The sequence below is a fragment of the Taudactylus pleione genome, unplaced genomic scaffold, assembly GCF_031769625.1.
Source record: "Taudactylus pleione unplaced genomic scaffold, aTauple2 ptg000225l, whole genome shotgun sequence".
Classification (NCBI taxonomy): Eukaryota; Metazoa; Chordata; class Amphibia; order Anura; family Myobatrachidae; genus Taudactylus; species Taudactylus pleione.
Genome location: NW_028284627.1, coordinates 8,903,905 through 9,048,083, shown reverse-complemented (window position 1 = coordinate 9,048,083; position 144,179 = coordinate 8,903,905). Strand labels below are relative to the sequence as shown.

Genomic DNA, 144,179 nt, shown 5'->3' with positions numbered 1-144,179 from the left:
GGGACGGGCATCGTGATCGTGAGCGGGGACTCGTGATTTGGGCATTTTTTACCCGATCTGTCGTTCCGATCTGTCGGAATTGGCCAGAACGGGGAAAAAATCACTGTGTGTGTGTGTGGGCATCTTAAGTGTAAAAGTTGATGGTGATGCCTGCAGAGCTGCTAATGATGACTGCGACATATTGGTGGCATGTGTGAAAAACAAAACAATTTTTTATTCAATTCAGTAAAAGCTGGCCACACATGCTTTGCTGCTGGTGTTAATCTCAGACAGTATCACAGTCTAATCTAACTGTGACACAACCATTATATGCTCTGTAATGATCATATTAAAATTGATAGTATCATTAATAAAATTGGTCCTAAAAAGGCCAATATCGGTCCGCATGTGCGCCTAACTTCCGGATAGAGTAACAGGTTTTGGAGAAGCTGAAAGTGAACTGGGTACTTGATCTAGACACTGTTGCTCAAATCAGACATGAGGTTTAGGCCCCCATTTATTAATGTTTGCACTTGCAATGCGATCTGGGCATGTCAGGGCTGCCCATGATCGCATCGCATTGGAATAGGAGCCCGTCCCTGCGATGTGCTTGGAGAGCTGCCGGCAGTGCCGACGCCGCCGCGCATATACAGTCCCACTGACTGCGCATGTGTGGCGGCTATAGCCGGGGATGGTTCCGGACGGGCTAATTTTGCGCTGTGTAGCCCATACCCATTCCCAGCTACTGGCAAACTCTCATTACAAGGATCCGTTTTTGTCTGCGTTGGAGTAGCAGCTCAGTGTGGGACCATCGCTAATTAAGGACAATCTTGAGACTTCTTATCAGCCGGTCTTTCTACCATATTCTCCTGGCGAGACATTTACCATTCTAAGGGCCGTATTCATTTTGAGACGAAAAGCCGTTTTCGCGTGTTTTTGGAGGAAACTTTTCACCGATGTCATTTTTGCCTGTTTTGACTTTCCTCCGTATTCAATTTGGAAGAATTTCCACCTAGGCGGAAAGTCCATGCAATGTGAGAGGCGGAAAAGTTTTGCCTATGAATAGGAGGCGGAAAAAAGTGCAGGATTGGGGTGCAACGTTGCAGGAAACCCCTTGCAGCCTTCAGACAGTCCCCCAAATGTAAACTGTGTCAAAAAAATAAAAAAAAACACTTAAGAACACCCCAAAAAATTACTTTGAATTTGGGGGCGTAAAAAAAAAATGTTGGGGGGCAAAGTTAAAAACTAGCGAACTTGACTCTGGGGGTCCCCAGTATGCCCCAAGTGTTTTGTTTTTTTTATTATTATTGCAGGTGCTTGCGACAGGTGGATTTTTCATGATTTTTTTTAACTTTAGCAACTTTTAAATATGCTGGACCCCATTTTCAAGTACCCCAAATTTGCTGGGATAGGTTATTTTCTGCAAAAAACCTCCTAAATACTATTCTGCACCACTTATTCAAAAACGCTATTGAGCCCGTTTAAAAACACCAAATACCTTCAGCAAGCCAAATCGGGGGGTACCATAGCTAACCCCCATGTCAGAGGTTTTTTTTGGGGGGTGTCAGGCTGATTTCCCCAAATCTGACAGTACTTTCCGCCTGTTCAAGATTCGCCGTGTCCCGTTTTCGCGTACTTTCAAATTGAATACGGGGTAAAGCGGGCATGCGCGCGATACTTTTCTGCCTACAAAACACGTGATGGAGGCGGAAAAGTATCGCGGGTCCGCTCAGATTGAATAAGACTTGGATTTAATTCATACTATATATGGTGCCTCAGGGCTTAATTACATGTATGCCTTTTCAGGATTCATCCATTGTTTGAATATTTGACTATTTGTCTATACTCATTTATTTTAATTGTTGCATTTTAATATTTTATGCAATTTTTTTTTTTTTTTTTTTTTTTTTTTAAATGTCTACACACTTTTCTCAAGTGCAGCTTTTACCTTTTGTTCTACATTTCTAGGAGATTAACTACCTCTGTTTTCCAGCTGCTTGTGGTAGTAACTTGTTACAGCGCCCTTTACTATATTTAGTTATAGTCCTTTTGCCAATATGCACCAGGAAACTGCACTGGTTCATTTGTATATCATTGTTCGACAGAGTCTGAATCTTATAGGAAATGCTGCAATGTAGCGGCCGCAGATTTATTCCACGCCAAGTTCCGTTGTGCTCCATTTACAGACTCAGACACAAATATAGTGGTGCATATCAAATGGATCAGTGCAGTCTCCTGGTCACATTGCGACTAAAGGTGTATACACATTTTTTTTTTTTTAATCTCTTTATTTATTAAAAGGTAGGTAACAGGTAAATACGAAAAGAAAAAAAAAATAATTAATATACAGCCATAAAAGAAACAAGGTAATTATAAATTCAAATTACCTTATTTTCTTGGTTTTAGTATTGAAAAAATGTAACATATATAAAAAAAAAAAACAATAACATCTAGAAAATACAATTAAGAATATAAACACATTAGGCAATTTTTTGAACGCTATGCCCGATTTCGACGCATCAAAACAACATATTGTTTAAAATAGTCTAGTGTGTACGCACTGTACTTTCCGGTGAGCTTCCCGTGGGGTCGTCGGGTTGGCCCTACATGCAGGCCAATCTGAGGATGCGGCTGACTACCCCATGCAGCGCAATGTGACAGGAGCCAACATATTGGGCGGTTTGGCACCAGATCGTCTAGTGTCTATCGGCCGCCCAATATGTCGGCGGGTGGGGGGGGATCGCATCGCTGGGCACCCACATCGTTAAATGTCTCCCCAGCATTAGAGGCATTTTTGGGGCGATAAAGATGCACAGTTCCTGGCGACTAACTCGCTCCAGGCATCTCGCGCCATACAGTAAATTGAGGCCAAGCGTATGATGGCTCATCTGTACTTTGATTTATAGTCCCACAATAGTTAGTAAACCACATGTTGCTTAATCCAGAATTATAGGCAACAAAAATGAAGTATAAATAGCATGTGCTGTCTATTTGTAGTGGTCTCCTACAGTACTTACAGATTAGGAGACTGCTCAGAGTGAGTACTGAGGTTGTTCTGTAATTGTCCATCACACGTACAGCTTAACATACTGTGACTGTATTGTATCCCTGAGATGCTGATGCACTTCTTTCCATGGGAGCTGTATATTTCAGTAATTAAAACCGCTATGACAGATGTGTTTTCACGGTGGAGTTGATGAAGCTGACATCTGCTCTCACACCTCCCCTGTATCACCGCTCTGTGAAGTACGCAGCCCAGTATTTGTATTATTGATGTGACAGATGCAGTCCTTCTTTAAGAGAAGGTGCTCTTTGGCCACGAATGCAAAGCAAGGCAGGTTTTGAAATGCGGAGAGGTGATGATTGAAAAGAGGATGAAAGCTTGTCGGATGAGCTCGGGGCGAGCGATGAGCTGGAGAAGGCTGTCGGAGTAAAAGGAACAGCCGCTGCACTCCGTCAAAACAAATGGCTTTGATCCTTCCAGGAGCTTAATTTCCACTTCTAATATGAAGTGTTTATAAACCTGCAACATTCTGATATTGTGACAGCGGGTACAAGCTAGAGAAGCCGAGCACATCTGATGTTCAGTATATTTCTTTATCATCCCACTTGACATTTAGAACTATACTGTAGTTTTTTCTTTCTATGATCTTTTTTTGTTTCCCTTAAAGGAATATTAAGCACTGATTGTGTGTGTGTGTGTGTGTGTGTGTGTGTGTGTGTGTGGTGGGGGGTATTTTATTTCAGTATTATAATATTGAAGCCGGAATACTACTTTGACAATTTAAGAGGTCATTAATAACAACTCATTATAGTACCCATACACACAATAGCATTATAACGCAGGGAGAATGTGCTTGAAACATGTGTTGTGGTTTAAAGGCAAACTGTTTCCTTAAGTACAGTTCTGTTTGACTCACAAGTACAATGATGTCAGTTACCACACAAACCCATTCATTGTCCCAATAACCACACGTTCCTGATTCATGTCTCTTACATCCATCTTGGCCTAATACTGTACAATCCTTGGTCAGGAAGTGGACAGTGTGTTTTAGTCCAGTGTTGTGCTATTGGTCAGTATCAGTCCAGTGTTGTGCTATTGGTCAGTATCAGTCCAGCGTTGTGCTATTGGTCAGTATCAGTCCAGCGTTGTGCTATTGGTCAGTATCAGTCCAGTGTTGTGCTATTGGTCAGTATCAGTACAATTCCAATAGAAGGGCTAGTTTGCATTTTAACTAAGCAAACTGGATCTAAATCTCAACTCCTTCTGTGTATGGGGTTCAAGGATTTAGCCTTCTTGCAAATGTACCTATTTGATATCATAAGAAAATGGTGAATCCTGTAACAGCTATGTACTCGCATACTTTCCTAGCTTGTAACCCGAAACTGCATTCACTGGAAAGCAGACACTGCACCAAAGGACCTTAAAAACGACTACTTATTATATGGACTTCTAACATGGGGCCCCTGAATACTGCATACAGAAACGTGGTTCTTAATCCATCCAGAATCTGTAGTCCATAAGTACTGATAATGCAGTATTCACCGTGAGCTGTCCGTATTTTGAGATACACAGCAGAGTCCAAAGGTACCTACACACTAGACAATATTTTACACGGTTCTCCCGATTTTGACACATTGGAACAGCAAATTGTGTAAAATATGTCCAAATCGTGATAACGATACCGATTCGCGTACCTGCTGGTTGTACATCGCATCTTCAGATCTTGCCTTCTGCAGGCAAGATTCGCCAGCTCATGCATGATTTTGTGCGATAGAATTTGTGCACGATGGATCTTAAGTCAGATTGGATACTTTTTAGCACCATATTGTGTCCTAGAGAGCCGGAGAGCTGCCGGGGAGAGTTCAAGGGAAATGGCTCACGATATCGCATTGTGAGCACATCGCCTAGTGTATACGCACCTTAACATTTTTCAATTCGCTTTTACGACTGCCCATGTTTAAGTATTGATACGTTATTACGAGAGAGCCTGTTGTAATCCCGTTTTCATTTTCGAATGTCCATCTGTAATTAAGCCTGGAAAAAAAACTGCAAAGTGAAGGGATGCCAGGATTTGTGAGGAAATATTTTCTCCCATGCATTAGCTATCCGTGTTATAAACAAGTGTTTGGGGGGAGGGGATTTGCTGCTACCGCAAACGTTGGTTTCAATAAAATGTTTACGTACACGGTGCTCTATAAATGTGAAATTCAATTTTGCAATAATTAAACTGTAAATGTCAACACAGTGTACCTTGCCGGATGATTATCAATGGTACAAAATGTTTGCTTTATTAATCTAAATAACAAACTTTATTTACATTTACCAGGGTTATGCATTGAAATTACCTGACAAATATGAAGTTCATTGGTTTGAATGGACATTATGCAGTCATCGCTGTATTTTATAAAATGCATTGGTCAGTGTTAGGAAATATTTCAACCTACCTAATTGTACTATATTATAGCTTACTAGGGCTGTAGTAGAGGGTCATGTGAGTATTGCGTCCATCAGAATGCTGTGAAATTTCCCTCCTCTGCAATTTGCTTTATATTTATGACAACACGGTAGCGTGGTAGTTCTCATTACTGTCTCACAGCAAGTTCAATCCTTAACCAAGGGCCTATACATGCGGAGTTTGTTTGTTCTTACTCTGTAGGCTTCCAATGGGAGAACCAGTTTCCTCCACCACTCTAAAAACATACTGGTAGGTGAATTTGCTTCTGCCAAAAAAAAACAAAAAAACACGTGTTTATATGTGATGGTGAATATAGATTGAAATATACTGATGTAAATGACTGAAATATTCTCTGTAAATCGACGCGTAATATATTTGCTATATAAATAACAGTTTATAAATAAATAGATATCTTGGTCTTAAAATAGTATTGCCTTAATTATAACTTTGTCCACTTAAAACTTTTACTTTGGGAAAATTAGGCAGATTTACTACTGCTGTTTTTCCTAATCACAAGATTATTTAACGTTTTAATCCGGAAAATCCATAAAATATATTTAACTAATGGTTTCTTTTGTATCCCTTCTAGCTACCGTCAAAGACCACCCTCAACCACAGTCTGGCATGTTCTCACGTGTAACGGGGGGCATATTCAGCATGACTAAAGGTGCTGTTGGTGCCACCATAGGAGGAGTTGCCTGGATCGGAGGCAAAAGTTTTGAAGTGACCAAAACTGCAGTCACATCGGTGCCAAGTATAGGCGTCGGCATCGTGAAAGGTGGAGTGTCGGCGGTCACTGGGAGCGTTGCAGCCGTGGGGTCTGTGGTTTCCAGTAAAGTTTCTGGCAAAAAGAAAGACAAATCTGACTGAGACTATAACTTTTTCTTTTTAAAAGGACTGACCCAGACGTGATTTGGTGGCTACAGAAGAGTCGAGCAAACACCACACCACCTAAGACCCTTGCTTCTGTATGGTGTGGTTAATTGAGCAAACAGAAGGATTCGCAGCAGTTGTGCAGTGAACAGACTATGAAGGAGTCCTTTAAACTGCTATTCAAATGTTACATTTTTGTTATTACACCAAATCATGTGTTTACCATTCAAAAATGTCAGTTGCTGGAAACCCAAGTTCAAACCCTCAAAGCCATTTGTTAATGAACTTTATTTTTTGTGTATGTATTATTATTTTTTTTTGCTTTTTCATAATCTGTTCTAGAGAAGTCACAGCACATAGATGTGTGGTTTTGGTGCGTGTGGATTATATATTGTACATGGTTTTTTTTGTCTTGCTATGCCAGTGTAGGTTCAGAGTCGATAATTTCTATTGAAACTCCATACACCGATTACTATACCAGTCCAGGCTGATGGTGGCATAGAATGTTTAAAATAATCCGAATTACGTTTATGTCCAGAAATTTCAAACCTTAATGTTTTCCACCTTCTTGAGTGTATTTTTTACAGGGAATTTTGGGATATTACTATTTTCTGCATAGTTATATATTCAACAGTGTTCTATGTTTCTCCCCATGATTAACTTGTTGGGTCTTTTGAACATCTGGGTTTAATTTATTCTGTGACATGAAAAACTGTTAAACTATATACAGTACGTCCCAGTTCTCCTCCCTACACACACATTTTAGTGCCTTAAAGAAGACCCTCAGGTACACGTCATAAATGATATTTACACTTCCATATATGTTGCTTCATTAAGCGTGTTACTTATAGGTAAAGTTTTTTAAGCTCACGGTTGCGTTTGTATTTGCACACATTTATTACTTCCACCATCGCTGCAAATTAAAGGTGTAGTTACCAGATTTTTCCCCTCTCGGCTTTGCAAATATTTTTTCTTTTTAAAGGATTCCAAAAGTGGTAGTTTACATATTTTTATACATTGCAAGATGCTTATTTTCTATATAAATAGAGTATAATTATTTGCCGTGTCTTTGGAACTTAAACATAGGATTTACTAGGGAATGCTAAGCAAAACCTAAATGTAAAATTACTGTCCATATGCAACCGGCAGCTACGGTTGTGTATTTTTTTATTTGTTCCCCACACACTTTTTTTTTGTACTTTAAATATACCTGTTTCAGATATTTACTGAATTACTTGCCCACTTGAACTGTGAATTGTGACGAGAGAAAAAAAATAAATAAATTTTGTGCCTGACTTTGTCAAGTAAATATTAATTTTCCCACAGAATATATATTTTTTACATATATATTTTTTACATTTCTACAGTGTTATAGTGGGCACTGATTCTCTATAAAGTTATAGGCTGTGTTGTAATAAATGTTGCTTTTAGCACACAATATGGCTTCCTTCACTATGTGCTGCCATATTGGAAACCTACCTAACTGTGGGCCTGCCAATTTAAATTAAATATTTAAAATAGAGATGTTCATAGAAATGATAGATACATACAGTCAGGTGCATAAATATTGGGACATTGACAGAATTTCATATTTTGGCCTCTATTCACCACCACAATGGCTTCGAAATGAAACAAACAAGATGCTCTTTAACTGTAGACTTTCAGATTTAATTTGAGGGTAATTACATCCAAATCAGGTGAACGGTGTAGGAATTACAACGGTTTCTATATGTGCCTCCCACTTTTTAAGGGGCCAAAAGTAATGGGACTATCAACTCAAATGCTATTTCATGGACAGGTGTGGGCTATTCCCTCGTTATTTCATTATCAATTAAGCAGGTAAAAGGTCTGGAGTTGATTCTAGGTGTGACATTTGCATTTGGAAACAGTTGCTGTCGACTCTCAATATGAGATCCAAAGAGCTGTCACTATCAGTGAAGCAAGCCATCATTAGGCTGAAAAATCAAAACAAACCCATCAGAGAGATAGCAAAAACATTAGGTGTGGCCAAATCAACTGTTTGGAACATTCTTAAAAAGAAACACCAAAAGACCTGGAAGACCACGGAAAACAACTGTGGTGGATGACAGAAGAATTATTTCCCTGGTGACGAAAAACCCCTTCACAACAGTTGGCCAAATCAAGAACACTCTCCAGGAGGTAGGTGTATATGTGTCAAAGTCAACAATCAAGAGAAGACTTCACAAGAGTGAATATAGAGGGTTCACCACAAGATGTAAACCATTGGTGAGCCACAAAAACAGGAAGACCAGATTAGAGTTTGCCAAACAACATCTAAAAAAGCTATTACAGTTCTGGAACAACATCCTATGGACAGATGAGACAAAGATCAACTTGTACCAGAGTAATGGGAAGAGAAGGAAAGGAACTGCTCATGATCCAAAACATACCACCTCATCAGTGAAGCATGGTGGTAGTTTCATGGTGTGGGCATGTATGGCTGCCAATGGAACTGGTTCCCTTGTATTTATTGATGACGTGACTGCTGACAAAAGCAGCAGAATGAATTCTGAAGTGTTTCGGGCAATATTATATGCTCATATTCAGTCAAATGCTACAGAACTCATTGGACGGCGCTTCACAGTGCAGATGGACAATGACCCGAAGCATACTGCAAAAGCAACCAAAGAGCTTTTTAAGGCTAAAAAGTGGAATGTTATGCAATGGCCAAGTCAATCCCCTGACCTGAATCCGATTGAGCATGCATTTCACTTGATGAAGACAAAATTGAAGGGAAAATGCCCCAAGAACAAGCAGAAACTGAAGACATTTGCAGTAGAGACCTGGCAGAGCATCACCAGGGATGAAACCCAGCGTCTGGTGATGTCTATGCGTTCCAGACTTCAGGCTGTAATTGCCTGCAAAGGATTTGCAACAAAGTATTAAAAAGTGAAAGTTAGATTTAGGATTTACTTTTGTCCCATTACTTTTGGCCCCTTAAAAAGTGTGAGGCACATACAGAAACCATTGTAATTCCTACACCGTTCACCTGATTTGGATGTAATTACCCTCAAATTAAATCTGAAAGTCTGCAGTTAAAGCACATCTTGTTTGTTTCATTTCAAAGCCATTGAGGTGGTGAATAGAGGCCAAAATATGAAAATTCTGTCAATGTCCCAATATTTATGCACCTGACTGTACATTGGAACATTTCAAATCAGGATACAACTAAATGGGGGGGTGTTCTCAGGGTATTGCCTAGCACTCAAAGTACGTGTCGCTACTGTGGGTTACCAATCCACGAAAAAGCAAGATGGTGAGCACAAGCGGCGTGAAGCAGCGCTAATCATTAAAAATAAAATAAAGTTGCCCAAAGCACCCAATCGGCTTTTGTCATGTATCTATCAGTCTTTGAAATGATAGAATCTGGTTGCTATGGGCAATTATTCCATTCGATCTCTCTCCATGGCTTGATGTCTCTTCCCCTTTGTACATTCTTCTCCCGACCCCATAGGAGGTCATAATGCCTCCCTGATAATTTACAATGGATCGTTTTCAAAGCTCATTTAATCTGTTACAGTTCCTTCCACAAGCATGTACATGATCATTTCTACAGACATTCGAGCCGTCACTTCTATCTGTGGTAGGTTAGGACTCTATTTGTTTACACTTGAGGGAGAAAACTAGATATAAGGAGGTGGAGATTTTCACATGGCTACAAGGAAACTTTGGCTAGTTCCAGGGCATCCTAATCGGCCAGTATTTGTATTTGTCGGAGCGCAGTCTGGTTATTCCAGCTTCCGCATTACCATTTTATATATATGTGTGTGTGTGTGTGTATATATATATATATATATATATATATATATATATATATGTATATATGTATATATATATATATATATAAATTCATTGGTCTGTTTGTCTGTCCACTTAAGCAGTCAGACACCCCTGCACAGATTGGGATGAAACCAATGCGAGGTGGTCCAGTTGGATCCTGGCCAGATTTTAGAGGGGTTAGGGTGCCGGTCAGGGACTCTGGGCAGAACTTTGACTGGAAGCCTATTCTGAGCCTTCTACTGGATGGATTTGGACAAAAACATCAGAGTTGGTAACATTGGATCCCATTAGACCAGGGGTGGGGAACCTTTTTTTCTGCAGGGGGCCATTTTGAAATATAACATTATTCGTGGGCTCTGTGCAGGCCACGCCCCCTCCATGTGATGCCACATGGGGCGGGGCCTCAATCGCTGGTGATTACAGCAATGCCCAGAGCATCCTGAGGATGCTCCGGGGAGCTGTAAGGGCAGCAGTGTGACCGGCTGAAGCATCCTAAAGACACTGCTGCATAGATTCTGGCTGCAAGGTGCCATTCTTTGCACTCTGCTATTCAGATGAGGCTAGCAGAAAAAAAGCTCTGAGGGCCAGACAAATGATTCCGGGGGCCTTATACGGCCCCCGGGCCTGAGGTTCCCCATCCCTGCATTAGACATACTAGGGGGTTGAGGTCCTAGTCCAGTGTTGGCTAACCTTGACACTCCAACTGTTATGGAACTACATAACCCAGCATGCACTGCTACAGTTTTGCTATTAGGGCATGCTAAAACTGTGGCAGGGCATGCTGGGATATATAGTTCCACAACAGCTGGAGTGTCAAGGTTAGCCAACACTGTCCTAGTCGTACCTCCCGTTAGTTTTTGCTGGGCAGAACTTTGACCCAGGGAGCCTGTTCTGGGCCTCCACTGGATGGATTTGGATGATTCACAGAGGAGTGGCAAGTGGTCTGGGATGCCTAATGGAGTGGTTGGGGTCCTGGGTGGACTCACGGCAGAGTGCGCCGGGCAGAACTTTTACCCAGGGAGCCTGTTCTGAGCCTTCCATTGCATGGATTTGGACGACATTACATAATAAAACTTGATAACTTAAAGATTTAAACCCAGGCAACGCCGGGTACTTCAACTAGTTTTATATACATGTTTCAACCTTTTATTACTAAAGTTCCATCACAATCCAGTTACAGCTGTGTAGTTAGCACTTACGTAACCCTTTTTAAAGGGCATTCTTTGTGAATTGCAGCCTTTCTATTTATAGAGGAAACCAGGTAGATTTTTTTTTTTTTGTTGTACAGTTTCTGATTTATGCGTACCTATTTTTATTTTTCCCATGAAAATTTTACACCTGGCCTTTTAAGGATTACCCATCAGCTGTTTGTCACTCTCCCCCAAGCTTTTATTATTTGGCAGGACTCTAAACTGACATTTGCAGTCATCTGACTTGCAAACTTCATTTGTTTTAAGTGATAGGAATGGCAACTAGCAGCAGTGTACTTCCTTCCTCCCTGTATTCTGTGATCCTCGAGTTAATCATCGATATACACATTTCTATAAATCTTTCTTTACCATAAAATATTGTGGGCCAAATGTAATAGCCCGTGATTTGCTGGCACGATTCCAGCGAGATAGTCGCCATATTTAAAGCTGCAATTAGTTTAAAGGTAAAACTGAGTTGGTTTTGTCTTTAAACTAATTGCAGATTCAAATCGAGTAACAATTTCCCTGGAATCTGTCTGGCTCCCGCAAATCACGGGCCATTACATTTGGCCCCTAGTGCTGACTTAAACTCCATTAGTGTTTCACCTTTAGGCTTTATTCCCACTGGTGTTTTAGTTGCATTTAAAAATGTAAGATCAAGCACTAGCTTGTAAACTTGTGTATTGCTCTCTTGCAGGTGGTATTCTTAAAGCGGCAATAATTTTTTCCTTTAAAATAATTGGCGCTTTAAGAATACGGGAAGACTCGCAGAAGTTCACGCAGTGGCTGCAGCTTGCAACCCATTACATAAGCCCCTATAGCTGGAAATGCCTGGGAATTATCCTGCTGGTTGCCCTTGCTCGTCTAACTGGTGAAGGAGGGACTCTTGTCATTCTGCATCTATCATCCAATGTGTGTGCATGGGTCATTAGGATTACAACCCCCCCCCCCCTCCTCTTAGGGACCCCAGCCTGTTGTTCTGTGACCACAACCTTAATTATCCCAGCTGCCTCTGCTCTTTTTAGTGTGGTTTTGAACCCTATGGGGCTCCTGTCTTTTTTGTGTCCTGAAGAGCCACCTGCCCTGTGCTAATCCGTATTGCGGTCTTCTGGTCATAGTCTAAAGGGGTCCAGTCAATATGGTGACATTCAAAATGGTCTGAATGTCGACAACCACAAAGTTGACATTATGTGACTAAATAAGCATAAGTGGGCAGCATTTGGTGTACACACATAGGCTAGGTTGAGTCGGGAAATGTAGATATAATTGTGGTGTATGCATATACAAAGATCAGTGTTTGAAATCAATTCGGGTGGATCTATTGCACCAGGTATAGTGTTGGTGCAAGTGCAGACTGATAACACTTGAATTTTTTTTTTTTATTCTCCCCTCAAGCAGATGGGTAGTGCAGGGCTTGACAAATTGCAGGGGCCAGGTCGCCATGGCTACCAGATTTTGCAGTGATTGTCCTGGTTGATAATCTAGTAGCGCACCTGTGAAATTTATAGCTGCTTCTGTTGTTACTACTCAAAATAGTGTAAAAAGTGGTTAATGCAAGAAGCGCTTTTTTTTTTTTTTTGGATTCGTATGTACTAATTACTATTGATACCTGCTGGTCCACAGAAAGATGAATAAATAAATAATCAAACTGCAAACCAAATGAACAAATAAAAAGGAGGTATGTAAATACTTAAATAAAATTAAAAAGAAGAAAAGAGGATGAGTTACTTTGAATAGAAATGAAGATAAAATAAAAATAAAATCAAACAACAAAAACAAAATGTGGCTAGTGCAAAATTAAATGAAATTGATAAAGTACCAGTGATATTTAAGCATAAATGTTTACACTCCTTTTGTGGGAATGATAGGTGCCCGCTGCTTTGGTGCAGTGCAAACGGGTAACTGTCCCTATATTACCCTAAAAGCGGCGTTTGTCCTTTGTTGCTGGTGAACATGTGCTGCTTGATGCTGTACTCGCTCCCACTCTGCTGTCAGCGGCCTGTACCCAGTCGGTTAGCGGGGGTTGCAGCTCAGCATGCAGCGATCTCCGCTGTGCCTCCAGCAATCTTTCTGGCCTCTGGCTCTATTGATGAAAGGTGGCTGGTGGCTTGTGTAGTGGTCTGGGCTCCAACATGTTTCGTCCACAATGGACTTTTTCAAGGAAGATTTTGCAGTGAGGGAGGAAGCAGATCCTCATCAGCTCCTGCGGAGATTCGTGCCTATAGTATTGCGGCGTTCATTTCATGAACAGGAGTGCGTGTGCCGAGTGTCGTCTGCAGTTACTGCTGTGCCTCTGTCCGTCCCGCCCTGCACTGACGACTCCTCTCCATCCTGGACTGCTGTGATCCCTGCTGCCTGTCCCAGTCTACACTGATCCTCCTGTACGTCCCGGCTGTCTACTGTCTCCAATCTCTGGCTGCATAGAGCTCTCCGGTAGTAGGGTCTATGCGTGGCCAGGGATTGGGAACAGCTTCAGAGGGATAGTGGTGTGACCAAGAGGAGAGGGGGGTTTTGTTGTACTTTCTGGCATTATTATTTTATGTGAAATGTGGTCCATTATTACTGGAGGGTGGAGCAGAGGAGCTGTGCAGAGCAGTGAGGGGGCCTCCATGTTACCATATCCATTCAACTGTGACCATTTTGTGGACTAGTATAGTGTGTATAACACACAGAGCTGTGCTCCTCAATCACTCCCGTAATTTTTATGGGGGGACAGTGATCTGGCTCCTACACTTTCATCCTGGCTCCTAGATTTTAGAAAAATGTGTCAAGCCCTGGGATAGTGGCATAGTCAGATGTGTACAAATCTGCATATGGGCTTATATTTTGCATCTCACTCTGAATCAACCTTGTAGAGTGCAGGCCCTTGGTGCTTTGGGTAGCTTCTCTGTGCAAATAGGGTGGTGGGGGCAGGCAGGTAATACACCCGGGGATCTGTCCTTACCTGTTGTTTTTGTTGGATTATTAGGTGTCAAGTAATTGGGAAAACACAATAATCCTCCTCATAAGTGAATTGCAGAAGCACGGTGGTCAGCCAATTTTGTAAGCCTAATAGAGGAGGCTACAGTATGTTTACCATGTAACTTACATAGTGAAGTAACCTTGTAGCTGCAGGTATGAGAAGCCTGACTGACATCTCCCGTCCACCCTGGCATACAAATATTGTTCATTAAAAAAAAGGCAATACTGTTAATTTGGACTATATGTATAAAAGCCAGTCCATAAACCTTGGTACAGTGCATTTGAATCAATCTTTCAAAAAGAAAAACCCAGATACCCTCAACACACTCCATAACCTACATGTTCATTCCCTATACTTCCACCGGAATTTGCTTGACCCTCTCTGAGCACTGCTATAATGTCCAAATAAGAAACTCACTGGCAGGTCACCAATTCACGTGCAACTGCCTCTCTCACTTCTTGAAAGAGCCACCATTTGGAGCCATAGAAAAGGCTGCACTGTGGCAGAATGTGTACCGGATATGGCAAAATAGGAGTAGAAAAGGAACGGGGATATAAGCGAATACAGACATGACCTGGAAGGGTAAATTTACTAAACCTAAAAGCCGGAGGTATTCCCCGTAGTAACCCAACCAGATTCTAGCTATCATTTCTCTAGCATATATAGTATATAGAAAATGATAGGTAGAATTTGGTTGCTATGGGCAACACCTGGGCTTTTCCTTTTTGAAGAGAGAGGAGACCACACGTAAGATACAGTGAAAGTAGTGGTTTGTGATCAGGGCACAGAGGAAAATGAAATAATTTCCACCTGGCTTTGTTCATAAGTAACAAAAAAGACCACAAAACCGGTACATATATAACTTTTTTTATAAGTGCTTTCTAATGTGCTCATCATCTTTTATTATCTTGCCACCTACTGGCATAGGCAGGTAATACACCACAGAGGGGCAGATAGAGGAACAAGGAATAAAAGCATCACAGGCAGAAGAAATGGAGGGGAAAACAGGCTACAGGCAACACACAGGGAGACAGAAGGGGCTAAAGAGGACAGGTGGAGAAATTAATAATAGTAACCATTCAGCTTCTACCTATAATTGTGTGGACTGTGCTAGATAAATGATAGCTAGAAGCTGATTGGCTGCTATGGGGCAACTTCTCCACTTTTCTTCTTTAGTAGTTCTGAGACATCTCCAAAGAGAGAAAACCACAGGCGGGGTTGGGGACCTGAGCCACACAGCTAAGATGGTCACCATCAAGGGGAAATGTCATTGCTATGTGACTAATGTACAAAGTACATAGAAAGGATGCTTAAATCCGTACGTCTTTAATAACATGTTATAGATAATTGCAGGCTCTGCGCTGGAGTGAGGGATTTAGTCCCAGAGCTGTACGCAGTTGTAGTGTTTATGAACTTTATTTTTAAATGTATTGAACATGAACTTTTAAAGAATGGCATTCTTTTTTAAAGAGTCTGTGTACTGAGTGGCAAAGTATCCTGGTAAGGGAAGCCTACTGTACAGTATATTGCCACACAGACACCCCCAATAACATGTTACTGAAGCCTTTGATTAACTATTTGCTCTGGGGGTCAGTGGTGCCTTTGTGCTTTGGAGTTTTCTAGAGATATCTTCTATAAGAAAGCAGTAAGTTATGTGTTAAATCTAATTATTTTTAAATCCAAATACAGAATTTAGTTTCTTTCCTGACGGGCGGTTTAAGAGAGGAAGGGGCCTGTGTGCAGGATCCTGTGGACCCCCTCCTCTCCGCGGCACAGTAGACTCTGGTAATGTTCCAAAGTCTACTGCACATGCGCAGGTATTTCGGAACATGGCGCCCGCGCCATGTTCCCATTGACTTCTCTACTGTGTACGTACAAATCTCCAGGAAAATGGGCGCAGCGCCATATTCCCTGTGATTTCTTCTGCTGCACCAACACAGGACTCTGGAGACATAAGTATTAAACATAAGTGTAGGGTGTGCAATGTGGCTCCCCTCCTCCAGTGCACCACACACCCTGTTCCAATTATAGATATGCCAATGCTTAAGGATGACTAAATATCCTGTGCGGCTATTCTTTGCAACTGTGGGAGAGATATACTAAGACGTGGAGAGAGATAAATTACCAATTACTCAGATCCTAACTCATTTTTCAAGCATAGCCTGTAAGATGACCGTTAGTAGCTGATTGGTTGGTACTTTATCATAGGCACATTGAGCAGTGAAAGAGAAGATGGCTTCTGAGAGAGGAGCACAGATAAGATGCAGGAGAGTAGATGTATTAACTGCCGAAGCGGCATCAGCACAGATAAGATGCAGGGAGAGGTGAGAGAGGAGCACAGATAAGATGCAGGGAGAGGTGAGAGAGGAGCACAGATAAGATGCAAGGGGAGGTGAGAGAGGAGCACAGATAAGATGCAGGGAGAGGTGAGAGAAGAGCACAGATAAGATGCAGGGAGAGGTGAGAGGAGCACATATAATACACAGGGAGAGGTGAGAGAGGAGCACAGATAAGATGCAGGGAGAGGTGAGAGAGGAGCACAGATAAGATGCAGGGAGAGGTGAGAGGAGCACAGATAAGATGCAAGGAGAGGTGAGAGAGGAGCACAGATAAGATGCAAGGAGAGGTGAGAGAGGAGCACAGATAAGATGCAGGGAGAGGTGAGAGAGGAGCACAGATAAGATGCAGGGAGAGGTGAGAGAGGAGCACAAATAAGAAGCAGGAAGAGCTGAGAGAGGAGCACAGATAAGACGCAGTGAGAGGTGAGAGAGGAGCACAGATAAGATGCAGGAAGAGGTGAGAGAGGAGCACAGATAAGACGCAGGGAGAGGTGAGAGAGGAGCACAGATAAGACACAGGGAGTGGTGAGAGGAGCACAGATAAGATGCAGGGAGAGGTGAGAGAGGAGCACAGATAAGATGCAGTGAGAGGAGCACAGATAAGATGCAGTGAGTGGTGAGAGAGGAGCACAGATAAGATGCAGTGAGAGGTGAGAGAGGAGCACAGATAAGATGCAGAGAGAGGTGAGAGAGGAGCACAAATAAGAAGCAGGAAGAGCTGAGAGAGGAGCACAGATAAGATGCAGGGAGAGGTGAGAGGAGCACAGATAAGACGCAGTGAGAGGTGAGAGAGGAGCACAGATAAGATGCAGGGAGAGGTGAGAGAGGAGCAAAGATAAGATGCAGGGAGAGGTGAGAGGAGCACATATAATACACAGGGAGAGGTGAGAGGAGCACAGATAAGATGCAGGGAGAGGTGAGAGAGGAGCACAGATAAGATGCAGGGAGAGGTGAGAGAGGAGCACAGATAAGACTCAGGGAGACGTGAGAGAGGAGCACAGATAAGATGCAGGGAGAGGTGAGAGAGGAACACAGATAAGATGCAGGGAGACGTGAGAGAGGAGCACAGATAAGATGCAGGGAGAGGTGAGAGAGGAACACAGATAAGATGCAGTGAGAGGTGAGAGAGGAGCACAGATAAGACGCAGGGAGAGGTGAGAGAGGAGCACAAATAAGAAGCAGGAAGAGCTGAGAGAAGAGCACAGATAAGATGCAGGGAGAGGTGAGAGAGGAACACAGATAAGATGCAGCGAGAGGTGAGAGAGGAGCACAGATAAGATGCAGAGAGAGGTGAGAGAGGAGCACAAATAAGAAGCAGGAAGAGCTGAGAGAGGAGCACAGATAAGGCGCAGGGAGAGGTGAGAGAGGAACACAGATAAGACGCAGTGAGAGGTGAGAGGAGCACAGATAAGATGCAGTGAGTAGTGAGAGAGGAGCACAGATAAGATGCAGTGAGAGGTGAGAGAGGAGCACAGATAAGATGCAGATAGAGGTGAGAGAGGAGCACAAATAAGAAGCATGAAGAGCTGAGAGAGGAGCACAGATAAGACGCAGTGAGAGGTGAGAGAGGAGCACATATAGGAAGCAGGGAGAGGTGAGATAGGAGCACAGATAAGATGCAGGGAGAGGTGAGAGAGGAGCACAGATAAGACGCAGTGAGTGGTGAGAGAGGAGCACAGATAAGACGCAGGGAGACGCGAGAGTGGAGCACAGATAAGATGCAGGGAGAGCTGAGAGAGGAGCACAGATAAGATGCAGTGAGAGGTGAGAGAGGAGCACATATAGGAAGCAGGGAGAGGTGAGATAGGAGCACAGATAAGATGCAGGGAGAGGTGAGAGAGGAGCACAGATAAGACGCAGTGAGTGGTGAGAGAGGAGCACAGATAAGACGCAGGGAGACGTGAGAGTGGAGCACAGATAAGATGCAGGGAGAGGTGAGAGAGGAGCACAGATAAGACACAGGGAGAGGTGAGAGAGGAGCACAGATAAGATGCAGGGAGAGGTGAGAGAGGAGCACCGATAAGATGCAGGGAGAGGTGAGAGGAGCACATATAATACACAGGGAGAGGTGAGAGGAGCACAGATAAGATGCAGGGAGAGGTGAGAGAGGAGCACAGATAAGATGCAGGAAGAGGTGAGAGAGGAGCACAGATAAGACACAGGAAGAGGTGAGAGGAGCACATATAATACACAGGGAGAGGTGAGAGGAGCACAGATAAGATGCAGGGAGAGGTGAGAGAGGAGCACAGATAAGATGCAGGGAGAGGTGAGAGAGGAGCACAGATAAGACTCAGGGAGACGTGAGAGAGGAGCACAGATAAGATGCAGGGAGAGGTGAGAGAGGAACACAGATAAGATGCAGGGAGACGTGAGAGAGGAGCACAGATAAGATGCAGGGAGAGGTGAGAGAGGAACACAGATAAGATGCAGTGAGAGGTGAGAGAGGAGCACAGATAAGACGCAGGGAGAGGTGAGAGAGGAGCACAAATAAGAAGCAGGAAGAGCTGAGAGAGGAGCACAGATAAGATGCAGGGAGAGGTGAGAGAGGAGCACAGATAAGATGCAGGGAGAGGTGAGAGAGGAGCACAGATAAGATGCAGGGAGAGGTGAGAGAGGAACACAGATAAGATGCAGTGAGAGGTGAGAGAGGAGCACAGATAAGATGCAGAGAGAGGTGAGAGAGGAGCACAAATAAGAAGCAGGAAGAGCTGAGAGAGGAGCACAGATAAGGCGCAGGGAGAGGTGAGAGAGGAACACAGATAAGACGCAGTGAGAGGTGAGAGGAGCACAGATAAGATGCAGTGAGTGGTGAGAGAGGAGCACAGATAAGATGCAGTGAGAGGTGAGAGAGGAGCACAGATAAGATGCAGGGAGAGGTGAGAGAGGAGCACAGATAAGACGCAGTGAGAGGTGAGAGGAGCACAGATAAGATGCAGTGAGAGGTGAGAGGAGCACAGATAAGATGCAGTGAGTAGTGAGAGAGGAGCACAGATAAGATGCAGTGAGAGGTGAGAGAGGAGCACAGATAAGATGCAGATAGAGGTGAGAGAGGAGCACAAATAAGAAGCATGAAGAGCTGAGAGAGGAGCACAGATAAGACGCAGTGAGAGGTGAGAGAGGAGCACATATAGGAAGCAGGGAGAGGTGAGATAGGAGCACAGATAAGATGCAGGGAGAGGTGAGAGAGGAGCACAGATAAGACGCAGTGAGTGGTGAGAGAGGAGCACAGATAAGACGCAGGGAGACGTGAGAGTGGAGCACAGATAAGATGCAGGGAGAGCTGAGAGAGGAGCACAGATAAGACGCAGTGAGAGGTGAGAGAGGAGCACATATAGGAAGCAGGGAGAGGTGAGAGAGGAGCACAGATAAGATGCAGGGAGAGGTGAGAGAGGAACACAGATAAGATGCAGTGAGAGGTGAGAGAGGAGCACAGATAAGATGCAGTGAGAGGTGAGAGAGGAGCACAGATAAGATGCAGAGAGAGGTGAGAGAGGAGCACAAATAAGAAGCAGGAAGAGCTGAGAGAGGAGCACAGATAAGGCGCAGGGAGAGGTGAGAGAGGAGCACAGATAAGACGCAGTGAGAGGTGAGAGGAGCACAGATAAGATGCAGTGAGTGGTGAGAGAGGAGCACAGATAAGATGCAGTGAGAGGTGAGAGAGGAGCACAGATAAGATGCAGGGAGAGGTGAGAGAGGAGCACAGATAAGACGCAGTGAGAGGTGAGAGGAGCACAGATAAGATGCAGTGAGAGGTGAGAGGAGCACAGATAAGATGCAGTGAGTAGTGAGAGAGGAGCACAGATAAGATGCAGTGAGTGGTGAGAGAGGAGCACAGATAAGATGCAGATAGAGGTGAGAGAGGAGCACAAATAAGAAGCATGAAGAGCTGAGAGAGGAGCACAGATAAGACGCAGTGAGAGGTGAGAGAGGAGCACATATAGGAAGCAGGGAGAGGTGAGATAGGAGCACAGATAAGATGCAGGGAGAGGTGAGAGAGGAGCACAGATAAGACGCAGTGAGTGGTGAGAGAGGAGCACAGATAAGACGCAGGGAGACGTGAGAGTGGAGCACAGATAAGATGCAGGGAGAGCTGAGAGAGGAGCACAGATAAGACGCAGTGAGAGGTGAGAGAGGAGCACATATAGGAAGCAGGGAGAGGTGAGATAGGAGCACAGATAAGATGCAGGGAGAGGTGAGAGAGGAGCACAGATAAGACGCAGTGAGTGGTGAGAGAGGAGCACAGATAAGACGCAGGGAGACGTGAGAGTGGAGCACAGATAAGATGCAGGGAGAGGTGAGAGAGGAGCACAGATAAGACACAGGGAGAGGTGAGAGAGGAGCACAGATAAGACGCAGGGAGAGGTGAGAGAGGAGCACAGATAAGACGCAGGGAGAGCTGAGAGGAGCACAGATAAGACGCAGGGAGAGGAGAGAGGAGCACAGATAAGACGCAGGGAGAGGTGAAAGTGGAGCACAGATAAGATGCAGGGTGTATTGAGAGAGCAGCACAGATAAGATGCAGGGAGAGAGAGAAAAGGAACCACACACAGGATACTGGAAGAGAATGAGAGGGAAAAACAGTCTAGACATAGAGGCCTGTTCATTCTGACTTGGCGCGGATTCCGGAGTAATGCAAAATCAGTTGTCCTCGCTAGTGGCTTCACTGCTCCTTTTCGGTGCAGTGAATCTCTTCACTGCTCCTTTCGGAGAAGTGACGGTAGTGTGCATGCGTGACCTACAGGTCACACATGCGCACAAGAGTCCCGACGTTTGTTGGAAGGAGTCGGACAGGGGTGGAGGGAACCTAAAGGATCTTTCTTCGCAACCCGGACTTCCTTCCCATAGGGAAGGAGCAGGTTGCGATCCACAAGCGGGAGATGGCGAATGCTCCCTCAGTCAATCTCCGAAAATATTGTATTTTTGGAGCTTTATGAATTCTGTCCCCATTCTAGTGTATGGGGACAGCAGGCCATCCGCAAAAGGAAGGTAAGTAGGAGATATCTGTGATATCTCCTGCTTTACCTTATCGTTGAATGGCCCGAATACTTAATTTTAACAATTGCAGGTGAAAATTATCATTTTCACCTGCTTTTGTAAAAATGAAGTGATGATGAACAGGCCCCTTAGTGTAATAGGTGATAGACATATGCAATTGTGTAATATGTAATTGGTTCTCATTTGCTGAGAGTGGTGTGATTTTATTGAAGATGAATGAATTTAAAGCAGCAATTTGTTTTAAAGCAAATCCATCCTGGTTTTGCCTTAAAATAAATTGCCACTTTAAGTTTAGTGACTACATTGCTGAAATCACTCTAGTTTCAGCACATCGAAAGCTGTCATATATTCCATATAGAGGTGCAAGGACAGGACCCAGTAGGATAAAATAATTATACAATATAATGAGTAGGAGAAGCGAAAATATAAAACACATGGAGCACAGTGGAGAGAGTGTAGTTAAGAGGGGGTGTAGTCAGCATCCCAGCGTGTGGGATGCTCTGTCTAAATACCGGTGCCGGAATCCCGACAGCGTCTGGATCCTGGCTCCAGTATGCCAGCGTCTGGATCCCGTCTCCCGACATTCTGTAGGTAAGTATCTGAGGATAGGAGGGGTAAGGTTTAGGGTTAGGCACTAAGGGGGAGGGGGGTTAGATTTATGCACCGGGGAAGGAGGGTTAGGGTTAGTAGTACTATACTTACCTACGGGCGTCGGTATTCTGACCGGCGGCATCCCCACAGCCGGGAACCCATACCCAACCCGTCAAGACATAGGGAGGAGAAGGGAAATACAAGAATATGTTCTATCTTGTTGTAGCCTCTGGAACACCTAAAGACACTCCTGGAAAGATAAAATAAGAACTGCCCTACTAAGCGCTAAATGTAATAGCCTGTGACCTGCAGGCATCGTCGAGTTCCCAGCGAGTCTATCCGATATTTTAAATACGGTGGCAATCATTTGAAAGACATCACCTGGCTGACTGTACCTTTTAAATGATTGGGCAGACTAACAAATACAGTATTGCTCCGGCATTTATTTATCCACCGCTGCAACTTGTGGCAAGTTTGATATAATCATCAAGGGCCGTACAGCCCCCTTTGATTAATAGACCCTATATTCTCTTTTATTTTAGTACAATGCGTGAGGAACATTGATATTTCATTTGCATGCAAATTACTTACTATGAAAATATTTTTTTCAGTCGGTGAAGTTTGTCCTTTGAATTCTGGGATGGAACCCCAGAAGAAAACACGTAACTCTTAGCTAGCATGTACAGTATTTCAACTTTACTAGACCTAGTGCAGTTATCATTGAGTTTTAGACACTAGCTGGTCAGTACCGGGGTACCCTATCAGATTTACTTTGCATTAATGTGATATATATAGACAGGATCACCATCATTTGCTTAATTGTTATACATTTGTTACATTATATTGTATTGCAGTCCATTCCTGTTATCAATCTGGTGCATTATCATGCATGTTCTATCAGTATTTACTATATATTTATAAAGGCCTCTGCAGATTGGCCGCAATCCCCCTCTGTTACCTTCAACCCATGGGCCCTTCATGCCCCCGTTTAACACTGCTCTACATTTAGACATCTTTGCCACTCAGATTACTGATTGTTATGGAGAAGAAGAGGGACGTCTATCGCACTAGAAAATTTTTTGTTATTTATTTATTTTAATTATCTTTACACTTTATTGTTGACCCCTGTATATCACAATGTATGTTAATTCAAAATATCCTTTTAGAGTAGGGGGTGCTATCACAGATTACTGGACCTCACTCCATGCAATTTTGTTTGTAGGGTTTTTTAAAGAGGCAAGCAAAAAGAAAGATATCCAAGCGCTTAAAAAAGACACTGTTACTAAATATATATGCAGCGGTAAATAAGAAAAAGGGGAAAATTGCAACCCCACAAAAACCACGACACAGGAAAAACCGCGCTAATATATAAAGATGGAAATCATTTAATATAAATAATCAATGGAGTCATAAATATAATAAAGTAAATGACACAATATATAAAATGACAATTAAATGCAATAAAGAGACAATAGTAAAAATGAGAAAAATAATAAATGAATGGTTGGAATATAGCAATGAAAAAGAAACACTGAGCATTAAATATGTTTCCAATAGAATGATTTTCACTGTCAATAAGAGCAGGTAATGTCCCGAATCTTAAGTAGGTGTATAGTGTAATACACTATATAGTAGCAATGGACAATTAGAACCAGCCTTCTGTAGAAATACGATGTTAAAATGTCACAATTGTAATGGGAATGTTCATTAATAACAGTGATACCTATATTTAGTAATTTGTATCCGTTTAACTTCTGAAAGTGACGTGGCATAGGACTCAGGGCCTGATTCAGAGCCGGACGCAATTAGCGCTCGCTCGTCCAGAATATAGGGGTGGCTATTCAAATGAACCATTCGCTCTTTGCGGTCTGTTCACGCCTCTAGGTCTGAACGAGCAAACAAAACTTGCGGTCGTTTTTTGGATAAATACGCCCCCTGGCCGCTCGCATCCTATGTCATGTCCGCTATTTATTAGATTAATCGAGTACATCGACCAGCGTATGAACTGCTCGCTATTCTTGTGGTTGGTTTTTGCTACCACAATCTTGCGAGCAGTTCTGGCTATAAAATAACCCAGTGACGTGGTCAATGACGCTGCTGTTTTAATTATGCACACCCATAAAACGCCCGTTTTGACCTTTAAGCACGCCTGCGTTCGGATCTCCACTCCCCGTTTTCAAGCACCTTCCCCTGTTACCACCCACATACGCCTCCTCCTGTCACTCAAATTATCAGGCATTCGCTATTTTGCGAGCACATGAATTTCGACCGCACTGACTGGTTCGCGCATGCGTATAACGATCCGTACGCATGCGCAGTTGGGCAAACATCGCTCAGAGCGAACGTTTACGAGCGGCTCTGAATCAGGCCCTCTGTCCGTTATAGATGAAGCCGCTATAGCTGCCTGACACCAGGACACTCCGTTTGTTACCTGAATCCCCAGTCAGTAGTGGATACAGTCATAAGTCGACGTGTAATAACAGGCCCGCATAAATCTGGTGACCGGCTCAATAGCTCTAATATACTCACGGGTATGTGAGAGAGCCTTCTGTGATGGGACGCCTGGAGGAACACTGCAGATGGAATCCAAAGTGTACAAGGCGCGGCCGCGACTTGTAGGTGCTCCACCAGGTACATGTGGAGGAAGGCAGCAAGTACACAAAGGTAGCGGAGGTAACTGGCAGCAGCGGCAACGATGGCCGGACAGGTACACAAGAATGGCGGAGGTTGCTGGTAGTAGCGGCGGCAATAGCCGGACAGGACAGTAGGGAACAAAGACGCGTTTCGTCCCGATCTCGGGACTTTTTCCATCTTTATATATTAGCACGGTTTTTCCTGTTTTGGGGTTTTTTAAAGAACCAAGTTTATTAAGAAGGACGTCATGCCCTGTCACATCTAAAAGACAGCATTAGGTGTCATGTGCTAGCTGTTCCACCTGCCATGTTACATTATGCTTTAGATAATGCTGCTCTTCAAATGGAAACTGTTGATGACCACTATGGAATACGCACTGAACAATTGTTGCACTGTTCAAGTGACTGTTATTACCACATCGCCACCTGATGACAACATTTATAACTAATGTTTTCTTTCAGTAAATGGTTAAGGCATCCTCTAAAATCCCTGTTGTCAACATTTTACATCATTTCGAGCCTTAGTACTTGCTCCAGAGTGCTCTAAGTAGGGATACTTTAATTTTATCAATCCTGCACATACATTGCAACATTAAACTAGGTACACACACCTCAGTTGGCCCAATATCACATTGTGTGTTGCCCCAGAGTGAGCCTAATGTCCAGTAATAATATGTTAGATAAGTAAGTAAACTGTCACTGTTGGCCTGTGTGATACTCTAACAGTGCTAACAGGTACCAGTGATTCTATCAAAGATCCAACCATTTAGCCAGATCTTGACCTACGTACATGTGTGGCCAATTTGGACACTGATTGTGTCTGGCGAGTATGAGGTAGTGTATTGAAATATCACAAATCTTTATGAGCATTTGTACTTACACAGAACAGCCACGCCCCATCCGGAAAATAGAATAAAATACTGCAGTATTTTCCATTCCACTCCTATTGCTCCTTCCTCCCAATTTTCCTCTATTCTCTTCATTGATGGCAGTGGTTGTGCCAGCCATGCCTAGGGTTAAGCTCTCCATTGCTGCCACACTCCATCCCTGCCCATTCTGGGGACGTTGGTGGTTTAACTGAGGAGTGGATGGCAGCGCCCGCTGCCTGCCCTGCTCCTTCCTTGATACCCGGTTTGCGGTGGGACTGGAGCTGTGCTTGTGTGTGACTGCTTACACAAGCCTGGGGATGCGTCATACTCCTGGATCTTGAAGTCTTGCGAGACCACCGGCTTGGGGTTGTTGCCGCAGCCTGGGGGCATGGCTTCCTGGCACTGAGTGTACAGCAAATCGGTATCACTGCAAAAGGGAGACATTTATCCCCCTCAGCAGCTGACCCTGCCCCTCCAACAAGCCTGGGCCCAGGTAATCAGTACCCTCTCTCCATTCTTGGCTCCCCGGAATCTGGGCCTGTTTCATTCAACTGCGAATGCAATAGCTATTGTGCATGCAGTTCAACTGCGATAGTATGCTAATCCATTGCGATTGCTATGCTGTCGCAGCACTACACAGGGACGCCCACCTTACCTTACACACATCCATAATGTTTAGCAAGACTGCGAAACCATAGGTGCAATCGAGTACCATCGCAACCTCATACACACTTGCACAAGGTCTGACCTTACTCAGAAATTGCTAACTTCCTCGCACGCTATGAGACCTCAGGCTGTGTAGGGCATAGCAGTGGCTAATTTATGCATGCCCCTGCAACGGTGTTGAAACGCCTACATTTCGCCGACCACCCACCCCGTCACCACCCACAAACGGCACCTCCTGTCAATCACTCTGCGATGGGTCTGCAAGGTCCCAATCGCAGTGTTGCCGGTTCGCAACAATCAGCTGATTGATTCACTACCGCTGATTGAGCGGTAGTGAATCAGGCTCTCTATTCACTATTTTTATTTAGAAATCATTAATTGAAATGTACAAAAAAAATTGTGTATTCGGAGTTTGCTAATACATATCAGTATCACATATGTTATTGTAACAAAAAAAAGGTTAGAAGAAAAACTAAAATGTAGTTTGATTGTCATTTTCCTAAGTGATTTATGTATTCACTTTTCTCTAATTGCCAGGTCATTGAAAATCTAAACCTGATTTCCCCCACCCTGCAGCCTTGATTCATTGACTCTATAAACATTTTTTATCAGGAAACACATTTACACAGGAATGAGAAACGGAATTTAATAAAAGGAAAAGAAATCATTCATTATTTATACTGCAATGATTGAAACTTTTTGACTTGAAAAGGAGTAGAACATCATTTGAGAATTAATTTTTTTAAGACGCATTGGCAGTTTCATTTTACATCTTGTCACTTGCTGTTACAAACCTGTTCAAACTTGCACTGTGATATAGCATTAATCTCTCTTGGTTTCAAATTGTAGCTGACACAAGGATTTTATTTTCTTAAGTAAATGGCAAAAATATCCTTGGCTCAACAAGGCTCTGAGAGAGATTTCTCAGTTGCTGAATGGAGTCTACCACGTGATATCCAAGTTGAGATAAGGTTATATTGCATATTTCTTGAACCACTTGGACAATATTGAAATGTAAATGCAATCTCCAAATTTCGGCAGTCTCAGACGAGTTCCTATTTGTTGTATATTTGTTGAAGTTAGTAGAAGCCGCTGCTAATTTTGTATTTTCTTCGATCCACCTGGAGACTCTTTCTTTCCATTCTAGACCAAGAAAATTGTATATTTCATTGGCCTTCTTGAATGGATCCATGGCAATGTCTTCATATCGTGCAAGCATATATTTACCTTTCAACCAAGTTGGTCTACTAAAGCCAATCTCCACCGATTTCCTGTAATTACTACATGTGTTTCTGATCAACCCCAGGTCGATGTCATGTGGCTTTTTGCCTAAAGAGTTCCAAACTTTAAAAGACTTATACTCGTCCACAAACGTGTTTATCCATGATGATATCACTGCTCTGGGGTCCCTCACTAGGTGAATTATCTTAAGGTTTAGTCGAGGATCCTCCACAAGAGTCCTCAAATGGTTGATCTCAGAAATTCGGACAATTTTTATGGCCATATGTTTGTAGCGACAGGCTGTGGAGGCTAAAGTTAAGTTTAACTGTTTACACTTCTTTAAACACTGCCTTTCTTCCATTCTCTCTGTTTGGTTACATAGTGGTGGAGAGCATAAAGTGTTACTTGCACCACTTCGGAAAAATGAAGACGTAAGATGATCTTTAGGTACCGGTTTGATATAATTTTCCAGGGAATAAAAATTACAGTCATACAGATTATGGAGCAGGTCTCTGTAGGCCCCAAGAAGAGATCTCCTGTCTATTGTGAGCTGATTACTTGAAGCTGTAAACATGTCCTGCACGTGGTAAAGAGGCTCGAATAGGTAGAAGATGTCTGTGTTTTGGTTAAATAATTGGCCGAGGAATGAAGACCCACTTCTGGCTGTGGCAAATATTAGTATGTGCTTTCTGGTCTGTTGGCTGTTGACATCTTCACACAGAGCTCTCATAACCTTATCTACAAGAGAAAATAAAATATTGGAAAATACAAAATTAGAACTGTGGAACATGTTAAAATGTTTTTGTATAATGATTATTAATATGTGAAAGTACAAATACAAGTTTTGAGGCTTTACAAAACTTAATTTAAGTGTGAACAAATTATACTGTAAGGGTAGGTATGACTTGCACAATTGTATTATTGGGGGAGGGACAAAGGCTTCTATACTATGGAGGGCACACAGACTATTTAATATACTATAAGGGGGAATGGCACCGGCTGCTATACCTTAAAGGTCGGCAACACTGACAGCTGCACTGTCAAAAGGGGGAGAGGTGCTGGCTGCCATACTTTGAAGGTGGGGGACACTGGGTGCTATACTGTTAGGGGGAGACAATGGGTATTATATAGTCAAAACTGCTATACTGTTTAGCAAGGGAGCACTGTTTGCTATACTGTGGGGATAGTAGTGCTATTTTACTTAGAGCTAGTAGTTGGGCATACCAGTAATTTTGGCCATATACACTTTTGCATTATACCTCTGCTCAGTCATTGATATACAGTATTTGCATGCAACACATTTTTTTCACATACTATAGATTTCTGACCAGGCCTGCAGTATGTTTCCATGACAATTAGTTACCTATTGATTTTGGTAATGCCACAGTCTACATTTATGCTCCCAATTAAGATCAGGGCTTATCTATTGGAGTAGGGGCAGAACTCTGTCAAGTTTCACTCATGCTGCCAAAAGAAACTACTCCATTGGCGACAAAGAATTGCTGGCAATGAAGTTAGCTTTAGACGAATGGAGACATCTCTTGGAAGGAGCACTCTTCCTAGTAACCATTTAAATCGTTTAGAAAAATTTCCTCTACCTTAATCAGATGGTGTATAGGTTAGCATTACTGCCTCACAGCACTGAGATTGTGAGTTCAATTCCCTCTATGGTATATTCTCCCTGTGCTTGCGTGGGTATCCTCTGGGTGCTCTGGTTTCCTCCCACACTAGAGAAATATACTGGTATGTTAGTTGGCTCCCAACAAAAATTAACCCTAGTGTGTGCGTGTACATGTGGGAGGGAATATAGATTGTAAGCATCACCGGGGCAGGGACTAAAGTAAAGTAAATGCCCAATAAATGTTCTCTGTAAAGTGCTGCGGAATATGTGTCCGCTATATAAATAACTGGTAATAATAAAAACTTGATGGTCCCTATTTTTCTCACATTTTCATCTACAGATATCCTTCAACTGGGACACTAAAACTGCAAATCAGAAGCGCTCTCTCAGACTAGGATAGAGAAAGAGGATCCCTCAGCCTTTAAAAAATTTCCTATTTGAGATTCCCAGTGTGTGAAAGCTACTACCCAGGTCTTCACACGCAAATGAAATTCCAGAAACCTCACACTGTTCCTGATTCGTAGGTCATGCTGGAGTCTGTAAAACTCAGGAGCTCATCCTTCGGGACTATCAGTGGCTCACACTCCAGCAAGGTGTAAAGCAATTTGTGGCAACCTGTTCCAAATGTGCACAACACAAGACTCCTGTACAGTCTCCAGCAGGACTAATCCCATTGTCCATTCCAAGTGTTCCCTGGACCCACATATCCACGGTCTTCCTTATCGATCTACCGCCCTCTGGGTAGTGGTAGATTGGTTTTCCAAAATGGACCATTTCGTACCACTCCGAGGAATTCCTTCCCCTCCAGTTCTGGCACAACTATTTATATGGAAAAGCCCCCCCCTCCATGGTTGTCGTGTCGAAATAGTCTCTGACCACGGAGTGCAGGTTGTGGATACATTTTGGTTGTTTATGTGCAAAGTATTGCAGGTGAAATTAATCTTCTTTTCTGTGTACCATCCACAATTGAATGGTCAGACTGAGTGGGTCAATCAAGATTAGGAGGTTTATATCTCATCATCTCAAAATGACTGGTCCGGTCTTCTGCCATCTGCAGAATTCACCCACAACAACCATGCCATCCGCTTCTGTTCTGGCAACTTTGGGCATGATTCAGAGCCGGACGCTATTTGCGGCCGCTCGTGCAGAAAAAGGGGCTGGCTATTTAAATTAAGCGCTCGCTCTTTGCGGTCTGTTGACGCCTCTATGTCTGAACGAGCGAACATAACATGCGCTCACTATTTTGGAAAAAACGCCCCTTGGCCGCTCGCATCATACGTCATCGCCGCTATTTATTTGATTAATCGAGTACATCGAAAGGCGTATGAACTGCTCGCAGTGCTTGTGGTTGGATTTTCCTACCGCAATCATGCGAGCAGTTCAGGCTAAAAACAACCAAGTGACGTGGTCAATGACGCTGCTTTGTTAATTATGCACACCCTTAAAACGCCCGTTTTGACCGTTTGGCACGCCTGCGTTCGGAGCTCCACTCCCCGTTTTCAAGCACCTTCCCCTGTTACCACCCACAAACGCCTCATCCTGTCACTCAAAATAGCAGGCATTCGCAATTTTGCGAGCACGCGATTTTCAACTGCAATGACTGATTCGCGCATGCGTACTAAAACCCATACGCATGCGCAGATGTGCGAACATCGCTCGGAGCGAACGAGCGGCCGCTTACGAGCAGCTCTTAATCAGGCCCAAGAGTCTCTTCTCCAAGCCTTCTCCAAAAACTGGCAGCGGGTGAAAGCCTCTCTCCTTAAAGCTTCTCAATGCTACAAGTTTTACGCAGACAAGAATTATTCCAAGTTTGCAGCTTGAGGATAAAGGCCCTCATTCAGAGTCGTACGCTCTGAGCAGAGCGCACGCTCTGAATGAGGGCCGCCCTCCATGAAAATGGAGCGTCCTCCTGGACGCTCGTATAGCTGTGGGTCACCACCCACAGGCTATACGAGCGTGCATTTTGATGGCCGCGATGGTCGTGACCATCGCGACCATCGAATCTGCGTGCCGGAACCTGCGGTTGAGGTTTTCAACCGCAAGCTCCGGAGTGATTTTGGCTCTATCAGAGCCAAAATCACTCCCACTGACATCACTAGTGATGTCAGTGGGCCGGCTTCTGATGGGAGGCGTTCCCGTGGGAACGCCCCCGTCAGGGAGGCACGCCCCCGGCACGCCTACCAAAGGGGGCGTGCTGTCAATCAACATCGACAGCACGCCCCCTTTGATCAGACACAACGAGCGAAGGACTTTCCTTCGCTCGTCGCGTCTGGCGCATGCGCACGACGGAGCTCCCTCCGTCGTGCGCATGCTCAGTCCAGAACATCGACCCACTTGCGAGCGGACAGCCGCTCGCGAGTGGGTCTGAATCAGGCCCAAAGTCTTGTTGCCCACACACAAACTTCACCTCTGGGTACCATCAATGTAGTTTGCCCCGTCGTACATTGGGCCTTTCAGTATTTCTCAGGTTATTAACTGCATCTCTTACAAACTTGAGGAGAAAGCCTAGGTCAATGCATCCAATGTACATGGACTAGGATTGGTCAGATAATTCCACCTTAAGTTCCCTTCGTAACTGCAAACTAAGGGCCTGATTCAGAGCCGGATGCAATTAGCGCTCGCTCGTCCAGAAAATAGGGGTGGCTATTCAAATCAACCGTTCGCTCTTTGCGGTCTGTTCACGCCTCTAGATCTGAACAAGCGAACAAAACTTGTGGTCGTTTTTTGAAAAAATACGCCCCCCTGGCTGCTCGCATCATACGTCATGTCCGCTATTTATTAGATTAATCGAGTACATCTACCAGGGTATGAACTGCTAGCTATTCTTGGGGTTGGTTTTTGCTACCACAATTTTGCGAGCAGTTCTGGCTAAAAAATAACCCAGTGACATGGTCAATGACGCTGCTGTTTTAATTATGCACACCCATAAAACGCCCGTTTTGACCTTTAAGCACGCATGCGTTCGGATCTCCACTCCCCGTTTTCAAGCACCTTCTCCCGTTACCACCCACATACGCCTACTCCTGTCACTCAAATTATCAGACATTCGCTATTTTGCGAGCATATGAATTTCGACCGCACTGACTGGTTCGCGCATGCGTATAATGATCCGTACGCATGCGCAGTTGGGCAAACATCGCTCGGAACGAACGAGCGGCCGCTTACGAGCGGCTCTGAATCAGGCCCTAAGTGTCCGGTGGACACTCTTAAGGTGTGTGGGGGTACTGTTACATGCTGGAGTCTGGAGCCCCATTACCAGGTCCGGTGGTGTCCATTCATGTCCCTGCTTGCTGCCTGGAATATCCCCAAAGTGTTTAGGCACTTATCTGGAAATGTGACTGGCATTCTAAACCATGGGTGCCACCATCTTGGACTATGTCACATGACCCATGCTGCCAACCAGTCACATGCTCCATCCAGCCTATCAGCGCCCAGGGAGCAATATTTCAACCAGGAAGCGCTGGTAGTACATTGCCTTTACAACTTCTCTCTCAGAGGATCAGTACCCTGAATCCTAGTTCTGTTTTGCATTACTACATTCTGTTCCAGCTACCTGCTCCAGTCTATTCCAGTTACCTAATCCAGTATTGCTTCACAGCATTCTGCTCCAGTCTGTTCCAGTTACCTGCTCCAGTATTGTTTCATAGCCTTATGCTCCAGTCTGTTCCAATCACCTGCTCCAGTATTGCTTCACAGCATTCACTCCTGGTATATTCCTGCAGTCTGATTCAGTAGTGCTTCCGGCACCCAGTTACAGTGTTTCCTGCAGCCTGCTTCAGTATTGCTTCTGGCACCCAGGTCCAGTGTTTCCTGCAACCTGCTTTAGTAGTGCTTCTGTCACTCAGCTTACAGGGTTTCCTGCAGCCTGCTTCAGTTGTGGTTGTGCTCCAGCACCCAGTTCCAGTGTTTCCTGCAGCCTGCTTCAGTAGTGCTTCCGGCATCTAAGTCGAGTTTTTCCTGCAACCTGCTTCAGTAGTGCTTCCGTCTCCCAGTTACAAAGTTTCCTGCAGCCTGCTTCAATAGTGCTTCCGGGAAAGCCAGGTCCAGTGTTTCCTGCAGCCTACTTCAGTAATGCTTCCGGTACCCACTTACAGGGTTTCCTACAGACCTACCCTAAAAGGTTACCTGGACGCGGTGGGTAGGCCCATAACCTTGGCCAGGATTATGCTAAAACCTCTATTTATTTATTGCAAACTTGTTTTGCAAAATCTATTATATATAATTAGTAATGTTGGAGTTGTGCATCTGTAACTTTTCTTTTTGTATCTGCAACAATAGTCTCCAGAGGTAGCACCTCCCATTATATATATTAAGGGTTTGCAGTCTAGCGCCCTTTTCCACATACTGTACACCAGACCAATATTCCTCCAACCATCCAACTGACCAACCGTTCAACTAAAACGCTTCCCATCACACCTAACCAACGTTTTCATCAGACCATCCAACCAGCCAACTTTTTCATCACACAAGCCAACTTCTCTCCAAGTTGTGATGTCATAGCAGTAGACAGACAGTGTTTGCCTGCTTCTGCATGTTTTGAATAAATATCTCTAGGAAAACCTTAGAACATACATAGGGCCTGACTCAGCTGCGATCTCAACTGCGATTACGTATGCAAACGGCCGATTGTTGCGTTCTGAGCATGCGTAATGCATCGCAGTGTGTGAAGGCTGCACTGCTATCGGGATTGCGATCGTAGTAACTACGCAGACCCATCGCAGAGTGATTAACAGGTACCGTTTGGGGGTGATGATGGGGGGTGGTCGGCGAAACGCAGGAGTGTCAGTGTGTTTGAACGCCATTAAAGGGGCGTGCATAAATTATCCACTGTGATGCCATGTGCAGCTTGGGCTTTCACTGCGTGCGATGAGGTTAGCAATTCCTGAGTAAGATTAGACCTTGTGCAAGTGTACGTGAGTCTGCGATTGTACTCGATGTTACCGATGGTTTCGCTGTCTTGCTAAGTCTTATGGATGTGTGTAAAGGGGGCGTCCTTATGTTAGGCTGCGTATGGTATTGTGATTGCAATCATTAGCATATCTTCGCAGTGAGACTGCGTGCATAATCGCTATTGCGATCACAGTTGCGATCCTTACTGAGGGCCTGATTCAGGCCCGGTCGCAAGCGCTGAGCGCTCGCAGCCGGGTCGATGTTTGCCCACTGTGCATGCGCACGACGGAGCCGGCTCCATCATGCACATGCGCGAGACCCGGCTAGCGACGGGTGCTCCGTCGCTCCGGCCTCTCGCACCAAAGGGGGCTAGCTGTCGATGGTGAGTGACAGCTTGCCCTGTTTAGTGGGCGGGCCGGGGGGGTGGCCAGCCAAACGGAGGCGTTCCCAACGGAAGGCTTGCCATTTGGGGGTGGCCCCACTGACATCACCAGTGATGTCAGTGTGAGAGCTTCCGGCTCTGTTAGAGCTGAAAGCTCTCTGGGGCTTGCGGCCACGAGACCCTACCACAAGGGTCTCGTCACAAGCCCGATGGTCGCAATGGTCTTGACCATCGCGACCATCAACTTGGCTGCTCGCTATAGCTGTGGGTGGTCACCCACAGCTATGCGAGCGGCCAGGAGGCCGCTCCAAAAAAAACCAAAAAACGCCCTGATTCAGAGCGTCCGGCTCTGAATCAGGCCCTTAGAAATTAGGGGCAGCAGCATACTATGGGATTATTATTAGGAAAGTGATCTTGTGATCCTGTACACAGCTATTGGAATTCTCATCCCACAATATTCTGTGCCCCAGCAGACGCTGGCTATGTCTCTGCTACAATTCTCTATACAAAACATGCTCAGCTCATCCATTGTCTGCAACTTTGCTACAAGTGCCAGTCGGAGGGGAGATTGGTGATGTTAGGGTGCAATGATAGAGAGGTCAAGAGGAGGTGGATGAGGTTATGGCGCAGTGATAGAGAGGTCAGGAGGAGATGGGTGAGGTTAGGGTGCAATGACAGAGAGGTTAGGAGAAGGTGTGTGAGGCTGAGGCACAGAGAGAGAGAGGTCAGGAGGTGGTGGGTGAGATTAGGGTGCAATGATAGAGGTCAGGGTGAGATGCAGTACTGATTGTGGTGGGGATCGGGGAGGGGTGACTGCTGCTGTTCTGGGGGGGGGGGGGGGGAGAGACTGTGCTGCTGTTTCCATGTACAGTTTGCTTATTACTATTGTGGTATATTTTTCCAGTGCCCGTCAGTGTGGTTCACTCACAGCAAGGACCTGCAGCCAGCGGTGCCGTGCACAGAGCTGGAGCCAGCAGAAGTACTGGTGACCTGGCAGAGAGTCTTTCCTCTCCCCCTCGTGCTGCCATCCAGGAGTCAGGAACCAGCTGCCTCTCCCGAGCTGAGACGCAAACCGATGGGCAGCGCAGGGCGGATGGTCTCACTAACTGAGCGCATGCTGCAGTGAGAGGGCATAGGAAGAGAGACACTCCTGGATACTATAGAGTAAATTTACTAAAGTGAGAGTTTTTAGAAGTGGAGATGTGGCCCATAGCAACCAATCATATTCTACTATACATTTAACTAGCACCTTCTAGAAGATAATCGCTAGAATCTGATTGCTTGCTATGGACAACATCTCCACTTCTAAAAACTATCACTTTAGTAAATTTACCCCTATGAGTCAGCTTAGGGACACCCGAAAGCAGCAACAGCAGCATGAGGAAGCCAGCCGTCTGCAACCCAGACAGGTGAGTGTGCTCAGCACACCAACCGCAGCAGCAGCCCCCCAGAACAGAATACTCTGCAACAGCTCGGGATATCTGAAGATGTACAAGCAAAGGACCCACTCCTGTTACTGAGGGGGCAGACTGGGAGAGGAGGGCAACCACCAACTGGACACACCACGGCTTCATTCACTAGCGGCCAGTGTCCGCCTACTTATCCTTCAGTTGGGGGGAACTTTCCCGCTTCAGTAGAACGATTAGTTGGGTAAAGTCAAACAGGTTTGATTTTCCCAACAAGTTGGAACGACTGTTTTTGGCCGTTTTTCAGCAAGTGGGAGCAAACTAATGATTATCGTTTGCTCCCACACACTAGACGATTATCATTCCAACCAGCCAACTAGTTGACTGGTTGGAACGATATCGTCCTGGTGTATGGCTAGCTCTAGTACAGTGGTTCCCAAACTGTGCACCGTGGCACCCTGGGGTGCCTCGGGACACTTGCAGGGGTGCCTCAGGTCGGTGGTCCAGCACCAAATCAAATTTATGGTCAATGTAATGAAAATATGTAAACAAACAGAAGCGCAAACCTGTCCACCGTCACATAACTGAACACAAGGATGACAGATAAGCACAATTTACTTCACTTTAATAATTTGTTTTCGGAATTTCTCAACAACAAACTTTTGGCTTAGGGGTGCCATGAAAACAAACCTGCTACTTTAGGGCGCCATGGTTCAAAAAGTTTGGGAACCTCTGCTCTAGTATCATGAAAATGTGCTTCCCTGGCTCTTATACCCTTAACAAACCCACCCTATTCTTATCCCTCCTTATGTCTACAAATATCTGCAACACCACACCTCACACTTTGGGCAGGTAAACATCCTTGTGTTAGATTTTGGGTTCTCATTTTGATGGTCTCGATATCCTGGACCTAAAATGTTACTATTTAGCTGAGCTACTCGTTCAGTGTATTTTTTTTAATTTAATTTTAGTAATATTCCGTTTTCATTTATGTTTTGAATATATTGGCCCTCATTCAGAGCCGCTCGTTAGCGGCAGTACGCTCGTTCCGAGCGATGTTTGCACATCTGCGCATGCGTACGCTTTTTAGTACGCATGCGCGAACCAGTCAGTGCGGCCGAAAATCGTTTGTACGCTATATAGCGAGTGCCTGCTATTTTGAGTGACAGAATGAGGCGTATGTGGGTGGTAACAGGGGAAGGTGCTTGAAAATGGGGAGTGGAGATCCGAACGCAGGCGTGCTTAAAGGTCAAAACGGGCGTTTTATGGGTGTGTATATTTAAAACAGCAGCGTCAATGACCACGTCACTGGGTTATTTTAGAGCCAGAACTGCTCGCAAATTTGTGGTAGCAAACACCAACCACAAGAATAGCGAGCAGTTCAAACGCTGGTCGATGTACTCGATTAATCTAATAAATAGCGGACATGACGTATGGTGCGAGCGGCCAGGGGGCGTTTTTAACAAATAAACGAGCGTATGTTTTGCTCGTTCGTTCAGACTTAGAGGTGTGAACAGACTGCAATGTGCGTACGGATCATTTGAATAGCCACCCCTTGTTTTTAAACGAACGACCGCAAATAGCGAACGGCTCTGAATGAGGGCCATTGTTTTATTCATGCTCAATTTTTTCTCGAGAGAGATGCTAGTAAATAAATTGACTTAAGGTGCCTACACACTAGACGATGTGCACGCAATGGGATATCGTGAGCGATTTTCCTTGAACTCTCCACGGCAACTCCCAGGCTCTCCAGGTGCTAAAAAGTGTCCAATCTGACTAAAGATCTATCTTGCACCAAATCGTGAGATTGACAAATCTTGCCTGCAGCAGGCAAGTTCTGAAGATGCGATGTACGACCCACGGGTATGCGCATTGGCATCGTGATTGTGAGTGGACACTCACAATTTGGACATGTTATACACGATTTGTTGTTCAGATGCGTCGAAATCGGGTGAATCATGTAAAATGTTGTCTAGCGTGTACGCACCTTTAGTGAATAAATTGTTTTTATTTACCAACTATTATGTACAGTAAGTTGTCACAAGGTGTGATAAATGGCATCAGAACTGCTGCAACCTTACTTTAATGAATAGACAACAACCCAAAAACTGCATGTAACATAGGGGTACCAGAGCAATAGAAAAAGCCAAGTGTGTTATACATAATGGTATGCGTTCGGCATCTCGGCGGTCTGGATGCCGACGCTTACCTTACCGGCGCCAAAATACCGACGCCGGTCAGAATCTCAGCACCGGCATCCCGAACGTAGCGGGATGGGGAGGAGGGTTAGGTTTAGGGGTTAGGGTTAGGCACTAGGGGGAGGGTTAGGGTTAGGCACTGAGGGGGGAGGGTTAGGGTGCAGGGAGGTTAGGTTTAGGCACTATCGGGGGCGGTTAGGTTCAGGCACCAGGGAGGGAGAGTGAGGGTAGGGAGAGAGGGATGGTTAGCATACCGACCACCAAGTGTTGGTATATTAACCCTGTCGGGATCCAGGCGTCAGGATTCTGACCACCTGGATCCCGTTTGTCGGTGTTACATACCGATTCCTACATAATAGGTGCTTGTTGATAGGAGACACAAATGCTCGTAATTTGTGCTCATAACTCCCTGTAAAAACATTTAATTTTAAGGCTATAATAAAGGTTTAAAGGTAGCCCCCATGGGATAATAATGTGTTTTAGTTACCAGAAACAGGGGGGAGAGTAGAAGAAAAAAAACAATGACAATAGCATCTTTGAAGTAAAGCAGGGACAGGTAAAATGGGATTTAGTTAGTATGCCGGCCGTCTAAATCCCGACGCCGGAATCTTGACAGCCACCATCCCGATCGAAGGTACGCCTGGGCGTCTAAGCTGTTAGCCGCAGGGGGGGTGGGGAGGGTTAGGTTTAGGCACCACTGTTGGTATAGGGTTAAGGGTTAAGCTTTGGGGGGGTTAGGGACCACTGGGGGAGGTTAGGATTAGGCACCACTGGGGGGGGGGTTAGGGTTAGGCACCAAGGGGGGATGGTTAGATTTAGACACTAACGGGGAGGGTTAGGGTACAAGAAGAGAGGGTTAGTATACTTACCTGACCCCTGTCGGGATGCCACTGTCGGCATTTTGACAGTAGGCATCCTGACTGCCAGTATTCATACCCAACCCGGTAAAGCAACTAAGGGCCGGATTCAATTAGGTGCGAAGTCGGCAGATTTTATCTCCGGCAATAAAATCTGCCGATTTCGCCCCTAACTGAATCCGGCCCTAAGTGGAAAAACAAATAGTGGATACACAGCACAAGTAGTAAGTAATTCACAACATTTGTAAATTATTTTAATGTCAAATTGTCACCTAAAAACAAAGTAATCTAATATTTAAAAATGTTCCACAGGGGACCTTGCTGTCATCAGTAATATAAATTAGTAATGGGCATATTCATCACAAGCCGCATTTTTAATGTATTGGAACTAGTGGTGAATTATATATTGGGTCATATATGTGTTGGTACCAGCTATCCTATATTGGGATGTAGTCGGCATCCCGGCGGTCTGGGTGTCGGTAGTCAGAATCCCAGCTCCGGAATCCCCACAGCTGTCGGAATCCCAGCTACAGAATCCTGACATCCCAACGGTAAGTATTAGGTTTAGGGTTAGACACTAGGGGGAGGGATAGAGTTAGGCTGCGGGGGGAGGGAGGGTTAGGTTGCGGGAAGGAAAGGTTAGGGTTAGGCTGCGGGAAAAGTGGGTTAGGCTTGGGGGTTAGGGTTAGGGTTACCTAATTGTGTCGTACCCAACCCCCTATATCTATATGTAATGGGAGCAGGCTGTATTGAGAGTTACTGTAGCTGCATATACTTGGATACTGTATGGGAATGCTGACCTAATGGTACTATCATTAAAATTATACTAATTTCAATTGGAAGTTTACTAAAGCACTGGCCCAACACTTAAGCAAGAGAACATGGAAGGGACTTATTACCTTTGATGTGTCCACACCGATTCTCCACTGCCACGTTCATGCAGGATGGTTTCAAGGACGTCCGTATGGACTTAATGGCTGTATACTGAATTCCCAGTGAAGTACAGACCAACAATACAAGCACTTTCCATGAACACTCCATCATATTGAATTTACATAGCTCCAGTAATCCTGTCCAAGACACATTCGAGAAGCTTCATGTTAGGGAAAATCTTCATTTGTATGACCTTATTTATGAAAAATAAATTTTTGTAGGATATACAATAGACACTCCAGTTGCATAGGTTTGTTTCGTAGATGATAAATGATATAAGACATGAATGTGATACAATTTCTAAAACCAGATACAGAAGTGGTTGTAAATGTGGTTTGATTGGTAAAGATGGTTAGAGCAGGAGTTCACATGCCATTTTGCACCTTTACCAGTCACAATACGGAGCATTTCCTATGCATGTGGCCAACATATGTTACGACACGTGGACAGTATAAAGCTTGGAGAGGGCTGTCAAAGAGGAAAAGAGGGTAATTGCATGCGATGGGCCCGATTTTGATTTTTATGCAAACCCCATGGTCTATGTACAAATCCGATGGTTCTGGGTCTGCTTATGCTCTGTTGCTTATCTGGGTGTTATGGTCGCTAATGTAGCAATATATATTATCCATGTCCTGGTCCTGTATTGTATTGTTCTGTAAGTCGCTTGTCAACAATTCATTTATGTACTTTGTAAGGCGCTGCGGAACACTCGTGGCGCCATATAAATAAATGATAATAATAATAAAATGTGCAAAAAGGGTCCTGCGTGATCAGTTGCAGTCCCTCTATAGCCACAGCATGATTAACATGCTGCGACATTTGGGGGGTGGCGACAGGACCGTTGTACAAAATGGGGTGTGTTGCGATGTTTTGTAGGTGTGCCATGTTGTAGGATGCAGACCTCCTGGATATGACAGAGAGGTTCTGATGGCCTGGCTGAGTAAGCTTCGGCTTATACAGCCTGGCCAAAGGACCACGATGGTCGCAATTTATATTACTGTCTGATGATAGCAAGGTTCCCTGTGGACCATCGCACGATGGTCGCGATGGTGATAAGAAGCAACGTCTACAGATTCAGCACTGGTATCACAGGTGCATGCAGGAGACATCTATTTCCTACGGACACCTCCTGCTGCATTTGCATTTTGTATGGTATTGCACAACTGCTTCTCAGCGGCTCTGAGCGGCTTCTCATCCACATCGGAATCAGGCCCACAGTCGGAATCATGTGCAAATGCATCCACCGGTTCAGACCCATGTGTTAACTTCTGATATACTCATTTTAATGTCCACATGCTGGAGCACCTACAGCCATAAAGTGCTTGAATTGACATGCCCAGTTGGTGCACTTGCCTGCGTCCATATGTGGACGTATTTCGCCGTTTGTTAAATGCACATTGACGCAATTAAACTCCGCACAACACAGTGATCTAGGCAATGTGATTCCTGAATCCCGTGCAACCAACATATCTGAAGCCATCTTAAAATCAAATGAGCTAAATGAAAACTCAGTAGAGCTAATTAATCATTGAAATGATTTGGTAAATATTTGTATATACTGTACACATCATTAACCTCAAAAGCATCACGTGGAAAGACTTATTTAAAGCTACTTGTTCTGTGTGAAACATATAAAAAAAACTGTACCACTTTTTCATTTTTTTTAAGTTAAATTGTGAATTTTTGAAATGACACAAACATCAGAACAATTTCCTTGGATTAATTTAACTACAATCAAATCTTTTAGTTTCATTTTTTTTTTTTTTTTTTTTACCAAATGCATACACAACATGTACATATTAGACACACTTTGACACTGGCAAAAAAAAAGCAATATCAGAATTATTAATCACATGTTAAACAGTTAAAGATATAAAGTCAAATGTTAAATCAGGGGTGCATCTAGGGGGTCTGAGCTTCCCTGGCAAAGTAAGGGACTCCCCCCTCCGTGCCGCTCCAGACTCCCCTGTGTCACTCTAGGCCCCAGTGTTTTCCCAGGAACTCCCTTAGTCATTCCAGGCCGACCTTGTGTCACTCCAGGCCCCCCCTGGGTCATTCATTGCCCACTCTGTATCATTCCTGGCCCACACTGTGTCACTCCAGGCCCCCCTTTCTTTAGGCACCCCCTGTGTCACTCCACCCCCTATATCTCTCTACGCCTTCCCTCTCTGTCACTCCAGGCCCCCCTGTGTTTCTTTAGGCACCCCCTGTGTCACTCCAACCCCATGTCTCTCTAGGCCAGGCCTGGCCAACCTGTGGCTCTCCAGCTGCTGTGAAACTACAAGTCCCAGGATGCCTTGCAACAGTTTTAGCATTCCCTAATAGCAGAACTAGCAGGGCATGCTGGGACTTGTAGTTTCACAACAGCTGGAGAGCCACAGGTTGGCCATGCCTGCCCTAGGCCTTCCCCCTGTGTCTCTGCAGGCCTTCTCGGTGTCTCTCCAAGATCCCACTGTGTCACCCATGTGTCTCTCCAGGCTCCCCTGTGTCTTTCCAAGCTCCCCTGTGTCACTCCAGGTCCCATCTGTGTTACTCCAGGTCCCCCCTGTGTCACTCTAGGATCCCCTGTGTCACCCTTCTGTGTCTCTTCAGGCCCCCCATATCACTGCTCTGTGTTTCTCCAGGCTCCCCTGTGTCACTCCTGGCCCCCATTGTGTATGTCCAGGTCCCCCTGTGTCTCTCCACGCCCCCTGTGTCACTTCAGCCCCTTATATCCCTCTGGCTCTAGCCCAGTTACTTATCTTCTTCTTTTCTGATTGATGCTACTCTTCAAGGCTGGGTCGCAGTTCTTCTGCTTTTCAGCAGGCAGGGCAGCATGACGTCATGCATGCTGCTCCACATGGACAAAAAAAACGTTATTGTACCAGCCACCTGTGCCGGAAGGGGGCCGGTGGGGAAGGGGTGACAATCCTTGTCGCGGGTGGCACCCCCCCTCAGCTGGCACCCCTGGTGGGTGCAATCCTGGCCAAGGGGTAGATACGCCCCTGTGTTAAATTTACTAGGCAGATTGTCCAGCAAAGACACATACTGTACTATTTAGAAAAGCATTCATTTTAAAAAGCCTGTAATCCTGACATGGTTAGTATGCATTTTTTTAAATATTTGCCATACAACACAGGGTGAATGAAGCAATGAAAGCCCTACTTTTTTTAATTAACACATGACATTATATTAAACTTGTCCCCTTAGAGGGACAAACAACACTCCCAAGGCTAGCTTTCATTCATCATTCATGTGAACTGCGGCATAGTGACCATGCCACCGAAGGTACATCCATGTCCCTGGGCCTATCAGTGAGAATCTTACGAAGTGCCTTAATTCTTAATCCAAAATGAGGGCAGCTAACCTCACCTGGTGTGAGAACCTCATCCTGACCCAAACAATGGATAGGTGGCTGTGTCAGGCATCTCAAACCTGGTGAAGGTGGCTGTATACACAGCAGCAAAGAGGCACATACAGTAGGTGCTTGGGCCCCGACACAGGGTAGTCCAACTTGAGTGCCGCTGGAGCACCTCTGCCTTAGACAGCTGCACTTCGTCGCATGGCTGAGGGCAGTCATTGCCCAGCATAATGGGCAGTACCAGCAACTCAGTCATTATACATTCAGGAGAATAAGGATTCCTTATTGTAGCAAATTGCTGCAGTCAGGAATCATTATTGGGGACTGGCCACACCTATTAATAAATGTATGCCCTCAAGTCCTAAAATTTGATACATCTACTTTACTTTGTCATTATATTGTTTACTAGTATTTGTAACCGGTCATATGACGATTCACAAGTGTCCCCCCCTCACCCTGCCGCAAACTGTATACTGGTGGGTACAAGTGTCACCTCACGTGCTCAACACGCATAACGGGCAGTAGAGTGTGGCCACGTGTCCACAGTAGATCCAGTGTGCATGTGTGCCTGCGTGATGACATCATTTTTATCAGTCTTCAGTTTTATAGAATAGATTTAAACCATAAACTTTAGCATTAAATAAGGCAGTGGTTCTCAAACTCGGTCTTCAGGACCCCACACAGTTCACGTTTTGCAGGTCACCAAACTGGTGCACAGGTGCATTCATTAGTCACTGACACAATGAATGCACAGGTGAAGATAATATCTCACTTCTAATTCTGTGAGGAGACATGGAAAACATGCACTGTTGTGGATTTCCTGAGGACATAGGGCCTGATTCAGAGCCGCTCGCGAGCACACATCGCTCGCAATCGGCTTGATGTTTCCCCCTGCGCATGCGCCATGTCCGGCGTGCGCATGCGCGAGCCCCGCCGAGCGACTGAACTTCAGTCGCTGTGGGGCTCGCTACAAGACGGGGTGGCTGTCGATGGTGAGTGACAGCTCGCCCCGTTTTGTAGGCAGGGAGGGGGGTTGCACGAACGCCTGACGTCTGTGGGAGGCCCTTCTGACATCATTAATGATGTCAGTAGTGGACTTCCTGCTCTATTAGAGCAGGAAGTCCATTCGGCCTTGCGGTAGCCGAGACCCTAGCACAGTGTCTCGTCGCAAGGCCGATGGTCGCGATAATCGCGACGGCCTCCTGGCTGCTTGCACAAGCTGTGGGAGGTCTCCCACAGCTTAGCTAGCGGCCAGAAAAAGAAAAAACCCGCCCATCAAACCCTGCAAGCTGCCTCCTGCGAGTGGGTCTGAATCAGACCCATAGTGTGAGAACCTGTGAAATAAGGTATAGCTGTTTTGAATAAAATAAAATTTACTTAACATAATAAATACAGTATTTACTGTGAAAACGCAATGAAGCTCTCCACACAGTAATTCATAATCAATTAGACAAAAAAAAGTACCCATGTGGACTGTTAATAGTGTAACATGTTATAGCAGACAGTTGTCTAAAAGCATATAAAAAAAAAATATATAATTAAATAATTAAAGTGGACCGATCGCGTATACACTAATGAGGCACCCTGAACCAATAATAATCTGTCTTTACATCCTAATGATTTGGTAAAGTGCACTCTGAAGCATTTTCATCCAGCCTGCAATATTACTATGCGGAGGAGATCATCACACTTTAGTGACAAGGCTCTGTATAATAATAAAAGTAACTTGTCATGTAAAGTCTTTTCTCCATTGATAGAATAGTTGTGACTTCTTAGTATTAATATTGGGCCTTGTTCAGAGGTGGACACTAAAGTATGAGCGGCTGCAATCCCTTATGCAGCGGTTGTGGGAGATATGCAAATGTCGCAGACATGATATGTTTTGAGACAAGCACTAGCAATGTCACAAGTCTGCCGCTGGCATACACAAATGCACCATCGGTCGCACATCGATGTTCTGAGCATACCTATGGTCGCTAAGAATGTTCGGCGGAAGTAAGGACCTTATTCAGAGGCGGCCGTACGGTCTACGACCGCACGGCTGCCTCGATGTTTGGCAAGTGCGCATGCGCACGAGGGAGCCGGCTCCCTCGTGCGCATGCGTGAGACCCGCTACGACCGACAGCGCCGGTTGTAGCGGGTCTCTTTCCAAAGGGGGCGAGCTGTCGATGTTGATTGACAGCTCGCCCCGTTTGGAAGGCGGGCCGGGGGGGTGGCAGCCCAAATGGAGGCGTTCCCATGGGAACGCCTGCCGTTTGGGGGAGGCCCCACTGATATCACTAGTGATGTCAGTGGAGAGCTTCCGGCTCTGACAGAGCCAGAAGCTCTCCGGGGCTTACGACAAGTGAGACCCTACCCTAGGGTCTCATCATAAGCCCCGATGGTCGCGGTGGTCTCTGACCATCGCGACCATCACCCGAGCGGTCATTAGAGCTGTGGGTCTAAACCCACAGCCTAACGACCGAAACAGAGGCGGGCGGTCAGGATGCAAGCGGCCGCCCAGTTTCTGAGCATCCTCCGACCGCCTCTGAATGAGGGCCTAAGGGCCTGATTCAGAGCCGCTCGTAAGCGGCCACTCGTTCGCTCCGAGCGATGTTTGCACAACTGCGCATGCGTACGGATCGTTATACGCATGCGCGAACCAGTCAGTGCGGCCGAAAATCGTTTGTTCGCTAAATAGCGAATGCCTGCTAATATGAGTGACAGGAGGAGGCGTATGTGGGTGGTAACAGGGGAAGGTGCTTGAAAACGGGGAGTGGAAATCAGAACGCAGGCGTGCTTAAAGGTCAAAACGGGCGTTTTAAGGGTGTGCATAATTAATACTGGAGCGTCATTGACCACGTCACTGGGTTATTTTATAGCCAGAACTGCTCGCAAATTTGTGGTAGCAAACACCAGCCCCAAGAATAGCGAGCAGTTCATACGCTGTTCGATGTACTCGATTAATCTAATAAATAGCGGACATGACGTATGGTGCGAGCGGCCAGGGGGCATCTTTTTCAAAATTACAACCTCAAATTTTGTTCGCTCGTTCAGACATAGAGGCGTCAACAGACCGCAAAGAGCGAACGGTTCATTTGAATAGCCACCCCTTTTTGTTGAACGAACGACCGCAAATAGCGACCGGCTCTGAATCAGGCCCTAAGTCCCCGGAGCCTTAACCACTGCTTATGAATTTAGCAGATGCATTCACATAAAAGCCCCTGAAACGGTCGCAACACGCCTGCTTTTGAGCCACCACACCCCTGCTGCGCAAGAATCGGTACTGTGTACACCTCTGAATCACACACTTTATTATTATTACATCTTCTGGTAACTGAGGACCTGATTCAAAGATGTATGTTAACCCAATGAATAGCGTACATCTCCGATGTTTGGGTCCTGTGCATTGTGCAGAACGAGTCCTGCGATCTCGCACACAGGGCCTGATTCAGAGCTGCTCGTAAGCGGCCGCTCGTTCGTTCCGACCGATGTTCGCACAACTGCGCATGCATACGGATTTTAATACGCATGCGCGAACCAGTCAGTGCGGCCAAAAATCGTGTGCTCGCTAAATGAGTGACAGAATGAGGCGTTTGTGGGTGGTAACAGGGGAAGGTGCTTGAAAACGGGGAGTGGAGATCCGAACGCAGGCGTGCCAAACGGTCGAAATGGGCGTTTTAAGGGTGTGCATAATCAGTGGCGTCCCTCCCCACGGTGACACCCGGTGCGGGGAGGGACGCCATGCGCTCGGCACCTGCCGAAATGGGGGCGTGGCCTTCGGGAGGGGGTGTGTTGGAGGCGTGGCGTCGCATGGCGGGCCTTCGGGAGGGGCGTGGCCTCGCGGCGCGAATCCGGCTCGTGGCCGTGGTTAACAAAATGATACATTAGGTATCAATGGGGTGATGCCCGGCGGGGGGTGCAGGAGGTGCTGGCATGGGCAGTGCGGGCTCCCTCACTGACAGGAGCCGAGTGCTGCACTTAATGCTATAGTGCAGCACCCGGCTCCTGTCACTGAGGGGGATCCTGCACCTTGGTGTCACCCCTTGGCGGGTGACACCCGGGTGCGGGCCGCACCCCCCGCACCCGCCTTGTGACGCCACTGTGCATAATTACTAAAGCAGCGTCATCGACCACGTCACTTGGTTGTTTTATAGTCAGAACTGCTCGCATGATTGTGGTAGGAAAAACCAACCACAAGAATAGCGAGCAGTTCATACGCCGTCCGATGTACTCGATTAATCTAATATATAGCGGACATGACATATGATGCGAGCGGCCAGGGGGTGTTTTTTTCAAAATTACGTTCGCATGTTTTGTTCGCTCGTTCAGACAGAGGCATGAACAGACTGCAAAGAGCGAACGGTTAATTTAAATAGCCAGCCCCTTTTTCTGGACGAGCGAGCGCAAATAGCGTCCGGCTCTGAATCAGGCCCACAGTTCCCCCAAGCCTCTGTCTGATTGACAGGCACAAGCGTTTGGAGGGCAGTTCGGGAGCGGGGAGTGCTGAGGCCAGGGTCTGCTTCTATGGACGCAGACTACCTGGCTTTGATGTAGGGTAAAATCGCGACCATCGATTGCGATAGTGATTCCAGGCTGTGAGCGTGTTCGCAGCACCGGGATCGCAGATGCTGACATGAGGTGCTTGTGTGCGGCTGTGCAATACCGTTCATCTCTGAATTAGGCCCTGAGATAATAACGTTTTCCGGATAGCGATTTTCAATTGCCCCGGATCTTGCATGTTTGTAATAGCAATTACATGGTTTTATACCACCAAACAGTGTTTGCCAAAAATAGGGACATGCTGTGCACATGGCTGCCACGAGCCGTGGTAATAAAGAAAAGCTTATGGACACATTAGTAATTCTGAAAGATTGGCTGTCATGATGAGGACTAGTGGCTTGATTCAGAGCCGCTTGCTAGATGCGAACGCTTGCACGATGAGTATGCAAATTGCGTAGGCAGTGCTACAGCACAGCAATGCATTAGCACGCCCAGTATTTCTTAGAGAGCGGTCACATAGTGTATGCAGACACCCACCAGCCTGTCTTAAGACGCCCACTTGTGCACATCATGTCCAGGAAGTGTATGCAACCATCGGTACATCGGATGCTATCGCAGCGCTTGAGATTGACCATACCCTGCCGCAAACACTACGAGCACTTCAGTGTAAAAACAAGCCAGGTGACGTGTACTATGATGCTGTCTTATAATTATGCACACCTCTTAAACGCTGTTGAGATGCTCAGGCACGCCTGCGTTTGCACCTTCACTCCCCCATTTTTAATGGCCAGCCCCTGTTACCAGCTACAAACGGCTTCTCCTGTCACTCACTCTACTGGGCTGTCTATGTGCAGCGAGCGAATGCATTGAGAACTTTCGCTAAAGTATGCGCATGCGCACTGCGATGCATACACACTGCAAACCATCGGCAGCAGCGAGAGTATGCATCCTAGCGAGCGGGTCTGAATGAGCTCCTGGGAGCATACGTGTATTTATAATGGGTGCAGGGTGTGCGTGCACACGGGCACCTGGGTCCAGGTGTTACCATATAGGTAAATGATTAAATAAAATATAATTTAGGTGTTAAAATTAAAGGGAAATTGTTGGAATTAAAATATCATTAATGATTAAATGTGATTTTAACCATAGTAAATACTAGTATATATATTTTATAGTAAAGAGTAAATAAAATAGTTTTCATTATATAAGATAAATGTTTAGATAACTAGGTACAGTATGCTAGGTTTGTATATGAGTTTTAAGACTGTCATTGTGTATATATGGGAATCAGGTTGTCTTTGCATAGACTGGCAGCTATTGAAATTAGGATTCCAAGTCAGAATAGTAACTGTATGTTAATCAGAACTAGTTTACATTTGATCTACGTACATTGGGGACCAGACAATAGATCCATTTGTTGTCAGCAAGGTTTACTTTGATCACCTAGATTTGTGAAAGTCCAAATACGCTAAGGCATCTGGCAAGTCCTGATTGCAATTTAAAATACAAATAGTGAAGGCTATTATCATAGAGCCTCAACCTAAATTTGATTCTATGTAACAATGGATTGAAGGTTAGTTTTGTTATTTTGCAAGGATATGTCACTAGCCAGGGTCTCAATAAAATGGAAAAGTATATTCCTTTGTAGGAAGTGATATATGAATACATAGAACAAAGAGAATACACACCAGCTGGTCACTTGCATAGCTATAAGAGCATACCTCCCAACTGTCCCGCATCCAGCGGGACAGTCCCGTTTTTCTGGGACTGTCCCACCCGCAGGCCACAGTGTCCGGCGGTGTTGGGAAGTTGGGGGGAGCACAAACCGCTGCTCTGCATAGCAGAGCAGCTGGTGTGCAGGAGGAGAACAGATGCTTTGGGGCTGCCCAGCATCTCAGAGAGTGCTGAGCACGACCCCATAGTGACGAAAACGTGGGAAGCCGCAAAGTTCCGCCTCATTTTCAATAGTCTCTGCCCCATTTTCCTGAAGCCACACCCCCTTTTCGTATGTTCTGGCGAGTGGACTGTCCCTCACCAGAATGGCTAAATGTTGGGAGGTATGTAAGAGTGGTCATATCAAGTACATTGTTGGTGATTGGACCAGTATTAATAACTTCGCCCTTTAGTCAGGAGCTAATAAATCTGTAAGCCTGACATAATATATTTGCATATATAGAATAGATAAATAAGATATATATATATATATATATATATATATATAAAAAAATATATATATATATATATATATATAAAATATATATACATACTGTATTTATGAATACATATATTAATACTTATATCATGATACTTTGCTCTCTAATGAGCATGCGCCATCTTTCCAAATATCACTTGGAAGATGGCACTGCACAGAGCAAGGTAAAATGCTTGGATAGGGCGGAGGGGAGGGGCGGTGTGGCCATTGTATACGGACAACCCTCGGGGATTAATACGCCCCTGGTTAGAAGTATGAGAGGAACTTAAACCTATCTCCTTGGAATGGCTGAGGACTGCCAGGCAACGCAGAGGTGGGCAGGAACGGGGCGGAACTGCTTCCGTCAGTTGTAATTGCCACTTTGTTCCCAGGAGAGAGGCAAAAAAAAATCCGAAAAAAAAAACCAGCGCCGCTTTCCCCCCCGCTAGCCGCCGCCGCAGGGAGGTTGCATTTGCCGGGCGCCCGCTGATATTTGTTATCAGCAGGCACCCGGCTCCCTCTCTGCAGCCGAAAGCCAGAGCTCACTCCTGAGCTCCAGCTTCCGGCAGAGAGCACAATGGGAGGGACGTCATGACGTCTCTCCCATAGATGCGAGGAGCCGGAGCTCACTCCTGAGCTCCTGTTCCCGCAGAGAACACTATGGGAGGGATGTCATGACGTAATGACGTCTCTCCCATAGATACGTGGTGGAGCCGCAGTAGGACCGGACAGCAACGGATGCAGGAGCGGGGCTTAAGGTATGTATTGTGTTTGTATTTTAATATTTTTTTTTCTTTTCAGAAGCACCAGCACTGGGGGCATGTCTATAGGGGGACATTACTACTGGGGCATGGCTATGGGGGCATGGCTATAGGGGGGCATAACTACTGGGGGCATGGCTATAGGGGGGCATTACTACTACAGGCATTACTACTGGGGGCATGGCTATAAGGGGCATTACTACTGGGGGCATGGCTATAGAGGGGCATTACTACTGGGGGCATGGCTATAAGGGGCATTACTACTGGGGGCATGGCTATAAGGGGCATGGTTACAGGAGGCATGGCTATAGGGGGGCATTACTACTGGGGACATGGCTATAAGGGGCATTACTACTGGGGCATGGCTATAGAGGGGCATTACTACTGGGGGCATGGCTATAAGGGGCATTACTACTGGGGGCATGGCTATAAGGGGCATGGTTACAGGAGGCATGGCTATAGGGGGGCATTACTAAAGGGGGGATGGCTATAGGGGGGCATTACTACTGGGAGCATGGCTATAAGGGGCATTACTACTGGGGGCATGGCTATAGGGGGGCATGGCTATAAGGGGCATTACTACTGGGGGCATGGCTATAGGGGGGCATGGCTATAAGGGGCATTACTACTGGGGGCATGGCTATAGGGGGGGGCATGGCTATAAGGGGCATTACTACTGGGGGCATGGCTATAGGGGGCATTACTACTGGGGGCATGGCTATAGGGGGGTTTACCACTGAGGTAAATGGCTATAGGGGGCATTACTACTGGGGGCATGACTATAGGGGGCATTACTACTCGGGGCATGGCTATAGGGGACATTACTACTGAGGGAAATGGTTATAGGGGGCATTACTACTGGGGGCATGGCTATAGGGGGGTATTACTTCTGGGAGCATGGCTATAGGGGGCATGGCTATAAGGGCATTACTACTGGCGGCATTACTACTGGGGGCATGGCTATAAGGGGCATTACTACTGGGGCCATGGCTATAGGGGGGCATTACTACTGGGGGCATGGCTATGGGGGGCATTACTACTACGGGCATTACTACTGGGGGCATGGCTATAGAGGGGCATTACTACTGGGGGCATGGCTATTAGGGGCATGGTTACAGAGGGCATGGCTATAGGGGGGCATTACTACTGGGGGGATGGCTACAGGGGGGCATTACTACTGGGAGCATGGCTATAAGGGGCATTACTACTGGGGGCATGGCTATAGGGGGCATGGCTATAAGGGGCATTACTACTGGGGGCATGGCTATAGGGGGGCATGGCTATAAGGGGCATTACTACTGGGGGAATGGCTATAGGGGGCATTACTACTGGGGGCATGGCTATATGGGGCATTACTACTCGGGGCATGGCTATAGGGGACATTACTACTGAGGGAAATGGTTATAGGGGGCATTACTACTGGGGGCATGGCTATAGGGGGGTATTACTACTGGGGGCATGGCTATAGGGGGCATGGCTATAAGGGCATTACTACTGGCAGTATTACTACTGGGGGCATGGCTATAAGGGGCATTACTACTGGGGCCATGGCTATGGGGGGGCATGACTATGGGGGGCATTACTACTACGGGCATGGCTATAGAGGGGCATTACTACTGGGGCATGGCTATAAGGGGCATTACAACTGGGGGCATGGCTATAAGAGGCATTACTACTGGGGGCATGGCTATAGGGGGGGCATGGCTATAAGGGGCATTACTACTGGGGGCATGGCTATAAGGGGCATTACTACTGGGGGCATGGCTATAGGGGGTTTTACTACTGAGGGAAATGGCTATAGGGGGCATTACTACTGGGGGCATGGCTATAGGGGTATTACTGCTGGGGGCATGGCTATAAGGGCATTACTACTGTGGGCATGGCTATAGGGGGGCATGGCTATAGGGGGGCATTACTACTATGGGCATTACTACTGGGGGCATGGCTATAGAGGAGCATTACTACTGGGGGCATGGCTATAAGGGGCATTACTACTGGGGGCATGGCTATAAGGGGCATGGTTACAGAGGGCATGGCTAAAGGGGGGCATTACTACTGGGGGCATGGCTATAGGGGGGTATGGCTATAAGGGGCATTACTACTGGGGGCATGGCTATAAGGGGCATTACTACAGGGGGCATGGCTATAAGGGGCATTACTACAGGGGGCATGGCTATAGGGGGCATTACTACTGAGGGAAATGGCTATAGGGGGCATTACTACTGGGGGGCATGGCTAAGGGGGCATTACTACTGGGGCAAGGCTATAGGGGGGCATTACTACTGGAGGCATGGCAATAGGGGGACATTACTACTGGGGGCATTACAACAGGGGGCATAACTACTGGAGGCACATCAAAAGGGGGGGGCACTACTATAGGGGACATTACCAATGGGGGCATTAACACTGCGGGCACTACTAATGAGGGCACTGCATGGGGGGCACCACTACTGGGGTCATTGTGTAAGGGGCACTACTACTGTGGGCATTGTATTAGGGGCACTACTACTGTGGGCCTTTTGTATAAGGGGCACTAATTTGGGCATTGTGTAAAAGGGGCACCACTGTGTCATAACATGAATAAGGGACTTCGTGTGGCGTAATTTGAAATGGGGATAATGTATTATAAAGGGAATTACTGTGTGTGGCACAATGTATTATACAGGACATTATTGCGTGTGGCATAATGTATTATACAGGTTATTACTGCGTGTGGCATAATGTGTTATACAGGGCATTACTGCATGTGGCATAATGTGTTATAAAGGCCATTACTGTGTGTGGCATAATGTGTTGTAAAGGTCATTACTGTGTGTGACATAATGTGTTATAAAGGGCATTACTGCATGTGGCATTATGTGTTATACAGGGCATTACTACATGTGTCATAATGTGTTATACAGGGCATTACTGCGTGTGGCATAATGTGTTATACAGGGCATTACTACATGTGGCATAATGTGTTATAAAGGGCATTACTGTGTAAGGCACATTACTGCACATGGCAATTATTCGCCACGAGGGGAGAGCTTGGAGGAAGCCCAGCACTTCGTCAGTGCTGGGCACGCCCCACAGTGTGATGAATTGGGGGTGTTCCGCAAGGACACACCCCCTTTCCGGAAGCGCTCGCGCTTTCAGCACACGCAGAGGAACGCCATCTACAAAAAGGTAATTTTTTTTTTTTTCGGGGGGGGGGCGCAACTGGGAACTTTCACCCTGAGCTCCACAATGTCTAGAACCGGCCCTAACTGCACAATAAGTACAGCAGGGCTGCTGCGCTGCCCGATTAGCGATTATGAAGGAGAAGGACAAGTCTCAGCTTTGGAGGCTCAGGCTGGCTTTCCTCTTCAATGGCGCCGCCCATATCAATAGATGTGCTGCGTGGGCGGCACCACAAAATTGATTGACTTAGCCCGCCCTGCCTCCTTCTGTCCCTCTCATGCAGAAGCGGTGCGAAAGAGATGGCGCAATGATGTCATCGCACGTCTGTCTCTCCTGCCGCGCTAAAAGGAGCTGCCCTGAGAGGACCGACGTGGACGCTGAGAAAGCCATCCAGGAATTTTAGAATTCAGAACTGAATGCTATACTGGTCACTGTCGTGTGCTGGTATGAAATACTCTGCAGCAATGCAGCTACACTGAAAGAGTGTGTGTGTGTCACCCCACTTTCACTTCACTCTGTCCACACAATTAATGTGATAACAATGCACCAACTTTTCCTTCACTCTTATTATCTTATATAATCATCCTGCTCTCAAGGGGAGGGACTAGGGGTGTGGCTTCTGCCAGGTGGCCAGGAAGGGGAGTGGTTAGGGGGTGAATGGAGGAGGGTTAGTATACTTGTGGAGCCCCTATTGGGATTCTAAGCATTGGGATGCCTCTGTTGGTCTTTTGACCGCCGGCATCCTGACTGCCGGTCTCACATATGTATTCCCATGGAACACATGAGTATATTCCTCCAAGATTTATTGAGAAAATATAAAGTCCATGGGTGTCATTTTTCAAGGCTCGCTCCCCATTGGTATGATCTATATGAATGCTCTCTGAGTTTTTCGATCTGGCATACCCCCTTAGTGCTCCTCCTACTTGACTGCCAGACCACCTGTGAGAGGCTGAAAGGTAGTTCGAAACAGGAGTGGGGAATAGATGACAAAAGCACTCTGTCTGTCTTTACATATTTCACATCAGTTTTTTGGCTACAAGTTAGGTGCAAAGCTTGCATTCTATACCATGTGTGGTATTTGGTTGCACTTGTCATACAGCAGCCAAGTAGTAGTACACCAGTCCAGGACCTTGGTACAAGTATCCACTGCTAGTTTTGTTGGCAGCAGAAAAATAAACAAAACATAAAAGTAAATCCTGGCCTGTCCGGCTCTTAACTAAACAAAAAGATTTGCTCTCAGACCTTACGTCCCTCTCACAAAACAGAGGTCTTTAACACAGCACTAACATTCAATAATTACAGTGTCTCTCAACATGCCTCTGACCTGTTCCCCAGGCAGTTGGAAAGTGACTACAGAGACTGACACATCCTTTATCAGCCTCTCACAGGTGGTCTGGCAATCAATGCTGCTAATCTGCTTCTATCTACCAGACAGAAGCTAAAAAACCTGGGGCATATATACCTCCACTTGACAACCATTCCAGTGTCTTTGTCACGCTAGTATCTGCGTCTTTTTACGCAGTCGCATCTGCGACTTTTGCTAATGCCGCCACAAAGCCCTTCCCTGGTGATCATCCATGTGTCCGAATGTCATAGGCTTTCATTTTCTACACTGTGTTAAATAAATTGCAGTTATAAATGTACTGCTGGCCATAATAATTGCCTTACCTTTTTTGAAGCTACCTATGCACTAGTTATGCATAAATGCCTCTCATCCTGTTTCTAACAGCAGAAGGCCCCTTTAAAACAAGCATTCCCCCAGAATAATGTCCTTTTACAAAGCATGTGCACCCTCCATTAATCAGCAAGTACAATACCAATTACCGTTTGTCAAATCAGAATAGAAGCACATCATTAAGGCTCACATAATTGTAATTAATAATCACGAATATCTATTGTATTTGAAACATGCCAGATGTCTTCGAGCAGGACATGTGTTATCATTGCTGCGGCTACTAATTGCTCAAGCAAGAACAGAGAAAGACTTTTATTTGTAAAAAGCTGGATGAACGTCCTGGATATTATTACGAGCTACGATGAAAAGACTGTGAAGCCTAAAGAATAGGCGGCTCGGCTCGACTGCCTTTCAGGAAAATTCCTATTGTGCGCACGCTGGTTCTGTAGTAGGGTGACATATTCCATTTCTAAAATAAACTGTCAAGTTGCTGGTGATAAGATCTCCACATGAACAATGTACTGTTAAAATCCTGACGAGGAGCGCAAAGGTTCTTTGTCTCTTGTCACTAGAAACCAAAATAATAAATGTGTTTTCAGTGTACGCTTCTCGAGGAAACAGAAGACAAAAAAAAAATGATTGACAGGTCGTAGCGTACTCTGGTATTTTATTGTGCTCGGTATCATTGTAATGAAATAAGTTGTATTTTAAATTGCTGAGCTACAAAATTCTTCTGCATTGTCGACAGAGGGAGAAGACTGAGTTTAGAGTGCGTTGGGCTGTAAGATGTAGGCTGAGGGTGCTAAGAATATATCATGTGTATTATTATGGGATTATGGCAGTGGTGTACGTAGGCCCCTGGGTCCTGGGGGTTCCATACCCCACACCCATGTATGGTTATACTTACCTCTAAGCAGTCTCCGAAGTCCTGAATCTGCCAGCGGCCTAGCACTGCAAAACGTCAAAAATCACAGGGAAAATGGCAGGGTGGCCATTTTGCCGGTGATTTTTGCATGCACAGTAAAGAAGTCCCGGAGACAACAAGCCAGAGTCTACTGCCCTGCCAGAGATGAGGGGGCCACACAGCACCTGGACACGGGATCTCTTCTGTCTTAGGGGCCTATTCATCAACACTAAAAAAACTTGATGGAGGTTATTAGGTTTAGAACTCGCATGGAGTTCTACCTAATTACTGGAGGAATTCATCATTCCTCCTCTCCATAAGTATCTATTCCAAAAAGCTGTCAGCTTTTCAAAAAATAGATACTTTTCCCTGCCCGATCTAACTTACCGCAGCTGTAATCAGTGCTGCACATGTGCTGTTATGTTCACAAAAGCAGCACTGATTACAGCTGCGGTAATTGTGTCCCCCCAACCCCCCTCCCTCTGCTCCCCTCTCCCACCTACCTGGCTGCCTGCAGCCGCGGACCCCAACCTCCCGTCTCAAGATTTAAATTTTTTTTTATATAAAACTTTATTATTATTTTTTTTACTTTACTGTATTCTGCCGTGAGAACACAGACAGAGCAGCAGACGGAGCCGGAGGAAGGACCAGGGGGCAACGGAGGGAGCCGAAGAGGACCTGCCCAGCTGAAAGCAGGTAAGTATAACCATTATTTTTAAACATAATTTTTGGAATTTGATGAATAGCCTAATTTCCATATCCCCATACTAATGTATGGTGAGTGTGGAAATTAACGCAGACAGACTTAGGGGGTCATTGAGACCCGCTCGCGAGCAGCAGTACGCTCGCAAGCGGGTCGATGTTCCCCACTGCGCATGCGCACGACGGAGGGAGCTCCGTCGTGCGCATGAGCGAGACCCGGGGTGCGACGGGCTTTCCACCGCTCCGGGTCTCGCACCAAAGGGGGCAAGCTGTCGATGTTGATTGACAGCACGCCCCCTTTGGTGGGCGTGCCGGGAGCCTGCCTGCCAGACAGAGGCGTTCCCATGGGAACGCCTACCGTCTGAAGCCGGCCCCACTGATAGAGCCAAAATCACTCCAGGGCTTGTGGCCGGGAGACCCTACCGCAGGGTCTCCGTCGCAAGTCCGATGGTCGCGATGGTCAAGACCATCGCGACCATCTTTTTGGCCGCTCTCATATACTGTGGGTGGTCACCCACAGCTATACGAGCGGCCAGGAGGCCGCTCCATTTTCATGGAGGAGGGCCCTGATTCAGAGCGAGCGCTCTGGTCAGAGCATCTGGCTCTGAATCAGGCCCTTAGCCAGGAGATATCAGTGATATCTCCTGTGTTAATGAATACTAAAAAAATGGTAATTAAGGAAAATGTCCTTAAAACTATTATTTTAGTGTGATGAAAGAGGCCCCTCGAACTGCCCCAATTGATGCTGTATAAGTAACAGTTGATGATGATATGTTACCATGATTTTCTTTTCCACAGCAGCCATTAGGAATGTTCAGTAAGTTGGCCACTGACTGTCAGGGGCACTAAGGAGGGGTGGTACTGATTACCCAGGCCCAGACTTGATGGAGGAACCCAGCGGGGGCCCGGTTCAGCTGCTGAGGGGGTGTAAATGTGCACCTTTGCAGTTCTACCACTCTGCTGTGCAATGAGCCCCAGGATTTTTACTCATCATTATCGCTCTATCCATGAACATTGTTTTATACTGTTCCCAAAGTGTTTGCCTGTCCATGCACAATGTACTGCTCTCTGGTCGTTTACCACTAGAGGGAGTGCTTGCATATAGAAATCCATTTGCTTAAGTTTTGATTATACAGTACTAGGACAGGGATGGCCAAACTGGTGCCTCAAGAGCTACCAACAGTTCACGTTTTCCAGGTCACTCAGTATGAGCACAGGTGTAGTCATTACTCACTGATACATTTTGAAAGATCCACAGGTGGAGCTAATTATTTCACTTGTGATTCTGTGAGGAGATCTGGAAAATGTGAACTGTTGGTAGCTCTCGAGGACCGAGTTTGGCCACCCCTGTACTAGGAGAACTAAACTACAGGGGGTATATTTACTAAAGTGAGAGTTTTTAGAAGTGAGTTTTAGAAGAGATGTTGCCCATAGCAACCAATCAGATTCTACTTAACATTTAACTAGCACCTTCTAGAAGATAATAGCTAGAATCTGACTGGTTGCTATGGGCAACATCTCCTAAAACTGTATCAAGCATTGGAGAGGGGTAACGTGGAGAAGTTGCACAAAACAAGCGAGCAACTTATGATACCCCACCAATGGATTATCATATTCATGTATATAAATGGTGATATCACACTCAGACTGTGAAGGAACTCGTGGCTCCCCTGTGTATATACTGCCTCTGTTTTTGGACTTCTGAGGTGGTTGCTAACGAGAGCTGGCTGCGCTGCTGAAGGGACGTACAGCGGCGGTTGTGTGTGAAAGCCGCATCCCAGCAGGCAGGTGGTTTGGAGGCGCGGTTGTCACTGAAGAGGCAGCCCCAGGCTCTTATTCCTGGTGTGTGACAGCCATCAAGGCGGGCCTGGAGGCAACAGAGGAAGAGAGACCTGATCACAGCCTCTGAGGGGAATAAAGGAGCTGAATTGTCAGCATAATCTCATACCTCACAACTTTCTCCGCCAGGGAGTCGGGACTTGCGCGCACGCCCGAAAAGGGGGCGTGGCCTGATCGCAAAGGGGGCATGTCCTTATGACATGCCCCCGTTTACATCACTAAGGGGCCTACCCAGCATCTCCGAGATGCTGGGCTGCCCCCGGGCTTCCCACCCGTGCTGTGAACAGATGCTGTGCGCATGCGCACAGCATCCATTCTCGCTCTGCATGCATAGCAGAGTGTATGCTTCCCCCAACTCCCCCCCCAACCGCGGGACAGCGGGACATTCCCAGAAAAATGGGACTGTTCCGCTGAATTAGGGACAGTTGGGAGGTATGTAATCTGGAACAGGTCTGTGTAATCCTGAGCATCTCTCTACATCCCAAACAGGCACTTCTAACCTCACCTAGCAAATGTACTGACAGAAACTGAAATCAGACAATAGCCGTGCAGAGAAGCACTGTGATAAGCTCTCTAGCCCAGTGGTTCCCAAACTTTCCTGAATCATGGCACCCCAGAGAATTTGCATTTTTTCCTTGGCACCCCTAGGCAAAATTTTTTTTTTGAGAAACTCTGCAAAATTATCAAATTAAGTAAATTGCACTTACCTGTCATCCTAAGGTTCAGTTATGTGGTGGTAAACAGGTGTGTGCTTCTCTTTGTCCACCTGCTTTATGATTGGTAGCCACCTGCACTAGGTTTTGCCTATCACATTGACCAAAAATCATTTTCTTTAGTACTGGACCACCAAGTTGTGGCACCTCTGCAAGTGCCCTGAGGTACCCCAGGATGCCACGGCACCCAGTTTGGGAACCACTGCTCTGGCCCATTACAAGCATCTGAACTTATTGAACAATATCTTACAGCAGATGATATTTACATAAGCAGATGTCAGGTGAAACTTAAGCTGGGTACACACTGCAGCAATGTGTACCCGATCGATATGGAGGCCGATGAGCTAACATCTTGTATCCGAGGTAAACATCAGCATGATGCAATGAAGGACGGAACGATCCCTCGCTCTGTCCTTCATTACATGGCACCGCATGCGATATCGTCCAGTTGGCTGTGCAGCACAGCTGATCGGTAGATATCACTAACAATCACGGGTGTGCACAGATTGGGCATACACACTGAATGGCCCAGACCGATATATCGTTCCGATTCGGCAGGAAATGACATATTGGGCCGATATCGCTCCAGCTTTAGACCATAACTTCACTGTGAATAGCTAATGCAGAGCTCCAACTACATGGCCAACATAGTTGTCCGCTCTCATTCACACAGAGTCAATTTACTAAGCCTTGGATGGAGATAAAGTACCAACCAACCAGGTCCTAACTGTCATTTTTCAAACACAGCCTGTGACATGACAGTTAGGAGCTGATTAGCTGGTACCTTATCTCCATTCACTTTATCTCCATCCAAGGCTTAGTAAATAGATCCCTAAGCAACTACTAATGGGTCGCTACAGTATAGAGACTGACTGACTAATATTGATGAAGATCGTTAGCCCAGGAGCTGCCAATGTGAACTGTCTACACTACAGAACCCTAACCACACTAGAGTATTACAAACTTCTAGCTGTCATAACAAGTCTTTAAAATATACACTTAATCCAGGTACACGCTAGACAATGTCTAGTGTGCCCAACATCTTCAGCGACGGGTTCCAGCAGGGGAGCCGACATCGATAAGTGCATACACACTTGCCGATGCCGGCAGCGCGGAGCAATATCGGGGGCCATGCTGCATTCGGCAGCATGGCCCTCGCTAACAATATCCTTGTCAACCTGCATGCAGGGCCAACAAGGATGTCGCAGAGGACGCGCAGGAGTGCGCATAGTCAGTGACATAGCGGGTACACAGTAGACCATGTGCCCGATATGGCACTTTGATCCGCCGGATGGGACAACAAATCGTCTAGTGTTTAACCAGCATAAGACGCTAATTGGTTACTTTAAACAACTACCCCACTTTATTTCTCTCCAAAGCTTGATACATCTCATCCACAGTCTGTTCAAACTAATAGCACACAAACAATAATGTCTTTATTGAACGCACCGTTTAACATTCACAGTGCAAAGTGGAAAAAGAATGTGAACCCTTGGAATTTAATAACTAGTTGACCCTCCTTTGACAGCAATAACCTCAACCAAACATTTCCTGTAGCTGTGGATCAGACCCGCACAACGGTCAGTAGGGATTTTGGACCAATCCTCATTACAAAACGGTTTCAGTTCCGCAATATTCTGGGATGTCAGGTGTGGACAGCTTTCTTCAGGTCAGGCCACAGCATCTCAGTCGGGTTGGGGACTCTCACTGGGCCACTCCAGAAGGCAAATTGTCTTCTGTTGAAACCATTCACTTGTTGATTTACTTCTGTGTTTGGGGTCATTGTCCTGTTGCATAGTGCTATGGTGATCACTGTCTTTTATAGTGGTGCTTTATGTACAGCAAACCAGCACCAATGCCAAGATGCAGCCTTTTACCTACCATATAAACTAACAGTCTACTTTTTGGTTCTTCAGAGACATTTTGACCTGTCCAAGTGGTTGTGGGATTCAGATGATCTTAAGCCACATATTCACTAGGAGATTAAAATGAGCGATTGAATGATAACGACATCGTTATCGTTCAATCGCTTAATAATCGTTCACAAATCGGGCATGAAAATAAAGAAAATGACCAGCGATTGACCAGGTGATTGACCAGGTCAATCTGCTGATAACGACAGATTGGGCATGTTCGGGGATGAGGGAGGGTGCCTGCACTGAACGACATATTGTTCAGTGTAGGCACTGCACATTATGAGGAACAACTTTACGATTACAGTGTTGTAATCGTACTGTCGTTCCACTATCTGCTAGTGGATACGCACCTCTAGTGATTATTTTACAGTCAATGCACCCTACAAGAGGGCAATGTGATATAGTGCAGTACCACGTCACAGACTGTAGATGGCGCTGCCATCCATAGATGCTGTATAGTTTTTATCACAGCCTAATAGTGGCTGCTGGCGGTACTACACCACATCAATTTCCTTCCAGCAAACACGTTTCCAATAACCTTTGATTTAAGAATTTCCCCATTTTAGCAAGCTACCTGTACCCTAAGAAATTGATATATTCTCTTGTAACCACAAACTAATATGGATTCCCTCGTGTGTTTCAACATCCATTTGCAAATAAGGTTTTTTATTTTTAGAATTGCTCTATCTAGAACTACAACTATTATGGACAGCTTGATCATATTATGCACATGCCTTGTTTCATTTACTTTACAAAATCTAATTACATCTTGGTTCCGTCAGGCACCAAATTTGCAGTCTGGACATCTTTTTAGTAACCCCAGCGATTTGCTCAGTGTAAGATATTTGTTTCACACTCGCTGTTCAGATCATTTATCAAAATTATGTGCATGACAAAGGGGCTTCAGCGGGACGTGTGTCATCTGTAAACACCGGTGAGGGCTTCATTACTACACAGCCATCTGTTTTCTTTCCAGGCTCAAAACAATAAAAAAAAAAAATGGTATAATATCCATGTCTCTTCATAGACAGGAAAACTATTAACTAAGCTATTAAATGCTCTTCCTAAGTCTACAAGAACAATGAAATCATGTAGTGTGTACAAAACTGTGCTGCTACTAATTGCGTGGATGATATTGATGTTTATGATGTATATAAGGGAATACAGCTCTGTCCGCCACTGACTGATATCTGAGTCCTGCAAGCGTGACGGACTCGCCGTGTCAATAACAGAGCTGAGTTTTGCAAACTCTATAACAGATATAGACAGACCTATTAAATAAGGAAAGATCTCTGTATTTGTATTATAGCTCTAATCGGGTAATGAGAGGGTCCCAGGGGAGTATAACAGTGGCTACTTTGCTCCTTGTTTTTGGATTACAGAATAACCAGTTCTTTCTGTGGTAAAGGTCCATCTTAGCAGTTATGTTGTTTAGGTCATATATACTAATTATGGGGTTTTAGAACTGATAATTATAATTTGTTATCGCAACTATTTTTCATACTTGCCTACTTTCACAGAACCTGCGAGAGGCTCCTGATTTTTCAGGAACCTCCCCCGCACCCCTGGAAAAGTAGGCACTTCTCCTGCATCCCACTCATTTCCTAGTGAAGTGGGCAAAATTGAGAGACTCCTACCATAAATCCACGGTGCGTCGGGAGAGGGTGGGGCTTAATGATGTGATTCTATGTCATTTGTCTCCGCCCACTATTCTAATGTTTGCGATTCGCTGCATTTTGTCTTTAGGGGGCAAACTTAATGACGCTGTTGTCCAGCCACACCCCCATCATTGCCCACCTGCATCTAGGGATGGAGTCTTCTCCCGGAGAGCACACTTCAAATGTCAGTAAGTACGCACTATTTGCAGCAATAAGCAAATGATAGAATCCCCGAATGTACTATTAATCCACCGCAGGGACAGGAGCCCGTCCCTGTGATTGTAAGAAGTGAAATGATCGCAAAAGCCATCATTCAACTTCTCCTTCGGGAGTCCGGGCTGTTCTGCGCATGTGCGGAAGCCATTACCGGGCAGTGTAAATTCTGTAGAATGTAGCCCATAGGTTACAGCGTCTTACGCCATCTTCGGATGGCGTTAGCTGCCGGGGCCGAACTCTTGGTAAATCTGACAGCTTCACAGCCCCCATAGGCTTCTATGGGGGCTGCAGCTGTGGTCGGAAATGGAGGGACGGCTGCAGAAATGAATATATCTACTGCAGTCCCTCCTTCACACGTTCGGGGGATCCTGAATATTTAGGGGTACCCCCTGAAAACAGATGTTTTGGGGGGATATGCCGCAAATATTATTATATATTGCATTTACAACTATTATAAGCCTCTTAATTACAAATTAATAGCATCGCTCACAAGGGATAGGCAGATAGGCAGCATTGACAATCGATATCATGTATCGATTGTCGATCGATACATGATATAGATCAGGCAAAATTCTTCACACATTTTACTGTAAGTTAGTAACACATTATGCAATAATCAGGCCGTTCTGCCCATTATCAGATGCCCAGTTCAATAGTCTCAGTGTGTGTATGCTGCCCCCAGGGCTGACTATCGTTCCAATACCAGTTGGATCGGATGATTTCGTTTGCTGCGAAGACATGCTAATCCTCTGCGATCGCTATGCTGTCGCAGCACAACATAAGGACCCCCACCATACTTTACACACATCCATAATACTTTGCAAGACTGCGATACCATCGGTAACATTGAGTACCATCGCAGCCTCACGCACACTTGCACAAGGTCTGACCTTACTCAGGAATTACTAACCTAAACGCATGCAGTGAAAGCCCAAGCTGCGTATGGCATTGCAGTGCCTAATTTATACACGCTCCTGTAACTGCGTTCAAATACAATAGAGTGCCTGCGTTTTGCCGACCACCTCCCGGTCACCTACCCCAAACGGTGCTTCCTGTCAATCACTCTGCGATGGGTCTGCGTAGTCTCTGCGATCGCAGTCCCGATTGCAGTGGCTGGTTTGCACACTGCAATGCATACGTGTACGCAACAATCGTCCAATTGCGTGCATAATCGTAGTTGAGAACCTTGCTGAATCAGGCCCATTGTGCAGAAAATGTAATGCGTGTAAATGTCCAATCATCTGCCAACATTTCTGCTGATAGTTCATTTAATAACGTCACCTGTGTTATCATCTTAAGAACAGATAATTGTTCGGATTGGAACAATAAATCATGAGGGTGTACGTTGCAAATCGGCTACTCTCGAGATCATTTCTTCTCTCAAAAAATCATCTAGTCAATGACCCGTGTTCAATTAGGAGCGAAAAGCTGTTTTTTGGCGAAAATTTCGGCTGAAAATTTATCTCCGTATTCAGGGCCTGATTCAGACCCGCTCGCAGGTCGATGGTGCCCTAGTGCGCATGCACACGACGGAGGGAGCTCCGTCGTGCACATGCGTGAGACCCGCATAGTGACAGCCAAGCTGTCGCTATGGGTCTCGCACAATAGGGGGCGTGCTGTCGATGGTGAGTGACAGCACGGCCCCTTTGGTGGGCGTGCTGGGGGGCGTTGCTGCCCTACCGTCTGGGGCCGGCCCCACTGACATCACTGGTGATGTCAGCGGGAGTGCTTTTGGCTCTGATAGAGGGCTGGGTCTCGTCGCAAGCCCGATGGTCGTGATGATCTTGACCATCGCAACCATCTTTTTGGCCGCTCACATAAGCTGTGGGTGGTCACCCACAGCTATGTGAGCGGCCAGGAGGCCGCTCCAATTTTAAGTAGGAGGGCCCTGATTCAGAGCGTCCGGATCTGAATCAGGCCCTCAATTCCAGTCCATTTCCGTCTATGCGAAAAGTCAATGCACTGAAATAGGCGAAACGTTTACTCCACTAAATGGCTGGATAAAAAAAGTGCAAAATCTATATTTTGGGGTGCAGATGTTGGGAAACCACCCAGAACCCTTGGTACACCTCCCCAAAGGACAATTCACCCAAAAAAAGGAAAAAATATTCCTGGAACACCCCAAAAAACGCCTTTGAAATTTGGGGCGGAAATGAAAAAAGTGGGGTGACAACTTGGAAAAGTAGGAAAATAAGCTTCTGGGGGAGCTCTAAGAAGGGGCCAAGTGTTGTTGGGATTGCAGGTGTTTGTATGATGGAGCAATTTCACTTTTTCTAACACTTCACTCTAGAGACATAAAAATATGCTAGTACACATTTTCAAGTACCCCAAATTTGATGGGACTACTTATTTTCTCCAAAAAACCCTGCTTTATGCCATTCTTCACCACTTTTACCAAGACGCTAATGGCAAGCAATTACCACCACTTAAGTACCCTAACTAGTTCAATTAGGGCTAATACTAAACTACCATAATGATTTCCGAAGTCAGACCATCTTTTCCTGGGGTACAGAGTGATTCCCCCAATTCATCCAGCACTTTTCGCCTGTTTCAAATTCGCCGGGTCCCGTTTTCGCCTGTTTGCTAATTGAATACGGAGTAAATAGGAAGCGTGCACGAAAAGTTTTTGCCTCCAAAACATAACGAGACGAAGGTGGCGAAAAGTCAGGCAGGCGAAACTTATTCGCCAATGCCAAACTAATTGAATATGGCCCAATGAGTCAAGTCTTTCAGGTCTGCACCTAGTAATAGTCATACAATTTAATGTGAACAGTATAAGTGTGTGGCATTCAATCAAAATTTTACAACCCAATTGTGGGGAATTTAGATTGGATTATTGGATGAGTGGCAAAATTTGACATTAATAACATTTTTGTGCTGTAATTGTATAAAAAAAAAACAGAAGAATATTTGCCTTTATGGTGTAATCTTTTGTTAGTTTTTTTTTGCTTAATATAATTAAATTTCCTTTTTATTCAGTCAATGGTATCTAAAGGTGGGTAGACACCTGACAGATATATCTGCAGATGATGGTCATTCATACACACTGAACAACCATCATCTGCTGCTGCAGCGGGTCGAGCCGGACTGGGGGCGGGTAGGGGGCGTGGCCTAATCGCTGGGGAAAAAAAATTCCGACACGGCGCTGCACGCTGGGGAGGGAGACGCTGTGTGCCCCTCAGCCCGGTGCACAGCCAAAGGGGGGCGCGATCAGCATGATCGCTCCCCCCCTTTGGCATAGGAGACTGCTCGGGCTGCTGCTTTAGCAGCCTCGGACAGTCTCCCAGTGCAGCCCAGCACAGAGCAGCGTGTGCTGGGCTGCTGTGGATGGGGAGCTGTGTCGGAGCTGGGTATGTAGTACCCGCTCGCGGGTCCCCCCCCTCTCTCTGAACCCCTGTGTACGGGCAATCGGCTGATCGCCCGTACACACTTGCTGATGGATAGATATATCTGCAGCACAGCCAATGCGATATGTCTCTGAACAACGTAGTTCACAGACATATCGTCTGTACACATTGGCCGACGGGGGTACGATATATTGGCCGATCAATTGATCGGTCAATATATCGGCCAGTGTGTACCCAGCATAAAACAGATATTTGTATTTGGAGTGTAAAATACTGTAGCATGTTTAGTGAGCTTTTATTTCAACTATAATCAATTACAACTGATCTGAATCCATTTATCCCCTAGTCCAGTGGTTCCCAAACTCAGGGCCTGATTCATTACAGGTCGCTAGTGCTAAAGTGTATGCAGATGGCCCATTGATTGCACTGCGATCACAGATACCACGGAGAGCCATCGCAGAGTGATCCGGCATGGTCGGAGAAACGCAGGCGTGTCTGTCCATTTGAGCGCTGTTGCATGGGCGTGTATAAATTAGCCAGTGCGATTGCATACACAGCATTAGTACTTACTGCGTGCAACGAGGTTAGCAATTTCTAAGTAGGGCCAGGGCTGCTGTTATTCTGCGTGAGGGGCCGATGGTACTCTATGTTACCGATGTTTATGGAGGTGTGCAATGTATTACGGATGTGAGATAGTGGTAGTGGGAGGCAGTGGGCCTCTCTATGCTGGCAGTGCAACGGCATTGTGATAGCAATCATTAGCATATTTTTGCAGCAGACCTGTGTGCGATTACGGAGCTGCGATCGCAATAGCGATCCTTAATGAATCAGGCCCTCAGTTCTCAAGGCACCCTAACAGTCCAGGATTTTAGGATATCCATGCTTGAGCACAGGTGACCTAAACAGTACCTCAGTCAAATTGATTTAACCACCTGTGCTCAACCATGGATATCTTTAAAACCAGGACTGTTAGGGGGTCTTGAGGACCAAGTTTGGGAACCCCTGCTCTACGCACTCATTAATGTAACACAAGACAATCCATGCAACTACAGTACAGGGCATACTTGCCAACTCTCCCTCAATGTCAGGGAGACTCCCTGAAATAGTAGCAATCTCCCTGTCTCCCTGAAGAGCCTAGCAATCTCCCTGATTGCACCTTCCCCCATTATGAAGCTGTATATTAAAAAAAAACAGAGATATATACATTCAAATGGGATCATTAGTATAATTTCCCTGCATGTGTTATAATGCACAATGATCCCTATGGCTACATACATTTTCTGAAGAGTATTAGGGGTAAATTTACTAAAGTGAGAGTTTTTAGAAGTGGGTTTTAGAAGAGATGTTGCCCATAGCACTATGCCACAAAGATTCATAAGGAATTACCATAACAGATGGATTTAGTAAACTCTCTATTGGGCAATACCTGATTACTGGGTACTGTGAATTTTTGAGATTTATTGCCCATAATCAGAATTTTTTCAATGACACAAATGTGTTAGTAGGCAGCAACGTACATATTCCTATGATGTGGCACCCCTGTATGGGGATAAATCAGAACTGTTTTATACTGGATAATAAATTGGTGCCCTGCCACTAACAAAGAATATAGGGCTTGATTCAGACCCGCTGAATGGTGGGCCATTGCGCACGCCCGGCGTGCACAAGCCTCGGAGCGAGTGAGAATCACTTGCTCCGGGGCTCGCTACAAGACGAGGATCGACAGCTCGCCCCGTTTTGCAGGCGGGGAGGGGTGGTGGCTGCACAATCAGAGGCATTCCCGAAGGAACGCCTGCCGTTTATGGGCGGCCCTACTGACATCACTAGTGATGCCAGTAGTGGACTTCCTGCTTATTAGAGCAGGAAGTCCACTCGGGCTTGCGAGACCTGAGACCCTACCACAGGGTCTCCTTGCAAGCCCGATGGTCGCGATAATTGCGACCATCGCCAGGCCGCACGCACACGCTGTGGGTGGTCACCCACAGCTGTTCGAGCGGCCTGGAGGCCGGTCAAAAAAAAAAAATAGGGACGCCCTGAATCAGGCCCATAGTCTGTACTTTGCATTGGAATATCGGAGTTGCTCAAAGCCTATTCCTTTGATTTCCTGTGCACATTATCAATAAGAGCATTAGCTGCATCATTTAAAAAAAATGGCAATCAATAAACGGCACAGTTTTTCCACCATACAGCATCTACTAGTTGTGACACATAGGACATTGAAAACTTGGGGCAGCTAGCCAGCAGCACGTTCTATCACTTAGAATATGGGAAGCGTCACAGGCTGTCACATCAGTGTCTCAACGCAGCAAGGAAAAGGAAAACCAAGACAACAGGGCCGTCACTGGCAATGATTTCAATGGGAATGAAACATACGCTCTTCTGTCACATGATGCTGACTCGTGGCCAGCAAGCTGTGGGGGTTTTACCAGGCATAGGGAAAAAGAACAAACAGAGGAAATCTAGACGTGCTTCTCCTGGGGAGATTAAATATACATAATAAGTTCATTAACATACTCATCAATTAATTATAGCACCCAGCTGATATACTGTACCTGCTATCTGAGTTCATATAGTTAGATTCTATGCAGTGCAGAACAACAGACTTGCAAGTGCTGTTGTGACACCGCGCAAACTTTATTCACAGACCATTTTATATAGATACATTACAACTAGGGATGTGCAGGCTCAGATAGGTTTGAATTTTCCCGCCAAGTTCGGATTTTTCCCGCCAAAAATCGGGTCTCAGAAAGAGGCAAAACGTCATCTTTCATAGACAAACATCATCTTCCATGGACTTTTGTCCAGGAATGATGATGTTTGTCCATGAAAGATGATGTTGGCCTTGCAAATAGTAGGCCTGATTCAGACGTGGACGGTATTGCACAGCCGCAGGGAAGTGACTGCAATACCGTCCAAACTAAAATGCAAATGCAGACGGAGGTGTCTGTAGGAAAAAGATGTCGCTCCTGCATGCATCTGTCATCCGAGAGCAGTGTCCGTAGATGCTGCTTTGGGTCACCATCGCAACTATCGATGTTTACTCAGCCAGGCCATCACAACCCCTTTGCCAGGTCCAGGAAGTCTCCTGGGATTGGTACTCCTACAAAACGGGGGTGACAGGCCCCGTCCCTGCTTGTGTAATTTAATACATTGCAAATCTTAATTTCTTATTGTTACGAATAGCAGCGATAACAAATTATAATTATCGGGTCTAAGACCCAATCATTAATAAATATGCCCCTCAGTGTTTCAGTCACCACCTTACCATTGGCGTCCTAGCTAAGAGTAGCATCAGCCCTGTTCCTTAGCGGATACTCACTTCATTTATAGGCAGGAATAATACACATTTGGCATAAATATACTACCATAAACTAATGTATGGAAAACAATAATAACAAAATATTAAAGCTCCTGCTATTAATTAGCAGGTGGATCATACGTGATGCTGCATTGCAGAGTCGTAACTAGACTTTTTGGTGCCCTGTGCCAGAAAGAGTAGTGGTGGGTCTGGGAAGAGATAGGGGAAGTCTGCAGATGCTGGAGATAAAATAAGAGGAAGCTACAAGTGAGAATGATAATAAACAGAAAATTGACAGGCCCAAACAGCGCCCCCTGCCCTGCGGTGCCCTGTGCCATGGCAGAGGACGCACTACCCTAGTTACGCCAGTACTGCATTGTACATGACAGTGACGTTCTCACTTGCACAAGTCATGTATGTTGGAGTCTCGCCATCAGGATCACAATTACCATACATATCAGATACTAAGGTGGAACATGAAGTTTCTGCACATCAGGGTGTAGTCGGCATCCTGGTGGTCAGAATCCCGGCGCGGGAATCCCAACAGTAAGTATTAGGTTTAGAGATAGGGTTAGGCAGAGGCGTCACCGGGTCTGGTGACACCCGGTGATACCCCCTGAGCACTGGAGGCGCATCCGGCCAAACAGGGGACGTGCCTTATGTAAAGGGGGCGTGTTCTCGCAATAATATCACTCTGGGGGCAGCTCAGCATCACCAGAGATGCTGGGCTACCCCCCGGAGACTTCTATGACAGGAGCCGGGTGCTGCAGGAGAATGTCACACTGCAGCACCCTGCACCTGTCACTGCAGAGGAGCTGGCATTTTGGTGTCACCCCCTCTGAGGGTGACACCCGGGTGTGGTCCGTAACCCCTACATCCCCCTCATGACGCCACTGGAGTTAGGATTTAGGTTTAGGCACTATGGGTAAAGTTAAGTTAGGCTGCAGGAGGAGAGGGTTAGGCTGCGGGAAAGGTGGGTTAGGAGGAGAGTTATTGGTTAGGGATAGGCTGTGATAGGGGAAGGTTAGGATTAAGGGGAGGGTTATTGGTTAGGGATAGGCTGCGGTAGAAGAAGGTTAGGGCTGGGGGGAGGGTTATTGGCTAGGGTTAGGCAGTGGGAGGGGAAGGTTAGGGTTAGGCTGCGGGAGGGAAGGGTCAGGCACTAGGGGGAGAGTCAGGGTTAGGCTGCGGGAGGGGAGTGTTAGGTTTAGGCTGCGGGAGGGGAGGATTAGGGGGAGGGTTATTGGTTAGGGTTAGGCTGCGGTAGAAGAAGGTTAGGGCTGGGGGGAGGGTTATTGGCTAGGGTTAGGCTGTGGGAGGGGAAGGTTAGGGTTAGGCTGCGGGAGGGAAGGGTCAGGCACTAGGGGGAGAGTTAGGGTTAGGCTGCGGGAGGGGAGTGTTTAGGGGGAGGGTTATTGGTTAGGGTTAGGCTGCGGTAGGGGAAGGTTAGGATTGGGGGGAAGGTTAGGGTTAGGCTGCGGGAGGGAAGGGCAAGGCACTAGGGGGAGAGTTAGGGTTAGGCTGCGGGAGGGGAGTGTTAGGTTTAGGCTGCGGGAGGGGAGGATTAGGGGGAGGGTTATTGGTTAGGATACAAATCCTGTTGGGAAATTCTGTTGGGATTCTGACTGTCGGGATGCCGCTGTCGGTATTCTGTACCCAACTCACTTTGCACATTGTTAGATGCAACCAATCATATTTGAATAATGGCTTCCAAAACTAGTATAAATGTTATTAATGCCCGCCTAGTAAATTGATTCTTTGTTTAGCAATCAAGACTGCTTTATAAGTATATAGACATATATCTATATCTCCGAAGATAATTTGCTTACATTATACAACTATAAAATGTGCACTAAAACACATCAGGCAAATACAGCTGTTTTCTGCGACCACACAGTATTCTGTATGTCTTTAAGTAACATTAGCTGCATTTAAGGAGAAAAAAAATACAGATATCTTGAAATAATTTTCATGTTTAGAGCAGCTAGGAAGGTTCATTTTGCGCTATTTGAAGTGTCGGCTATGGGATTACGTAATCCAATTAGCTCTCAATACTTCTAACTTTGATTGCATTACATTCATTACTCCGGAGAGTACAGTGCTGGAAATAAAAGAATCCTCCATCTGCTCTACTGAGTCATAAACAGGAAATGTCACCGTGCAGATCACACATGGGAATCAGAGGATAGAGAGGGGTGGGTTCAGCACTGCTCTAATGTCATGGATACGATATTCACTCTCCTGCCAGTGGGTACGTGACTGATATTGTTATGTGACCTGTAGAAATTTGAAATAAGCCTCTTTGATTTAGGAGAGGTAGCTTTTTGGCATTGATAATTATATGACAACTTTTAGAGTCAGTAGTTACCCACTAGGGGGCTGAAGCAGCGTTGAACATATGCTTGTGTGCGTAGCATATCTTGTGTGGATTCCCACTGCGCATGCTCCGAAAATGAGCGTTTCTAAAACTGACCGTCTGGTCAAAACTGTTTTACAAGCACAAAGGGGTTACAGTTTGCTCCACTACTCAACCGTCCCGGGCTCCAGCACTTTGCACCCTGCACAGGAAAACCCCAATCCTTTCCACACTGCTTGCCTGCACCCCTTAAAAGAGATGTGACTGCCCGTGCATCGGCTTCTCTGCACCCACTGACTAGGTCCGTGCCTCGGCTCCTTCTGGCAATGCCGTTTGACCTCCACCTACTGTCCGCAGGGAACATAATCACAAGATATCAATGCTTTTGAAGGGGTGTTACAAGCTAGTATAATATCATCTTCAATGTTGAAGAGCGGTACTTGGAAAGGTCTGCATGATGTCTCTACAAAAAGGAAATGTACAAAATAATGACTGACTATTATTATTATTAATAATAATAATAATAATAATAATAATAATAATAATAACTTAGTAATGTTGAAGACAGCTCATTCACCCCAGCAGCCATTTTGAAGTGGTGAATGAAATGAAATAATGACCTTTTCAGATATAAATATGGCTTTAAATTCATGCCTCTACCAGAAGACAGCAGACAACCTGTAAAAGAGTCATTGGCAAATTATCCTATCGATGTTGAGATATCAATTAAAAAAGAAAAAATCATCGTGCACAACCATTAATATTGTTCATCTTCACCTTATATGATAGCCTGCCATTTATTCTGCTTGTCTAGACATTAGACAATTAATTACATCCATTAACCATTAACTATTTATGATTTATTTTCCAAAATAAGTAACTAATGACAAGGCCAGTCAGGGTTTCTTTTCAAGTACTTTGATCTTTTTTCTGTTCTTATCTTAAACTGTTAATTCCCATCCAAATAAAGCATTATTGCAAACTTTGTTAGTTTATTATGAACCCTAAACTGGATAGAAGTGATCATTATAATTTATTTATTAACAGTTATATAAACAGTGCACACATATTTTGCAGCGCTTTACAGAGAATATTTCGATAAGTCTCTGCCCCAATGAGCTTGCCAAAAGCCAATTAACCTTCCACTATATTTTTAGAGTGTGGGAGAAAACCCAGAGCACCTAGAGGAGACCCACACAAGCACGGTGTGAACATGCAAACTCCACATATATGGCCCCCATTTACTAACGAGTTTTATCACCAAAACGAGTGATAAATGTCACTGTGTATGATATTGGTGCTCCAGCCAATCAGCTCCCAACTGTCAACTGTTAGAAAAATGACAGTTGGGAGCTGATTGGCTGGAGCACCATTTATCATACACAGTGACATTTATCACTCGTTTTGGTGATACAACTCGTTAGTAAATGAGGCTCGTACTGTATAACACCATCCCCTAGTGTCTTTTTAATGTGGTAGATCAGAGTGTGCTCTTAGTATATCAACTAGATATAGAATGCACTTTTGACACTTTCCTTACGCTAGAGAAAGTGTATGGGGAAATGGATGGGAAAGGCTAAATACCATCATTGTTCATGGGACTAAGCATTCTCTCCAGTGAAACATTGAAAACCATCTGTGATTATTAGAATGGAATGGAATATCTGCATATCTGGCAAACCCTCTATTTTGAAACCTTTTGGTCTTAGGTACTGGTCTGAAGGAACCATCTGACTTTTGCACAGGGAATATGTGGCTTGTTATCTTTGCTAATTCTGTTTTCCATTGACTTAAGGCCTCTTCCAGAACCTCATCTGGGAAATGATGGCAACCCAAAATTCCTTCCCCTCTTTCAGGATTCCCAATTTTTGGACACCACAACCTAGTAAATATACCCCTGGACCTCTGGTGTAACAAAGTTTGATTAACTTCCAGTGTGGTATCTGGAGAAATCTTTAAATCCTGGTTGGGGCCTGCGGTTCTGGAATCTCAACCCCCTTGCAGCAAGGCCTCTTGACAGTGTCATGACCTCTACTGTGGAGGTCAATTATGTATTTCCTAGCCATATAATTAAATTTCACCTCATTTATAAAGGTCCAAAGATTTTTCAGCTTAGTGCACTAGACCAGCTCTAGTTATGGCTTTTAAGAGAATATAAAATTACAGGCTACAAGCATGGGTGTATCTATAATGTAAGTACAGTGTACGGTGCATACGGGCAACTGGGTCCAGGGGGGTCCACATCGCACACCTTGAACGGAGACTGCACACAGGAACCCTTCTCTCTTGAAACGCCCCTGGCTAAAGTGACTCTGAAAAATTGATAGCGAGAGTCCGTCAAGGTTAAAGGAAGTGTACAAGATGATCATTTCTGGCAAAAAATAACTCTGTAACATAGGAGACTGGACTAACGTAACCTGTGATTTTTCGCTACCATATCCAGGCACTTGGAGACCCATGGGCTACCTTTTTTTAAAGCTTATCTGAACCAGAATGAAAATAATAATTTAATATGCTCTTATAAAAAAAGATAGGCTCTAAAAATCAGGGGCAGATCTACCGGCGGTGCAGTAGGGCTAAGGGGCCCGCAGCTGCCGGCTGCGAAAAACTAGCAATGAATTTTCCCCTGGCCTTGACTATTTCGAGGACATTGGACTGGCCCAGGGCCAGAGAGTATGGTCAACCCCACTGCCTTGAGGGACCTGCCCTTACCTTCAGGAGGCAGGACTGACCTTGTGTGTGTGCAGCCAATCCGTCTCTCACTCTGCCTCAGCTGAGTATCTGGATCACACAGGCCGTCTCGCCGTCCATACAATGTGTAAGGGGCCCAGGATTAGCAACCATTCATTCCCCTGCCCTGCGCGAATATTACACTGTGTGCTGGGCCCAGGCCTGGCGGGCTGCTCCTGTCTCTCTCTCCCCAAGTTACACTGTGTGGGGCTTTTACAGGGGCCCTGCCAGGGGAAGGGGAAACTGCCCTAGTAGGCCTCAGGCTTAATGGAGGAGTGCAGGTCCACTTCCACTAACATAGAGTTCAGTTGTGTAGCATAAAAACCAGACTCCACCAGCTGCCACCCACTACACCCTGTGCTGCTCCGCTTCCTAAATCGTGATGTCAAGATGTCACATGATGATGTCAAGAGGAAGGTAGGCAACAGTTCATAATATATAAAATAATATACATTGATTAACATAGTGAAAATTTTATATTTGTTACATGGGTATGGATGAGGGTGGAGTAGACGACATGGATTTAGGTTCTCACCATAATTATTATGTTTATTTTTTTATTTAACATTTATCTGGAATGTAATAATCGACTAACTTTAATGTATAATGGTTATGTGTTCCAGAAATGTATAATTTTGTATTTCTATTGACTGTACTGTAATTGATATTTCTCATGTTCGCAATTGATATGCTTAAAAAAATTTGATTTAAAAAAAATTATAAAAAATAATATACATTGATTACTGCATTGCACTTTTATTTTATTCTTTTACAGATCCATCTGGATAAAAAAATGCCATAAACAGGTAATAGGAAATATTGTGTCAAAAAGACATTCAAATCAGATTTATTAGGTCATTCAAATGTGAAAGAAAACCATAGTAATATGTTCATTGAAACTTTCAATCGAGCGACTTCTCCCTATTTTCCTCCGGAGACCATCTGCTGTGAAGCATATAAATTGATTAAGAACTTGCTTGCTTCAAGTTTACTGTAATTCATAGAATTCTCAGAGAAATAACTGGCCTGATATGTATGGGAGTTAATTAAGAATAGCATGGTATAGCCAGTTAATCTTCCACAATCCGTCCTACGGGTGTTCTAGAAGCTAAATACCTGCAGAATTTATGACTTAAAGAGAAAGCTTAACCTATTGATCTGAGCATTGATTTACATTAACATATTGAGTCTAATTAACAATGGAATACGAATTCAATTGTTTACTATGTGTTTAGCACAATCTGTCTCTTAAGCATTTATAAGACATGCCTGACAAATGGAATCTTATTAGATGGTCTCAGTTGTAGCTCTTGATATTTTCTCTCAAAGCAGAACTCCACGAATTTTTGTTGTTATTAAAAAAAAAAAAACTTTTTTATTTGTATCCATGAAGAATTCACTCACATCGGACAGGGCCATCAAGAGCGTTTATGGGCCTGGGTACTGTAGAGGGTGTGACCAAATAGAGGAGGTGTAGCCACACCCCCTAAAAAAATATGTTGCCACTGACAGGTAAGAACATTAATTGTTTCCATGGAACTGCCACAATGTAGGAAGCACCAAGTTATCGAAAACAACTCTATACTTCTCAGAGTTAATGTGACTATGCATTACAACTAGTGGACCCATGCCAAACCAGCTGAAACTGGGGGGTGTCCAATCACTTTTGCCTACATAGTCTAGAAGCTAATTTTTTGCTAATGGACAACTTCTCCACCTGTCCTCTTAGAAGGTTTGATACACTTCCCCCATAGTCTCAATCGATATCGGATTGCGGTTTTGTCCCATACTGCATCTCTGTTCGGGAATGTTGGTGAGTATATACTTTACCAAAAGATAAAAATACTTAATGGGTTATTGATACAAAGCAATGATACACTATAACTGTCAGCTACTATTCAGATTTCAAATTTAGCAGAGTCGTTTAGTTAACTAATTATACTAATAAAGATTAATATCTGATTGGTTGATATAGGTTATAGTATATAATTGCGCTTTGCACCTTGCATCACCCATTGGTGATCTTGTAGTAAACAATTTACCATAAACAGTAGACTGCAACAAACGTGTTGATCACAACTCATTCTGAATTTTCCTTTCCACAATCAACTCTATTACTCGTGAGAAGCCAAGCCTAAAATTACACCATATAGTAATCTGGGATAGTTATGTCCAAAGCATAAAAATAGTTCAGCATGATTTAAGTCTGCTTTTTGCCCATAAACCTGAGAGGTCAAATATATAAAACACTTGCATCATTAATCTGAAAGTAGAGCTATTAAAGATACACGGGAGACTATTTACTACCATCTCTTGGCTTTTAAACTGGGACGAAATCTATAGAAAACCTGTGTACGACATTAATCACACAGAGAAATGCTACTGTGTCTAATGGGATTCATTATTTTTAATAGATATAGTTTTGTTTTCAGAATGGTTTTCTAGCAATGAGTCCATCCGTAATCTCAGGATCTAGGGGATTCTATTTCACAGGATTTAGGCTAAACATATAAAACACAGGAGTTGTAAGGATATTAATTTACTTCTAACAACGGTGTACAGAAGAACTAGTGGTCTCCAGGGAGATAGCCCATAAATGTTCTTTCTTATTTGGCCCCCAACTTACCTGGTAACTCAGCAGACACTGGGGGTGATTCAGTACTGGACGAAATTGCAAAGCTGCACGCAAGCAGCTTTGCAATTCCGTCCTTGCAAACATGCAAATGCAGCAAGAGGTGTAAGATACCCCCTGGTGCATTTGCGATCCCAGCACTGTGACCGAGGTCACAGGCTAGGATAACCATCCGCTTACTCAGGCTGGCCAGCTTGTGAGATCAACAAACTGTGTCCGTGGACGCAGCCCCTGGCCTTGCCACTCCCGAAAAACAGGGCAGACACGCCCCTGTTTCTGGGAACGCCGGCTGTCCCTGCCCCCGCAGCACCCCTTATATGCCTCTGCCTGTCAATCAGCCAGAGGCATAGAAGGGGCTGCATGCGATCACGCAGGACCTGCTCTGCACATTCTCAGAACGGGTCCTGCGCACGCGCAGATTCCTGATAATCAGGAATCTGAATTAGCCCCACTTTTGCAATAGAAGTCATTAATTGGCTACAGCTCTCCTGTAGGGATACATTGAATATGCCGGCGGACGGGATTCCGGACGCCGATATACCGACGCCGGAATCCCGACACCCAGCATAATGCCGACGACGATATCCCAAAGAGGTTCAGGATACCTACATCGGCATCTCGACCTCCACTATCCCAAAGGTAAGAAACTGGTAAGTATGATACTTAGCCCGGGGGTGGGGGGTTAGGTTTAGGTACCCCTGGGGGGAGATTAGGGTTAGCACCCCCTGGGAAGTGTTAGGGGTAGGCTATGGGGAGGGGGGGTTAGGGTTAGGCACCCCCCAGGGAGGTTAGGGTTAGGCAGCATTAAGGGAGGGTTAGGGGTGGAGAGGGCGAGGGCTAGGGTACTTACTACCTCTGTCGGGATTTCACTACATCGGGATTCCAGCTTCGGGATTTGAACTGGTGGCTTTTCAGACGCTGGCATATCATACCCAACCCCTCCTCTATGCAGATACTACTAGACCCAATAATTTGAATTTCTTATTGCTGCTATTCATGGCAATAAGAAATTCTGTGCCCCAGGGATTTATTATGAAACACATGCAGGGACAGGGGTTTTTGTACCTGCAATGTGTAAAGTAGCCATCATTTTACTTTAAGCTACAGGACCCACATTGCACTACTGCGCATGCACAGACATTAGACCGTGCAGCATGCGTGATTTCCTATTACTGGGGAGGGATCCGTGGAGGGCCAAACTCTGGAATGCTTTGGAAATTTGACAGCTTCACAGCTTTGTTTTCATGGCACCCCTAGGCCAAAAGTTTGTTATTGAGAAATTCTGAAAAAATGTAGTGAAGTAGTAGAGTGAAGTAGATTGTGCTACCTGTCATCCCTATGTTCAGTTATGTAGTAGGTTTGCACTTCTGTTTGTCCACATATTTACATTACATTGACCATACATAATTTGATTTGGTGCTGGACCAAGTGCTGGACACTTTCTGGACCAAGTGTCCCGAGGCACCCCAGGGTGCCGCTGCGCACAGTTTGGGAACCACTGGTCTGGTCAGTGTCACGGCTCATGCAGTTTCTTTTCCCTGCCTGGGGTGTCGCTCTCTTCCCTGGTGCTTCAGCACTCTGGTCTGAGTATCGACTGGGTAATTAGTTGATACAGCAGCTGTGAGCTGCACCTGAACTTCCTATTTAGACCAGCCACACAAGTTCCCTGGGAGGGGGGCGCTGCCCGGCGCACAGCCAATGGGGGGCACGATCAGCGTGATTGCTCCCCCCATAGGCATAGTAGACTGCTACGACTGCTGCTTTAGCAGCCACGAGCAATCTCCCAGTGCAGCCCAGCACACAGCAGCATGTGCTGGGCTGCTGTGACTTAAGAGGGAAGTTGGCAGTGCCGGCCCCGGGTCTCCGCCGGGGCCCCTACAGCAAGCCTGAGCTCGGGTAATTTGTACCCCCTCCCCCCCTATCGGTGCCCATGTCCAGTTGTTGCTACCTGCTTCTTGTGACCACCCCGCATCTTTAGTATTTCATTTATCAGTTACCCGGACCTGTATATGTAGCGTATATTTAGTATCTGCTTAATGGGACCTTGTTTTGCCTGCTTAACAGACTGCACTTACTATCCGGGACTGTGTTGGTATTGCTTTCCAGTGTGTGTGCCGAGGCATATTCTTTAGAACTACTAGTGCCTTCCAGATTCTCTGCACTGCTCTGCAGCATTCTAGATCAGTGCCTCCAATCATCTGTTCTCACCTGTGCTTTCTGGTTTATCAAGTTCCTAGTGTACCTGCACTTTACAGCATATTCTGAACATTTCAGTCAACACTTCAATTTATTAATCAATCAGGACTTTGTGTATCCATATTCTGCATCCAGCATCCAGCATTTGTCGTCCTCATCCTAAGTTCTGTTTCTTTTTCCTGCATTATCCTGAACTGCATTATCATTGCATACCAACTACTCAGAAATACTTGTGAACATTACCTGTTTGCTTATCTGCCTGCTTAAATCATACTTGCCTACTTTTGAAAACTACTTTCAGGGAGATTGTAGATAGCAGTAGAATGAGCCGCGCATAGAGCGGCTCGCTGCCGAGGGGGCGAGGCCAGGTCCGCCCAAGGGTTTGTTTAGCTCCGCCTATGGGCGTATCTATTTCCACTCACAGGTTTGTCCTGTTTGGAAGTTGAAAACTATAGTACTATGAGAAGCATGCTGCCAGAGCAGGTTTGTGTATGGGAAGTAACAAAGGACATATGAAAACATGGATCACTAACTGATTGCAAGTGTGGTAATCTGATAGACGCCCCCTCCCCATCTCATTAAAAATAAGTTCCCAGATCCCACATCTCCTTCCTACCTAGTTTAAAATCAACCCCACCCCTGATTTGACAGCCTGCCTCAATTATGATAATACACTATTACTGACAAACCCCCCACCTCAATTATGACCATACGCCACACTTCACAAACCCCCTCCTCAATTGGAAACATACCCTAATCCTCACAATCTCCCCCTCCTTACTCAATATACTTTATAATTAAATAAGTCTCAAATCTGACAACTCCCCCAATTAAAATCACAGAATTGTCCTCCAGACCAAACAACAACTTCTTCCTCAATTAACATCATGTCCCAGAAGTGTCCTTCCCTTACCTGCCACCCTTCCCCCCTCAATTACTAGCATGTTCCAACTGCCTCAAATCTGGTAAATAAAAATCAATTTTAAATGAGACCTCAGATCTATGGGGGTGGCCCATTACTCACCATCCTCCTGCTGCTGCTGAGGTCCCTCATATCTCCGATCCCGACTCTCTCCCAGTCTGCATGGCCGCTTGCACTGCAGTTTCCAGGAGCATCCACTGCCTGACACCTAGCCGCAGGGGGAGATTCCCTCCTGCCCAGTCCACCCCCTACTTACATTTATTTATTTACTAAGGTGGTGCGCAGGTGGGGCTTGGGCCGGCTGCCAGGGAGGTGAAGAGGGCACTGCCGCTACCGCCGCTGCCAGTTCCTGCCATCAGACAGACCTGTAGCAGGCACGGCAGTAAGTGATTTGGCAGGGCTAGGCGGCCACCACAACTCGCTATCCCGCGGTGGCCGGACTTTCCTATTAAGCTAATGACGTCACACGTAGTGACGTCCTCGCGCCCGGGCCCCGCCCCCATCACAGCCGACTTGCGCATGCGCAGATCGTATTTCGACGAGGCAGAGGGGAAAACCGGGGGTTCTTTACACTTTCCGGGGTAGCGGGAGCTCCCAGCGTATAGCGGGAGGCTCCCGCGGAAATCGGGAGGGTAGGTAAGTATGGCTTAAATATTGCACAACCCTGTATGACAATAAATCTTAGTAATTCACCTTAATCAAAGTATTGTTCCTGCATGTATGATCACACAGGAAAACACCACTTGAATCATGACATCTGTTATATCCTGATTCATAGGAATGACTCATCAAGTATGCTGTGTATGTAGTTTATTTATTGTAAGTAATACTTGCATTAGTACAGGTAGATAAAGACATCATCTCATCATGGCTGTTCTCTTTCTTTTACTCTCTATGGGCTCTATTTACTACAATCCGCATGTATTGCGAATTCAGGCTATATCACAGGGATTTACTACAAATCCCTTGCAGGGACAGAGCTTGCAATAAAGCTCTGTCCCTGCGAATCCCCTTCGGAGCCTTATCACGGTATTTTCGGAAAAAATACAGTGACAAGTGCCCCTCGCATGCACCGACCGGCCGCCGCTGCTACCGCCCCTGTCGCCAAGCCCCGCCCCCATCGCTAACCACACGTCCCCGAGATCGCGGACCCTCTGCGACCCTCCCCTCCCCCCCCGCAAACCCCCTCTCCCTTAATTACACTTACCTGCAGTTATCAGGCCTCTGGTGATGTCCTCTGTCACTCCGGTCAGGTGACATCGCATATTGCACTGGTCCTCAGTGCACCATGGGAGACCAGCTGACCGGAGGGAGGACATCACCAGAGCCCCGAACTCCGGTCCCTGGACTAAGTTTGTTTTTCTTTTTAATTCTTTTTTTTACAGTGAATCAGCATGTGGTCTGTTTAGACCACACAGCTGATCACTGAGGCCGTCTCCGCACCTGGGTCCAAGGGGGCCCACACCGCACACCCTGCACCCATAGGTAATCATACTCACCCCTCCGCCAAATCCCGAAGTGCTGCTCCGCAGCGCCGGACTGGCGCCGCAGAGCAGCAAACACACACTAGGAAAATGGCGGCGGCCATATTCCCAGTGTTCTGCGCATGCGCAAAAAAGATGTCCCCGGGAAAGTAGGTGCGGGCGCCATTTTCCCAGAGACCCACGCATGTGCTGTAGATTCTGGCATGAAGCCAGAATCTACAGCGCTCAGTGCCGCGCTGAGCCGTTGATGGAGGAGGGGGCCCAAACGGAGGCTGCACACGGGCCCCCTCCTCTCTTAAAACGCCCCTGCCCTGGATAACGCCACCTCCAGGTGGTGTTATTATCACAGGGCTTTCCCCGGTATTTTTTCACATTTTATGTTAAGTAACTTTGGTCAGATCACATCTCCCATTACAATTATGGGAAATGCGACCTGCTTACTAAAAATAAGTGACACTTAGGGGTTGGAGTAGAATTTTACGAATTCTACTCCAATTGCCCTTTAGTAACTGTAGGTGATATTAAAATAATGTGAAAGGGTGTGAAAACACCCTTTTTCACATTATTTTAGTAAAAATAATGTTAATAAATAGAGCCCTATATTTCTCCACTTCCTGCTCACATGTCCTTCTATACATCTAGAACCAGTCTGATATTGTGATGTTCTGGGGTGTTTTGCTCAGTAAAGTGGTCAGTGGTACAGTATTTGGATGTTCAAATAATGGTCTTCATGCAGTTTGTTCGGCTTGAACAAACAAAATGGTGCTTTAATATTGTCAGCATACAGTAGCAGAAAATAATAAACATCCTATGCCCCATTCAGGGCACTACTTCAGCCCTATCAAGAGTAGCTATTCTGCATACAACTTCACGCAAAGTCTCAATCCTACCTGCTTCTTGCAGGTATGGCTACATGCTTCCTGGCCTCCACTGGCTTGGCTGCCACAACCCCATCTGGACTGTATCCTCTGGGTTAGGGGTATCTTAACCAGAGTTGCCTACCCTCCCGCATTTCGCGGGAGTCTCCCGAATTAAAGTGGGAGCTCCCACCACCCCGCAAAGTAGGCTGAATCCCCCGCATTCCAACGGCCCTGTATAAAAATCCAGACTGCGCAAGGGCAAAGGGGGCAGGGCCTGAGCTTCACTGGGTCAAGATGCAGGGGCATACTCACTGGGTGCAGGGAGTCAGAAGTGTGTCTGCTACTGGCCCGGAGGTCTCCTGGGCACGCCTTCCCCTGCACACAGACTGCTGGGAGAGACTGATGCTCCCAGCATTCCCTGGCCAGCCAGTGATAATAGAGGATGGAGGGGGGGAGGAGCTGATGCCGGAGGACTGAAGACAGAGACAGAGGAGCTGCATGAGACTGTGAGTCTTAAGGGGGCATCCACTACCAGATCTGAAAACGACTGCACGATTACGACATTGTAATCGTGCAGTAGTTTGTCAGTTGTGTGATGAGCCTGCACTGAACGAGCAGACGTTCAGTGCAGGGTCATCAATCATCTGGAAACATGCTGAACCTGACGATATCATCAGGTTGACCAGCATGTTGGAGAGATCATAGATGTCTAAAAGACCAGCGGGCACGCGCATCGCTGGTCGTTTTAGACGCTTTTGCAAACGATTTGCAAACGACTGAACGATCAAACGATCGTAATCGTTCCACTTAATCGTGTAGTAGATTCCCCCCTTTAGAGCTCACTGTAGCTCCTGCCAAATCTATTCATGTTAGCGCCATGGTGGAGGAGAGGGGGTGGGAGGGAGATCTATTAATGTGTGTGCGTGTATATTAATGTGATGTGTGTGTGCGTGTGGTAATCTATTAATGTGTGTGTGCAAATCTATTAATGTGATGTGTGTGACTGGGAATCTAGTGATGTGTGTGTGTGTGTGTGTGTGTGAATTTATATACTGTACATTGCTGCAATATTGATTAAAACACTCACAATAAGCAGCAGGGAGTTGGCAGAGACGTGTTAGGTGCCCTTATGAGGAGTAAGGAGTAGAAGAAAGTGTAAGGAGCACATGAGGGAAGAGGTCCCTGCTCGTGAGAGCTTACATTCTATTCATATGAATTAGGGGTGAGCGGGTTCGGATTTCTGAAATCCGAACCCCCCCGAGCCCCCCCGATCCGAGTCCGATCCGAATCAGGCTCGACTTTTCCCGCCTGACTCGGATCTGAAATCGAGGCAAAACGTCATCATCCCGCCTTCCGAGTCTCGTGGGTTTTGGATCCTATATAAGGTACCCACGTCGGCGCCATTTTCTCACTCGGCTGTGGACAGTGAAGAGGGAGGGTGGGAGTTAGGGCTGTGTAGTGTAGTGTAGTGTAGTGCTGCTGTTGTCCACTACTTCAAAGTCCATAGGGGCTGGCTGTGTTGTGCTGTGCTGCTGTTGTTAATAGGGGCTGTGTCCACTACTTCAAAGTCCATAGGGGCTGGCTGGACTGTGTTGTGCAGTCAGTTCTCCATAGGGGCTGTGTCCACTCCAAAGTCCTGTGCAGTGTCCCAGTCCTAAAGAGGTGCTGTAGTGTTGTCCAGGGGGTGCTCTGTCCATCAGGGGTGCTCCCCCCAAGTGCTAAAAAAATAATATATTTTCTGTGTTTGTGAATTGTGTGCGCAGTAGCCGCACGTGCATCAACAAAGTAGTGCCAAGCGTGCGCCTGTGTCATAAGTAAAGGGCCGGCTGGCTTGACCGTTAAAGGGTGCTGTAACCCCCGAAAGTACACTCCAGTCCAAACCAAAAAAAAATTATTTTCTGTGTTTGTGAATTGTGTGCGCAGTAGCCGCACGTGCATCAACAAAGTAGTGCCAAGCGTGCGCCTGTGTCATAAGTAAAGGGCCAGCTGGCTTGACCGTTAAGGGTGCTGTAACCCCCGAAAGTACACTCCAGTCCAAACCAAAAAAAAAATTATTTTCTGTGTTTGTGAATTGTGTGCGCAGTAGCCGCACGTGCATCAACAAAGTAGTGCCAAGCGTGCGCCTGTGTCATAAGTAAAGGGCCGGCTGGCTTGACCGTTAAGGGTGCTGTAACCCCCGAAAGTACACTCCAGTCCAAACCAAAAAAAAAATTATTTTCTGTGTTTGTGAATTGTGTGCGCAGTAGCCGCACGTGCATCAACAAAGTAGTGCCAAGCGTGCGCCTGTGTCATAAGTAAAGGGCCGGCTGGCTTGACCGTTAAGGGTGCTGTAACCCCCGAAAGTACACTCCAGTCCAAACCAAAAAAAAAATTATTTTCTGTGTTTGTGAATTGTGTGCGCAGTAGCCGCACGTGCATCAACAAAGTAGTGCCAAGCGTGCGCCTGTGTCATAAGTAAAGGGCCGGCTGGCTTGACCGTTAAAGGGTGCTGTAACCCCCAAAGTACACTCCAGTCCAAACCAAAAAAAAATTATTTTCTGTGTTTGTGAATTGCGTGCGCAGTAGCCGCATGTGCATCAACAAAGTAGTGCCAAGCGTGCGCCTGTGTCATAAGTAAAGGGCCAGCTGGCTTGACCGTTAAAGGGTGCTGTAACCCCCAAAGTACACTCCAGTCCAAACCGAAAAAAAAATTATTTTCTGTGTTTGTGAATTGTGTGCGCAGTAGCCGCACGTGCATCAACAAAGTAGTGCCAAGCGTGCGCCTGTGTCATAAGTAAAGGGCCGGCTGGCTTGACCGTTAAAGGGTGCTGTAACCCCCGAAAGTACACTCCAGTCCAAACCAAAAAAAAAATTATTTTCTGTGTTTGTGAATTGTGTGCGCAGTAGCCGCACGTGCATCAACAAAGTAGTGCCAAGCGTGCGCCTGTGTCATAAGTAAAGGGCCGGCTGGCTTGACCGTTAAAGGGTGCTGTAACCCCCAAAGTACACTCCAGTCCAAACCGAAAAAAAATTATTTTCTGTGTTTGTGAATTGTGTGCGCAGTAGCCGCACGTGCATCAACAAAGTAGTGCCAAGTGTGCGCCTGTGTCATAAGTAAAGGGCCGGCTGGCTTGACCGTTAAAGGGTGCTGTAACCCCCGAAAGTACACTCCAGTCCAAACCAAAAAAAAAATTATTTTCTGTGTTTGTGAATTGTGTGCGCAGTAGCCGCACGTGCATCAACAAAGTAGTGCCAAGCGTGCGCCTGTGTCATAAGTAAAGGGCCAGCTGGCTTGACCGTTAAAGGGTTCTGTAACCCCCAAAGTACACTCCAAACCAAAAAAATATATATTTTCTGTGTTTGTGACTTGTGTGCACTGTGGCTGCACGTGCATCAACAAAGGAGCAGCGCCAAGCGTGCGCCTGTGTCCCATAAGTAAAGAGCCGGCTGGCTCATTTCTTAAAGGGTGGTGTAACCCACAAAGTGCACTACTCTCCAGCAAAAATAAAAAAATATTTTCTGTGTTTGTGTGCGCTTTAGCCGCACGTATATATATCAATATAACATAAATGGAGGACCAAACTTTCTCTGATAAAAATAAAATAGGGAAAGATCAAGAACCACTTCCTACTAGTGCTGTTGCTGCTGCTGGGAGTTGTTCATCATCCCAGAGAGGAAGTAGGAACATCACTACTTTTACTAAACAATTGACCCTCCAACAGTCCCTAGCGATGAGGATGAAGTACGACAGCAGTCATCCTGAAGCAAAACGTATAACTGAGGCCTTGACTGCTATGTTGGTGTTAGACGTGCGTCCGGTATCCGACATTAGTGCAGTGGGATTTAGACAATTGATGGAGGTAGTGTGTCCTCGGTTCCAAATCCCGTCTAGATTCCACCTGCATCCTCAAAGCAGCAGCGACAAGCGTGCGTCTGTCTGTTAAAGGGTGGTGACACCCTCAAAGTGTGCTACACAAACAATTAAAATATTGTTCTTTTTTTTTCTGTCTTTGTGAAATGTGTGGGCTGTAGCCGCACCTGCATCCTTAAAGCAGCAGTGACAAGCGTGCGTCTGTCTGTTAAAGGGTGGTGACACCCTCAAAGTGTGCTACACAAACAATTAAAATATTGTTCTTTTTTTTTCTGTCTTTGTGAATTGTGTGGGCTGTAGCCGCACTTGCATCCTCAAAGCAGCAGCGACAAGCGTGCGTCTGTCTGTTAAAGGGTGTTGTAACTCTCAAAGTGCTCCAAAAAATCAAAAACATTTTTTTAATGTGTTTGTGACTTGTGTGCGATGTAGCCACACTTGCATCCTCAAAGCAGCAGCGACAAGCGTGCGTCTGTCTGTTAAAGGGTGGTGACACCCTCAAAGTGTGCTACACAAACAATAAAAATATTCTTCTTTTTTCTGTCTTTGTGAATTGTGTGGGCTGTAGCCGCACCTGCATCCTTAAAGCAGCAGCGACAAGCGTGCGTCTGTCTGTTAAAGGGTGGTGACACCCTCAAAGTGTGCTACACAAACAATTAAAATATTGTTCTTTTTTTTTCGGTCTTTGTGAATTGTGTGGGCTGTAGCCGCACTTGCATCCTCAAAGCAGCAGCGACAAGCGTGCGTCTGTCTGTTAAAGGGTGTTGTAACTCTCAAAGTGCTCCAAAAAATCAAAATTTTTTTTTTAATGTGTTTGTGACTTGTGTGCGATGTAGCCACACTTGCATCCTCAAAGCAGCAGCGACAAGCGTGCATCTGTCTGTTAAAGGGTGGTGACACCCTCAAAGTGTGCTACACAAACAATAAAAATATTCTTCTTTTTTCTGTCTTTGTGAATTGTGTGGGCTGTAGCCGCACCTGCATCCTTAAAGCAGCAGCGACAAGCGTGCATCTGTCTGTTAAAGGGTGGTGACACCCTCACAGTGTGCTACACAAACAATTAAAATATTGTTCTTTTTTTTTCGGTCTTTGTGAAATGTGTGGGCTGTAGCCGCACCTGCATCCTTAAAGCAGCAGCAACAAGCATGCGTCTGTCTGTTAAAGGGTGGTGTAACTCTCAAAGTGCTCCACAAAATAAAAAACTATTTTTTTAATGTGTTTGTGACTTGTGTGCGATGTAGCCGCACTTGCATCCTCAAAGCAGCAGCGACAAGCGTGCGTCTGTCTGTTAAAGGGTGGTGACACCCTCAAAGTGTGCTACACAAACAATTAAAATATTCTTCTTTTTTTTTCGGTCTTTGTGAAATGTGTGGGCTGTAGCCGCACCTGCATCCTTAAAGCAGCAGCGACAAGCGTGCGTCTGTCTGTTAAAGGGTGGTGTAACTCTCAAAGTGCTCCAAAAAATAAAAAACTATTTTTTTTATGTGTTTGTGACTTGTGTGCGATGTAGCCGCACTTGCATCCTCAAAGCAGCAGCGACAAGCGTGCGTCTGTCTGTTAAAGGGTGGTGACACCCTCAAAGTGTGCTACACAAACAATAAAAATATTCTTCTTTTTTCTGTCTTTGTGAATTGTGTGGGCTGTAGCCGCACCTGCATCCTTAAAGCAGCAGCGACAAGCGTGCGTCTGTCTGTTAAAGGGTGGTGACACCCTCAAAGTGTGCTACACAAACAATTAAAATATTGTTCTTTTTTTTTCGGTCTTTGTGAAATGTGTGGGCTGTAGCCGCACCTGCATCCTTAAAGCAGCAGCGACAAGCGTGCGTCTGTCTGTTAAAGGGTGGTGACACCCTCAAAGTGTGCTACACAAAGAATAAAAATATTCTTCTTCTTTTTTCTGTCTTTGTGAATTGTGTGGGCTGTAGCCGCACTTGCATCCTCAAAGCAGCAGCGACAAGCGTGCGTCTGTCTGTTAGAGGGTGGTGTAACCCTCAAAGTGTGCTCCACAAACAATAAAAATATTCTTTTTTTTTTTCTGTCTTTGTGAATTGTGTGGGCTGTAGCCGCACTTGAATCCTCAAAACAGCAGCGACAAGCGTGCGTCTGTCTGTTAAAGGATTACATCGGTGACAGCATCCAAGTAGGCATGTCAGACAGTCCGTACCTGTACTGGCAGGAAAAAGAAGCAATTTGGAGGTCCCTGTACAAACTGGCTCTATTTTACCTGAGTTGCCCCCCCTCCAGTGTGTACTCCGAAAGAGTGTTTAGTGCAGCCGGGAACCTTGTTAGCGAAAGGCGTAGGAGGTTGCTTCCACAAAATGTGGAGAAGATGATGTTCATAAAATGAATGATCAACTCTTCCAGGGAGACCAGCCTCCAGAACGTACAGAGGGACCTGTGGTTCCAGCAGGGACGAATTAATACTCTGTGAGGATGAGGATGTACATAACACTGAAGAGGGTGAGGAATCTGTGGATGAGGAGGATGAGGACGACTTCTTGCCTCCGTAGAGCCAGTTTGTGCAGGGACAGATTAATTGCCAGCTTGTTTTGTGGGGGCCCAAACGAACCAATCATTTCAGCCACAGTTGTGTGGCAGACCCTGGCGCTGAAATGATTGGTTTGTTAAAGTGTGCATGTCCTGTTTATACAACATAAGGGTGGGTGGGAGGGCCCAAGGACAATTCCATCTTGCACCTCTTTTTTTTCTTTGCATTATGTACAGTTTGGGGCCTAGTTTTTCAATGCCATCCTGTCTGCCACTGCAGTTTCACGCCTAGATGGGTCACGTGTTTGTGCCGCCCACTCGTGTCGCTTAGCATAGTCATCCAGCTACCTCGGTGCAACCTTTTGGACATAAAAACACTATTGTGAGGTGTGAGGTATTCAGAATAGACTGGAAATGAGTGGAAATTAAGGTTATTGAGGTTAATAATAGCATAGGAGCAGAAAAACCTACAAATTCTGTGATTTTAGCTGTTTTTATGCTTTTTTTCAAAAAAATACAGATCCAAAACACAAAACCCAGAACCCAAAACACGGAAGGGTGGTTTTGGCAAAACCAATCCAGATCCAAAACACGAAGAAAGATCCAGATCCAAAACCAAAACACAAAACACGAAAAGTGGCCGGTGCACACCCCTAATATGAATGTGTGTGTGTGGGAATCTATAATGTAAATGTGGGTGTATGTGTGGGAAACTATTAATTTGAATGTGTGTTGGGGGGAGTCTATTCATGTAAATGTGTGTGGGAATCTATTAATGTGAATGTGTGTGGGGGGGATCTATTCATGTAATTGTGTGTATGTGGGAACCTATTAATGTGAATGTGTGTGTGGGGGAATCTATTCAAGTAAATGTGTGTGTGTGTTGGGGGGATCTATTAATGTGAGTGTGTGTGTGGGGTGAATCTATTCAAGTAAAAGTGTGTGTGTGTGGGAATCTATTAATGTGAATGTGTGTGGGGGGGATCTATTCATGTAATTGTGTGTATGTTGGAACCTATTAATGTGAATGTGTGTGTGGGGGAATCTATTCAAGTAAATGTGTGTGTGTGGGGGGGGGATCTATTAATGTGAGTGTGTGTGGGAATCTATTAATGTGAATGTGTGTGTGGGGGGAATCTATTCAAGTAAAAGTCTGTGTGTGTGTGTGTGTGTGTGTGTGTGTGTGTGTGTGTGTGTGTGTGTGTGTGTGTGTGTGTGTGTGTGTGTGTGTGTGATCTATTAATGTGAATGTGTGTGTGTGTGTGTGTGATCTATTAATGTGAATGTGTGTGTGTGGGAATCTATTAATGTGAATGTGTGTGTGTGTGTGGGAATCTATTAATGTGAATATGTGTGGGGGGGAATCTATTCAAGTAAATGTGTGTGTGGGGGGGATCTATTAATGTGAATGTGTGTGTGGGGAATCTATTCATGTAAATGTGTGTGTGGGAATCTATTAATGTGAATGTGTGTGGGGGGGAAATCTATACGTGTGTGTGTGTGTGAAACTATTAATGTGAATGTGTGTGTGTGGGGGGAATCTACTCATGTAAATGTGTGTTTGTTGGAATCTATTAATGCTGTCTGCAATCTCCCTCAGAGTGATTTTCAAAGTAGGCTAGTATGGTCTTGAGAGAGAAGGAGGCCTGTGTGCATTCCCCCATCCGGGGCCCCCTCCTCTCTGCCCAACTGATGCGGCTGGCTGGCCACAACAGCATCAGTAGATGTACAGATTGCCAGGGAAATGGCGCAGCCGTCATTTTCCCAGCGATTTCCTTACTGTGCATGCGGAAAATGGCCACCACGGCCACCCGCCGCAGGACCTCCAAGAGGTACGTTTTAGATTATATGGGAGCAGTGTGTGCAGTGCGGGCCCCCCTGTACCCAGGGGCACGTGTGCACTGCACACCCTGCACCCATTATAGATACGCTCCTGCTCTGGGCAGCAGATAGGTCACACCCCTTTTTAAACTTCTCTGGGTGGATCTCACCAACCCAGCCCCGATTCTATAGCTTACCAACACCACCTAGCTTTATTCTACCACAAAATAAATAAATAGATAAATACATAAATAAAAATACAAAACTCAGCACTCGCCATCATAATATCACTCACCATAATACTGTACATAAATAATGGTTTTGGTTCACCCCATTATTTATGTATTATGGTGAGTGATTTTCTGATGGTGATGTGGTCACAAGCCACTTTGCACCCCAGGCCTGGGAATGGTGAGTGCAGGTTTGCACCCCAAAGCTGGGAGTAGTGAGTGCAGTGGAGTTATGACTTTATTTGGTTAATTTTTAATTAACCTTTTTGTGATCACAGCTCTCTCATGCACCCCTGTGTAAGCTCATTTATATTAACCTGTGTCAGCTGCTTTCTTGGTAGCATGACAGCAGCTATGTTTGGTGATTGTCTTACCTTTAAAAGCAATAAGTTAGTTGGCAGATGAGCTTTAAGCCAGTTAACCTGTTTTCAGTTTAAAGTTTGTGACAACAGTTACCAGGTTTTCATAAGGATGACTAATAGTGCAGGACCTGTAAAGAAATGGGGTCCTGTGATGTGGGCTGCAAGCTTAAATGCATTGATCAATCCATGAAACAAAACCCCATTATTTATGTATTATGGTGAGTGATTTTATTATGGCGAGTGCTGCGTTTTGTGTTTTTATTTATTTAAGCAATGTGGTCACAAGCCACTTTGCACCCCAGGCCTGGGAGGTAGCTGCACTATAGATAGACAGTAAAAAGGTCAACAATGTCTAGATAGACACCAGATGTTAGACAGACAATAGGTCAACAGGGACAAAAGGTCGACAATGAAGAAGGTCAACAGGTACAAATGGTCGACATGAAAATGATCACACAAATGGTGAATTTTTTTGTGTGTTTTTTTTAGGGTTAGGGTTTGGCACTTACCCTGACGGTTAGGGTTAGGCACCAGGAGGGGGGTTAGGGTTGGGCACCAAGGGGAGGGTTAGGATGAAGATTAGGACTAGAAAAAAAACATGTGTTGACCATTTTTGTGTCACCCTTTTGACCCTATCGACTATTTGTATCTGTTGACCTGCTTCCAAGTTGACCTTTAGTCTGTCGACCTTTTGTCCCAGTCGACCTATTGACTGTCTAACCTTCTGGGGCTAAATGTAATAGGGTGGGAGTTTAGAAAATGTGAGAGTTTAGCGGTAAACCCTCACATTGGTCAAGTTTTATCTTCAAAATGGGAAAACATCTGAATGAGAATTTAAATTGAGTCTAACAAAATGCGAGTTTGCATGTTCTCGGACTCTATTAGATTAGTGGAGTTTAAAAAGTGTGAGAGTTTACTGCTAAGCTTTCACATTTTGTAAACTCTCACCCTATTACATTTGGCCCCTGGTGTCTATCTAGACATTGTCTACCTTTTTACTATCTATCTTTTATACCATAACTGGCCTGGAAAAGGTGAGTGCAAGTTTGCACCCCAAATCTGGCGAGTGCAGTGGATTTATGAGTTCATTTTTATTTAAATAAACTTAAATGACTAGCAGGTTGTGGTTCTGGCCGCACCTCTCAAATGAAACCCACCAGTCAGGGTTTCATCCAATGAAATATCAAAACTATTCTACTCAAGAGGGTTCTCTGATAGACATACAACAATGTCTATCCAAAGACACATACATACAACGTAGGTACTTTTTCTATCAGTTTTGCAACAATACAAACTCAATAATGTCCATTAATGAAAAAGTCAATTACCTTGTCAAATTAGTGCAGAAATAGAACTTGAAAAAAAAAGCATTTTATTTTTAAGGTCCCAACTTTCCGAGCTGACCAGTTTGGGGCTGGTTTTACATTATGGCAGAGGGACGCAATTTGAAAAAAAATAACCCTTTCTTTATTCTTTAATACGCCAAAGCTTACAGAGATCATACTGATCTGTGCAGTACTTTGAATACACTGCCAGCTGTCAAAGGATTCATAATTCTATTTGGCTGCAAAGTTTTTAGTAAAGGGAACGTGGGATAGGTTGGTGGAGCAGGGTGCGTGATGGCACGATTGCGTCATTGTGGCCCCTCCCTCCGCTATCATCGGCAAACTGAACTACACACTTTATTCTGGAAGTGGGCGATGCTAGGCAGACGTGGATAGCTCCAGGAGACTTGAATACTCTTCCGGGAGGCTGAGATCACCACCCGAGAATCGGGAGCCTCCCAGCAATTCTTCTGTATCCCTTTTTTTTTTCTGTCTTTTCTTCTAGTACTAGGTTTTCTACTACATTGTAAAGGGAATATCCTGTATTATTTATTATATTACTACTGTTATTATTATTTTATTACATTTTTTAACATGACAATCTATATGTGAATATACGGTTATAAAGATACTGTAGCTATAAAATTAAAGGAAGTTGCTGGTTAAATGAGACAAAGCTTTTTAAAAGCTTTAATACTAATGTCGTTCCTGAGTTAATTAAGCAATTAACATGTAATCATATTTTATGTCTAAATTGCTAGGAAGGCACAGCTGCCTAATATTGTGTGCGCCCGCTACTTGGGGAATTTGTGGAGGAAGATTGATTTCAGCTACAGTGATGAAGACTCCTCAACTTACTGATGTCTCATGAGGAACAGTAGCTGAAGTGATTTTGACGTAGAAATCTGAGGGAGGGATAAAATCAATTAGGGACAGAGAGGCCAAACGATTCTGGAGTGGGACCAGAGAAAGCAGATTTTCTTTCACAAGTACCAAGATGTCAATTAATGGAGCATGCTGAGGTGTCAAATGTCTCTAGTACAGTTCCAGACATCTGAACATCAAAGTTTTCTAAACAGCGTTATTGTCCTATTAACAAATTTATTTTCTATGTTTCCTTCATTTTGGTCATTATTTGTATATTCATGTAGACAAATACATTGGAGCCTATTGTATGTGAGAACCACAGACCCCAAATTTAGTAGGTCTCCCAACATGATTTACTGACACTGCACATCTGCCAGCAGTCCCTATTTTCACGGGACAGTTCCTACTTGTGTTGGCCAAAAGGACATGGCCTGGAAAATGGATCTAAAGTCATCCAAAATGGGTGCAGAGACAGAGCTTGGTTTGGGCACCCTGCCACAAATATCCTAATGGGGGATGTTTTCTCGAATTGTGTTACTGGGACAGAAATAAATCTATCTTAGATATACCTGTCACATACACCTCATGCAGCTAACTATTATAGGCTGTACTAATATTCATGAGAATGGAGCAATACATGGCTCGGGCCCAGTGACATCACTCAGCCATGAGGTGCATAGTGTGCCAATTACTTCCTTTGAGGCACACCAAGAACACAACACTTACTGTGATTGAGTCGCTGTTAAGGTAAATGTATAAGCCTAATTGGAGAAACAGCTTACAAGTCATAAAAATATGAATATTATGTTTGTCGAATAGACTGCAGCTACACTCTTCCTTATAGCTATAAAATATTATGCAAGTGATGATAACAATAATATCACTCATTGATAAATCTGGGCTCAAAGGGCCACTTAATATTGCACCTTGTCAGTCTGCTTTACATACAAAGTTCCTCGTTTTTGCAGAGAAAGGTTTTATGATTGCACAAAGGGGAGTGGTGAATTCATTTCAATGGGGTTTTATATATTATAAGCCTGTTGCAAAGTTGGAGGGAAATGTTTCCTGTGAATTGCGTGCCCATGAAAAATGCATATACTGAGCGAAATATTCAGTCTAAGCTGGACTTGTATGGAATACCATAATCCAACTAAGTTAAACTCATTTTGTGAACGAGGCAGCTGCCTACGGTGAATAGATTGTCAGGGTCTCCAGCAAGCCTCATGTACAAAAATACCAAAAACCTGAAACTACGAATCAGCCCTTCACTTCCATTGCACAACATCCACCAAAGTCAATGGCTGATTGGTTGTTGTAATGACAGCACAGTTGAGCTTCAATAATAAATAACCTTTGTGTATTCAAAAAACCCTTCTACTTATTTTACTATTTCTAAACTACTGAATATTTAAAAAGTCATGGCAAATATATGTTGCAAGTCTAAAACTCCACAGAGGGGGCAGTGTGTCTGCATAATATCTAAACTTCACTGTTTTCAAAACTGGTTATAGGAAAGAATAGATGTGTGCTAGAAACTAGCAACTAATGGAGCATACATACGGTCAGATTTTTCTTCAAATCTGAACGATAAGGTTTTAAAGAAATCGTTCATATCTGAAGGAAAATCTGATATATCTGACATGTCTGGACGATGAACGATGCGCATTCCCGATGGTCAGATAACGATATCTGACATCTGATGTGTTTGCAGTCAGATTTGGACGATCTCATTCATTTTAATGCCGTCAAAAATCGTTCATAGTTCAAATCGTTCAAATCGTTGGTCAAATCATTCATCAAATCGTTCAGATCGTTCATCTGACAAATCTGACCGTGTGTATGCACCATAAGATATACTGTATGTTAGCAGGATGTAAACTTAATAAAAAGAAGTGTAAACTGCATCTACTATTTGCCCAACTCGTAAAGTGGGGGTTCTACGTCAATCAGTGATTGTCAACTGAAATCTATAACTGTCTAATGACAATATATTTTCATTGCGGAAATAACACCATTGCAATCAGAGCCTATACATAAATTCTTACAATACGGACACCTGCTGTTAATGATGCACATAAACCTGTACATTATACAGTAAGTATTGAATACTACAATCTAATATGACTTAAGTAACAATAAAACAGTAATTGCAAATACACTGATGTTTCTTTTAATTCTCTTACATTTTTTAAATAATACAAGGTTTCTATAACATATTGAATAGCGAACATCTTTAATTGAATGCTGCTTTATTTTATAACTATCATAAGCACAGAATATCTAATTTTCTAGAGACAAGGGTCTTTGTACAAGTTGAGTCTCCCATATCCAAATATTCCGAAATACAGAATATTCCGAAATACGGAATAATTTTGGCATGACTGAGTTAATGAAACCTTTGATTTTTGATGGTTCAATGTACACAAACTTTGTCTAAGGCACAAATGATTAAATATATTGCATAAAATTACCTTCAGGCTGTGTGTATAAGGTGTATATGAAACATAAATGAATTTCATTTCTGTACACAAACTTTGCTTGAGCACAAAATTATTAAAAATATTGTATAAAAATGACCTGCAGGCTGTGTGTATAAGGTGTATATAACACATACATGCATTCTGTGTGTATATTTGGGTCCTATTCCCAAGATATCTCATTATGATATGCAAATATTCCAAAATACGGAATATTCCGTTATCCAAATTACCCCTGGTCAGAAGCATTATGGATATGGGAGACTCAACCTGTGCTAATAATCGCGGTACTGCGGCGATTATTATGTATCCATCTCGCCGGGAATATTTTCATTTTTAATGAAAATATCCCGCTACAGTATGTACCAAAGGGAACTCACAGGGATATTACGGTAACCGTTGTCCCTGCGAGTTATATCCCTGGCAAATTGTAGAAGTCTTTCACAAAAGTGAAAGTCTTCTCTGGGGGAAGCTGACACTGCAAATATGCAAGATCTCTCTCCTGCACCTGGAGCCTCCATAGGCTTACAGTAGTTTACACCATCTGAAGATGGTGTAAACTACTGGGGCTAAACTCTGAAAAGCTTGGCTTTATGGAGTTTAGTACATAGGGATCAGATCATAGTCCCCATTGACAATATAGTGGACTGCGATCTGAAGTGCTAATTAGTTCTTTGCCAGAGGCTTCTATGCCATTAGTACATAGCAACAATACATAAAGTTATGCACAAACTGCAGGTTTTTGCATAATGTGATGTAAAAATCAGCTTGATACATAGGCCCCATAATCTTTAACTGAACATATTAATTTGCCTGCAGGAAATTTAAAGGTCTCTGCTGACCAAAAACTTCTGTGATGTATGCAAAACACTTCTTATCTGGTCCTACAGAACTGGTGAGGTCTGTCAGCCTGTAAACCCGTGGCATTTAAATGCTTTCATATTCCGTACAGCTACACATCAGTACTTATTAATATGTTACTGCTTATGAAAGAAACTGTACAAAATATATATTATTTTCAGCAATAATAATGAATTGACACATTGGTCTACAAATATAGAAGAAAACAAGGACAGGTGTGAGATAATTTAGTATATGTCTATATAATGTTTTTTTTTCTGTATAACAGATAGAGTGCAGCACTCTGCAAATAAAGTGAACACATAATAGGCAATCATTGTCTTGGTTAAAAAAAAATCATGTTCTTTGTGCTGTTTTTTTTGTTTGCTTGTTTTTTTTAATTAATCCAGATTCCAATACTTAAATCAACAACATAACAACAACAATATTATAAACAGCAAAGCAACGAAAATCAGTTGGGCTACTAGCAATTTACATGTATAAAATGCATAATAAACAGCACACTTCAGAATTAAGTTATCCGGCAAATCACAGGTTATGATAATAAAACTCTTACGTCAGTGACGTGCCTAATGTTACAATGTTTTCAAACAGAATCAATATCATCCAAGTCACAGCATAAAATAATGCAATTGGTTTTTTTTTTACGTAAGTTGGCAGTTTTGCATATCCTGTATTAGTTTCTTATTAACATTATTTATATAGTGCAGCATATTCCGTTGCGCTTTACAATTAGGCTACATATGATACTCTCTGTTTTACTATGACGGAAGTCACAGTGTCGTGTCGCTTTGATATGGGTAAGATGTACTGCTCACCTTATAACCAGCAGTTGGAAATCCCGAAGATCAGTCTCAGAGTCCCTTAGTGAGAGAACAGCATCCTCTTCGCAGTGAAAGTACTGTTATTTAAATAGTGTTCTGTTCCAGGAATCTCTGACTGCCAGCCAATCACAGATTGTCACACTTGATCTAATACAGGGGGAAAAAAAACTAGGCGGAGAGACCAGTCACCAGACTGATCACTGATATAAGCTCCACTCCTGCAAATGATCAGCATCCCTCAGCCTGGGAAACAGGCAGTGTCAGATCTGTGCAAGGGAGGCGGATACTGAAGTGGATGGTGCTTTGTATGATGTGTAATAAGGAATTCTGTCAGTGGCTTCAGAGATTATAATCAACTGTCACATGAGATATTTGGTTTAAATAATGCACTATGTAGCGTTATGTGCTCGCTAATGATAGGAGATTATACATTAATAAACAATATGAGGTGGGCGTCTTACAGTGAAGTACAATGACATAGGGTAGGGAGTGAAAGAAATGGGATTTTTTTTTTAATCAGGCATTGTGTAAGTGAAATAATTATATTGCATTTGTTATGTATTTCATTATTAACTCTGCTTTGTCTGACATCAACATGACATTTTTTTTGGTGCTATTACTGTTACTTGGAATAAAATATCTGAAATGCACAATGTAAGAGGAGGTGGATAAAGAGGAATTTTATTTTAACTTAGTTTTTTTTTTTGTTCATGAACTTGTCATTAAAATATGCATATATAAGGAATTATTCTCTGCATATTCCTTCCCATCTTATTTTTGTCTCATTAACAAGAGTTCTGGTAGGCTGCCGCTCCTGCAGTTTGAGGATTTTATGCTGCGTTTTGACCACATTGGGTTAATAAATTGCGTGTGTAGTACTGCACTATGGTTATTGTTTTTAATTGTATACATGTGACGAATGGAAAGGTGATCTACTGCAGGAGGTGATCTGTGGAATCAGGGGTGTATTAGGAGAGGAGGGAGCCCATGTGTAGTCTACGTCTGGGACCCCCTCCTCTTTACCCGATAGCCGGCAGCATATTGAGCGCAGCAGTAGACTGAGCACTAGTCTGTCCCAGAGTCTACTGCGCATGTGCAGGTCACCAGGAAAATGTTCCCGGCCATTTCCCTACTGAGCTTTTGACCAAAGACTGCACAAACACAGCCCCAGAGGTGGGCGCTAGCTACAGTATATTCTATCAGAGATTGTATTTACAAAACTATTATACATAGGATACAGGTTATATTTATAAAAAAGGTGTTTATTTTGCACATTTAAACCATGAAAAAAGTCAGCCAACCATTTGTGGGTGTGCCAGTCAGTACATTTAGATAGGATTCGGTATGATTTACCGCCGGTCGCATCCCGGCAGCCGACAAAGGTGAAAATCCCAAACGTCGGAAGGTAAGTATAAACTAACCTATTCTAAACCTAACCCTCCCTTAGGGGTGCCTAACCCTAACCCCAAAGTGCCTAACCCTAACCCCCCCTCTAAGTGCCTAAACCTAACCCCCCATTCCCCGCCGCCTAAACCTGGGGGGGTGCCTAACCCTAACCTCCCCCCGGAGGTGCCTAACCCTAACCCCCCCTTCCCCTAGCCTGACCCTAACAACCCGGGGGGGGTGCCTAACCCTAAGTCCCCCCTGGGAGCCCTAAACCTAACCCTCCCCACCCCCGCGGCTGTCCGTGCCCGGCATCCCTTCGATCGGGATGCCGAGCGCCGGTCTCCCGGCATAGGTAAAATGACAGGCGTCGAGATTTCGACGCCTGTCATTTAACCCTTGCCGGGATTTAGAAGTCAGGAAGCCGGCGGTCGGCATTGCGTCCGCCGGCTTCCCGACTGTTTCCCATTTAGATAGTTTCTAAAGCAATGAAGGCAAAACTGTTTATACTGGACTGATGTAGAAAAAATCTGATAAAATGATAATAGAAGTTTTTAAAGGGCTAAGTTAAAGGACTTTTCTATATCTGACAAACCGCGATACTGTCATAGGAGATGTAGAAAGTCTTTTCAGCTTTGGGAATAGAGTGAGAAACAGTACGTAACTGATCATCTTGGTGACACCATGCTGCACTGCAGGTGGGGCAGATGTAAAATGTGCAGAGAGATTTAGATTTGGGAGGAGTGTGTCCAAACTGACATCTAAATTGCTGTGTAAAAATAAAGCTGTACAATATTTGAGGGCTACAAGCAAAAGCAGCCAGTATTTACCCTACATGCAAAATAAAATGTATGTATTTGCACCCCTTGCACTGCAACATGGTTTGTCCTGGTTCACAGTTATGTGCTCTTTCTCACTCTATTTCCAAAGCTGAATCAGGCCCTGTGAGCGATGCAAGGATATAAAGATTTACCTCTCCCGGGTTTATACGCTGTATAGCTCAGGTCAGGCACCTTGCATGGTGCAGCAAATGTTCACTTATTTGCAGATGAACACTCCCAATGTTGCAGCTCACAAACTCCAGTGAGACCACGTCTCTCCTTGGAGGGAGCAGTGGACACTGGGCCTAATTAGGGGAATCACCTGACTCAAGCTAGCAGTGTCCGAACTCATTTCACTGGTGGCTACTTCGAAGGGTTTGAGCACCTTGCACAAGATGGAAAGCATTCTCCACTGCGCAAGACTAAGGAACACTCCCCCTCTTCTCTCAATGTCATGGCTTGTTGTATAGCTGTAGATGGCTATTTGCTGTTCATCCATCCGCTGAAGCATAGAAAGGGTGGAATTCCACCTGGTTACCACCTCTTGCTTCAGTTGTTGGCAGGGCAAATTCAACTGTTAATGTCCCAAAGTATTTCGGGCCACAGACAGCATCTCCTGCACGCCCCTGCCATGTTTTAAAAAATAAACCCTGTACCACCAAGTTGATTATGTGAGCAAAGCCATTTTGCTATGACATATCTTAGTTTTTCTAAGAGGTTGTCAGCGGTATACCCCTTAGTGATGCCAGTGATGCACAGAGTAGCCTGCCTCTGAATGAGCTGGCATTGTTTGTTAGATACTGCTGCTGCTGAAGGCAAATCACCCACCCAGTGGGCTGTCACAGTCATGTAATCTTTAGTTTGCCCACTATCGCTTGTCCACATATCTGTGGTTAGGTGTACATTGGCATTCTGTAGGCTAGTATTTAGTTTTTTTTTAACATCCTGGTACAGCCGAGGAATGGCTTTTCGGGTAAAATAAAACCGAGATGCAATTTGGTGCGGGGACACAGGACCTCAATTAACTGTGTAAAATCCACTGCATTAATGCCGGATATTGGACGCAGATGTAATACTAGCATAGCCGTAATGGCATGAGTGATCCGCGTGGCGACTGGGTGAGAGCTGTCATAATTGCTTTCCCTTGCAAAGGATTCTTTCACAGTCAGTTTTTGAATTTTTTTGAAATAGTCTTCATGGCAGTGGCGCCACAAAGGGGGTGCGGGGTGTGTGGTCCGAACCTGGGTGTCAACCGCTGAAGGTGCGGACTCCCCCTCACTGACAGGAGATGGGTGCTGCACTGTAGCATTAAGTGCAGCACTCGGCTACTGTAACTGAGGGAGCTATCCAGCACTGCGCACAGGGACCTCCTGCACCCCCCCGAGTAATAGACACGGGTGTTCGGCCTGCGGGGCCACGCCCCTGTGACCATGCCCCATCCCCATGCACTCATGGTCACACACCCTTTTCAGGGGCGCACAGCTGCACCGCGAAGACAGCATCCCTCCCCGCCCCAGGTGACACCGTGGGGAGGGACACCACTGCTTCTTGGTCCTCTTCTGGGATGAAGATCCATCCCCAACAGCAGCAGCTGCAGGTCTAGCACTGAAGGATTCTTTTGAGGAATCCTGGATAAGGGAGGAGTCACCTAGCTTTAACAAATTGGAGTTAGGGCTACCTCCAATCATTAGTCTGGATACAGCACAGCCACTTGTATGGACACAGCACAGCCACTTGTCTGACGTCTGGGCACAACACAGCCACTTGTATGGACACAGCAAAGCCACTTGTCTGGAGTCTGGACACAGTGCAGCCACTTGTATGGACACAGCAAAGCCACTTGTCTGAAGTCTGGACACAGTGCAGCCACTTGTATGGATACAGAACAGCCACTTGTCTGATGTCTGGAAACAGCACAGCCAGTTGTATGGATACAGCAAAGCCACTTGTCTGATGTCTGTACACAGCACAGCCTCTTGTATGGACACAGCAAAGCCACTTGTATGGAGTCTGGACATAGCACAGCCACTTGTATGGAGTCTGGATACAGCACAGCCACTTGTATGGAGTTTGGATATAGCACAGCCACTTGTATGGAGTCTGGATACAGCGCAGCCACTTCTCTGGAGTCTGGATACAGCACAGCCACTTGTATGGAGTCTGGACACAGCACAGCCGCTTGTACGGAGTCTGGACACAGCACAGCCGCTTGTACGGAATCTGGACACAGCACAGCCACTTTTATGGAGTCTGGATACAGCACAGCCACTTGTATGGAGTCTGGATACAGCACCGTCACTTGTATGGAATCAGCACAGCCACTAGTCTGAAGTCTGGACACGGGGCCTAATTCAGAGTTGGGAATAGAGAGAGATATCTCTCTCAACTGATCATCTTGGTGACACCATGCTGCACTGCAGGTGGGCAGATTTAAATGTGCAGAGAGATTTAGATTTGGGAGGGAGGTGTCCAAACTGACATCTAAATTGTAGAGTAATAATAAAGCTGTGCAGTATTTGTGGGCTACATGTAAAAGCAGCCAGTATTTACCCTACATGCAAAAAGCAAAAAAAAAAAATTATTTACACCCCTTGTATTGCAATATGGTTTGTCCAGGTACACAGTTAACTACTATCTCTCTCTCTATTCCCAACTCTGAATCAGGCGCACAGTGCGGCCACTTGTATGGACACAGCACAGCCACTTGTCTGACGTCTGGACACAGCACAGCCAGTTGTATGGACACAGCACAGCCACTTGTCTGACGTCTGGACACAGCACAGCCACTTGTATGGAGTCTGGACAAAGCACCGTCACTTGTATGGAATCAGCACAGCCACTTGTCTGAAGTCTGGACACAGTGCAGCCACTTGTTTGACGTCTGGACACAGCACAGCCAATTGTATGAAGTCCGGAGTCTCTAGACACAACAGAGCCACTTGAACCAGCAGTTCAACGCAGCACACAGCAGCGTGCCTGAGAACAGAGTGAAATGGCACAGAATCACTTCCACGATATATATATATATATATATATATATATATAATCCTAACGATAAATGTGATAATACATCTGAAACATTGATGATACAGCTGGTGTCTGTCAGAACTTTTTTCAAATACAGGGAGTGCCGGAAGTAATATAGATAAATAAATATATACATATATATATATATACATATAAATCCAAAACCCGCTAGAATCCGACACCAAGAGTATAATGTTTTGCCTCGATCTGGAATCTGAGTCTGGCGGTAACACCCATGGCCTGGCTCTGGTGGACTCGGATGGCGTAAGTTAAGGCAAGTTCAGATTCTCTAAAATTCGAACCACTCATCTCTAGCTATGATAGATGTCAAGTCTCAAATTCACTTAACAGATGCTGACTTTGAGAATGTGTAGAAAATTATGTCAGCATTGCAGCCAGTGAAACTCGTTGTATAAGCTCTGTGTCGTTGAGACATCAATGATTTTGCAGGTATTTTGCAATATTGAAACAATCCAAAGGCCACATCAAGTGACACCACATTTACAGTTGAGGTCAGAAGAACTGAGGTAGCATTGTTGATGCATCTGAATTCTTTGCATCTGCCTAAGCCCGGAGTTGGTGCTGGCTTGTGTAAACAAGTTACTGAATACAGTTAAATGAATGACCAATTGGAAGATGGACAATGTGAACTGAGCCTACTGGCTTTATGTATCAAGCAGTGAAAAACTTAGTGAAGTGGACCAGTGGAGAAATTGCCCATGGCAACCAATCAGGTTTGAAGTAACTTTTATTACCGTAAGTACAGTCTATAAAATAATAGGTAGGAGCTGATTGGTTGCCATAGGCAACATCTCCACTGGTCCGCTTCACTAAGTTTTTCACTGCTTGATAAATAAACCCCGTACAAGAGCAACTGGAAGTGGCAATGAAAGATTTATTGATACAACCTTCATTCCAGCAGAATCAGATTGATAAGGAGAAGGATCTGACAAAAGCCGTCAAAACTGAGACAGTTGTTTGAAAGCAATGGAAAACGTAGCTTGTATCTTCAGAAAGGCTTATGACTTTATAAGAAAAATTCTTGCACCAAAGTGCGCTCATGTCTGGAAGATGAAACTAGTGACAGGCTCCGTTTACTCCGCTCGTATTACAAGGATGTGCACAATAAATACGAATTTGCAATGTTGACAGATATTCATAGTCAGATATCCTGGACATTCCAGCTAATTAGTTAAATAAATTACTTTTTAAGTTTGCCTTTAGTACTTTCAAAATATTATTAAAAGCAAGATTTCACACTTTTATTTGTACTAGTCTCTCATTATCTCCTTAGAAAACCAACAGAATAAATTTGATTTATTTCAATCCCGAATCCCAAAAAATGGGGTGGCACTGGCTTCCCTTGCCCATGTTGAATACTCCTGCAGTAGGGTGTTGTATTTGGATCAGCATCTATACATTTTTCGCTTGTTACTATTATTAAAAAGATCAAATAGATAAGTAGCTTGTTTGCAAAAGTCTCATACTGTAATTACGTTGATCATATAAAGCCTTTCGGAAAGTTAATAAAATGTATCTTTTTTTTATCATTTGTAATTAAATGTACCATATTTTTAGTTATAAATTACTAATAAAAAGTTTAATTTGTGACTTTTAGGGATCCATTCAATTAGCTTTGAGGGGGCGAGTTGCCGTCGCAGTGACACCTCAACTTTCCCCCTTCGTGGCTCAAACACAGACAGATTTTTGTACGATTCCCTACTGGGCTGTTAACAAAATATCAGTGAGCCCTGAGCGACCGAAGGTGCATCATATAGCCGCACTTACTTGAACAGAGGAGCTAATTGAGAGAATTCAAAATCAATAAGGTGCACAATTTAAACACCACAAAGTCTAATGAATCACCACTCTGGCAACTAAAATGAACTTGTAACACTTTGGGCTATTTTAAGTTACTGTGACCTGTGATTTGACAAAAACAGTGAGCCCAGCTAAGTACTGTATGACATAAAGAACAACCTTGGTTTCTTCTAAAATAAATAAGTAAATTTTTCTACTAAATAAAATTATTTTTATATTTTTCTTTCACAGCTTCTCTCCATTGCCTGACAAATACAATGTACATATTATACGCAAGGCAGGTCAAATTATTTTTGGAGCATATGCCACAAAGTGTATTCTTGGATCTATTTTGACAATATAACCCATTTCCTAAGTATAATCTTTAGCTAGAATCATTTATTTGGAGTTTGCAGTCCTCTAGTGAAATCTGTACGCCCTGCCATGTCATGTGTACTGCAGCTGGGTTGGTTTCAGCATGGTGAAAAGCTGTTTGGGCTAGTCAGTCCCAACCCAGTGCCAATAGGTTTCTACCCTTTCAGTGGGGTCTACGTGTGGATAAAGCACTGCGTATATCGTGTCCCTGAGAGATTGCAGGAAAGGTGGGTGCTAGATCTAGCAAATGGTACGATGTAAGTTTGCAAAACAGACTCAATGGTCATGATCCGGCATTGAACATGCACCTGTTTATGGAGCATATCTTGTGTGTTTTCACACTGCACTTGCACCGGCTCTGAGTTTGTGCTAGTGTGGATCTGTTTCAGTCAGGTCTCCACTTGTGGCTAAAGAGGTGTAACTTGCCTGTAACAGGGCACTCTCATGTAGGAAAAAAATAATCAGTGAAGGCACATCAATGGCACTGTGGGTTAAGCAGAGTTAATCAGAAGTGTAGATTCACCTGTTTATAGGTGTTTAATTCATTATTAGCTTTTATTTATATGGTGCAGCCAGGTGTCCGCAGACCTGTACAGAGATTAAACAACATAATGATCAGTACATGCAATGACGTAATGATACGTCAGTACATGGGATGACGTAATGATACGTCAGTACATGGGATGACGTAATGATACTTCACTACATGGGATGACGTAATGATACTTCACTACATGGGATGACGTAATGATACGTCAGTACATGGGATGACGTAATGATACGTCACTACATGGGATGACGTAATGATACATGGGATGACGTAATGATATGTCAGTACATGGGATGACGTAATGATACGTCACTACATGGGATGACGTAATGATACGTCACTACATGGGATGATGTACTGATACGTCACTACATGGGATGATGTAATGATACATGGGATGACGTAATGATACGTCACTACATGGGATTATGTAATGATACGTCACTACATGGGATGACGTAATGATACGTCACTACATGGGATGACGTAATGATACGTCACTACATGGGATGACGGAATGATACGTCACTACATGGGATGACGGAATGATACGTCACTACATGGGATGACGTAATGATACGTCACTACATGGGATGACGTAATGATACGTCACTACATGGGATGACGTAATGATACGTCACTACATGGGATGACGTAATGATACGTCACAACATGGGATGACGTAATGATATGTCACTACATGGGATGACGGAATGATACGTCAGTACATGGGATGACGGAATGATACGTCACTACATGGGATGACGGAATGATACGTCACTACATGGGATGACGGAATGATACGTCACTACATGGGATGACGGAATGATACTTCACTACATGGGATGACATAATGATACGTCACTACATGGGATGACGTAATGATACGTCAGTACATGGGATGACGTAATGATACGTCACTACATGGGATGACGTAATGATACATGGGATGACGTAATGATACGTCAGTACATGGGATGACGTAATGATACGTCACTACATGGGATGACGGAATGATACGTCACTACATGGGATGACGGAATGATACGTCACTACATGGGATGACGGAATGATACGTCACTACATGGGATGACGGAATGATACGTCACTACATGGGATGACGTAATGATATGTCACTACATGGGATGATGTAATGATACGTCACAACATGGGATGACGTAATGATACGTCACTACATGGGATGACGTAATGATACGTCAGTACATGGGATGACGGAATGATACGTGACTACATGGGATGACGTAATGATACGTCACTACATGGGATGACGGAATGATACGTGACTACATGGGATGACGGAATGATACGTCACTACATGGGATGACGGAATGATACGTCACTACATGGGATGACGTAATGATACGTCACTACATGGGATGACGTAATGATACATGGGATGACGTAATGATACGTCAGTACATGGGATGACGTAATGGTACGTCACTACATGGGATGACGTAATGATACGTAACTACATGGGATGATGTAATGATACGTCACTACATGGGATGACGTAATTATACATGGGATGATGTAATGATACGTCACTACATGGGATGACGTAATGATACGTAAGTACATGGGATGACATAATGATACGTCACTACATGGGATGACGTAATGATACGTCACTACATGGGATGACGTAATGATACGTCACTACATGGGATGACGTAATGATACGTCACTACATGGGATGACGTAATGATACGTCACTACATGGGATGACGTAATGATACGTCACAACATGGGATGACGTAATGATACGTCACTACATGGGATGACGGAATGATACGTCAGTACATGGGATGACGGAATGATACGTCACTACATGGGATGACGTAATGATACGTCAGTACATGGGATGACGTAATGATACGTCAGTACATGGGATGACGTAATGATACGTCAGTACATGGGATGACGTAATGATACGTCAGTACATGGGATGACGTAATGATATGTCAGTACATGGGATAAAAATGACCATAATGATATCACTAATGACAGAATGGAGTCTGGAGGAATGTAGTATGAAGTAAAAGGTAGGGTACAGCAAATCACTATTGCTATTAAAAACAAGTAGTGATAAATCACGTGAAAGTGGAGAAGAAGTAGGAAGTAAATCAGCACTCAATGAACCTATACACATCAAGTGGGCAGACAGAATCAAACTCACTGGAGGGAGACGGGTACTCCATATGCTCCAGGCTGCAACTGGCAATATCTATGCAGCCTGTACCTACTAATTAAACTTGTGTCATATGCTATCTGTTTGTACTTGGCTCATAAACCGTCTCCCTGGTTAAGCAAATCTGCTGTGTGGACTCACCTCCATATACTCACCTGCTGCACACTTACTGCACTGAGCAGTGCACGTTAGTCAAATTCTGCTAGTAGTCAGTGGAGTAGTTGGGTGCTTTATATGTGATAGTGAGGAGTTTAAACTGTATTCCAAAGGGTGGCTGGGAAGCCAGCAAAGCAGTTGGCATAGGTGTGAGGCCAATATAAATCTGTGTGAGAGATAAATGAGGTAAGGATTTTATGAAGTGGGGAAAGGTGGATTAAAGGAAGACCAGACAGGTGGAGGTACAGTAGTCCAGGTGAGAAAGTGCATGATGAGAGTTATGGTGACCTCCAGGTGAGTAGGATAGAGAAGGAATGGACAGCTAATCACACATTTCCATTCTGATATATAATGGATCTGCTCCAGAGGTGGATGCAGTTGCAGCCATGACTGCGTCTTTTTATACCGCACAACTGCACCTTTATCCAAATACCATGGCCGAAGGGCTTCCTACTGAAACAGCCCCCAGCTGCGGAGCTAATCCACCAGTTTGCATATTAAGGCGCACAATTGGTCGCACCATTGGCTGCACCATTAGAGATTGCAACAGCCCTATAGAGGTGCAATTTCTCCATCTGAACATGACACGCCCGCTATACATCTTCATCTGGCTAGCTACTCCCTGTTAATTGCCTCTCTCCAAATTTGTTCTGCGTCTCCCAGCGGCAAACATTGGGAGTAAATGCAGTGCAATTGGACGCATGTGCCTGCAGCATTGACATTACGTGCACCTCTGAATCAGGCCCAATACCTCCCAATCAGAATTTTTCTGATTGGGAAAACATGTAAAAGATATTTTTTGTCTAGTTCTCTCTAAGGGCTCTATTTACTACAATCTGCATATTGAATGCGGATTGTAGTGTGATATTACCGAGTGAATTCGCATTGCGAATTCTGGCAATATCACAGGGATTTACTATAAATCCCTTGCAGGGACAGAGCTTGCGATAAAGCTCTGTCCCTGCGGATCCCATCAGCACTCTAGTCGCGGTATTTTCGGAAAAATACAGCGACTAAGAGCCCGTGCATTCGCCGACCCACCGTCGCTGCTACCCCCACCGATGCTAAGCCCCGCCCCCCGTGATCGCGGCCCCCTGCGACTCCCCCCCTCCCTTCATTACACTTACCTGCATCCTCCTGGCCTCCGGTGATCTTCTCCGGGCTTCCCGATCAGGTGATCTCCCATACTGCACTGGGGCCCGATCACCTGATGACCGGGCCGCAGTGCACTATGGGAGACCAGTTGACTGGAGAGGAGCCATCACCGGAGGCCCAATCACCGGTCCCTGGATTCAGGTAAGTAAAAAAAAAAATTTCAATTTTTTTTTTCTTTTTTCTACAGCAATCAGCTTGCGGTCTGTTTAGACCACATAGCTGATTACTGGTACCGGCTCCCACCTCTGCTCTCCCCGTTAGAGCAGAGTGGGAGCCCGGTAACCGGGGGAGACCCTGGATAACGCCACCTCCAGGTGGCGTTATTATCACAGGGCTTCCCCCGGTATTTTTTTACAATTTATATTTAGTAACTCTTGTCGGATCACATTTCCCATTACAATTATGGGAAATGCGATCTGCTTTACTAAAAATAAGTGATACCTAGGGGTTGGAGTAGAATTTTACTAATTCTACTCCAATTGCCCTGTAATAACTACAGGTGAAACTAAAATAATGTGAAAAGGGTGTGAAAACACCCCTTTTCACTTTATTTTAGTAAAAATAATGTTAAGAAATAGAGCCCTTATTCTTCTTGTAATATTTTGTTATAATAATAATCATAATAATAATAATAACAGCAACAATAATAATAACAATAACAATAATAATAATAATAATAATAATAATAATAAGTGGCAATGATTGCTTCCCCTTGGAAACCAGGCTATATAAAATATATCAGTCATTGACCTTCAACATTTTCTTCTTCCCCTGGGGCTCCCAACGCTGTCCAGACACCAAAATAAGTTAATGCACCATATTGTCTCTGCCACGACTTGCCAAATTGCAGCTGATTAGAAGGCATCTACCCCTCCATCTTTGCAGTCTGTTCTCTCTCGAATTTGGTATCTCTATAAGATGGAATACATGACCAATATTATCAAACGATTTGGGCGAATTGTTAATTAAGTCTGGAGCCCCTGGTTAGCCTATCAAATGCTCCCATCCCTGTTCATTAGGTAATAGTATACATTAATCTCCCCTTCAGGTAGCTTCCTGCTTGAGGTCCCACCCCACCGGTCTTTACATTCCTCTTTCTTTTTTCCTCCTTTTCTGTCTTTCTCTATGTTTCTTAATGGTTTGTCACACCCAGGGGTGTATTTATAATGGGTGCAGGGTGTGCGGTACGCGGGGTCCGCACCACACCCATATGTTTTAATACGTACCCCTCCGAAGTCCCGTGTCAGGCTGCAGTGCTGAACAAAACACCTGAAAAATGGCCACCGCGGCAATTTTCCCAGCGTTTTGTGCATGCGCACTAGGGAAATCGCTGGAAAAATGGCAGACGAGCCATTTTCCAGGTGACCTGCGCATGCGCAGTAGACTCTGGGCACAGACTAGTGCCCAGAGTTTACTACTGTGGTGACGAGGCCGGTCGGCGTGGAGGGAGGAGGAGGCCTCGGACGGGGAATGCAAACGGGCCCCCTCTTCTCTTAAGACACCTCTGGTCACACCATTGTACATGAGGGAACTTCCCTCACTCTCTGTTATACTTATAAATTGGATCACTCATAAGCTTACTTTGTATTTGACCTATTATTTGCCGTGTATATTTACTTTGTATATGTGAATTCTGTATGTTTTGGTCGATGTACCATGCTACGAATTTCTTAATAAAAAGTATAAAAAATATATATATTTATCGTTAAGCAGTGTATATTAAAACACACTGGAAGAGCTGGTGATACAGTCGTTAATGAGATCATTCATTATAGAATACAGTAGTATAATTCTAAAACTTGATAAAGCAAAAAAAAAAAAATAACACAATTTTTCAAGAACACATTCTGACAATAGAGCCGTAACTTGACTTTTTGGTGCCCTGTGCCAGAAAGAGCATTGGCGCCCCCCTCATTTTTCAAAGGGACATAATGCACCCAATCTTCCAGTAGATTCGATCTAGCCCCTCAGTCAGCAGTGCACGCTAGTGGAATGCTGAACGCAGATTCCCAATATTTGGGAAACTGCCAAGGCGCAGTGATTGACAATCTGCTGCCGTTTGTGGGTGGGGAGTGGGCCGTCTGGTAAAACAGCCACCTAACATTTTATTATCGAGCTGCATTTTATATGAAGTTTTACCATGAAATCTTATATATGTTTTCTGTAGTTTTATGTGTCATATGAATTTTGTCTATAAGTTATGTGTTCATTAAATATGTATATTTGAACCATACAGAGTCTATGTATGTACATTAGACACTATATAGACCATATCACACTTTCACCTATTCTTGACTGTATACCACCTTATAAGGTGGCGCTCTTACTAGACATTTACTTCTTTATCTTATTGTTCTAAGTCCTGGGTAGACTAAAGTTATAGAAAGAGCAGCTCTCCTTTATTGTGCTATAAAGGAATGGTCCCCATAAAATTATTTTCAAATTCATAACTAGCCAACCAATCAGCACCTAACTGTTGTTTTACAGGCTGTGTTTGAAAAATGACAGTTAGGTTATTGATTGGTACTTGATACATCTCCCCCTAGGCTATACCAGCCTGGTGGAAGTATAGGAGGGATAACACACAGTGTGGGGTCCTCCCGCCATAGTGCCAACCAGCTCTAAGCCAGACAGCACAGGGTTGGAATCACTAGGGGAATGATGAATGCACAAACAATGTGGCCCTCCACTAGGAAGAATCCTAGGCTGTTTCCCACACCCTTGGTGCGACTTTTGTGGGATTATTAAATATTGGATAAAGATATAATAATAATATTATTATTTATTGTTGTGCTATAGAACCCAGCTAGCCCAATTTAAATGGCTACCAGGGCATGCTTGGATTTGGAGAACCACAAGTGTCAGCATGCCGTAGCATATTGGGGCTGCTATGCTCTGCAATGCATCTGTAAAATAAAATTATCAACATTTCTTTTATTAAATATACACTCACCCACACACCCTCGTTCACCACTGCCAAGTGGCAGGATCGCAGCATACAGATGTGTCCTCATACATCTAGCAAGTCGCTTGGCACAACTGAGATGGAATTGGCACCTATGTACAAAGTCACAGATTTAGCATAACGTGACGTGATGGGGGGGATTGCCGCAGACACTCATATGAGAACCTTTTTTACACAGATTTGTGACAGTCACACACAGATGTACATATACCGCAAGGCCCAGTGGTCAGTGTACTCTAGCAATGTAGGTTTGTTGCTCCTTGCAGTTTTTAGTGGTGCAAATAAGATGCAACTTTTGATAAAAGGGCGTTTGCTGCAGCTAAGACACAAGGACCTCGGCTCGTCAAGATGGGCTATTTGGTACGCCTAGAGCAAAGATGTATGAGAAGGACACATCTATATGTGGTCAGCTTTGAACAACTAGGCTGACATCAATGCCTCATGCCTTAACATGTCCATAAAGTTTATTAATAACAGTGTGGTGGAAGCAGCTGTAAACTAGTGGATGCTGTATGCAGGGTTCCCAGCTTTTGGCCTTATGTTTCTAAAAAATCTCAGGGAAAATTTTAGTATGTGTTGGAATGCTGTCTTTCCATTGTATTCAATTGGAGGTAAGAGAGGGTGGGCATCAATTCCTTTGGGACAGTTCAAATCTTCTGGCCTCCCAGCCAGGAAACAACATGCATCTGTAAGGCAAAAAAAGGGTATAGTCAGTGGTGGGTCAAAAAAGAAAAAGGCAGGAGAGATGCCATAAATAAAAATAATAATATAGCTTCCATACGCAAACAAGGTTCTATCCGCACTCACCTGTTGCTGGTCCGATTTCTCGTATTTGGTGCTGTTGCACAGGTCCCACTGTGGCTGTGAGGAGGAGCCAGCAGAAAGGAAGAAGGGCAAGTAGCAACAGGGTGGGGAAAAACAAGAATGGGGCTGAGGAGGCCTCAGACTTAACACAGTGCTGAGATTGCAGCCCACTTAAACTCTACCCCTGCCAGCCCACCCATCCATGGAAAAACGGCTAAGGGGACACGTGCCCCTACTTTGAATTTGCAACTGCAGGCAGGTTGCACTAAACCGGACTTTCGTCTCTATAGTTGGTTACACCTTGTTGTGAAGCATGACACTCTTTATTCCAGGAAATAGCACCTATGTAATAAATATACTGCATGTGAAAAATAAAAACTTCTCGTCTGTAGGAAATTACAAGGATGTGATATCTCCCTTTGTTTAATCAGCTATACTTGTGTAATTTGGAGAGGTAGCTGTACTAAGCCTTGAAAAATGACAGTTAAGAGCTGATTGGTTGGTACCTTGGGCTCCATTTACTAATGAAACATAACCCCTTTAGCGCTCGCTAAAGGGAGTATGCCACCTTTCTGCATTTCATAAACGGGTAATTTAAGATTACCGCTGTTTGTTAAGCATCGCTCTCGCCATCTTTTAGATGGCTAGAGTGATGCATTCCCCATTGCCGGCAATGGAGACCCAGCAGTGCCTTTCCGATTTCAGCAATGCCTTCCAGGCACTTCCGAGTCCCCGTGTCATGCACATGCGCAGACGGACTGTCGCGCATGCGCATAACACTGGAGCCTCGTTGCTGGCAGTATTAGGCTGCCAGCAGCCCAGCGGAGGACCTCGCCGAGGACTTTGCTGGACTTCGCTGGACCTCGCTGGAGGGGTAAGTATTAATATATACTAGGGGCATTTTCGTTTGTATCACAGTGATACTAAACGAAAATTGCCGCTGGTATTTTCATTCGCTTATAAATGGGGCCCTTTATCTCTCTCCGCTTTATCTCTCTCCAAGGTTTGATACATCTTAACCCCTAGTGCTGGTTAGTGGTAATTAATACATCTGCCCTGGAGCCCTTAGGGCTCATTCAGATAAGCGTTTTGTCGGAATTTACACAAGCAGCAATCCGAGTGGAAAGCGAAATAGGAAAACCACTCTGAGCATCATGCAGTGTAAACTGATGCTGCTATCCCAAAGGGGACTGGCGTCAGTATCTCGACTGCTGGAATCCTGAATGATGGATCCGGGTAAGTATGCACGGTTATCCCGGGGAAAGGGGGGTTAGGCTTAGGGACCCCCGGGAGAAAATTAGGGTTAGGCAACCCCCGAGGAGGGTTAGGGATAGACTGCGGGGAGGAGGGGGTTAGGGTTAGGCACCACCGGGGGGGGGTAGGCACCACCGGGAGAGAGGTTAGGGTTAGGCACCCCCCGGGAGGGTTAGGGTGCAAGAAGGGGGAGTTGGGGTTAGGCTCCGCCATGGGGAGGTTAGGGTTAGGCACCTCCCAGGGAGGTTAGGGTTAGGCACCACTAAGGGTGGGTTAGGGTAGGGAGAGGGTTAGGTTACTTACCACAGCTGTCGGGATTCTCCACCTTCAGGCTTGCACTGTTGAGATTTGAACCGGTGGCTTTCGTACCCAACCCCTAGAATCAATGAGACCTATAATAGCACTCTTTTCACGGATGTTTCTTGTGTCATGCTTTATCTGTAATGTGACCAAATTCTGAAAACAAACTACAGATGTGTGCAGACCCCGTGTTTTGGTTCTAAATCATTAATGTGTTTTAATTTTCGGCAAAACCACCCTTAAGTGTTTTGGTTTTGGATCTAGATTTCTTTAAAAATTGATAAAAATAGCTAAATACATGTAATTTGGACCTGTTTTTGTTAACAGTTAATTAACATCAATGCCATTCATTTTCAGTCATTTCCAGTCAAGTTTAACCACCACACAAATTTGTTTTTACAATATTGGTCAAAGGCTGCAGCAAACTGGCTGGCTAAACTAAGCAACAGAGCAGTGGTACAGACACATGGCAGTTTAAAAGAATATAGCTCATCTATGAAACATAGTGGCACAGCCAAGGCAGACAGGATAACAGTTTAATAAACTATACAAACCTATAGAATGTTTTAATTTATCATAAAGCAAAAGTTAAAGCCTAGTAGAAAAAAATATAATATATTACCAAAATACTCCTCCAAATAGCAAATCACAGGCCTCAGGTCAATATTAATGGATAATTATAGAAAGTACAAATTGATGATTAATTAATAGGTTATTAACAAACTACTCCAACCAGCAAATCACAGGCCCAAGGCCAGTACAGGTAATTAGAAGTGGAGAACTATTTAGTGGAAGTTAAAGCATTAAATTATTACTACTACTATAATGAAACGTATATAGGAAACATGGAAAAAAAGTTAAACCAAGCTTCTAAATGTGAGTTTTCAAATGCAAACTGTGCAATGTTTGCCAGAAGCTAAACAAACATTACATACTATTAGTGAGGGCTGATGTGTTTATCACAGCTCAGGCTGTAATTGGTGTTGCATACTCTGTATATGTCTGTAAAGAAACTGTAGGAAATGGGCCTATACACCTGGATGAGAAGCTGGTGATACATAAAGAACATCAACACCTGCGACAACAAGTGTCTGTTCAGAATGAGACCTATGTTGCTGCTGTGACATCCAAAAAAGAGTTTAGAAGTTGGAGCTGGTACTTCAACATCTACTGAAGGAGAAAAAGCTGAGCAACTCGGACAACTTGTGCTCGTCATAGTCAATTAGTGGGAATATAAAAGAAAGTCTCATTACCAGAGGGCACCTATTAGTTTTTCCCATAAATTCGGTTTGGCTGACATGATCTGCTGACTTCTTTCTGCTCCATAATAGTTTACATGTATTCATACTGTCACCACTATTGGCATTCATTGTACGGAAGCATAGTAGTGATAATCGTTTGGAGACTTGTAACCTTGTCTTCATGCGGTCAGAATTTTGCTTTGTACTAGTAATACTACAGTAATAAATGCTGCCTCTCAAAAATACACAATCTTCCATTGAAATATCTAAATTGAATTATAATAGAGTTGAGATTTATTTTTAAAACAGAAAAAAAAGTTTGTTTTCCACTTTTATTATTTTGGGGTCTAGCTGACAGGGCCATAACATTCAGTAAGTACTGTAATATATGCTTCTTCTCAAAAATACACAGTCTTCCATTTAAATATCTACATTGAATTATAAAAAAATTTAGATTTTTTTTTTAAACCACACCCAGTAAATATAGAAATATATACGCTGCCACTCAGCTGACCCAGTGAGTACAGTAATACTGTATACACTGTCTCAAAAACACACAGTCTTCCCTTTAAATATATAAATTAAAACATTTGATGAAAACATTTGATAAAACATTTTTAAACCACATAAACATTTTTCCCACTTTTATTATTTTAGGGTGCAGCTGAAGGGGCTGCAACACCCAGTAAGTACTGTTGTATATGCTGCCCCTCAAAACACAGTCTTCCCTTTATATATCTAAAATGAATTAAAAGACTTGAGGGTTTTTTTTCACACTAAGAAAACATTTTCTCTTTGGGGTGCAGTTCACTCAGACCTAATACATGTTTTTTTGTCAGCTAAGCTTGCAATCACTATAAGGTCTCTGCCTCTAATGCACAATAAATACTGCAAAGTAGATTATAGAAAATACTCTTGTGAAAAACCATTGTAAGTGCAGCTCACTTCAACAAACCAGAGCAGCCTGTATTGCTGATTGATTACTTGCTAGTAGTGTCTCACCCTCACAGACACACAGAATAAAGATGCCTTCTTTTCATATATACTACAGTGTAGATGATAGAGATAGCATTGGGAAAACTAATTGTAAGTGCAACTTTACTTTTTCTACCCACTACAACCCTCTACAACTCTCTGTAATGGCGACAGTTAAAATACAATATCAATATAATATCAAACTGGTTAATATGGATTATCACATATTAGGAGTAATAAATAAACTAAAAAAAACTCAAATAAGTCTGTTTTATTGGGCACAACACATAATAAATGGCTCGCACCCTAGGCAACACCTGGCCTTTCTAGGTTCTAATGGGAAAAGCAAGAAAAACATTTAATTTACAACCAGTAATAACAGATGAGTTAATTCTGCCCTAGGAATATTGCCATTACAAAGCCAACATACGGTATTAACCAATTAAATATGAATTTAAAGAAAGTTTAGCAACACCGGCATCCAATCATTAATTAAAAATTGACAGCTATATGGCACAAGTGAAAAAATGTAAGGAAAATGATCACAATTATCTCAAACTGGTTTAGAATCTAACAAGGTTTGCTGCAAAACAGACCGAGTTCAATTGCTTTTTGTGTCTAGATGAAGAATACTGTGTATTATTATTTTCTGTTTTATAAATAAATGTGTATTGCTTAAATGTTAATTCCCAGTAGCAAGAGCCCACTATGGTGTGAAATATCAGCTGTTATTGCTTTCTTGCTTCAGGGCATTATAGACTAAGGGAATGTAATACCTATAATTCACTGTATCCCGCACACTCACAGGGAATTAACAAAATGAGGAAAGAGTTCAATTAGCTTAGGGAAATGCACTGTTAGCTTTCCCTGATTTTAAAAATATATCCATTTTATAATAAGATACTTTTGTGATCTAACTACTGTCTGTGAATTACTTCAAAAACCACTCAGAAATTTTAATTTTTTTATGATTGATATAGGTCAAGAACATCCCATTAAAACTTATCCAACACGATTTTCTAAAAATAACAAAATAAAAATAATTATTTTTTAAACACATAACGTTAATATCGATTTCTAAACAAAAACACTGACTGCCTATATTTTGTAACATCGATAATTGGAACATTGAAGTATCGCTACTTTGCATTTCCCCGGTGTCTGCTCCTCTTTGCAGTCGGGTATACACTGGGGGGCTGAGGGCTGCACAATTTGAAGGCACCTGTTCCTTTCTACAGCCGCCGGGTAAGGGGTGCTGCTGAACTGCCTGATCAGTAGTGATCGCTGCATTGCAGACACTGTGGAAGGATACAAGGATGCAGAGGGGCTGGGATGTCCCTCCGAGATTGGTGGCAGCTGGAAGATTATCTTCCAGCAGCCGCCCAGTGGGCATTTCTGACTGGTCACAGATGCAACCACTTCAGGGAAAGTCAAGCCTGGCATGGTCGCATATGATGCACCCACGCCAGGAAAATGGTTAATGCAGGGCAAGCTTACCAAATGTGAATGTTTATATCTAACTCTACAGTGCATCCGGAAAGTATTCACAACGCTTCACTTTTTCCACATTTTGTTATGTTACAGCCTTATTCCAAAATGGAATAAATTAATTTTTGTCCTCAAAATTCTATACACAGTACACCATAATGACAACGTGTAAAAAGTTTTTTTGAGATTTTTGCAAATTTAATTAAAAATAAAAAAAACACTAAGAAATCACATGTACATAAGTATTCACTGCCTTTACATGAAGCTCAAAATTGAGCTGCATTTGTCCATTTCAAATGCAGGGCATTCACCAATCCACGTAAAATATAATCACTTTAATAATTTTCACCTTTAAAAATTTCTCAATAAGTCATGAAAAATAGCAGGTTTACGGTATTCATACCACTGTATACACCACCACCACCACATAGGCTTTTATGTCAGCATGTACGTTTCTGACCACTCTCAGTCCATTTTCAAGAACACCAGCTCCACAGCAGCCTTTCATATGCAGCATCACCATGTATATATATATATATATATATATATATATATACCAATCACAGACAGAAGCTAAAATAAAATAGAGCAGCATATATAGGGGTCTATTTATGGGGTGGGAATAAGTCAAATCTCTGGCGCTTTCTCTGGAAATTTGGCTTCCCTCAATTTGGAGGCATTTGAGATTTCTACAGTGATAAACTATTTTGCATCCCTGACAGCTATTCTAATCCTCATAGGCCTCTACCTCAGAAAGTCGAAGAGGCTTCACCAGATCCCCTCTGGGTCAAATAACTGCGCATTCAAAGCTAATGTAACTGACAGGGTGGATGACAAAATCTCTGTTTAGGGGTTGGGGTTTCGCCAGGGCTCCAAGAGGAGTAGAAGACTATTAAAATGCAGCGATATATCATTATATATCGCTGCGATATGCAGCAATACTTAATGACGATTATCACAACCACTGATGGCAAAGAGACTCCATAATAAAGACTTGATAGGATAAACATAAAAGCACCAAGGTATAGACAGTATATACATTGCATCCAGAAAGTATTCACAACGCTTCACTTGTTCAACATTTTGTTATGTTACCGCCTTAATCCAAAATGGAATAAATACATTTTTGTCCTCAAAATTCTACACACAATACCCCATAATGACAACGTGTAAAAAGTTTTTGGGAGATTTTTGCAAATTTAATAAAAAAAAAAATAAGAAATCACACGTACATAAGTATTCACAACCTTTGCTCAATACTTTGTTGATGCACCTCTGGCAGCAATTACAGCCTCAAGTCTTTTTGAATATGATGCCACAAGTTTGGCACACCTATCTTTGGGCAGTTTCGCCTGTTCCTCTTTGCAGCACCTCTCAAGCTCCATCAGGTTGGATGGGAAGCGTCGGTGCACAGCCATTTTCAGATCTCTCCAGAGATGTTTAATCAGATTCAAGTCTGGGCTCTGGCTGAGCCACTCAAGGACATTCACAGAGTTGTCCAGAAGCCACTCTTTTGATATCTTGGCTGTGTGCTTAGGGTCATTGTCCTGCGGAAAGATGAACCTTCGCCCCAGTCTGAGGTCAAGAGCGCTCTGGAGGAGGTTTTCATCCAGGATGTCAATGTACATTGCTGCATTCATCTTTCCCTCTATCCTGACTAGTCTCCCAGTTCTTGCCAATGAAAAACATCCCCACAGCATGATGCTGTCACCACCATGCTTCACTGTAGGGATGGTATTGGCCTGGTGATGAGCGGTGCCTGGTTTCCTCCAAACATAACGCCTGGCATTGACGCCAGAGAGTTCAATCTTTGTCTCATCATGGTCTGAGAGTCCTTCAGGTGCATTTTGACAAACTCCAGGCAGGCTGCCATGTGCTTTTTACTAAGGAGTGGCTTCCGTCTGGCCACTCTACCATACAGGCCTGATTGGTGGATTGCTGCAGTAATGGTTGTCCATCTGGAAGGTTCTCCTCTCTCCACAGAGGAATTCTGTAGCTCTGACAGAGTCACCATCGGGTTCATGGTCAACTACCTGACTAGGGCCCTTCTCCCCCGAAACGCTCAGTTTAGACGGCCGGCCAACTCTAAGAAGAGTCCTGGTGGTTCCGAACTTCTTTCATTTATGGATGATGGAGGCCACCGTACTCATTGTCACCTTCAAAGCAGCAGATATTTTTCTGTACCCTTCCCCAGATTTCTGCCTCGAGACAATCATGCCTCGGAGGTCTACAGACAATTCCTTGGACTTCATGCTTGGTTTGTGCTCTGACATGCACTGACAAGTGTGGGACCTTATATAGACGGTGTATGCCTTTCAAAATCATGTACAAACAACTGAATTTACCATAGGTGGACTCCAACTAAGCTGTAGGAACATTTCAATTTTGAGCTTTAATTTTTTAAGGAGAAGGTTTCAGTAGTCAAGCGGAGAAATGATTAGTGAATGAATAATCAGTTTGGTAGCATTCTGGGGGAGGAAAGGCCTAATACAAGCAATGTTGCGTAGCTGGAGCCGACAGGATTGAGCCAGGAATTGAATGTGGGGTGTGAAGGAGAGGGTGGAGTCAAGGGCGACACCCAAGCAGTGAAGTTGGGGGACAGGGGAGATGATTGTGTTGTCAACAGTGATAGCGAGATTGGTTGGAGTGGAGACTCTATTAGGGGGAAAGATGATGAGTTCAGTTTTGTCCATGTTGAGCTTCAGAGAGTGCTCGGACATCCAGGAAGAGATGGCGGAGAGGCAACTGGTTACCTGAGAGAGGACAGAAGGGGAGAGTTCAGAGAGGAGAGGTATAGTTGTGTGTCATCGGCATAGAGGTGATATTGGAGGCCAAAGGAGCTGATGAGTTCTCCTAGTTTAGAAGTGTGCAGGGAGAAGAGCAGTGGGCCCAGGCCAGAACCCTGTGGGACACCAACGGGAAGGGGGGGAGGTGGGGCCAGAGGCAGAAACAGAAAAGGAGCGGTTGGTGAGGTAAGAAGTGAACCAGGCATGGACGGCGTTAGAGATGCCAAAGGTCTGGAGAGTATGATCCATGGTGTCAAAGGCTGCAGAGAGGTCCAGAAGGATGAGCAGAGAGAAGTGGCCCCTGGATTTGGCTGCAAGCAGGTCATTGGTGACTTTGGCCAGGGCAGTTTCAGTGGAGTGACGTTGGCAAAAGCCAGATTGGAGAGGATCAAGGATGGAGTTGCCAAAGAGATAGCTTGTGATGCGGCTGTAGACAAGCCGCTCAATTAGTTTGGAGGCTAAAGGGAAAAGAGAAATGGGGCCGTAATTGGCAGGTGAGGACGGGTCGAGGTTGTTTTTTTTAAGAATGGATGTGACAAGAGCATGTTTGAACGATGAGGGAAAGATGCCGGTGGAGAGAGATAAGTTGAAAAGGTGAGCAAGGTGGGAGCAGGCAGTGGAGGAGAGGGAGTGTAGAAGATGAGAAGGGAGGGGGCCAAGGAGGCAGGTGTAAGGATGAGAGGACAAGATGAGGGAGTGGACCTCATCACCCGTGGTGGGGCTGAAGGAGCACAAGATGGGGTGGCCGGGAGGTGCGGATGGTGGGGGAGGTGGGGTTGCAGCAGGGAGATTGAAGGATATACTGTGACAAATTGCCTCAATTTTGGAAGAGAAGAAGGAGGCAAAGTCAAATGCAGTGAGGGAGGATGGAAGGAGTGGAGGTGGGGGGCGGAGGAGAGTGTTGAAAGTACCAAAGAGGCGGCGGGGATTGGAGGACTGAGAAGAGATGAGCGACTGGAAGAAGGATTGCTTGGCGAGGGAGAGGGCTGAGCTGTAGGAAGAGAGGACAAACTTGAAGTGAAGGAAGTCCGCCAAAGAGCGAGATTTCCTCCAGAGGTGCTCGACTGTACATGAGCATTTTCGGGTCAGTTTGGAGTGCCAGGGCTGGGGTTTGGACTGACGGATGGGGGCAACAGAGTCAAGTGCAGAAATGAGGGTAATGTTGTAGAAGGAGGCTGCCTGGTTAGGGGAGGCCATGGTTGATAGAGGAGAAAGGAGAGTATCAAGTGAGGAAGACAGGACAGCAGGGTCGAGAGACTCAAGATTGCGTCTGGTGATGGTGGCTTTGGGTGAGGGGAGGAGTGGAAGACTTGAGAGAGTGAAGCAGAGTAGATGGTGGTCAGAGTGGGGGTAGGGAGAGTTGGAGAAGTCAGAGAGAGCACACAGATGGGTGAAGACGAGGTCAAGGGAGTGGCCGAGGCAGTGGGTAGCAGCGGAGGTCTATTGCGAAAGTCCAAAGGTGGAGGAGAGGGCAAGAAGATTGGTGGATGCAGGATATGTGATGTCAATAGGGATGTTAAAGTCACCAAGGATAATAGAGGGGAGGTCAGCAGAGAGAAAGTGGGCAATCCAGGCGGTAAAATTGTCAAGGAATTGGGTGGGGGAGCCTGGTGGATGGTAGATGACTGCAACACGGAGATGAATGGGGTAGAAGAGACGGATAGAGTGGACCTCAATGGTGGAGAAAGAAAGGGAGGGCTCAGGTGGGATAATGCGCAAGGTGCAGTTGGGGGATAAGAGGATACCAACTCCGCCACCTTGGTGGGTGTCAGGTCTGACAGAGTGGGTAAAGGAGAGGCCCCCATATGAGAACGCAGCAGGGGAGGCGGTGTCAGAGAAGGAGAGCCAGGTTTCAGTGATAGCGAGAAGATTTAAAGAAATAAAGAGGTCGTGGATAGCGGGCAGTTTATTTCAGACGGATCTGGTATTCTAGAGGGCATAGGAAAATGGGAGGGAGGGGATGGGGGATATGTGGATGAGATTGTCTGGGTTGTGTGTGAGGGGGTGTGGGCTAGATCTAAGGGGAAGGTGTAAGCCGGTGGAGAAGGTTGGAATGGAGCAGGGGCGAGGAGGCATGGTGGCTGACACAGGGTTGAGGGAGATCAAAGGATGACAAGTGAGCAAATAGGAGGTACTGTAGGCAGGGAAGCACAGCAGAGGATGCAGGTATTAGAGGGGAGGTAGGCAATTAGGCAATGTATTATGGTGGTGAGGTATGAAGAGTAGTAAATAATACACTGGTAAGAAGTACATTTAAACAGGGCAATCATGTGTATATAAAGCAAATTACATTGTTTGGGATGTGCATTCAGATGTTTTTCAGAAACAGTTTTGCAGTGTCCAAACCAGGGAGATCAGTGTAGAGAGTGCAGGTTATGCAGACTGCAGGAGGTAGTTTGATGTTTATGTTGACTCACTTTGTGAGTATATATATATATATATATTTATACACTGTGTATATATATATATATACAATGCAAAAAACACTGGCACTCCACAATATTTGATTACTTGCCCGGGTGCCATCCAATGGTTGAAACAGCCAACGATATACAAAAATAACAGTGGCACTCACAGGACTGTTGTAAAGAAGACTCACAACTCAGATAGGTCAAAGCTCAACGTTTCAGTCTGGCGACTTTTATCAAGAACAAAGCTTTCGTCAAATATCGACTTTTTCAGGGGTGTTTGATATCCCATATATTCCCAATAGATATTTCAATTCTTTATCTGGCCACTGCTGGTTTAAATAAGTCACTCCTTTTAGATATGCTTAATTTCCAATGATTATTTCATGCTTTCCTGAGGCAATGGGTTTGAATTGATATTCTTGTACTCAATCCAGTGAGGATGACTATTCTCAGCACGTGTGCTCAGTTCCCTTGTCAGTCACAGCCTGTATACAAGTATGAATCAAGTATACAGAAACTGATGATTGCATTTTTGGGTGAACTCTGGTGTGAGGGTCTCATTGTAGAAACAATAAGAAGAACCTTACAATCCAACTTCGACAACTAAAGGAACACTGAAAGACTTAACAGGACAACTAAGGCGTTATTGAACTATTATAAACAAACTGTGTTGGCTCACCTTAAGACCCCCCCAATCAATTTATATATAAAGATCCATATATATATATATATATATATATATATATATATATATATATATATGGATCTTTCTTTGTGTTTTGGATCTGGATTGGTTTTGCCAAAACTACCCTTCCAGGATTTGGTTTTGGATCTGTATTTTTTGGAAAAAAGCATAAAAACACCTAAAATCACAGAATTTGTTTTTTTTTGTTCCTACGCTATTATTAACCTCAATAACATTCATTTCCACTAATTTTCAGTCTATTCTGAACACTTCACACTTCACAATATTGTTTATTAGGCCAAAAGGTTGCACCGAGGTAGCTGGATGACTATGCTAAGTAACACAAATGGGCGGCACAAACAGGTGGCCCATCTAGGAGTGGCACTGCAGTGGCAGACAAGATGGCAGTTTGAAAAACTAGGCTCCAAAGAGTAAATAATGCAAAGAAAAAAAGAGGTGCAAGATGGAATTGTCCTTGGGCCCTCCCACCCACCCTTATGTTGTATAAACAGGACATGCACACTTTAACAAACCAATCATTTCAGCGCCAGGGTCTGCCACACAACTGTGGTTGAAATTATTGGTTCGATTGGGCCCCCACAAAACAAACTGGCAATTAATCTGTCCCTGCACAAACTGGCTCTACAGAGGCAAGATGTCGTCCTCACCCTCATCCACCGATTTCTCAACCCTCTTCAGTGTTGTGTACATCCTCATCCTCACAGAGTATTAATTTGTCCCCGCTGGAATCCACCACCACAGGTCCCTCTGTACGTTCTGGAGGCTGGTCTTCCCGGAAGAATTAATAATTCATTTTGACGAACATCATCTTCTCATTTTGTGGAAGCAACCTCCTACGCCTTTCCAGTGGCAAACGCAGGATTTACAGAGGGGGGTTTCCAAATGCTTAATTTTAGAGTGAGTGTGGCCTGTCAGTGAAGAGGGCAGATTTTAACCAGCTTTAATAAGCATCATACAAACTGTATTGTGTGTAATAATTCCAGCATATACAGGACCAGTGATCACAGTAAGCCATTAGATGCTTCCGTAGGCTATCCTGCCTGAGCTGAATGTATTTATTTTAGATGTGGGCACCATTCCAGAGTATTGGAGCAAGTCCGGGAGCCTGGAGGAGCAGCAGAAGAACCTAGCACTACCCTGGACATATATGTACATATTGGGCTCTATAGCAGTGCATCTCTAACAGTACATGTTTTAATGATCTTCTAGTTGGTGCACAGGTTATTTATTACTGGCTGATAAATGTTAAAAGAACCAATTATTTCATTTGTGATACTGAGAAGAACATGCAGCACTAGTAACAATCTATTATATTACATTTTCTATTGCGGTCATGGTGTGGGCTGGGGAGGGGGATTTCCAGGCATACGGAAACCCCCCCCCTGCGTTTGCCTATGCCTTTCCCTGACAAGGTTCCCGGCCGCACTAAAAACTCTTTCAGAGTACACACATTTGAGGGGCGGCAACTTAGGTAAAATAGAGCCAGTTTGTACAGGGGCCTCCAAATTGCCTCTTTTTCCTGTCTGTACAGGTATGGACTGTCTGACATGCCTACTTGGATGCTGTCTCCACCATTCTGTCAATGGTGACAACATCATATGCAGTGACAGTAGACATTTCAGAAATTGTTGGCAGGTCCTTCAGTCCAGGCCAGATGTCCAAACTTGGTCCTATGATTGGAACCTTGGAAAGATATCCTTGTTTCTGAAAATCGGTTTGATGATAGAAGAGTTTATATACCTTGACGGGTGAACTTTGTTTTATTGCATTCTTGTGTATTCTTGTGTATTGGTATATGTGATACCTATCTAATAATATTTTGTTTCTCTTACTTATGTGGTAGCGCTTAGTGATATACTCTTGTTGTTATATCTATGTAGGGGTTCTCTAGGGACTCCATTCTATCACTACATAGCAGCAACCGAGTGAAGCGCAGGTCCCTAATAAATTTCTTTATTCACGTGTGACAAGTTCGAAGGGCTGGAGAACCTTGCACAACACGGAAAACATTCTCCACTGCACTTGAGTCAGGTGCATACCACCTCCTTTGCCTATGTCATAGGTGGATGTATAGGCTTGAATGGCCTTTTGCTGCTCCTCCATCCTCTGAAGCATATAGAGGGTTGAGTTCCACCACGTTACAACCTCTTGCTTCAGGTGGTGGCAGGGCAGGTTCAAGAGTGTTTGCTGGCGCTCCAATCTTCGGCACGTAGTTGCTGAATGGCGAAAGTGGCCCCAAATTTTTCGGGCCACCCAAAGTGTCTCCTACACGGCCCTATCGTTTTTCAAAAAATTCTGCACCACCAAATTTATTGTGTGAGCAAAACATGGGACGTGCTGGAATTTGCCCAGATTTAATGCCCGCACAATATTGGTGGCGTTATCAGATATCACAAATCCCCAGGAGAGTCTAAGTGGGGTAAGCCATTGGGCGATGATTTCCCTCAGTTTCTCTAAGAGTTTGTCGATGGTGTGCCTCTTACTGAAACTGGTGATACACAGCGTAGCCTGCCTTGGAACGAGCGGTGTTTCTGAGATGCTGCTACTGGTGACGCTGCTGTTGTTGCTGCATAAGGCGATACATCTACCCAGTGGGCTGTCACAGTCATATAGTCCTTAGTCTGCCCTGTTCCACTTGTCCACATGTCCGTGGTTAAGTGGACATTGGGTAGAACCGCATTTTTTAGGATACTGAGGACACTTTTTCTGACATCTCTGTACATTCTCGGTAATGTCTGCCTAGTGAAGTGGAATCTAGACGGGAGTTGGTACCGGGGACACAGTACCTCCATCAATTGTCTAAATCCCACTGCACCAATGGCGGATATCGGACGCACGTCTAACACCAACATAGCTGTCAAGGCCTCAGTTATCCGCTTTGCAACAGGATGCCTGCTGTCGTACTTCATCCTCCTCGCAAAGGCCTGTTGGACGGTCAATTGCTTAGTAAAAGAAGTAGTGGTGTTCCAACTTCCTCTCTGGGATGATGAACGACTCCCAGCAGCAACAGCAGCAGTGGCAGCAGTAGGCGTAGCAATGCAGGATCCTCCGGAGGAATCCCGGATAGGAGAGGAGTCAGTCATGCCAGTGACATGGCCTGCAGGACTACTTCCGATCCTGATTGAGGAGGAAATTGACGAGGAGGGAGTTGCTGGTGTGGTTTGCAGGTGCTTGGACGCAACAGGACAAAGGGATTTGGGTGTCCCTGGACTGCTTACGGCCTTAGCCACAGTTTCTGAACTTGATAGTAACGTTTTATGAATGCGCTGCAAGTGACGTATAAGGGAGGATGTTCCTAGGTGGTTAACGCCCTTACCTCTACTTATTTCACCTTTACATAAGGTACATATGGCAGGACAGTTGTTGTCTGGATTTGGATAGAAATATTTCCAGACCAAAGAGGTGGAATTTTTGGTCTTCTGCCCAGGCATGACCATGATGGGCTTTTTCATCCCACGGACATTAACTGTTTCCCTTGGTGCCTGATTTAAGCAAACCACATTACCATCAGAATCCTCCTCGTCATCTTCCTCCTCAGCACCAGCTACACCAATATCCTCATTCTGTTGCACTTCAACAATTACATCTTCAATTTGAATATCAGCAAGTGGACTGTGGGTGCTCCTTCCAGCACTTGCAGAGGGCGTGCAAATGGTGGAAGGAGCCACCTCTTCCCGTCCAGTCTTGGGAAGATCAGGCATCACAAACGCCGACAATCTGGGACTCTCCTTGGGGATTTGTGATATCTTCTTAGAACGCATAGTTCTTTGCTGTGCTTTTGCAAGCTTAACTCTTTTCATTTTTCTAGTAGATGGAGAATGGCTTCCATCGTCGTGAAGCTAAACCGCTAGTCATGAACATAGGCCAGGACCTTAGCCATTCCTTGACACTGCGTGTCGTAAATGGCATATTGGCAAGTTTACATTTCTCCTCAGACGATTGACCATTTTTTGGGGGGTAATTTTACTGAACTTTGCCTGTTTGGATTTTATATGCCCTCTTCTGTGACATTGGCCATCGGCCTTGGCAGACGACGTTGATGGCATTTCATCATCTATGTCATGACTAGTGGCAGCAGCTTCAGCACTAGGAGGAAGTGGTTCTTTATCTTTCCCTATTATATCTTCCAAATTTTTGTCCTCCATTATTTTTATGGAGTGCATTATTTTTATGGAGTGAATAACCCCTGTAAAAATTATTTGTTTGAAGAAGGGCAGTGTACCCCTACACCACACAGTGCAGCCCCTGTAAAAATTATTTGGATGAAGGGCAGCTTGCACCACACAGGACAGCCCCTGTAAAAATTATTTGGATGAAGAGCAGCTTGCACAACACAGGACAGCCCTTGTAAAAATTATTTGGATGAAGGGCAGGTTACACCACACAGGACAGCAACTGTAAAAAATATTTGGATGAAGGGCAGCGTACCCCTACACCACACAGAGCAGCCCCTGTAAAAATTATTTTTATTTTTGGGCAGCAGCCCCTGCGCACCTATGCCGATGACAGGTGTGGCTAACATGTACACAGAAGAAAAGAAAAATATGTTTTTTTCACACTGGGGGTGGGTGAAGAGAGCACCCCTGAAGAACAGAGCACCCCCTGGACAACACAGTACTACAGCCAGCCAGCCCCTATGGACAGGACAACAGCCAGCCCCTATATGGACAAGAGTAGCCAGCCAGCCCCTATGTATATGGACAACAGTAGCCAGCCAGCCAGCCCCTATGGTCAGTGTCAGCAACATCTCCCATCTCCCTCCCTCTTCACAGTAGCCACCCAGCCCAGTATGTAATGTAGATAACATAAGTACTTTATTATAAGTTTTTAACACAACACCAGTAGCCAACAGCTCCCAGCTCCCTCCCTCTGATCTATACACAGCCAGAATTTAAAATAGCGGCGATCACTGGAGCTTTATAGAATCCAAAACCCACGAGAATCTGACAGCGGGATGATGCCATTTTACCTCATTCCGGGAACCAAGTCTGGCGGGAACCCAAAGTTGGACTCGGTTCCCGGCTCCAATCGGGGGGGTTCGAATTTCGGAAATCTGAACCCACTCATCCCTAATATAAATATATATATATATATATATATATATATATATATATATGTCAATAGAAGAAAACAGTGCCAAATGTATCCACTTTGTTTGACGTGAAATATCTTTCACAAGTGTATGTTTTAATGTATGTCACACCTAGAATCAAGTCCAGACCTTTTACCTGCTTAATTGATAATGAAATAACGAGGGAATAGCCCACACCTGCCCATGAAATAGCTTTTGAGTTGATAGTCCCATTACTTTTGGCCCCTTAAAAAGTGGGAGGCACATATAGAAACCGTTGTAATTCCTACACCGTTCACCTGATTTGGATGTAATTACCCTCAAATTAAATCTAAAAGTCTGCAGTTAAAGCACATCTTGTTTGTTTCATTTCAAAGCCATTGTGGTGGTGAATAGATGCCAAAATATGAAAATTCTGTCAATGTCCCAATATTTATGGACCTGACTATATATATATATATATATATATATACATACACATATACATTTAGGTCCATATGTATTTGGATTCTTAAACAATTTTTTTGTTATTTTAGATGTTTACCAAAACATATTCATGTTGCAGTTATATAATGAATTTGGTTTCAAAGTGCAGTTTTAATTTAAGGGTATTCACATCCAAACTGGAAGAACAGTTTAAGAATTGCAGCTGCTTAATACGTAGTCCCCTCTTTTCCAAGGGACCAAAAGTATTTGGACAATCGACTCAAAAGCTGTTTCATGGACAAGTGTGGGCTTTCATTTGTTATTTCTTTATCTATAAAGCTGGTAAAAGGTCTGGAGTTGATTGCAATTGTGGCATTTGCATTTAAAAGCTATTGCTGTGCACCCATAACATGCTGTCACAGGAGCTCTCAATGCAAATGACAGCGGCCATCCCTAGGTTGCAAAAAAATAAAACAATGAGAACTAAGCCTGGTCCTCGCCGGGAGATAAGGATTGGGTATTAGTGCAGTGGTTTGGGTTAGGGTATTAGGGTTAGTTTATGGGTTAGGGTATTAGGGATATGGTATTAGCGTTGGTTTAGCAGTATGGGTTAGGGTATTAGGGTTAGAGGTTATGGTTATGGTAGGTTTGGGGTTAGGGTTGAGTTAGGGTCAGGATTAGGTTAAGGATGCGTGTCATGGCTGTTTTCCGGGCGTGTTTCTGCCTTCAGCTGAGATCATATATGTAGAGAAAAACGGCGTCAGCGTCACTGCTGCCAAGGCTAAACTGCGTGACCATAGGCTATCGGGGAGTGAATGTTTCTCGTTTCTGTATAGATGCTGCATATGTGTGATAACCCAATTCGGGTTCCGTATAAGTAAGCAGATTATGTTAGGTGTGATGTAACGTGCAATGTTTGTTTGCTTACCACATCTGGTTCCTGTCTCCGTTGGGAATCCTGAGTCTAGATTATTCAAGTCAGATATCCACAATAAGTTGAACAGGAGGTGAATTTATTCACGCATTACAATTTCACAAAGAGTGAATTTGTGCAATACAAAGTTAAATCAACAATACACAATACAGTAAATGCATTCAGTGTGGTCCTGTGATAATTTTATTTAACTGGAACACTTCGTTCTTGTACTGTGAACAAATGAGTTAGTTGTACACTTATACACTACGAACCACACACTTAATACCGTAATACCACTAACCAGGTATGCATAACAATAGGTGAAACTAAGCAAAGCTCCCCTGTAAAAGTCCGGTGAAGAAGTCCTGGCCTCGCGCCCCTCCATCTATTTGTCCATAACAAAGTGGAACAGTCCATAGTCCCAGGGGGGGAAATGGGGACAGTTTTTGGGCACAACATGAGGCATGTGAATGCCAATACTGGGCACAGTACAATACAATACAGTTTGTTTTACACTAAAAGGGCACTCAACAGTGACACTCCCAGAACTAGGGGTATCACATCTGTGTACTGCTGTGCACTTTGCGATCGCTACGGTCAGTGCCTGTTTTTCTCTGGGCGACTGCTTCACTTACAATTCCATAATTTCAGCTGCATATGCACTAGCATACTAATCTGAATCAGGCCCCTAGTGCCCAGTTACTCACAGAGACAGGCCCAAAAATTCCACTTTTAATCCAAAATTGAAAAAAAAAACTTGTGCCAGTCATGCACCCGCAGCAGGGGCGGATTGGGCCACCGGAAGAGCAGACAAGTTCCTGCTGGGCTGGTCCCATTCCCCCATTTGCTGTGCCGGCACACCCTGCAAACCGGGCCGGCTCATCCTGCATACCGGCTCAGGCTGATTCATGCATCTGCCCAGCCAGTTGCACTTCCGGGATTTACGTTCCACTATGGAACGCAAACCAGAAGTTCTCACTTCCGGGTGCCGTTAGCCGGGAGCAGCGGCTGATTGTGCACCAGGAACCTCCATTCAGCACGCTGACAAGACGGCGTCAGCAGCCCAGGGAAGCAGTGCATCTCCCCTCTGGTGCACGGCAGGGGCAGTGAACACCAAAGTCGAGCCAGCTTTGCATGCCATTTAGCCACTTAATGCCACCGCCACCGGTGAGTCACACTGCCAGTCAGACCACGTATATAACTGGTCCATAACCTGTTACTATCTCTTCTTTTTGAGATTTTCGTGGGTTTAACCACTTGTAGCAGTGCGGTCAATCTACGCTGCAGGAAGCACCTATTTCCCATTATAAACGGCCCCCGATGATGAATAGGCCCATTAGACTTTAGTTAGCAAAAGGTATCGCTTCTTATAAAATCAAGGATTTGGTGTATTTATTAGAGGGTGGAACAAATGCAATTGCGACAATTATTGAAGAATAGCAAAACAAATATAAAATACTCTTCTATTGTCGCAGTGTATTTGAAAAGGGGATTGGCTATCACCTGGGTCTTTTGCTAGTACTGTATATTCCAACCTTAACACCTGTCACAGAGCATGCACAAATTCCAAATAGAGGCTTGGTTCCACCAAGGAAGTGTCCAGTGCGGTAACACTCTCTGAAGTGAAGCACTCGCTGATATACTGAACACTGTGGACTTCATGCTTTTAACCACATGTATGTTTTATTCATTTCTTTTCATTGTTGACTAGTTTATTCACCCTGTGTTCTTTTCCAGTTTTTTTTTTTAACTATATATTTATGTTTAAGAAGTACTATTTTTATAGAGGGATTACTGTCATACCGTTCTGATTGTATTTTAAATGTTTAGTAGAATCTTTATTTTGAAATCACACAACATCTTTATATTTATGTAGTGAGTGAGTACCACAAGCAAAATACATTTAATTTATTATATCTGCAAATGACCATCTGGCTTTCCACTTCATGTATTATTGAATCAATGATAATAAATATCTGAAATATTTAACAAAATGGGTTCTCTTTTTGGATTATTTATTTACATCATTCCCCTGTATTTTCTTTCATTTTCTAAAAGCTTTTTATTGACAAGCCTCTTGTTACACTCATATTCATTACAATATAAATGAGAGATATTTGTGAATATACCACATATGAACTGGGTATTACTATAATACTTATGTTGGAGTCATTATTGTACTACTTATGATGGGGCTGCATTATGATATTACTCATGACTTGTGACATGGGAATTATTATATTACCTGTGATAGGGGCATATATAATTATTGATGGATGGTTTGTCCCGTCTCCATCATGCACGAGTGTGGACACCCCCATTGTTTCCCACTGCTGTTACTGACGGATGAACTTTACTGAGCACAGAGAAGATGATCAGAAAGCTTTAATATACACAACTTCGTATCGTAGCCGATGTTGGCTATTTTTTCAAAAATATTAATAAAAATCTTCATGTTAAAAAAATACACAACTTTGGGTTTCAATGGTTAAATCTTCAAAAAAAAAAAATTTCTTTAAACTCCTTGCCATAGAAATAGAATTACAAAATGTACGCCTCATTTTAATTTTGCTATCGTCAATGAAAAAAAAAAAACGTTTGACTTTTAAATATTTGGTGTTTGAGATCTGTCTACTGCTTTTATCTTGCTCATTTTTTTGTTGTTGTTTTAATATCGTCTTATTTCTTTTCCTGCTTTAAATATTAATGTTCTCTTCATCTTCAGAACACATTCCTTAAGTGTATCATCTTTCCATCCATGCTGAGTTCTCACAAAGAAAGTGAATTTACAAAATGCAACAAAACAAATGTTTGCAGATAACCACAATATTATACAGTAATATAAGGAAATGGAGCCAGCTTTGAATTCACTTAAGTCTCTCAGCACATTAATTTATTACACATTTATGGTTTTTGCACAAGAACAGAAAGACATTTAGATAAATATATTAAAGCTACTTGCTACATTCTGAAACAGATTTAGGATATACAGTATATATATATATAAAAATCCAAAGTATAGCAAGTTCTAGCACGAAGAGTAGTAATAAAAATATGGTGAGTGGGCTGTACATACTGTAAAAACATATTAGGATGATGCGCCAGCAACATCTCCAGCAAAATCTCTTGTAATACCAATCTTCCCAAAGTGGTTTAGTAGAGTCTAGTTTGTAAAGGTATAATATCAGCAATAATATATATTACAGTATATAAATTATTAAAGGAAGATGTTAATAAACAAGGCAAGGATAAAATGAATAAAGGATTCTGAGGGTAAAACCAATGAATAAAAAGTAGGAGAATAATACAAGACACACATTTGGACAGCACAGATGGTGTAATGGTTAGCATTGCTGCCTCACAGCACTGAGGTCGTGGGTTTGATTTCCACTACGGCCCTAACTGTGTGGAGTTTGTGTGTTCTCCCTTTGCTTGCGTGGGTCTCCTCACACACTCCAAATATTATCTGTAAAGTGCTTTGGAATATGTGTGCGCTATATAAATAATTGGTAATAAATAATAAATAAATAACAATTAAATGGTATGGTTAAAGCTTATTTGGTGAAAGGTTTTGGTGTGGAAAGACATACACCAAATGGTGTATAGTAAAGTGCTGAGAATTGGCTTACCTTACACGATTCTTGGCCCGTACTTTCTCTACTTGTGAAACTCTTGTGGCCGTCGTTCTCTTTGCTTCTTGCTCATCTGGCGTTGTTGGGATACTTGTGGAATGCAAGGCTCAAGGAAATCAGTGTCTGTACTGAGGACATTGGAGTAGTCAAATTATAAGTGTCTCGAACCAACGCGTTTCATCCATTCATTGGATATGTTCATATGTATATTTTTACATATCATATACTTATGGAATGGAGGGTGGGAAAGTCTTAGGCTGGGTACACACTTACCGATGTGTGTACCCAGCAATGTGACGCCCAATGGGCCGGTATATCGGGCATCTGGTACATATTACATGATCCGATATGTCGGGCACTGGCTCCATTCAACTGCCTGCCATTGGCAGCTTGGTGATTCCGTCGACCCTAAATGCAGGCCTAAAAAAAACCCCATTATTTGTCATTTCCGTTTGGACACTGCTGGAAGAAAGAGTGGACTTTTAGAGGGGTAAATAGTGGATGTAGAAGTATTTCTGTTTAATCTCATTTTATTTGGAAAATGGGAGCATCTTGTTTATTAATAATGGGCAAGACACCCATCTCTCTCATGTATATAACACTTCAATACATTATATCACGTACATATAAGTATGTTTCTTTATGCGGGACTTTTCCCAAGTATATTTGGTGAGAAGATGTGTCCAAATATTATTCTCATCTTTTCCATTTATTTCATGTCATTGTGTACCTGTTGTGTCTATCAATGTACAGGTATAGATAACGTTTTTGGTGCATTATAAATAAAATATAACAATAGTTCTTACCTTATCTAAATCTATGTGAGGTTCTCACTCCTGGTCAAAGTAGTTTTTCTTGAAATAATTTTTGTCCTGTGCCCAGTGGGGCTAATTTACTAACTTTGCATTTTAGAGCAATATATCAATGCCGCCAGCTTTTAGCTTTTAGGTGGCTTACGCAAGTTATGCAAACCCTGTGAGCTCCTGTGGGTGATCGATATGTTTCAGGAGTCAATGGCTAGAGCTGTCTTACCTGATTCGGTGGTGGCGTATGCAGCGAATAGCGGAACTGGCGAAAAGGTCAGTTTTTTGTGGGGAAATCAGACTGTACCCCCAATAGAGCCTAACTCACCCGGGGAATCAATATAGAAGTGTATTATTAGCAATAATAAAAGTAATTAGGGATCTTATTTTGAATCAAAGGGCTATTTTATGCATATTTGCATGTGTGGAAAAATTATATAAAGCAATGTTTTTTATGAAAAATAATTGCTGTAGTTAAATTGGGGGTACATGTACTGTAAATGGATACTAGTATATTTTGATATTTTTTTTATTTAAATATACCTGCTGCAGCCTCCTGCAATCCTTTCAAACACTTTTTGCATTTTCACCCTAAAAAATTACAAGTCTTTTTTGGGGTGAATTTATAAAGATAACTTTTTGTAATTTTTTTGCCTAATTAGTCATTGGGGGAGGGGTCCAAAGGGTTCTGAACCAAGTCCTCCCATTTGTACCCCAAAATATGGATTTTGCACTTTTTTTCTTCTGCCTTTTGGTGGAGAAACTTTTTTGCCTATTTTTGCCTATAGAGTTGTCCCCTAGACGAAAACGTCTTGGAATTGAATAGGGCGATACTTCGGAAACAGGCGAAAACCGTGCATCGGCGAAAACATTTTGCAGATCGTGGCTTTTCGCCTCTGAATACGGGCCTACAGGGCTGCCATCAAAAATTGTGGGGCCCAGGACTGAGAAAATAGGCAGGGCCCCTGGGCCCCCCTGCCCCCACTCCCCTTTCCCCCACTACCGCTAAGTCTCATTAATCATGACTCACCTTATCGCCTTGAAAAATGCTCCTTTTTTCTGGCTTCTTCTCCTTCAGGTCTGGCTGGCGCGGCTCCACTTACCTCTCCCTTTCAGCGGCGTGGCATCATGAAGTCACACTGTCCGACTCCAAAGAAAACAAAAGTGGTTGAACATGAGCAGGGGCAAACAAAGTATTTTCTGAGGGGGGCTCTAATATATATATATATATATATATATATATTAGGGATGTGCAGGCTTGGATAGGTTCGAGTTTGCATGCCGAGTTCGGATTTTTCCCTCCAAAAAATATATATATCAGGGCAGGCTCTAGGGGTGTTCGACCATTGCGGTCGAACAGGGGCGCCACCCATAGAGGGCGCACCCCTCCCCAACATCCCGATTTCAGTGGGACAGTACTGTCCCGCTGTTCCACCCGTGCACCGAAGTGGCCCGCGGGTGGTCAAATCGGGAGGTTGGGGGCCCCCAGAGTCTGAATGGATGCTGCGCGTGACATCCATTCAGTGACGGGAGAGGGCTGGGCTCTCCCCAGCCTGACGTTATTTGGAGGCGTGCTATGCGGACACGCCTCCGGATAATGTCACACAGGGCGTGGTCTATGATAATTAGGCCACACCCATTTGCCGCACGCGATGTTGGGGCGCACTGTACAGAGCCGGCACAGGGTGCTCTGACCCCTGAGGCCGGCCCTGATATATACAGTATATAGCAACATGCATACACATATATACACACTAACATACATACACATATAAACACACTAGCACATACATACCAACACATACATTCACATATATACACACTAGCGCACAGTGCCAGATTAAGGCCCACATGGGCCTGGAGCTGAAATTTATGAAAGGCCTATTGTGGTTGCTGCAGGGAGTGTGACTAGCACTGCGGCGGTGTGACGTTATGTGGGGGCGTGACCAGTCTTATGTGGGTGTGGCCTGTGCCACGAGTGTGGCTATCTCCATGAAGGGCATTGCTAGCTCCTACCTTCAACCACTCTATAATGGAGCTATAACAAAAAAAATTTTTTTTTGTTTTTGGTAGGGGTTTGTGAAAGGGTGAGAACTGTATTTTCTGCCTTTCCTTGACTGCTAAAATAGTTTAAAGTGCTAAAAAAAAAATAATTGTTCACTGATTATCGGCATATTTCTATAAATGTTCCCTAATCCCTAGCCACTGCAGTAAATCAGTAAATTAGCTGTTGCCTTTACTTGGCAATACTAGACCAGGGTGGTAAGGGTTAACTTATTGCTTTGCAGATGTGCATGTGTGAGCTGATTTGGGATTTAGTTTTACTTGTTAATAAAAAAAAATCTAATAAGGTTTAAAATAAAAAATATTTAAAATGATTAAAAAAATCTCAAGTCTTTTCATAAAAACAATTTTTGGGGTCTATTTACTAAGCAGTGTTAGGAGACAGAGTGAAATGAGATAAGGTACCAGCCAATCAGCTCCTAACTGCCATCCTACAGGCTGTGTTTGAAAAATAACAGTTGGGAGCTGATTGGCTGGCTCCTTATCACTTTTCACTACCCGGGCAGCTCCCTGGAGTAAAAGGAGAGAGGGTTGGATCGCCGGGTCGAGTGACCCGGCAATCCAACCCAGGTAAATAGCAGGGTTTAACACGGGCGTAGCCCGTGAAACCCTGCTATGAGAACAGCGCACTCCGGGTCACGATGACCTGGAGTGCGCTGCTAGCCGGCCGATTGGTCGGGCTTCAGTGGCGCTTGGAATGATGTAATCTCCAAGCGACCACTTTCACTCCGGAAAAGCCAAGGTCTATGCAGACCCGACTCCGGTGTGAGCGGCGCCGACTCGGGACTATCCCGAGTCGGCGCCGGCAAAATTCCGGGTCTGATCCGTATAGGAACTTTGTTCCAACTCCGGGTCAGACCCAGAATTTAGGTGGAAAAGGGGTATTAGTAAATAGACCCCTTAATCTGTTAATTACCATCCAGAGATACAATAGTGCTAACAGAACATGTAATGCGGCGGGTACAAGTACCTCTACAATACTAGTTAAATAGGATTCTCCATGCAGATGCTTTGGGAAGCCTCCACCAGATCATCTAGTCAGAGCGCAATTAAATAAATATATAATATTATATATATATATATATATATATATATATATATATATATATATATATAATGAATTAGGATGCAACAGGTAATACCTGTGCAAACACCTCAGGCGGCACTCATGGCTTCTGGAAAATGCTATATCCAGAGGCAAAGACTCAGCTTGGCACTGTCAGCATTGTAGAGTAATCGAAAGTTCCTAGCACATAACCGGAACTACTTCTGCTAATAATGTAGAATTTTATAGGACTATGCTCTAAAAATAAACTAATACAACACTAAATGGGTAAATTCTGAATAGTTTATTAAAGGATATAGGGTCAAATATAGGATATTTCCTGAAAACACCAGTTTTTGGGAGCTACCCACAAATATTAAGGATCCCTTGAATGTATGAAAGAGGAGCAGCAGCAAACATCACCGTCATCAGAGGTTTTGAGGTCGAAAAACTATCGCGCTCGTCCCTGCATATCCCCATCCCCGTATTCAAATTCCAAATCATCGAAAACGGGACCCGGCAAAAACAAAATCTGTGAAAAGTGCTGTAATTTTTGGGGAAATCAGCCTGACACCCCCCAAAAATGCTCTGACATGGGGGATCACTATGGGTACCCCCGAACAGCCCTACTAAAGGTATTTGGGGGTCTTTAAATGGTCTCAATAGCTGTTTTTTTGTGGCTTTGAGAAAGTGGTGAAGAATAGCATTTAGCAACTTTTTGGGGGCAAAATAACTAGTCCCAGCAAATTTGCAAATTTGGGGTACATGAAAATGGGTGCTAGCATATTTTAAAGTTGCTAATGTGAAAATTCACCTGCCGTAACCACCTGCAAACTAAAAAACACCTGGGGCATACTTGGGGACTCCCCCATAGTCTATTTCGATAGTTTTAAAGTTTATCCCCCAATTATTATTTTTTTTGCCCCCAAAACGAAAGCACTTTTTTGGGGTGTTCTGTGGTACTTTTTAAATGTTTTTTGACACAGTTAACCTTAGGGGGACTGTCCAAGGGGTGCTGGAGGGTTCCTGCAATGTTGCACCCCAAAACCCCAATTTTGCACTTGTTTTTGACACCTATTCATAGGTGAAAACTTTTCACAGGTTTTTGCCATTGACTTTTCGCACCTGCAAAAAGTCAATTAAATTTAATTCGGGGATAAGTGCAGAATGGCGAAATGACGTCATTGGCTTTTCGCCGCCTAATTGAATATGCCCCTTATACTGGGTGCCGGAACTCCTCTGCTGAAGCCAGGACATCTGCGTCCAAGGACGTAGAGCCTGGCATCGGCACACCTACAAAATGGGGCGACATGCCCACTGTTTTGTAGAACGGTTACGGGGCGCTGCCACAACATGTCAATCATGCTGAGAGGGTACTGGACTGCGAGTGATCTGATGTTATTAAATCACCATGGGGTAGATGTATTATAGCGGCACTTAACGTGCCGCTATAACGCTTCCCGCTTCGCCTCTTTACCGAGGCGAAGCAGGAAGCACTACCGATGAGATGTAAGAACATCTCATCGGCCGGAGAGGCGGAGCGTTAACTCCCCCCTCCTGGCGCTACCCACTAGAGACAGCAGCGCATCAGCCTAGTGCTGATGCACTGTGTCTCTGTCCCGGCCGGCTCCACTGAGCATGCGCGGGATCTCGCAAATATCGCGAGATCCCCGCGTGGAGCCCTGGAGCCTGCAGCCGCTGCAGCAGGGTAAGCACTGTCCCTGCTGTGGGGATAGGCTAGCGCCAGCCTGTAGCTGTCGTTAACGACAGCAACAGCCGGCCGAACGGTCATGCGTTATGACCGTTCGTACATAGCCCAGGCTATTGGCGCTGCTATCTTGTAGATAGCAGCACCGATAATGACAGGGGCGCATAGTGCCCCTGTCATTTACCGCCCAGACCCCCGATCATACATCGGGGAGAAGCGGTATCAGCGCACATAACGTGCGCTGATACTGCTTCAGGGCTTCTTACATCTCCCCCCATATGCTGGAATACAACCAAGAAGGGAAAATTCGAATATACTACTCACCGCTCCTGGGTTGCAGGTTTACAATCAGGTACTTGGTCTAGATTCCAGGGTTGCCATGTGCTGAGATGTTTGCTGATGTCAGATAGCTGTTAGGAGGGTTTTGGTAGAAAAAAAAGGGCTGCCTGTGCACACAGTATGGCTGAGTCTCACCAAGGGGATGGAGCTTAACATGACCAGGAGGCTCCCACACTAGTGGCGCATTTCAGGTGACCATGGACAGAGCTTATCGAGACCAGGGGCTAACCCATAAGCACACTGGTGACACAGATTCATTTGCCGGGGGGGCGGAGCTTAGCTTGACCGAGGGGCGGAGCTTAGAGTTAGAAAGGGACATCCACTCTGGGAACACAGCTTTGTAAGGCTGTGGGCAGCCAGGAGGCAGGGTTTACTGAGACAAGGGGGCTTCCACACTGGTGACTCAAACAGGTTCGTATATACGGGGGCGGAGCTTAGCGTGAGTAGGGGGCGGAGCTTCGGGTGGCCTCGGTGATCAAGGGGTGGACCAGACGATGCCGTAGCCGGTCCCGATGATAATGTGCTGGGCTGTTGGTGGTGACGGGAATTTTTTTTTCCTGTCAACACAGTTACTGTGGGCCTATTTTCATGGGAGGCCTGGAGCTGTAGCTCCACCCGCCCCATTGCTAATCCGGCCCTGCTAGCGCATACACACCAACACATACATACACACTAGCACATACACAACAACACATACATACACATATATACACACTAGCACATACACACTAACACATACAGACATACATACACACTAGCATATGCACACTATGACATATACACACTAGCACATACACACTAGAACATACAGACACATACATACACATGCTAAAACACATACATACTTATAACTTATGCTGGGCATACTCTATAATTATCTGTCAGATATCTGTCCAATCTGGCTGGTTGGAATGAAAATGTATGGGAGCAAATGACAGTTGAACATATGGTTTTAAACACTGGAAAACGGACCAAAAACAATTGTTCAAATTGGTTAAATTTGTATGTTTTAACCAGTTTGTCTGAACGACCATTTTTGTTTGTTTTCCAGTATTTGTGAGCAAATGGCCGATTATCATTTGCTTCCATACATTATCAGATTTTCATTTCAACCAGCCAGATTGGACAGATATCTGACAGATAATTGTATAGTGTATGCCCAGCATTACACTTCTGAAGCAACAGCAGCTTGGTAATGGGGGCGGGCAATTTGCATCATTAGGCTCCACCTCCCCCTCCATGATGATGTGATTTGCAGCCGTGCGGGGCTTGTCGCATTGGCTCCACCCCCATTGTGATCAGACTGAAGAGGGGAACTGAATCGGTCCATCTGGGGAGGGGTGCGGGCTTTCAGGTTGGAGCAGGTGCGGGCACACGAGTAGTGTGGGCCGGCAGGCTGCAGCAGCACCCCACCCCCTTTTAATTCCAGGGGGTAGCGCAGGCTATGCATTGGTGGTAGGAGAGGGTGGTACTGGGTAGGAGGCGGCGTGGGCCCCCTCCAGTTCTGCCAGTGTCCGGGCCCGGGACTCCTGTCCCGGGAGTCCCCCCCTGATGGCGGCCCTAAATCGGTTGTTTCTTGTAGCTCCTGCATGTCTTTATAATTACTGCTCTTTCTGTATGCAAGACATTGCTATCTTATTGGACCCTGAACCTGTGCCTGTGCCCTTGACCTTGTGTCTGTTTGCCAAAAAAGAACCAGTGACTGTGCCTGTGACCTTTTGCCAATTACTATTTAAGAACAAGTGCCTATGACTCTAACCTTTGGCTAAATTGACTATTCTCTCAGATGAAGACTCTGTACCATGTTTACTAATCTCCCCCATAACACATTTAGTTACCTGCGGCTCCCGACAGTGAAGCCCATACCACCTTGTGGTGGTTCTTGGCGAAGACCGGGATGGTCCGTTAAACTCAGTATCTTAGTCCTATCAGTGCTAACCCCCCCAACTGACTTTAGAATCCTCGTCTCAAGCCTGAATTACAATAATATGCAATTTATACAATGCAATTCAGATTTTGCCCTTATGGTACATATATTGATAATAACCATGTGCCTTGTAAATGTGGAACAGCCCTGAGCAATACTGGTGATCGTTTTCTACAGCTCCCGGGTACTAGCTGTGTTTTTCCTAGAGCATTTGTTCTCATTCATGAGCTTTCTTTTACTCACATTCTCCTGCTAAATATAATTAATTATACTGTGCTATGAGATGACCATAAACCCTGAGATTATGGGATTATGTATACTGCAGATTCTAAATACATTCAAAATTACTGGGTAGTTCCGTGACCAAGTGCCTTTATGCACGTCACAGAGCTCCGACCTGATCATCTACGGCCCCAGGGTGAGGACACAAAGGTGTTAGAGGGGCGGGGTGGGGGGTTGCTACTGAGGATCTTTTACCAATGGGAGGGGGGGTTATTGTTACAATGTGTACATATGAATATGGGGGTGCTTTTTTAAAATATGTTTTTGACTTCAAATTTAACAAAAAAAAATAATTTTAATGTAATTTTGGAAACAAAATAATTGTCAGTAGGTGGTTATTTAGCAAAGCTTGGAGAGTGATACAATTGTGAGAGATAAAGTACCAACCAATCAGCTTCTATTGTACATTTTACTTGCTGTGTTTGAAAAATGACAGTTAGGAGCTGATTGGTGTGTACTTTATCTCTCTCCACACTTTGATAAATAACTAATATACTCCTTGGAGATGTGAACTAACAAGATTTGGACGCATTCCCAAATCTTAGGGGTATCTTTTACAGGTATTGGAGACCTGGTGTAAAAAATGCGTGATGATAATGATGACACCAATACCACTACTAGCCACTTCTGATTGGCTGCTTGTGTAGTCACTCTTCTAAATAATACTTCATTCACTAGTCTCACGGTTCTGTTATGTCAAGTTACAGCCGCCTGTTTAGATTACTTAATTGTCATTGACTAGTGCAGGAAAGAAGACTCGCCTTGGATTTGTAAAGTGGTAAAGTTCAGGTGTGGGGGTGTTTATGTTCACTTCTATATTCTATTTTGTCTATGACACTTCATTAAATTATATTGTATACGACTAGGGTAGTGAGACTACAGTTCCAAGCCGCATCTTTAAGCTATCGTCATCCCAAATAGAGTAGCAAGTGCCCCACTAATAGGCGTGTAAGCAGTAATGAAGGGTGTTTTCAAAGGGGAAGGGGGTTAGGATAGGCCCATAACTTTGTAAATGCAGAACACATCTTCAGGTGGGCCTGGAATGCTCAACGTGATGTGGCATTGCCCTGCAGTGGCGTAACTAGGGCAGGGCGAGCGGGGTGCATGCCCTGGGCGCCGTGGGACTGGCGGCGCGGGGGGGCGCCGCCGGCCACGGTACCGGCCCGCCCTAGTTAGCCAGTGTAGCACAGACCGCAGTGAGTGCGGTC

At 44.5% G+C, this 144,179-nt stretch overlaps 2 protein-coding genes across 4 annotated transcripts in view; one reads left to right on the top strand and one right to left on the bottom strand.

The window, feature by feature from the left end:
• The window catches only part of TMEM263 (transmembrane protein 263), a 21,853-nt gene extending 14,247 nt beyond the window's left edge, over positions 1-7,606 (top strand). For both annotated transcript variants that reach the window (XM_088478921.1, XM_088478922.1), the window contains exon 3: positions 6,028-7,606. In XM_088478921.1, coding sequence (XP_088335047.1) covers positions 6,028-6,308 — 281 coding nt within the window. In that variant the 3' untranslated portion in view covers positions 6,309-7,606. The remainder of the gene's footprint in view (positions 1-6,027) is intronic.
• Positions 7,607-27,074: 19,468 nt separating this feature from the next.
• LOC148517244 (carbohydrate sulfotransferase 1-like) lies at positions 27,075-98,543 on the bottom strand. 2 transcript variants are annotated; one of them, XM_088478999.1, is made up of 3 exons: positions 98,344-98,543; positions 39,832-40,002; positions 27,075-28,316 (listed from the first exon to the last, which is right to left on the bottom strand). In XM_088478999.1, the coding sequence occupies exons 2-3, from the start codon at positions 39,974-39,976 to the stop codon at positions 27,229-27,231; spliced, it is 1,233 nt and encodes a 410-aa protein (XP_088335125.1). In that variant the 5' UTR covers positions 39,977-40,002; positions 98,344-98,543; the 3' UTR covers positions 27,075-27,228. The 2 variants fall into 2 exon arrangements, with proteins under 2 accessions (XP_088335125.1, XP_088335124.1); XM_088478998.1 differs by lacking the exon at positions 98,344-98,543 and adding an exon at positions 59,629-59,683.
• Positions 98,544-144,179: the final 45,636 nt, after the last annotated feature.

What these genes read in the sequence shown, in the direction of transcription:
- LOC148517244 (XM_088478998.1), bottom strand. An exon ending in TCGGTGTGGACACATCAAAG is followed by an intron (nt 28,317 to 39,831) that starts GTAATAAGTCCC and finishes TTTCTCTTGTAG; the next exon opens with ATAAGGTTATGAGAGCTCTG.